The following is a 144,179-nucleotide window of genomic DNA, read 5'->3' on the forward strand; positions in this document are numbered from 1 at the left end:
CGATCACTGTGTACCTTACATAGGCACCCTAAGAGAACACTTCTTAACCAACAAGCTCAGGAAAATCAAGATGGCAGACTAGGGTAAGGACACGTTCAAACAGATGGAGAAACATTAGCCAGGGTGAAGCAAAGAGGGCAAATTCCAAGAAATACGACAGGACAGACCAAAGGCAGAGGGACACCTGGAGACTGTCAGATACAGAAAATCAGCGGAAACAACGGTGTGGTGTTGTAGTGACTGTTATCCCAGTGGCAGTCCGGCAGCGGCGGTCTGAAGTGCATTGGCAGCTGGAACTCCACCAGTAACAAGGTGGGAAGGGGAGTTCATTAGGAACTCAGGGGATGAACCCAGACACAGAACTGCCTGTCCTGCTGGTCTGTTTGATTTGACCAGGTGCAGAAACAGAGCAGAAGATCCCAGATGAGTGGTGCAGGAACAGAGGCTATGGGACAGCACTGTGTTATTTGGGGCTGATAATTTTTCCTGTTTAAAAGAAAGACTATGTCATTCCATTCTCTTCTGGCCTATAGAGTTTTCTTTGAGAGGTAAGCAGTGAGTTTGATTGAGGTGTATCTGTATGTTAACTGATTCTTTCATGCATATTTAAACATGTTTTCCCTTTGTTAAACTGAAGAGAGCTTTATTATTATGTGTTGTGGCAAAGATTGTTTTTGGTCAACACTACTGGGAGTTTTGTGCCCCTGTTGTATGTTGTTTACGAATTCTTTATCCATATTAGGGTTTTTTTCCCTTTATTGTTCCATGGAATACATTTTTAAACCCAGCCTTTGTTTCTGTGCTTTCTGGAACTCCCATAACTTTTATATTCAGATTTTGATAGTTACACTTAATTCTTGAATACTTTTCTTAGCTTGATTTAGTTCTCTTTTAGCTTTTTTATTTTTCCTCCATTGTTGAAGGAAATATCTTTCAATTCTGAGATTCTTTCTTCTGCCTCACTCTTTCTGTTATTGAGGGTTTCTAGTGAACTTTTTAAGATTTGTTCATTTTTATTGGCGAGTCAGATTTTGTAGGGAGAAGCAGAGACAGAGATCTTTCATCCAATCTGCTGGTTTAATCCCCATGTGGCTACAGCAGGCAGAGATGAGGTGATCCAAAACTAATGACCAGGAACCTCCTCCAGGTCTCCTCCCATGAGAGTGCAGAGTTCCAGTGCTTTGGACGAAACTCTACTGCTTCCCCAGGCCACAAGCAGGGAGCTGGCTGGGAAGTGGAGCAGGTAGAACATGAACTGGCACCCATATGGGATCCCAGCGCCTGCAAGGCTAGGATTTAATGACTAGAATACCATGACGGCCCCTCCACTGAATTGTTCATTCGCTCCATTGTGTCCTTCATTTCTAATAATTTGATTTGTTTTTGTTTCAGTGCTGCGATTTCCTGTGTGACATATTCCTTAAATTCCTTGAACTCCTGCATGTACTTCTCATTGTCGATAAGCAGGTTTATAGTGATTTTTAAAAGTTATTTATCATCCGTTTCCTCAATATCTTCCTCAGTTAACTCTGATGTTGACAAAGGCTTTTGCTCCTTTGTGGAAGTGGCATCAGTAATATTCATTGTGCCTCTGTCTCTTCTTTCCTTTTCAATACTATTTTTGTTATATCTCAAGGGGGTAGATTTTTAAATTTTTATTTCTTCAAAAGAAGGTTTTTTCCTTATTAATTTCTTAAGTGACGTACAAGTTATACAGTAGCATCACTTACTTCAAGGGTTTTTATTTTCTTTTTTATTTCTTCAGTGGCGTATTGCTCATTCAGTAGCATGTTATTTTATTTCATGTTGTTGTAAATTTTCTATTTTTCTTCCTGCTGTTGGTTTTGTTTTATGACTTTTCATTTAAAGAGATGCATAAGAACTATGTAATAGGCACTGTCATATCCAGATGTGAAGATACAATGCAGAGTGCATCTTTACCTAAAAATCAAAGATAGACTCCCAGTGAATGTTTTAAATATATCTTGACAATATGATGTTGGATTGTCTGCCGTTGTCTATACCTATAATGTCAAGACACACTTAAACAGCAGAATAATGTACTTATGAATGTTTATGATGTACTATACTATTGTAATAATATAAGGGAAATCATGGAAGGCGGAGGAGAGGAAGTCCCAGTACCTATGGAGCTGTATCGTAAAGTAATAAAATAAAATTTTAAAAAAAGTTAATGATGAACATTACCTCCCAAGAAAGAGAAATTGATACAATGAAGACTCACATAGGCAGATTCAAGCTATTCAGGGGCAGAGTTCATAGCTGTTCCTCTAATTACTGTTTCATAATTAACATGTTACTCCCCTGTGTTCTTTTGTCTGTATCAAATATAAAATAATCTTTTTCAAATAGTCCATATGAAGCTATTATTTCTTCAGCCCAAAAAGTACTTTAAAACCAAGAATATTTGTTCAGTATTTGCTGCCATATCTTATTTCCAAGTAAGCATGATAGAGAATTTAAAATTCAAAAGACTTACATCAAAACTAATTTCATTTAAAAATTAACTGTATGTTTGGTGAGTCCTGAAACTTCTCTGCATTCCTATTTCTTCTCTATGAAATGAAAATTAAAGTAAAATCCCATCTTCTCAATTTCATAAGCCTATTATCAAGTAGTAATAGTGATTTGAAGGTTGTTTAGTGTGAAACTGCTATTATGATATTAGGAGTATGTGATGATCCATGAGTGATGATGAAGTTGAATTTGCATCTTGTAGATACACAAAGAACAGTCAATAGGAAATAATCCTACAAAGAGCAGCAGCAGGAGATGTTCTCTTCTAAAAGGCAGTGATTACAGGAGCTTTGAGGAAATACTCCAAAATGAACAGAGGATTTCATCTTGGTTCAAGTGCAAATGTGAATTTAGAACCTTGCCATAACTGATGAAAACGATGGTGGCATGCGTAACATAATGAGCCCGAAACAGGAATTTGAGCCTGGTGTATCAATTTAGCCTTATTACTGATTAACTTTAGGATCATGAGAAATCTCTTAGAATTTAATATTCTGCCCCTGTAAATGAGATTGAATTATAAGCATTAATGTTTCTTCTATCACTGTAAAATTAAGGCTGTGGAAAAAATTTCTTTAGCAATGTGCTGAAATGCTCTGTAAAAACAGGAGATATGACTAACAATATCCTGAGTGTTTGGCTTTTATAATTTCATAAGTGGTTTTGCTTGCTTCAGCTCCTTTCTCAGGATCTTACAATTTCAGCATTGGAAGGGATGTAGGATGACATGTTGTCTATTCATTTCCATGATAGTGTGTTTCTTTTCAAACACAAAAATAACTCAATAGGTATGCCATCTATGTTCAAAAACTCCAGTGACATAAAAGTGTGCTTTTTACTGTGGAGCACAGTACAATTTTGATCAATGTTGTTATTAGCAATTTCCCCACAAGAACCCAAATGATGGTGTTATAGTCATCCAGTTAGCCATGTACTCCCCATAGATTCTCATCTGATCCTCAAATTCACTATGTGACACTAGCACTGTCATGTTCTTCTCCAGTTGGTATTTGCTCAGGTCACTTGGGAAGTTTAAATTCAAAGCTTAGGCTCACATCCATCATGTCCTGTCTGCATCTTATAAGGGTTGATGGACCTCATTTTGTAAAACATTTGAAGTGTACAAAAAAAAAAAATGGAACAGAAAGTACAGCTTCTATAGATCTGCCTACCTCCCCAACTGTTTCCCTTATCACTAGCATCTAGTAATAGTGTAGGGCATGCATTACAATTGATGCACTATATTGATAAATTATTCTTAAGTAAGGTCTGCCGCATATGTGAAGATTTACTTTTGGTGTGTGTTACACATTTTGAAAAATGCATAAAGACATAACCATCATTATCATATATTCAGAAGAATTTCATTGCCCTAAAAAATTAATGCACCATCTCTTTTTTCCTCACTTTTCCAACTCCAAATCCTGACAATCATTGTTTTTCCTAAGATCTCAGTTTTGACGTTTTCAGAATTTCATAGTGTCATAATCACACAGTAGACTTTTCAGGTTGACTCTCTTACTGAGAAAATACCTTTAAGATTCCACCATGTCTTTTAGTGGTTTGATAGTTTACATTTACTACTGAATCATTTCATTGTATGATTGTATCAGTTTCATTATCTTTTTACCTGATATATGTCATTTTGTTACTTACAAGTTTGGGCAGTTATGAAGAGCTGCTATAAAATCAGTACAGGTTCTGATACGGACACAAATTTTTAATTCACTTGTGTAAGAATCAAGACACATGATTTTTACTACATGTTTAAGATTATGTTTAGAGCACAGCACGGTAGCTTAATGGCTAAAATCCTTGTGTTGCAAGTGCTAGGATCCCATATGGGTGCTCATTCATGTCCCAGTACCCCAGTTTCCCATTCAGCTTCCCTCTTGTGGTCTGGGAAAGCAGTCAAGCATGGCCCAAAGCCTTGGGACCCTGCACCTGTGTGGGAGACCCAGAAGAAACTCCAGGCTCCTGGCTTTGGATCGGCGCAGCTCCGGCTGTTGCTGCCACTTGGGGAGTGAATCAACAGATGGAAGGTTTTCCACTCTGTCTCTGCTCCTCTCTGTATATCTCACTTTCCAATAAAAATAAATAGCTCTTTAAAAAAATAATTATGTTTAATTTTATAAGGAAGTAAACAGACTACCTCCCATAAGATCTATACAGTTTTGTATTCTTACACACCAAAAATGGGGGTGAATGTTCCCATTGTTCTGTATCAACACAGCATTTTGTGTTGTCAGTGTTTTGGACTTTTACTGGTTTAGTAGATGTAGTGGTGTCCTGTTGAAATTTTCATTTCTCTAGTGAGACATGGTGTCGATAATTTTGTATGCGTTTTGCATCTGTGTATCTTTGATAGACTGTCAGTTTAGCGCTTCTGCTTATTTTTTATTTGGGCTGTTTGTTTCCTTATTACTGGGTTTGGTGTTGTATCACCATATTCCAAATCACCTAGATTTTGTCTGTGTTTATCCAGCAAAAATGTTACAGTTTTGCATTTTACACCTACCTGTTTTGCATTTATTGTTTATAAAATTTATGCTATAGCTGTGTGAATTGCTTTCTTTTGAGATTACTTTAATTGTCCCAGAGTCATTTTTTGATGAGACTTGCCATTCTTAATAGAACTGTCTTTGCTTCTTTGCCAAAGACCAGCTGATTTTATAATTCTGGGCTTTCTTTTCTACTACGCTGCAATATTTTTCTGATCTTTCACCCGTACCTACACTGTCCTGATTATTATAATGGCGTAGCAGTTTCACATGTGGGTGATCTCAGTCTGCAGCTTTGCCGTCCTTCAACAATGAATTGGTGAGTCTGGATCACAGGGCTTTCCACAGAATTTCAGAAAACAGTCCTTGCTAAAGAGAACAGGTTGCTCTGTGCACTTTTCAAAAGGCCAACCTGTAAAAAGTATAAGAAGTGTTTCTTCTGGTGTTCACTGAAAATCTCTTAGAACTCCTACAGATAAAGTTCACACTGCAGTGCCCTTAGGACTGGGGCTTGATTTTGGTGTTTTAAACTCTCAAGCTTAGATATATTGATATTCCAGAAATTTTCCAACTGTAATTTAACTTTTCCTACTTCATTGCTAGCTCTGATGGCTGTTCCTACTCTTAGGCTATTTTCTGGAAGTGGTGATTCTCTATGTTGGCCTGTCAACCTCTCCCATTTGGTGGCAGTCATTTCCTATTGAGCTTGATTTTCTGATCTAATAAAAATTGCTGGGGTCCGGTGGTTAAAGTCCTCACCTAGTGGTTAAAGTCCTCACCTTGAATGTGCTGGGATCCCATATGGGCACTGGTTCATGTCCCAGCAGCCTCACTTCCCATCCAGCTCTCCACTTGTGGCCTGGGAAAGCAGTCAAGAATGGCCCAAAGCCTTGGGACCCTGCAACTGCGTGGGAGACCTAAAAGAAGCTCCCGGATCCTGGCTTTGGATCAGCGCAGTTCTGGCTGTTGCTGCCCCTTGGGGAGTGAATCATTGGATAGAAAATCTTCTCCTCTTTCCTCCTCTCTGTATATCTGATTTTCCAATAAAATAAATATTTTTTTTAAAAAATTGCTGATTTTCATTCTGCTCAGATTCAAGAACGTTGTGTGATGGATGAGAAATCTGAAATCTTGTATTGATTTATAAAAATCTGTTTGCTATTGAAACATTCTAAAATTATTTTAATGAATACTTTTTAGTATTATTTTCAATGATACATATTAGTGTAGGTATCAGTATTCTTCCTTTTTCTTCCTCCCTGCCCAATTTTCCTTCCCACCATTTCTTCTGTAATATTACAGTAATACAGACCTTTAGTAATAGTTGAAAATTTAGCATTCTGCTTTTGAAGTGTATCATGACATTGTAGGTATAGACAAAGGAAGAAAATCTAGTATCATATTGTCAAGCTATATTTAACAGTTTCATTTTGAGTGTTTCTTTGTTCAGGAGTAGAGACACATCTTGCAACATATGTTCACTTCTCCATTATACAGTTAATCTGTTAGAATATATGTGCATATATACACACACATATATATATATTTGTTTTGCATTTTGCATGAAGGTTGCCTTATATCAGAAAGAGCGGATGGTTTTGTCCTTTGGGAATTGGCTTATTTGAACAAAGTAATCTCCAGTTGGGATCATTTTGTTGGAAAATGTAGAATTTTTGTAAAAACAAAACAAAACAAAATTGTAGAATTTTATTCCTTTCAATGGCTGAGTAATATTCCATGGATTAGTTGTACCACAGTTTCTTTATCCATTCCTTTTTTCATGGGCACCAGGTTTGCTCCCATGTCTTTTACTATTGTGAATTGTGCTGGTTTAAATATAGGGTTGCAGATCACTATCTCATATGCGGATTTCACTTCCTTCGGATATATTCCCAGGAGTTGGATAGCTGGGTCATACAGTAGATTAAATTTCAGTTGTCTTAGAACTCTCCATACTGACTTCCATACTGGCTGCACTAACCAACACTCCCAGCAACAGTGGAGTAAGGGACATTTTACCCCACATCCATGCCAGTTGTTAGGAAGATTTCTGAATGTAGGCCAATTTCGCTAGAGTTATGTGTATACTAAGGCTATGAATTTACATTTATAGATTTTGTACCCTCTAATTTGCCAAACTCTCTTATGAGTTCCAATGATCTCTTGTTGGGTCATTTGGTTCACCTATATATAAAATCATGTTATCTGCAAACAGGAATAATTTAAACTACTTGTTTCCAATTTGAATTGTTTTAATTTCTTTTCCTTGCCTAATAGCCATAATGAGGACTTTCAATACTATGCTGGATGACAGTGGTGAAAGTGGACTTCCTTGTTTAGTTCCAGATTTGGGGAAAGTTTCTAGGCTTTACCAATTCAAGGTGATTGCTGACATAGGATTTTTCATATATTACATTGATGTGTTATAGAATGTTCCTTCTATGCCTATCTTTCTTAGGGCTTTTAGCATGAAATGGTGTTGGTTTTTATCAAATACTTTCTCTACATCTACTGAGATCATATGGTTTTTATTTTTCAATTTGTTGTTGTGGTATATTCCATTTATTGATTTGCAAATGTTAAAACATCCCTACATACAGAGATAAATACTCCTGATCCTGGTGAATGATCTGTCTGATATATTGTTGCATTCTATTGGCTAATATTTTGTTGAGGATTTTTGCACCTATCTTCATCTGGGATAATAGTCTGTAGTTCTTTTTCTCTGTTGTGTCTCTTTCTGGCTTTGGTATTAAGGTGGTATTGACTTCATAGAGTTTGGAAGATTTGCCTCCTTTTCGATTATTTAGAATAGCATGTGGAGAATTGGGGTAAGTTCTTTTTGAAATGTCTGATAGAATTTAGCAGTGAAACCATCTGGTCCAGGGTTTTTCTTTGTTGGGAGAGATTTAATTGCTGAATCAGTTTTCATCCTGGTTATACGTTTACTGGGATTTTTTTACTTACCTCATGGTTAAGTTTTGGTAAATTCTATGTGTTAATCAGAAATCTATCCATTTCTGATTTGTTAGCATATAATTGCTTGTAATATTTCCTGGTTATTCTATGTATGCCACATTATCTCTTGATGTATTTCCTTTTTCATCTCTGATATTATTTATTTTCTTCTTCCTTCCTTCCATCCTTCCGGGTGTATGTTGGGAAATTTATCAACTTCTTATTTTAGAATAATTTTAATTTCATTAAGCATCAATTATACAATTTCATTTTCATGAAAATAACTGAAGTACATGTGTTTGCATCTGTTTCACTAACACATTTATGATTTGGTGAGATTTGATCTTGTTCACATTAGCAGGAGCTGCTGATTGTCATCACATCCACACTAGCACAGGAATTCCATGACAATGCGAAACTTTATTCCTATCAATAAGTTCCTTTAAAAGGCATATCTGTGTTGTAAGATATCAACTGTTATAAGTTGAATTCCTATTGCGTGAAAATGAAGTAAAAAGGAAAGCTAAACACTGCTAATAAGCTTCATTATTTCTTCTTTCTCCTTTTCAATGGAAAGTAAAGCAAGTGAGAAGTATTTCTTTTTTTTTTTTTTAAAGATTTATTCATTTTATTACAGCCAGATATACACAGAGGAGGAGAGACAGAGAGGAAGATCTTCCATCCAATGATTCACTCCCCAAGTGAGCCACAACGGGCCTATGCGCGCCGATCCGAAGCCGGGAACCAGGAACCTCTTCCGGGTCTCCCACGCGGGTGCAGGGTCCCAATGCATTGGGCTGTCCTCAACTGCTTTCCCAGGCCACAAGCAGGGAGCTGGATGGGAAGTGGAGCTGCCGGGATTAGAACCGGCGCCCATATGGGATCCCGGGGCTTTCAAGGCGAGGACGTTAGCCGCTAGGCCACGCCGCCGGGTCCGAGAAGTATTTCTAAAGTGCCCCCAGATATTTGTACTTCAGTGCACATGCCCGATAACCAGAGGTGATAATCCATTTACAATTTCTTCTCTGGGTTTTCACAGTGTGAAAGTCTGAATGCTTCAGAGAGAATGAAATACAAGATAAAACAAACTGAAACTTTTGTGGCAGGTGCCTTGAGGATTTTCAGTTTTCAGATGGAAATGACACGAGCTTTTCTAAAGTCAAAATTATTTAAAATATATAATATGAGACAAATTGTCAGTAAATATTGTATAGTATTATAGCTGTTACTTGAATTGGAGATGGTAGGCGAGCCTGTTAGCAAGGATAGGTTAGGATATGCTGCAGTCACAACCCCAATCACCTGTGACTTGAAATAAGAATTGGTTTTTTATTTGTATGGAATCCTTTGAGGGGGAAATAATGCAGTGTGAGTCACCTACCCTACAGGTGGCACACTGTGTGACTTCCTCATAGTGACCTATGCTTTCTTACAAAGGCAAATATCCAAGTGAATTTATACCAATGAGTAAAATGTCCCTGCTCATTATACATGTACTTGCTGTTAGTCACAATTCATTAGTCAGATGTAGTAGGTAGTATGCCTCTACCTAATTGCAATAGGCTGGAAATGGAAGTAACCCCTGAAGGAGAGGAGACTGAAATATGAGTGGACATAGAAGTCTGTCATCATTAGTTCCATTAGAGCATAGTCACAGTCGTTGTTGTCCCACTTTTAATTGTTGCCAGATGCAGCTTCACTCTGTTATCTGTAGATTCAGTCTCTACAGATGCTTTTTAACTAACAGTGGAGTTAAATTTTGATAATTCCATTCCAAATTGAAAATAAGTCATAATATTTTCTATTTAGCATGGGATTATAAGAATCAATAAATGTCCAAGAGTAGAAAAATCCCTATGCAGAATTATTTCAAATAATTTATGTGAATAGCTTACGCTTAAGAAAGTAGAAAATGTTCCCAGTTCCTTAAGCATGATCTTTTTATAATTGCCTCCTTCAAAGGTATACAGTATGGAAACAGGGGAAAATGGTAACTTTAATATGGAAAAATGACCTGTCCATCTCAGCCAGGTGATTAGGGCCAACATCTGTGAATGTAAGGATGGTTAATAGCATAATCTGATGGCATGGGAACAGTGTTCTCTTCTCCTTCCAAAACCCCATAGCACAACCTAATCATGAGAAAAACAACACACATGCTTAGGCCAAGATTTTCTATAGAATTCCCAAGCAGTACATCTCAAACCTGTCATGGTTGTCAAAACCAAAAAAAGTCTGAACAGTTATCACAGCCATGAGGTTTACATCCATTGATTCACTCATCCAAATGTCCTTAATTGCCTGAGCTGAGCCAGGCTGAAGCCTAACAGCCTGGAACCTCATCATGGTCTCTCAGCACTGGAGAATTTCTCCCACCCCATCTCAAATCAACCCATTCAGAGACTCTGGATGGAAAGAGTCACATTTGCCTGAACAAACTCTGGGGAATTCAAACAGAAAAGGTCCAATAATCACTGGTGCACCTCAGGATGGATCATCTGATGCCCCGAGTCTCAGTGGGATCAAATCTTTTGTGGGGGGACAGGTTGAACCACATAGCCTTCAGCTTCTTCCTTTACTATCAGTTAGTTCTGTGACCACAGACTATTATTATACCTCTGATAGACTACAGGAGCATAGGAAGCTGGAAATGGTGGATGCCACGCAATACTAAGACCCCTGTGAAATCTGAGTGCTGATTAATGGTGTCAGTGAAGGCCCACAAGCGAGTTTCCCTTCAACAGTCATCATTAACAGATCAGCTTGGGTCAAAAGGTGCCTCTTGCCCATTCAAAAAGCAGGCAATACTTCAGACCAACTGAACTCCAAATTCTCATTTAGGAGTGGCTGCTGTTTGGTTGCAGGTATGTTTATTGTAGCCCAATGTTTCCTTCACAGGGGTTGACTCTGACTGTATCCTTCCAATCTCCTGCATACACTTTTCCAAATTTAGTCTGGGTCTAAAGTTAGTAGTACAATGGGTTAAACCACCACTTGGACACACACATCTGACATCGTAGTTCTGGTTCGAGGCCTGGCTGCATCACTTCCAACGTGTTTTCCAGAATGTACCTCAGAGGCAGCGTATACTTCCTCAAGTCTTGGAAACTAGATTGAGTTCTTGGCTCCTGACTTCAGCCTGGCCCAGCTTTGGCTGCTGCAAGCATTTAGTAGATAAAAGATTCATTCCTTTTCTCTCGTCTTCCCTCCCTGTCACTTTGCTTTTCAAATAAAATAAATAAAAGCAATTGTATTCATGTATAGTTGATATACTGGGGCAGGGAGGAGTTGGAGGCAGTATTTGACTCCTTATACTCTGGAGCCTGTGAAACAAGCATTATCAAACTTGTTTTCTGTAATGTGATGTGTAAAATCTGCTTACAAAAGGATGAAGTATGTTAACTCTTACTTGCACAAAACAGAGATTATATAATGAAGATGTTCTTTCTCCTCTTTCCTGCCTCTTTCTTGATGCCTCTTCCACCCCTCCAACCCACACTCCCTCCCCAACTCCCAACAGACTCATGTGGGAACAGGATGCTTGATCCCAGACGTATATCACCAGATCAGAAATTGTGATTTATGTCTGACTGTGATGGCCAATGAACTTCTATTTCCTTCCTTGCAACAACCCTAACTAACCTATCAGAGCCCTGTTGCAGTTTGTCCAGCCGATCTCCTGCTGGAATGCCATAATGCTAAAGATGTGAGTATAGGGGAAAGATCATTTAGCTGTAAGCCAGAAATAATTAATTGTAAGCCAAGCCCTGCCACAAGCTGACCTGTAGACTTTTCTGCATTAGTTTTGCTGTAAGTATTGCTGTCATTTGTTTTAGACTCATTTCCTAAAGTGCCCCAGGTACCTCAGAAGGCTCCTATCCCAGAGACCCTGCATGGTGCTGAAACCTCCCTCCAGCCTCCCTTTATAGTTCCTTCTTCACCTCATTTTTAAGGCAGACTTCCATGTAGAATTCTTCCAAAAGAAATATTTTTGCAGACAAAAACAATCCACTTGAGAGAACAGTTATGGTTCCTTGGAGTTTTGTGAGCCGGCAAGATGACAAATGAATGTTTATATTAGCTTCTCTAGAAATCACTTAGCTTTTCATCAGAACCTTGACATTCTATAACCTTCTTCCCTCCCTGGAGGCATTTTGAGATGGGAAATTTCCCTCATTGTTCAACTCTCATCCCATGGCTTTATGCTCTACTCAGAGCAATATCAGAGTCAGCTCAGCTAAGTAGGCACAGGTGCTTTAAGTATGAGCAAGGTGGGGGCATTTTGTTTTCTAGAGAATTTTAGATTTGATTGCTTTAAAATGCATTGCAGTGAAAAATAGAAACCTGGGAACAACTGGAACTTTATAGCACTCAGGTATACTTTATAGGATGCTGTTCAACTTATTTGATATTTGTATGTATGTGAACGTAGATAAAAATACAGTGTATGTCTATAAAAAGACATTTAATAACACACAAGATGAGGGGAAGGAGTGCCAGGAGATTGGCACCGTGAAGGTATTCAGTGCTTCCAAAGGTCTAACACAGCCCTAGCTGCAAGCATTGCATGTGAGTACATGCTTCTTCTAGGTCAAAAGCAGCGTGAATTTGCTATGTTAAGCTCATTACACTGCAAGCAGACAGTCCATCCGCATGGTGCAGTGTACATAGAAAAGATAGCACAACATCCACCAATCTCTAGAGTTGTGATGCTCACTCAGACTGCCATGAGATGCATGGTGCTGATTAAACTTCATTAAGTAAAAAAAATCAGTTCCTTGATCTCTCGATTACGTTATGAGCATTCAGTTGCCACATGAGGCTAATGATTATTCCACTAGGTATCATAGCTGAACAACATTCCCATCATTCCAGAAAGTTCTGCTGGACAGTGACACTCTAGATGTAATCAAAGCAATGTTGGCTGAGATAAGATAAAAAAAAATCTGGAGTTTGTCGCTAATTGCATTTTTCATTGTTACCCCATTAGTGGTGAACTTACATATCTGAACTCTGAGCGAATGGGTGCGTATTTTCTCTCTCATTATGATATTGTTTGCTCCTGCACTTCATGTCCTGACTGTTCCAGTGATCTTGAGTATGCATTGTGTGGTACAAATAAATTTACTCTTAGAGGAAATTAATTATAATTGAGCCAGCAAGGAAAATTTTATAAACATCTAGTGATCTGAAATAATAAGAGTTTACATCCAGGGAAGATTTTGAGCAATGACAGGCCTTCTGTCTGCTCCCAAAAACACATCAATGAGTTTGTTCATTTGCACTTTGATCCTGTCTTGTAATAAATCAGTGATCTCCACTGGAGGGAAATTCTTAAATCCATTTGCGTTATACACACAACTCCTGGACCCGCAATGCCATATTAAATTCCCAGAAATATGGTGGTTGGGAATAGCACAGATATCTTCCCTTCTCAAAGTCACAATTCCATCTCTATGGGCTAAAGTCAAGATGTCTTCAAGGCTGGTTTCTTTTGAAGGCATTGAGGGGCAACTCATTTTTCCCTGCCATGTGTGGCTTCTAGAGGCCATGTGTGTCCCTTGGGTTGTGGCCATTTCCTTGTACTACCCCACCATGCACCTTTTTCACTGGCTCCGAGCTTCCTGACTACCCGCTCAGAAGGGACCCAATGATTTTGTGAGACCCAATAGGACAGCACAGAAAACCCGCTGAGTTTTAAGAGTCTCAAGTCAGTCACACTGATGGGATCCCTTTAATTCTCTGTCAGGTCGTTTATTCACAGGTTCTGGGAACTAAGATGTGGACAACTTCAGGACAGTGGAGGACCTGTTCAGCATACCACACCCTCTTTTGTACACACCACCAGCATGCCCCATGTTCTGCAGTGTAGTCACACTTCCAGAAAGCGGAAAATACAGCTGCAGGCTAAGACACAGAATAAGCTCTTGGTAGAAGTACACAGAAAAGTAAGAAGTGTATGGGTGGGTGTTGCAGCATAGCTGCTTCTTGGAACACCTGCGACCCTATCAGAGCAGCTGTTCCAGTTCTGGTCACTCTGCTTCCAATCCAGCTTCCTGCTAATGCATCCTGAGAGGCAACAGATTGTGGCTCAAGTGCTTAGACTCCAGTCACTCACATGGGCGATCTGAATGGAGTGCTAGGCTCCTGGCTTCAGCCTGACTTCATCTGTTCTGGGCATCTGGAGGTTGAAATAGGAGAAATTCTCTTCTCTTCTCTTCTCTTCTCTTCTCTTCTCTTCTCTTCTCTTCTCTTCTCTTCTCTTCTCTCTCTCTTCCCTTCCCTTCCCTTCCCTTCCCTTCCTCTCCTCTCCTCTCCTCTCCTCTCCTCTCCTCTCTTCTCTTCTCTCTCTCTCTTTTCTCTTCCTTTCTCCCTCTCCTTCCCACCTTGTTTCCTTCTTTCCCTTCCTCCTTCCTTCTCTGCCACTAATTTTTTCAAATAGATGAGAATAAATAAGCCAATTAGCCTTTAAAAAGTAAAATATTTTTAAAATTCTATCAAATCAGTAAAATATTTATGGCTACTATTTGATTGTGGTAGTTTTGAGTAATATACAAGTAAGTGTATTTTTTTAATCTCTTAAAAGTATTTGTCCTTAAAAAGTGGATGATCAGTCATAAGCAGATTATAGTTCTCTGTGATGATATCAAACAAAGTACTGGATGTGAATGCTAATGAAAAGCAAACTTTTCACTATCTGATGGTACATTCTGTAAAGTTCCACTGTAGGGTACAGTGTTACTAAAACTCATATTCATAATAAGCAAGCTTCTTCTAGTGTTTAAGTTACAATTGAATTTGGGAACTACTTAGAGCAGCAGAGGAAATTTCATTCTACTAGTGTATAATGGTTGGAGAATTAAAAATATTAAACGGGAAATTTTCAAGACTTAAAATATAATAGGCAATCTATGATGTTGAGAATATTTAAATCTCTCTGCATGGTAGAATTGAATTATAGTTCTGGCAGAGGATGCTCATGCTGAGGCTGGACTGTGCTGCACCTAAGGGTCCTTTAATGGGACTCAGAAACGAGTTTGGTTCTGTTCACAAGGTTACTGTGCCATCTGGTGGGCAGTCGTGGAAGCAACGCAGGTTTCCAACTGCTCTCTTGGGAGATTTGAACCTGGATTTTCACTCTTCTGACGTTCGTTCTTGTGCCAAATTCTAACAAGCTGACCAACTTAGGAGATAGACTCCTCAAAGGAGGGCAGAACCGTTCCTTGCACTTGCTCACTGAGTGAATGAATAAATAGGGGTTGAAGTTCTGCTTCCTAAACCGTCTTCATAAGTTAGTTTTGCCACTGTGACTGGGGTGACATTGAGGGTCCAAGGCAACACACAGTCAGGGGAACAGCCTCTGTATAGGAGGAACTTTATCGTGAAGGCTGGGAGTGGTTGCTTCTGTATCTACCTCCCTCTGTATTATGTGAGTGTACCTGTAGGATAGGGGAATTCTGTGCTTTTGTATCATCAACCAAGCCTTTCATATTTAAAAGTTTTTAATTGCTTTCAAAAATTCAATGTCAAAAATGCAATGTTATCTTACTACTTTGCATAACCAAGGAGTTGGGGAATTTTGTTTATGTGCTCAGCACAGAAGATTTGGAGAGAGGCAGGGAGAGAACAGAAAACTGAGACCATGGAAACCTAGAGAAGAAAACACAGCTTAAAGCAAACCAGGGAACTTGGAAAAACGATCCCTGGGCTGTGGGGCATAGCAAGACAGCCAGTGTCATCAGAGAAGGCTTGATGGGATACGGGTCAGCACTCCCTTTGCATCCTGGAGGTCTGAGAGAGAAGGGCATGGTTCACACTGACCCACTGTCAGCCACTGGGGCTGAGACCAGCAACCCTGAAAGGAGAAATTGGTGTCTGGAGAGCACCTATGTGCAACTGTGTTTGCAAAGTCAAGTGTGTTTGAATGAAAGCAGTTGATACCAAAAAAACACAAAGAATTTACTTAAGCCTGTAGGAAAGTGCCATCTAGTGGGAAAACGAAGAATTTGTTGAAAATATTTCCAAGTTGGTCCTTTTGATTTTTCTCCCTGAAAAAGATAGTAACATATCCTGTATCATAGGATGCGCGCTTGGTACAGCAGGCCTGGAATAGAGGCTCCACACCTGTTCTGAGTCCAGCTGCCTGATCATGTGCATCAGGGCGGCAGCAGATGACAGCTCAAGGATTTGCGTCCCTGTTACGCACGTTGGCTCCTGACTTCAGGCCAGCTCAGCCCTAGCTGTTGTGGGCATGTAGGGGGTTAACTAGTAGGTAAAAGAACTCTGTCCTTCGCTCCTTCTCTTGTTCTCTCCTTCTCTCTCTGTTACTCTGCCTCTCTTATATAAATAAACAGATAAATAAAACAGAAAGCAGTGCTTTATCTTCCGTGGTTCCCATGAGGCATATAGTATGAGATGCAGTGTCCACACATACAGGACATAGGAGGTGGAGTTGGTAATGTTTTTTATTGGTGTTCTCTTTGGTATTACTGTTAATCAAAATACTAATAGTACTGAAGAGTGAATGTTGCATCCACTGAACTTTTATGTTGCTATGATGTTCATTTAAAAGACTATTCACCAAGCATTTTATTAAAATTCTTAAAAGATAGTGATAAAAAATGATATGTTTGTGATCACATCCTCTATGGGATTGTTAGAAGGGACGCCCAGTGGGTGTTTGTTACAATAATTAAGACACCGGTTGAGACAACTGCACCCCCCTTCAGTGTACTTAGGCTGCATACTCAGTTCAGAAAAATAGTGTCCAGCCAAATAAGCTTACTCTTCTCATTTAGCCTGAGTGAGCCAATTTGCCCACTCTTCTCATTAAGCCAGGTTCTGAACACTATGCATTTGGTTCTGGGGTTCCCTCCCATAACTTGAGTTGGGTGTTAGAGCACGCGTTGAGAGAGGCAACTCAGCCTGACCCAGAGAAACAGAATAATGAAACCAGGGGCTGGCTTGTGGTGCATCAGGTGAAGCCATCACCTGTGATGATGCCAGAATTCCATATCAAAACATAGGTTTAAGGTTTTTTTTTAAGATTTATTTATTTTTATTGGAAAGGCAGATATGCACAGAGGAGGAGAGGCAGAGAGGAAGATCTTCCATCCAATGGTTCACTCCCCAAGTGGCCGCACCAGCTAGAGCTGAGTCAATCCAATGCCAAGGAGCCAGGAGCTTCTTCTGAGTCTCTCACATGGGTATAGAGTCCCAAGGCTTTGGGCCGTCCTCTGCTGCTTTCCCAGGCCACAAGCAGGGAGCTGGATGGGAAGTGGGGCTGCTAGGATTAGAACTGATGCCAATGTGGGATCCCAGCATGCTCAAGGCAAGGACTTTAGCCACTAGGCCACCACTCCAGGCTCTGAGTTTTGGCTGCTCCATGTCCTACCCAGCTCCCTGCTAATGCACCTGGGGAAGTAGCAAAGGGTGGCCCAAACACTTAATACCCCTGACACCTGACACACACACGTGGGTAACCTGGATGGAGTTCCAGGTTCCTGGGTTCCATTAGGGAATGAGCCCTCAGATAGAAGGTGTGTGTGTGTGTGTACGCGCGTGTTGGGGGAGGTGGGTCTCTCTTACTGTCATTCTGCCTTTCAAATCAGTAAATCAGTAAATCTTACAAACTGTACTCCCTTGCTGATACTCATTCCTCACACTGAGTTTGTTAATGTGCCTTCCCTACCAGTTCATGGACGTCTTCTTTCCTGCATTTGACAAAATCCAGCCTCGACAACCTTGTGTAATGATCACAAGATTTGTGAATTCCTGCCTTTGCACAGCCCAGTGTCCTTTGAAAGCTCCCATGGCTACCAAGTGTGACCAACCTGCTGGGTGCAGGGGAAAACTTTGAATCATACAGAAAAGATAAATGTCATCATCTTTCTAGGAAGAGCAGGTAAAATAAACCTAACCTGAACAATGATTTCCAGCTGGGAACCCCTCTGGTAATGTTAAGAAAAAGAAAAAGAATGATAAAATTGCCTGGTACCCAAGGGCAAAAGAGGTGGAAGTAATTTGTTGAGAGCTGTTTTGGGACAGGTGACTTTTCTGAGAGTTTGAATTAAGTAGACAATGACACTAAACTACATGCAAGGTCTTCCAAAGTTCACAGGAATGCACACTATAAAAAAGAATGCATGAATTTCAGCACTGTTTGTGTAACAAAACTAATGTACTTTTTTAAACACATTTTTTATTGCATTTCATTTTTTTCAAAAATTAATTACATTGCATTATGTGATACATTTTTTTATGCACTGGGATTCCCCCCGCCCCTCCCCACACCCTCCCCCAACGGCGGATTGCTCCACCTTGTTGCATTTCCATAGTTCAAATTCAGTTGACATTCTTTTTAAAATTCTACTCTTCCATCATTTTTTTGAAATACCTTTGTTGTTCTGTAGAGTAATTGGGCTCTTAATCCAGAATGAATGACAGGTTTTAAAGTTTTGTTTCTTTTACTTAAAAGCTTTGGATTACAGAGAGGGAGGGAAAACGGAGAGATCTTCCATTCACTAATTAACTCCCTAAATGACCACCATGCTCAGAGCTAAGCAGGTATGAAACTGGAAGCAGGAGCCTCCTGCATGTCTCCCACATGGGTGAAGAGTCTCCAGGACCTGGACCATCCAGTGCTGCCATCCTGGGCCTTAAGCACTTCTGGAGCTGGGCCAGAAGTACAGGAGCAGAAGTTGGGGCTTGAACTGGTGCCCATGCAGGATGCCTTCGTGAGATGGCCTTGGGAAAGGCAGAACTATTTTCCCCAAAAGGAGAGAGATGTGGACTCTGGTCTGATTCATGAACAAGCTCACACACAACAGGGAAAGGGTTTGAGGACTGGGCAGGGTCTCACAGACCCCCACCTGGCACCAAGGCAAGCCCCCTCTCCGAGAACAGGATCTGAGCAAACGCAGGAAAACAACTGCTGGCATCCAAGGCCGATGTTCCCCGTGGCTGGCTGCAGAGTCCCAGCTGCTGATGCATTCTCTGGATGTAAACTTGGGAAGATTTCCAACAAACCTGCAGACAACGCTCTCACATGGAGAAAGGGAAGGATCCTGGGGAAGATCCTGGGGAAGGATTTCAAAAAACACCTGACACAGAGGTGTGAAATAAAGCTGAGAAAGCCCAGAAGGAAAACGGAGAGCTAGAACAGGCCTTGAGGACCCTGGCCCCTTATTCAAAATGAACACACATTTCTCATCCTCTAATGAGGCAGAACAATAAATAAGGCCATAAATGAAACGTTATAATGCAGGATTTACTATTTTAAAAGCTTTTCTCTAATATTTACCTTTGTCTTTAGCTTTTTATGTGTAGTTCACTTTATTTTTGAGAATGAGGAAGAGAAAGAGATCATTCATCTGGCTGGTTCCCTCCCCAGAGACTCAGAATAAACAGGGCTGGGCCAGGCCACAGCCTGGAGCCAGAAACTTGATCTAGGTCTCACACAGAGTTAGCAAGGACCCACGTACTTCACTGTCATCCACTGCCTCTAAGAAGTTGTGTTTCTAATTCATTTCTGTCTGAAATTAGTTACTTTAGGTAATCGTTTTGTCCTGTGTATGCTAACTAGACTATAAGCTTCAAGCAGCTGGGGATGCTCTTATTTGTTAATGCCGGAGTCCAGCTCCAGCTGAGTTTGGAACTTGAGAACAGTGCGTGGATGAGGCGTAAAGAGGAAAGAAATGGACCACTACGATTTCATGATCGTAATGGTTAATGCGGGAAAGCTGTCCACTTTACTTATATAGAAACAGTCAAATTCTGGCTCAGACTTTTTACGTCATGGTCAAGTGGTGTTTCTAAGGATAATTCTGCCATTTGTTTTACCTAAAAACAACAGAAGTTCCTACTACAGGGTCCAGTGGTGTGGCCTAGCGGCTAAAGACCTTGCCTTGAACGCGCTGGGATCCCATATGGGCGCTGGTTTGTATCCTGGCAGCTCCACTTCCCATCCAGCTCCCTGCTTGTGGCCTGCTGAGGACAGCCCAATGCTTTGGGATCCTGCACCCATGTGAGAGACTTGGAGGAAGTTCCTGGCTCCTGGCTTCGGCTCCACACAGCACTGGCTGTTGCGACTCACTTGGGGAGTGAATCATCAGATGGAAGATCTTCCTCTCTGTCTCTTCTCCTCTCTGTATATCTGACTTTGTAATAAAAAATAAATAATTTTTTTTAAAAAAAGAAGTTCCTACTACAATTCTTATTCGACAACTCAATTTTGTAGCACAAAGAAAAAGAGAACCTAAAGATCAAGGAAAGAATAAAACCCTAAATACAGGTCCCTACATTAGCTTAAGGTCAATGGGGACAGCCAAGACAGCATGAATAATAAAAGGCCCTTTTGCAAGACGTTATTATTGACGTTAACCTCCAAGCTCACATTGAGTAAAAAAGCCAACTCCACAGTAGCAAACGATGCCTGATTGGATTAGAATTCTTCTGCAGGGTAGTCCAGTGTCCATGTAAAGGAAGGTGGAACTGCATTCAGGTGGTTGTAGAGACATCCACTGGACCCTGCGTGCAATGGAGCAACACTCTTCATACTTTCATGTCCCGTACATCCACTGCACGGACCCCAGATGTTAACCATTGCATCCTCAAGGCTCAAAGTGATGCTGTTACATAATTGTGCTTAATAAATATTTTTCACACTGAATTCATTGTATAATTATTGATCAGGGTCGAGAGCTATTTGGATGCAATTCAAATTCAAGTTTATTGCACTTTGACAGAACAACAACTATGTAAATATTTGTGCGAGGGAGACAAATCCAGTCCTGTTTGCAGAACCTGAGGACTCTAGCCTTTGGGTTCCAATTCGATTTCCCTCGTACTATTGATAGACTTTAGCTCGATCGCTCTCCAGTACACTTACTGTGTAGCCCACAGTCACACCAGCTTGTCCTGGGGAGTTTCAGCTTGCTTTCCTTTCCTCTACCACTCCAAATGCATACACCATCCATGCACAGTTTGTTAGACAAGTAGACGTTTAAGTGTTTTGCTTAAGGTGCTGCTTCGGGTGAAATGCTGTTCACACTGCTCTCCCACATAGAAATTCTGGAGTCTTTTTTCATAGTCACTGTAACCTTGTATCTGCCGACGTTGACTCGAAAGAGCTGTATTAAAAATTGAGTTGACAGAAAATCCTGACTATTGCAAAGCTGCTATTGAATTCCTGTACAAAAGACAAGTACTTGTACAGGCAGAGTATAGATTCCTGGAAACTGATGATGGCAGTTCCTTGTTCCCAGGCCTTCCAGTTCCCAGTTTTTACATAAGAGATCTTTCTCTGTGTTTAATTTTTAAGCAATTCTATCAGATCCGTTGGTACCTCAGCTTGATCTTTTTTTGGAATATCTGCCGATAAATCCCGAGTTAATCTTCAGAATGATCACCACACAGCATTTCTTTGGCTCAGCAAAAAGAAGAAAGACTGGGTGCTGAAAAACAACTCTAATATTATACAGAACGATAATGTGGACATGACATTTTCTTGTTGCATTTTCTTTCAAGCACCAAACACTTTCTCTATGTTAGTGTGGAGCCTAGGTGGTCCCATATCTTTGTCAGTGAACTCAAAACCCTCTTTCCAGGAATCACCTGGTTTGTACTTCTGAGCCTGGGGGAGCTGGGAGCTGGGAGCTGCTTCAGGGTGCTTGTGTTCTGTCTAGGATCCAGTCCACATACTTGAGCACATTGGTGTAAACGCCAGGCCGTTCCCTCTGAGCACAGCCTTCCCCCCAGCTCGTGATGCCCACCAAGTGCCAGACCTCGTTGTGCTTACACGACAGGGGGCCTCCCGAATCGCCCTGCAAAGGAGGGAAAGTCAAGACGTTTCACATACACACATCAGTCCAGAGACTTCCCTTTCGAACTGGAGTTTGCTCAGAGTGAATTTGCCTGAAGTTCTGTCCCATCCCTTTAGTAAACTCAAGGAACTCAAGCAGTTTCTTTCATCCAGTGCATACATTTCACATTCCAGTCTAAGAAATACAAATCCAGTAACACCTGCTCCTTGGACAAATACTGCTCTTAAAATGCTGTAGGCACTCCAAGCACACTATCTCTTCTTACCTTACAAGCATCCTTCCCCCCCTCTTTATAGCCAGCACAGATCATCCCACTGGTTATCTTGTGTTTTTTGTATCCTTTCTGGCATTCTTCATTGGCCACCAGGGGTATCTTGGCTTTTTGGAGAGTATTTTGTATTTTGTCTGGAAAAAAAAGAATGTAATTTGTTTAATATGTACATATGAATAAATACCAATATATTTGTGGTTGATGTTGTACCTACACAAAAATCTAGAAGGAAAAAGTAGGTTTACCTCCAGAACATCTATGATGACAGAGTGTAAAGGAGGCCTTGCTTCCATGACTAGGTGTGCTATTTTGTTATTATTAATTAAGCTTAAAACTTAATGGTGACTTTAACCGGAATTACATCCTAGAGAAAACAATTAGATAATAGGCTAAAACGTTTACCTTAAAAAGGCTAAGTTTCACATTAAGCTTAATTTTAAAATAATTGGCCTTTAAAGAGATTTAATCATGTTTAAAACTCCAATCAGACAGGCCTGACCTCATCCTCATGTGAGTAGCTTTACCTTTCCATGTTGATTAATAGACTTCTTATAATGCGGTAGTGCTGTTTCACTTGCATTTCAGCTATACGGCTTGAGAAGGCTGAGGAGGTGTTTTTAGGATGAAGCATATTTAAAAGCATCATGTCTTACCGTTTAATTTCCTGTAACCCCATCCAGTCACCCAGCAGTCAGTGTACATTACATATCTGTCTCCTTTAGAGGGTAGGCATATGGGTCGTTGAGAATCTAAATTTTTAAACATCATGTGTTAGTTGCCCTAAGCAAAATGTATTTTCCTTCCCATAAGAAACTCTCTTTTTCTTTTATATTATTAATTTTTCTGTTTACTATATTCATATTTTACTTTGTCGTGCACGTCCATCTCTTATGTACACTTTTATCATGTATCCCAGAATGAGAGGACAAGGTAGAGAGCAGCTCTGACTTCCCAACTGACTCTTCACTATCAGGCTGTGACCCTGCACAAGGTGCTTCATTCCCATGATCTCCAATACTGTTCATAAAAGGAAGATACCAGACTAAATCATCCTTAATATTTCAGTATCTTATGAAATTATGTCAACCTCGTGTGATGCTCCAGTGGGTTAACCTGCTGCTCGCAACTCAGGCATTCCATATCAAATGCATGTTTGAGTTTCATCCGTACTGCTTCCCATCTAACCTCCTGTTAATGTGCCTGGGAGAGCAGCAGATGGCCCAAGTACTTAAGTCGGATAGAACTCCTGGCTCCTGAGTTGGCCTGGGTTTTGTTTGTCTGGTTTTTTTTTTTTTCCTCTCTTTTTCTCTCTCTATATATCTCTCTCTTTCACAGGCTTTCGCTGACTCTTCTCTCTCAGTCTGCCTTCAGATAAGTAAATAAATACATCTTTAAGAAAATGTCATTTTATGCACCTAAAGGAGCCTGAAGAAAACTTGCATCCTCACAACACTCCCAAAAGAAAATGTAATAGAATTTCATTCTTAACAGATTGAAGGGCTAGCTCAGTTTCTTGTAATAATAACACTCGGAGAACATGGTGTGCTCAGGCCATGAACTCAGGAGTGCCAACCATTTTATGGAGGTCACCATTGTGGTTAGCTTCCCACCTACCTGTATAACTAATTGTTGTTTCCAGTTTCAACAGAGCAATATCATACCCACTTTCTGCTGTTTTGTATTGCTCATGAATTATTATTTCTTGAACCTTAAAGAAAGGTGTATCTGCTTTTATTTCGGATTGATTTAAAATTCCACCATAAGCACGCAAAATTTTAGGTGATTGTACCCTAAAAAGAATGCAAAAAAGAAGAAAGAATTTTTTTTTAGGAAATTTTTTTTTTCAAAATTTATATCTTTACAAAATAATTCCCATTTTGGATTACACAGCTTTTTAGCTACTGACAATATTATTAATACTTTCTGCTAGTGACATGCTTTGAGAAGGAAAACGTGATTGCAATCTGAATTTTTTCCAGTCAGACATCCCGCCTATAAAAAAACAGCCTGTGAGAGTATTTATCTTATATTGAACACATAAAATAAACAAATGTATTTTTTCTTTAGACACACACACAGCCAAAAGGTCCTAGTTTTAGTCTTTGTTCTGTCAGTGGCAATTGTATTTCTCCAAATGTGAAAGATAGAGGAGAATCAATTTCATATACCCTTGAGTTATAGTATGAATCTGCATACTGAGCAGAAAACAAAGGCAAAATAAAACAGCACACAAACTATGTCTACAAACAATTCAGGGGTTAGTAAAGATCAAGGAGGAAGCTTGGTGTGCTGTTGTTTTCTGTGACTCAGAGATGCTTCAGGCAGAGATTGATGTTTGGGCTACATTGAAAGTGATGTAAAGGAGAAATTCAGTGCAAGGATGCATAATAAAACCTTTCTATATCTGGAAACAGAGAGATGAAGAGAGACATGGGAGAGAGAGAGAGAGAGTGAATGAGACCTGATTCAAAGAATAGGGGTTTGTAGGTAAATTTAGTTTGGGCACAGTGCACAGAGGGTGATAAGATGTGACAGGGAATAGCAAGAAAGCCTCTGAGAATGTGTGTACATTTAATTGGGAAGTGGCACAATATGGATTCAAAGAGCCATGCTCCTGCACCTGTTCAACTGCTGCAGGATCATGAGTGTTTATTTATTTTTGTTTTCCTTTTTGCTCTAAAGATAGGAAATTAGCTAGTATAAAGCTAAAGTTTGTTGACTGATAAGCTAGTAATTGATTGCATATGTGTGTGTGGAGCGTGAACTAATAAAACAGCATTAATACTGACCCATAGAAGCAATGAGCAGCTGTTAATATCCACTGGTTTCCAATGATGGAACCTCCACACAGGTGTTTTTGGCTTGGTGATGTGATGTGCAGAGTTACCTGCCAAGGCCACTCACCATGAACAGAGGCATTTCCTCCAACAATTCTGGGCTTGATCTTGGTTGTGCACTCTATAAAACAAATATTTCAATGAATAGCTCATGTTAATTTTCCATCAAACTTGTGCTCCATCAGGTACAAAAAAAGAAAATGTTCCTTCCATTCAACAGTTGATCATGACATGCAATTGCATAGACTTCATATTCAAGTTGATGAGGCAAACCGTGTGCATGAAAATTGAATGACTAAGTCACCTTGTAACTACAGGCCATGCAAATTGCTACCGTCTCCAGCTGTTGTCTCAGGCACTCTTTCTTGAAATGATGACATGGTTCAAAAGAAGTAGTTGCCAAGAGTGATTCCCAAGATCAACAGAATCACCTGAGAACTTGCTAGAAATGCAAATGCCTAAACTCCACCTCAGATCCAATGAACCAGAAACTCTGGAGGTAGAGACCAGCTTGAGAATTAATTCAGCAAGCAAAGCCTGAGTGCCTTCTACTCAGTTTGCAACCTTAGTCTGACTTGTCCCTTTCAATGGCGCTGACTTTGGCTCCTACCCACCCTGCTGCTTCATCCACATCCAAAGCAATACTGATCTTGTTTTTGTGAATTTCTTCTGTTTTTTTTTTTTTTTTTTTTTTTTTTTTTTTTTTTTTTTGCCTTGTTGACAGTTTGGGGTTCTCCTGAGTCCATCTTGGCACTTTCCAGTAGTTTGATTGACTCATACCCTTGACTTGTTTCCCCTGTTGGCTGCTCTGACAGACTAGTCCATATTAGATCTACCACTTGCATTTCCAGGCACAGCAATTCATGCTCCTGTTGGTGCTTTGGCCAATCCTGCCACATAATGCAGACAGTGTAGGAGTGAGATGCCTACAGACAGCAGTATTCTAGAGCAGTCTATCTCAAACTCCAAGCACACGAGGATCACCTGAGTGTCTTAAAAACACAGATTTGGATTTAGTATGACTGTGGGAAGTGGTGGAAATTGCTTTAACAAGCTGTCAGATGATGCCAAGATGGCACTCAGGGGATGAAGGCAGCTCCATGTCCTGAACTACAGGAGACGTGTACAGTGAGCAGAAAGAGCCTCTTGCGAAAAGTCAAGTCCTAAATGTTAACTGGTTTATATGCAGAAGCAACATTTCCAGGCCTTCTTTTCTCCCCAGTGGGGCATGAACATGTAATTCTGGAAGAGGCTTCAAATGGAAACAGGGAAGAGAAGGCGATAGAAAGCTAAGGTAAAAAATGAGGATGATGTGTTTGTGTGAGGCTACAGAGTTCTCATTGACAAGTGGATAGGAGAGCGCTGGCACTGTGGCGTAGTGGGAGGGGCCTTTGTCCTAGCATCCCCTATGGGTGCAGATCCCAGCCCCTGGCTGCCCCATTTCCCATCCAGCTCACTCCCTGCTACTAAGCCTGGGAAAGTAGTCAGCAGTATATATACCAAGTGCCTGGGGCCCCTACATTCATGTGGGAGAGCAAGATGGATTGCTGGGTTCCTGGCTTCTACCTGGTACTGCTCTGGCCATTGCAGCCATTGGGGAAATAAAACAGCAGGTTGAAGCTCTCTCCTGTCTTTGCCTCTTTCTGTAACTCTGCAGTTCAAATTTTTAAAAATCTTAAAGAGTAGGTGAGGAGCATCTTTGGAGTGATATTTTTTAATGTTTTAACTGTATTCTGAAATTCCTGGGAAGCCCTGTTAACTTGCAAGCTCAGAAAAAATGTAAAACAAATTTTAAGAAAATTAAAAGGTGAGCTGTAGATATACGTAAATAGTTCAGCATAAGACCTTATGAAGCACAAGTCCTGATATTCATTCTATTTGTCTTCTCAGTTTGAACAAAACATTGAATATATGTTCAGATTTATTTTTTGTTAAGAAATTTTCTTTTAATAGGATTGTTACTTATTTTCAGAATGCTTAACTATATTATAGATCAGTAACAGTCTAGGACATGGGAAGCATCACAATGAGATATACCTCGTCTTACAAAGGGGTTATTTCACCTGCTGTTGTGCATGGGGATCTAACTTACTTCAGAAAGCACACCAAAAAGACATAAGGTTTCCTTTTCTTTTATCTTATATTTTCTCCCACAATGATCAGTCTCTACCCAATATATTCCATATGTACAGACAAGAGTCTATAATTTCCATAGAATGGAACATCATGAAAGATGTAGGATGAAAATAGAATTTTCTAGTGTCCTTTCTTATTGATGATTGTTTATAGCCCTTGTCTATACTCTTGAGGAACAGTGGTTTTTCTACCTACTATTTCTTGAATTCTGTATTTAGTAGCAAGTAAAGCTTATGATTATAAAGTAAATTGAAAAATATGTCTTTGGCAAAATTAAAAGAAAGGCAAGAAAGGAAGGAGGACAGAGGATGGGAATGAAAAAAGATGGGAGAGAGGATATGGTGGGAATTATGACTATGGTCTTAAAATCACATATGTGAAATTTGTTATTTTGCCATAACTAATTTTTTTAAAGAAGTGGAAAAAAAAAACAAAAAGCCCCACCAAAAACACAAACAAAGAAGTACAGGCAGACAAAAAATTATTTCTGAATGCTTCTTCTTGCCTTAGGCAAATTTATTATGAGGAAAACAAAGTAGGAGCTGCAACTGTATTTTGTTTTCACAAGATGCTTAAGCCATCCAAAGATTTTCTTAAGAGCAACTATAAACTCTATGCAGGCATAATTTCCTAATTAGGCTGTTATTACTGGGCAACATATTCTTCTGCATGTCCCATGAAACAGGTTCTCAGACAATAAGGGCTATTTTAGCTTCTCAGGATAGCAGACATGCCAACACCCCCAATTTTTAAAAGATTTATTCATTTATTTATTTGAAGTGCAGAGTGATAGAGAGAGGGAAAGATAAGGTGGGAGAAGAGAAAGAGTGAGAGAGAGAGAGAGAAAAAAAATATTTTCTGTCCACTGGTTCACTACCCAAATGGCCACAGTGACCAAAGTAGGGCCAGTATGAAGCCAGGAGCTTCTTCCGAGTATCCCATGTGTGTGCAGAGGCCCAACAACTTTGACTATCCTTTGCTGCTTTCCAAAGCCATTAGCAGGAAGCTGGATTGGAACTGGAGCAGCTGGAATTGGAACTGGAATTTGTGGGTGCTATAGGCGGCAACTTTACCAGATGTGCCACAGCACCAGCCCCAACCCCAATTTTTATATATCTAAAGCTGTAAAACTACCAAAGCATGGATATCATCTCCATTTTACTCATCAAATCTCAGTTGCAACTTAATTCATAGTACATTGTAACACTGAATATTGAACAACAAACCATCAACGAAATATGTAGTTTTATTTAAATTAAGGTAAGATGGGACAAATCTTTATCTCAGAGGTTAAGACATCACCTGGGGCACCTACAACCTGTACCAGTGTGTTTGTGTTTGAATCCTGAATCAATTTCTGATTCCAGCTTATCACTAATGAGTGCCCTTGTATACAGAAGGTGTGAATCAAGGACTACAGTCTCTACCACCCACATGAGAGATAGAGTTCCTGGTCTGTCTATGGCTTTGTCCAGGCCCAGCTTGGCTAGTGTGAATTTTTGGAGAGTCAACCAGTGGACAGGAGCTTTCTGAATTTGTCTCTCTTCCTTTCAAATAAATGAAGCAGATTTAACACACATAAATTATTTTAAAATTATAATTTTATGGTCACTGATGGAGACGTGGTTGTGGAATGTTCTTTCTGCCCGTTGGAGCAGTTCTACTTGTGCGGGACTATCCTTGCTGTTGTGCTTAGAAATTGCCTGCTGGGTTTTCATGATAATTATTAGGATTCTAGATCTTGTATATAGATAAGCTTTTTATTTCTGTCATGCCCTTCCACACTCATTGTTACAAATTAACTTTGGCCAGTATTCATAATCGGCAGAACTCATGCAGGGAATCTGGAAGAATGATGGCCCTGAAAAGGAACTACTACTGTGTTTCAGGAACAAATACATAATTTAGAGAACATTTGGTGGTTGTGTTTCACATAAAGTAGGAAAAAGTAAATAATTTGATTAATCAGGGTACTCATTATTTTAATGATCAAGATAAAAAGAAATATCCTTGGCCCCAGTGACCAAACATGACCAGTTTCATAAATAAATCAAATTAAAACATATAGTCAATTAACACTAGGCATTGGATAATTTGATCAAAGCCTAGTATTTGCTTTCAAAACATAGTTAATTGGAGGATAAGAGTGAAGACAATAGAAAATTGATATATTTGCTGTTTTGCTAATTTTCTCCTTTTTGTAACTAATTTTGATTCTTAATGATATATATTCAGTGCAGAATAACACTTCATTTGAATTTTCTTAAGTGGCATGGCACTCACCATTATCCATTTTACATAACCTTAATGTATATCCAGAGATGCTTCCCTTCCCATGAAGTATTTTCGTTGGAGATCCATTTGAAGAAAGTTTCAAATAACATCTGCCCCTACAGTTAGAAATAAAGTGGTATGAACAAAATGCTCCTCAGAAAGAAATGGGATAGGGGAATCTAGGTTACATAAATATACCTTACTTTTCTTTGTTGCAAGATTCTTCAGATGAATAGGTGAAAAATTGGCATCGGACAGTATTGGTGCACACTTTCTGGCAGGCTTCATGACCTTTCACATCAACAATGTCCAATTCTTCACCCAAAAAAGCAGTATCGTGGTAAAACAAAGAATGGCAGAACACTAGACAACAAATCACATATGTCAGATATGAGAAACAGAACTTTGACCTGCATTAGTCTCCTGAAGACTTGCTGATGTCAATCAGAAATACTTTCATTGTTTACCTGGGACACTGTGCCTGCAGGTTTGTAGACTGAAACCAGAAACAGCGTTGTTCTTTCTAATGCGTGTACTTGGCAATCCACTTTCAGATGTTTTAAGGAGACAAAGATTTCTAACCAAAAGGAAATGGAAATAAAAATGCATCATGTAAAGTACATCAGAGAAACAACATTTTTCTCGACATCTTTGGAAGGTCAGATCAGCTTCTGCTGGCATTTAATAGCAAGACATTTCCTATTTTGAAAGTTCACTTGAGTCATTGAGTTACACTCTGTGATCCAAATTGTAGACACATTTTCAAAACTGAGCCACAAGGGTTTGCAAAAATTATGTGAGTTTATTTTATAGTCACTACGCCCAGTATCTTCCTTCTTTATTTTTTGCACTCAACCCTCCAAGCCTCTCAAAGATCAAAGAACTTTCACGCAACCTAGAACTCTCCAGTCAAATGCTATAATGGAATTATAGGGGGACAAGTGAAAGTCTTCAGTGTTTTTACAACATGGCAGCATCTTCCTGGGGTTGCCTTTTCCTAACTAGCGCATACACACAGAGCGCAGTGTCCGATAGAACGACGACAGAACTTTTCTGTATCTATACCATTCAGTACAATGGTGACTAGTCACATGTGGCTATTGAGCACTTGAAATATGTCTAATCCAGATGAGGAAGGGAGTTTTTAGATTTATTTTCTTTTAATTAACTTAAATTTTGATAGCTAAGTCCTGATTATGTGTGAGCCATGATCCCATCACATTCTGTATTAGGTGTGTTATCCTACTTACAGCAATGATTGGTCATTTTACAAAAGATGAAATTAAGAAAAAGAACAATGAGCACAACTATAAAATACAAGGACTTTTTACTTATTTCTGAACATGCCCGGGTTTCAGTCTTTGGATCAGTTTTCTTCTGCTTCATTTAATCCTTTGATAATCTCACTAGTCTCTTGACTTTAATTACTTGTTGTATGACCTGCATATCTATCTTATGAACTTAACTTTCATTTCTAATAGGCATTTCTTCCTACACAATATCTGCTCTTCACAAAGTCTCTGCAGTTCTACCATTGGCATTTCCATCTTTTCAATTTCTTGAGCCAAAGATCTGGGTGATATAACTTATTCATTGTCTTTCCCTCAAAACCTGCATGCAGTCCACCAACAAATTTCTTGGTTCCAAACTGACAATATACTCCAGTCTGATCACTTGTATATTACTACTCCTCTGGTCAAATGAGCAAGACTTTTTTTTAATTCACTAAAATATCAACTATTTCCTCAGCGTCTAGAACAACAGATGCACATAAACACTAGCTACATTCTATTAACTTTGGTAAGTGAAAGTAACATTCATATTTTGTAGAATATTTATGGTATTTTTAAGAGTGCAGCCTTCCTCAGAGGGATATGAGGTTTGTCTAACAAGAACTCAAGTGCTTACCTTGGCTGGTTTGGCGTGGGGGACACTCTCAACAGTGAGCAATCGAGTCAAGCAAATGTCAATACCTCTGTGAGTTCTGAATCTGATAATGCAGTTGTCCTTCAGTGTCAAGTATACTAAAGATCTGTAGATGTGCAAGTCATTTATATATAATGGCACAGTATTTAGCTGTAACCTGGACCTATCTTTCCACATACTTAAACTCATCTCTGCATTACTTAAAATTCTAAATATAATATAAATTCTGTGTAAATGGTCATTAGGGGATAAAACAAGACAAAAGTGTGCACTTCTAGTCACACAGTTTTATAAAAATATTTTGATTGAATGCATGGATATGGAATTTACAAATATGAAGGGCTGGCTTAATATTGAATCTGAGTTTCGGGACCAGTTTAGTTTTGTGATTTTTAAAATTTTAGTGAATTTTTAGTGAATCTTATTAATGAGGGCCAGGAACTCCAACAAGTGTCTCTTGGTGATCAAGGGCATTTATTTTACTGTTTGTGGCAGTCAGTATTAATTCCCGCTGGGACACGCATGGCCTCAGTTCTTCTGTGCCCCTCCACTATCACCCAACCTTATTGATGTCAGACTTCATCTCCATTTCTGGCTCTCCACATTGAGTCTGACATTTCATTGACATTTTGTGCTGTTTCTGCTTTTGGTTCAATGATCTTAAACAGGCATTGGATGGAATTGCCTTTAAAAATGAAAACAACAAAGTATCTCCTCTGGGTTTGTCCTTAAATTATAAATATCATATTAATTAACTCCTAAATGCTTAAATGGTTGCTTTTATATAACTACAATATCATTTTCCACCTAGAAAAGTTAATGCCAAAAGTTAGCGCAAATAAAATAATTTAATAGTCAGTCAACAGTCTCATTTACCCAGTTGCTCCCAAAATTTTCTTTATGGATTTCTAAAAAGGACTTGTTTAAAAATGATGCATTTTATTTGGATGTGAAACCTTTTAATTCTGTGTAGTGTGTAATATCTTTCCATTATTTTTTTTGCCATGCAGATATTTAGATTAAATTTTTAGTTAGTAAGAATTTTTAATGATGGGTATTAATCAGTTGTTTTTAACAAAAGAACAAGTTACCTTGAACCCTCGCTCCTCACCTTTGAGATGCATTTGGCCATTCTTGGGAAAAGAATGTAAAAAACAAACAGTTGGGATGATGTGTACAAATGCTGCGACAGACAAAAGCATCTGGAGCCACAACACTGTCAATGTTATTGTCAGCAAACACTGTGCTAGGGAAAATGTCCCTTATACAGGCTGTATGAATGAAGAAAACACATTAGGACATCAGTTCAACAGCATGTTCATGGAAATTGCAGTCACACATTTTGTAAATCCCAAGTAAAAATTTTAATTTTCCCCAAAGATGTTTAAAGTCCGTTCAATAACAATGCTGTTCTTATTTTAAACTTGAAATGCAAATTTGATCTCTCTCACTGTACACTTGAGTAATTTCTATGAAATTCATGCAATTTGGTTTCTATACAATTAGTAAATTTTAGAGGTTCATGAAAGAAGGATCTCTAACTGTATGGGGCACATTGAAAATCTGTCACATGAAGAAGCTAAAAGATCACTGGGTCTTTCTGTCAGTGAATATAAACAGATATCCTTAGGGAGAGATATGGTACATACCATCAGTCTCATACATATGGAATGGTTAGACTTCCTCATTAAGAAAACAGTAGTTACCCAGGTTAGAAAGTGCGCAGGGTTTCAAGGAAAATCCAGATACCACTTTGTTGAGTCTCGTTATTCGGGTTGGTGTCCCTGATTGGGTGTACTTCAACAGACAGATGTTACTGAATGAAAACAAAAGTAGAAAGATTCTTACTCTTCTAAGTGCAAGAAAAATGTGAGATGGTGAAAAATTCCATTTGGTGATATGACTTAAGCATTAGAACAAGGGATAATTTTGAAGAACATTCATAGGGAAGACTAGAAAGCTGGACTTGAGTCCCAGTACCACCCCTGGGCATCCAATAGACCTGGAAAACCTATGAACTTGGTTTGTTCATCAGTAAAACCACAGCTTGAAGAGGGGTGGTGACTCAAAGAGTGGGAGTGAATGACTGATTTCTCAAGGCCTTCTTAGACTTAACGCTTTCACGTTTTTGTTAAAGTAATGGCAAGGAACTCCCAAACATACTATATTGTTTGACGTGAACTACAAACCACGGAAAACCAATTAGTAAGTTTTAACATAATCATCGTTGTTTTGAAATAAATTTTTGATACTTTGTTTGCTTTCCACTTTTCTCCTGTGGTTGTAGAGAGCATAACATTAAAGTCTAAAGTTAAAATCCAAATATTAGTTGCTTTAAATTATGTTACTTGTTCATTGGATTCTGAATACATGCAGTTCATTGTGGGAATACAGATCCTCTCAAGTATTCCTAAATGTAAAAATTAATAATGTATTTTCTAAATAAGTGTTTTAAAAGAGAGCACTGATTCAGTCATTAGAGATCAGACCATTTTTATTTTCATACACAATAGATTCATTCCTGAAATGCTTCAGAAATGCTTGTGGAACAAGACAAAACTTTTCAGTTGACTTCAGTTATTTTGTCTTGATATGCAACTGTTGCTGGAAAAGCAGATGAGTGGGTTTCTATTTCTTGTTTTAGAGTAAAGTTACGACATAGTCTGGGAAGGGCACCGCTGATCAGACCAATTGTAGCTATTTCAAAATTACCCATTATAAAATACAGCACTACTGGAATTTGCTAGAATAGGAGTTAACCATGTGTGTGCGCGCACACACACACACACCATAAAAAGATCGTTACAAGGTTCCTTGCCATGAAACGCATCAGAACGAGTCTTTCTATACACTTTTCTTGAACGAAACTATGAGTATTGGGTGTCTTTAGGAGCTGAAAATAAATATTTGCAGTAAGTTGCTGAAAACATTGTAATGAATCACCACTTTGTTTTTTCACTGAACGCTTTAACATCCTCAATTCACGACTCCCTCACCGATGTTCTACACTGGGGAACTGCCTTGTTGCATAGGTGAAGAACTGACAGTGGATGTCATTCGTGCATCTCTCTTGGCATTCCTGGGCATTCCTCATAACAGAGCTATTGTAATTCATGCCCTTCATGTCTAGGTCCATATAAACATCTTTGTTGCAGGCTGGAAATAAAAGTGGAAAATATTAGTATTCACTAGATTCCAGGAGCCACTATAATACTTCAGTATTAGCAATTGTTCCTCCTGACTTAATACACTTTTCTCCCACTTCTCCTCAGAAACATTTCGTTTGACTTTTTTATAACTTGCCTTTCTCCTTCCTTCCTTCCTTCCTCCCTTCATTCCTTCCTTCCTTCTTCTCTCTCTATCTTTATCCCCCTTTTCCTTCTTTGTCTCTCTTTTCTATTTTATTTATTTATTTGTTTGCTTTGCATAGAGCATAGGCCAAACACAGATTAGCTGAGCTCAAGTCAGCTGACCAGTTCCAGTCCAAAATGAAGTCCCCACTAGTCAACTCCACGCTCAGAAGTGACAGCTTCCAACATGGGTTGTCCACAGTTGGGTCTGTAGCCCACCCATGATGTGGTGGTGGTGACAACTCCCTGCAAGGGTTTATCCAGTTTCCTCACTGAGAGAAACTAGGGGATGCTCTTGTTCCTCTCAGTTTCAGTCCACACTCCACGATTGCAGCTGGACCAATTAGTCATATGGGGTGCTGCCTCGTTCCTCCTGATACCCCCTTGATCTGCCTACTAGCCAAATTTAAACACTCTCCAGTTGGCCTCAGATATTAAACAAAAAGACTCATATATACCCATATAGTGTAAATTGCCTCCTCTTAATAGCTCTTTGGACCCAAACACACTCTGGGATCTGGATCATTACTATCAGCATTCAGAAGAAGGGAAGTTGGTCCCCTATGTTTAGGTTTTCTTCTATGTCCAATGTAAATCTGTTGTTAACCCATCAACTTCTCTGAACTCCTTTTCTTTCTCCAACTTCTGTTCGTTTCTGTGGAAAATTGGAGGTGAGGGCCACAGGACAACTGTTGAATATCCAGTCCCTGTGGACTCCCCTACCCACCTGGAAAACCACCAGCCAGGCTGTCCCACATGGCGGGACCCTGTCCACCATCATGACTTTTCCACTCACTCTTCCCTTTTCATCCCCCCTTGTCTGAAGGTCTTTCATTTTCTCTCCCCACTGGGGATCTAAGCTGCCACAATCACTTCTTCAGATCCTGACTCAGACTACTATGGAAAAAAATTTTTGGATAAAGGAAGAGCATAGCTTGTAAAATATTCTCTCCTACAAGAGAATGGTTATGTTAGATTGCAAAGATGAAGAGGCCAAAATATTTGAAAATTAAAGTATATTGAAGAAGGGATGAGAAGTCATGGAACTTTTTACAGTGTTTTATTTTACAGCTATTTAACTATATCTGATGTGACAATATGTATAATTAGAGTGACTACTATTTATAATTCTAACTGGACACCTTACCACTTATTTGGTGTGTACATTGCTTGAAAGAATACCCGGATATGGCTCCTGTCAAATTCACACTTGGCAGTGATTCTGTAATGCTGTCCTTCAGGATGCAAGTAAACCTATTTTTTAATAAAAGCAATATTAGAGGTGGAAATTTATGTTCTAAAATAATGGGTTCTATAATTCAACAGAAAGAAAGTCAAAGAGAAAGGAACTAACTCCTCCAGCTCATTGCAAAGTAAATATATTTTTAGCAAGATTGTGATTATGGTTTTCATTTCAATATTCCTACATTTAAAAGACCGTGATGATACTCATTCCTCACAGGAAATAAACAGGCCTGGATGAACTACGGCCTGGTGGTGAAATGTAGTTTAAAACAGCGGTTTTGCATACCTGTTAGCTAAATATGGACCTTATATTTTTAAAAGGTCACATTTTAAATGGTGATATAAGTACTTATATTGATGTTATTACTTCAGTTTTGCTTCTTGATCTACAGAGCCTTAAGTTCCTGCTCATTGTCTTGTTAATAAATTCCATAGAGTAGCCTAATTCACAAAAAAATGTCTTGAACTAAATTTTACTAGAAAGGCTTTATGATTCAATTTTTGGGATCAACATGGAAATAAGGGTGGTAGAAGGAGTACTGTAGAATGTTTAAAATATAACTACAAAAACAAAACATCCAAGTGCAATATTTGAATATTGATACATTCTAGCTAATAGCTATGAAGCATATTTGGGGTATAAAGTGACTATAATAGGGAATTCTTTTTAAGCATCTTATGTCCTTCACATAGGATTATGCATAATGAAGCTTTTAACTTTTAAAAATTACTTTCCCTCTTAACTATGTACAAGCTTACACTTACATGAAGAAAACAGTGATCCAAGATAGGATCACTATTTAATTCTTCAGCTTACATTTATAAATATTTGATTTTTTTCTAGTAGCAAAGTTAGGAGTCAGTTTTGGTTTAACTAAAATAAACTATCAATAATTAATAGAAAAGGTCAGGGAAGAAAATTTAACATTTACATAGTGACCTCCCTGAAATCTGAAAATTATACTGATATTTGTATTTTTTTCTTATCTGTCTAAACATCATCCTTTTCCTCCTGTAATATTTAACATTTCAGTGGAAGTGCTATTTATTTTTCAGTAATTAATATTAAATTTTATAAAAATAAGTGGAAACTTTGTAATGGGAAATTGAACTGTCAAATCTGTTTCCTCCGTGTAGAGGTAAAACCATTTACCACTTAGTAGAATCTGCAGATGACTCAGCCATAAAAGTGAAGAGCAGACATCTTGGATGATAGGTGCAAACCAGTTGGCAGTGCTTAGCATTTGGTGTAAAAACAGTAGTAATATCTCCTCCTTGAAAGTAGATGCCTCTGAACAGCTTCGTCACACATTCTGCGATGCAATACACAACCCAGGTTATTTTGAGTTTTGAGTGCACTTATCTAATTAAGTGCTAACATCACAGAGGCCAGGCAGGCAGGTAGGTCTATTTAATAAGAATGTGGTTGAACTTGGAAATCCAGACACTAATACGTCTATATTAATTTCTTGAATGATTAGCCTCAGATGGAAAAGAGATTTACAGAACAGCATATTTGTCTCAGTGGAATTGTGTTTTTAAGAGATTGTCTTAGAGGCACAGAATGCTTTGTGTGTAACTGAATCATGTGTAGCCTTTTATTGGTCAGAGGTGATCTTTAGGATTCCATTCAGGTCTGGAATGGACTCCCTACTTCACCCTTTTTTCAAAGGTGCTTTTCATCTAAATTCTGGCCTATTGTAGAACAAAGACCCCTTCCAGACTTGTCATTTCCCAGTAGTGTGTGGTAACTCTCCATGTGCTACATCACTACACCGCTTTAAATGGGCCCCTTTAAAAGAAACTCCAGACCTTCCAAAAAGCTGAATTCTTTTTGGTTGCAATGATAAATAAATTTGTTTGTTGAAACAATGAGTTGAATAAAATTGCTGAACTTGGAGTAAAGTTTGCATTGTTGATTGTTTCAGTTCTGATCCGGGTTCTTGCTAATTCATCTAGGAGGGCATCATAAAATGGCCCAGTTCTTGGAACCCTGGCACTTATGTGAGAGACCAAGATGGAGTTTCTGCCTCTTGACTTCTTTGTAGCCTTTGAGAAGTGAATCAGTAGATGCACAATCTCCCTCTTTCCTTCTCTCTCTCCCTCTACCCCCTTCTGTCTTTCAAATAAACAAATCTTCAAAAGAGATATTGAAAATTTCTGAATGTGTGTAAATTTTTAGATTAAAATGTTCCTTAGTCACTGAATAAAAGTTTATTATTTTTAATCTTGACATGTTTGCATTAAAGGATACTGCTATATATCTCAGTATTCTTAAAATTTAAAAGAAAACGTTTTGAGTAGAATAAAAACTCAAATATTTATTTTAACAACCATCATGCAGATAGATGTATAGGGAACTATATAGGGATAAAGTAGCCAAAACCACCAGAAAGGTGAATTTTTTATAGGCTTATAGAATGTAGATTGCCCCTAAATTTGTGTAGGGAAAACTACATTTGTAGCTTCACTACCATGTAACTGAAATGTAGCATTCTTCTATCACTAATGCAATAAACCACATGAATATTCAATATATCTGACTCTACTATAATAACAACCACCATCTTTAAAAAAATGACTATCTATCTCACAGTCTAATTGTGACTCCTGAGTAGCCTGGGGGTTATTATTTTTATGCAGTTTTAGAACTACAACCAAAATGTGCTGCATAATGGATTCATAAGAACCCGATCTATAGGCCCGGTGCAATAGCTTAGTGGTTAAAGTCCTCGCCTTGCACACACCCGGGATCCCATATGGATGCTGGTTCTAATCCCAGCATCCCTGCTTCCCATCCAGCTCTCTGCTTGTGGCCTGGGAAAGCAGTTGAGGATGGCCCAAAGCCTTGGTACCCTGCACCCGCAATGGGAGACCCGAAAGAAGTTCCTGGCTCCTGGCTCCTTGGCATTGGCTCAGCTCCAGCCGTTGCGGTCACTTGGGGAGTGAATCATTGGATGGAAGATTTTCCCCTCTGTCTCTCCTCCTCTCTGTATATCCGCCTTTCCAATAAAAAAATAATAAATCTTAAAAAAAAGAACCCAATATATTTCTATATTACATTGTTTTTGTATTTTGGCTAACTATGTTTGAGTTTAATGAATTTTCTTGCTGGTTCTCTCTTTACGCATTTAGAAGTATTACTCCAAGATTCACTAGAAAAAGGAAAGAGTCATGGCACAAAAGAAGGTGAAGATTTCTGCAATATATTCACTTCAAAAGTGATCATAAACACTTTAAAATTATCCAGATGTACCTCTGTTTCAAACATGGTTTCTCCGTAACTGTCCATAATTACCTGATGGTTTGCATAGAGCTGTGCTTTCCGCTGAATTATGTGGCATCTTCTCATTAATGCAACTCCATTCTGCTGTAAATATTGCCACAGACCACATAAATCCTACCTTTTGGTGCAAAGTGTTTGTACCACATTAGAATATTATTTTAAAAATATTAATTATCTTAAGAGAATATTTATTTAATAAGAATATTAATTACCTTAATGTCATTTGTCATATTGTATACTGTTCATCTTTAATCATATATAAATTCAGTACAATTAACAAGCATTATATTTCATGTAGTAATCTTTTAGGATATATTTTTGACTAATCAGATCATTTAGTTCTAGAGGGAGAATGTTCAGATTCCAAATTCAGCAGATTGTGTGAGTAAAAAGCATGAATTCAGATTAGTGTGTGTGTGTCTCTGTGTGTGAGACTAGCAAGTGTTGGTCTTTGTGTGTTGACTTTGTATATAGGCTTCTTGTTAAGTATTTTGAAATATTTAATTCAGACATTGGTTAATTTAGACATTCTCAAGTATGCCATCTATCATGTGTGAACAGTAAGAATGAATTTATAGATTTTAATTTTTTAATTTGTTTTCTTAACTATACTGACCTGCAGTACAACAGATATTTTTGTTTTATTTTCAGTATTCTGGCAAATTTTGTATTATTACACTATTAAATATTATATTTATTAAAGATTTTAGTCTTTAATTTAAACTTTATTTTTTTTAAAGATTTATTTATTTGTATTGAAAGGCGGATATACAGAGAGGAGAGACAGAGGGGAAAATCTTCTGTCTGATGGTTCACTCCCCAAGTGACCGCAATGGCTACAGCTGAGCCAATCCGAAGCCAGGAGCCAGGAGCTCTTCCTGGTCTCCCATTGCGGGTGCAGGGTACCAAGGCTTTGGGCCATCCTCAACTGCTTTCCCAGGCCACAGGCAGGGCGCTGGATGGGAAGCAGGGATGCTGGGATTAGAACCAGCGCCTATATGGGATCCCGGGTGTTCAAGGCAACTTACTACTCTGTCACACCGGGCCCTAAGCTTTATTTTTTAAGGTTTACGTATTATTTTTATTGGAAAGTCAGGTTTACAGAGAGAAAGAGAATTAGAAAGAAGGATCTTCTGTCTGGTTCACTCCCCAGGTGAGCACAATGTCCCAAACTGATCCATCTGAAGCCAGGAGACTAGAGCTTCTTCCAGGTCTCCCACATGGGTGCAGGATCCCAAGACTTTGGGCCATTTTCCATTGCTTTCCCAGACTACAAGCAGGGAGCTGGAAGGGAAGTGCAGCAGCCAGGGCATGAACTGGTACCCATATGGGATTCCAGCGCAAGCAAGGTGAGGATTTAGCCACTAGGCTATTGTGCTTGGCCCTTAATCTGAACTTTAATGAATGAGGAAAATCCCTTTCTGATTTGAATTTGCTAAGTGCTTTCTACCATGAATTGACTTTTTAAATTTATATTCTGCAGTGCACTGACTTTTTCAATTATTTTACTGTGGTAAAATATGCATAACCTAAGATTTGTTTTTTATTATTTGATTGTATAGTTTTATGGAATTAAGTTTATTTTGTGATACTATACAACTATCAACAGCATTTATCTCCACAACTTTATCAACTTCTCTAAGGGAAATTCAGTCCCTATTGAATGCCAACTTATGTCTCCAGTGCAGCTGATCACTTTTCTTCTCCTTCATGTTTCTATGAAGTTGGTTATGCCATATGAAAATTCTATCTTACAGTATCTGTTTCTGTAACTGGCTTCTTCTATTTAGTATAATGTCTTCAGGATTCACACATATTGTCCCTATGCTAGAATTTCCCTTCCTTTGTAGCTTGAATCATATTTCATTGTATAACATATCTCATTTTCTTTTTCCATTCATGCACTGGTGAACACTTGAATTGCTTCTACCTCTTGGAACTGCTGGTGCCTGTATATGGGTATATAAGTAACTCTTTGAGTCCTGCTTTCACTTTTTTGGGGGTGTATACTCAACAGTAGTACATCTATTGATTTTTAAATTTTAAATCAGCGTATTATTCCTGGATTAAACCCAAATTTGTTCCAATGTTGCAATGTTAGTATCCTTATCTTGTTTAACGTAGTTCTGGATTACGTTTGGGAATATTTGGTTTATGATGTTTGCATGTATATCCATAAGGGGCAAAAAAATATCTGTGTATTATTTCTTAGAATGTCCCTGGCAGATTTTTCTAGACTACATTGACTGTAAATGAATTGGAGAGTGTGACTATGTTGACCTTCCCTAATAAACAGAGTTTGTTTCCCATTTAATTAATATTTGCTATTTTTTTAGCTTCTTCTACCTGCTAAGTTTTTACAACTAGTTTGCTACTCTGTCTCCTAAAGCTATATTCTCATGTCATTAAATTGTGTATTTTCCATATTCTGATATAATCATATGAGTTCATACATTTGATCTCAGCTGCATCCTTTAGTTTTGATATACCGCATTTAATTATAATTAAATTCAATATATTTTAATCTCCATTGTTTTTTCTTTATTGAGCCATAATTACCAACATGTAGCAGTTCATATTCAAATGTTTAGCATTTCAAGTTGACCTTTTGTAATGTTAGTCCAGTTTAATTCCAACATAATACGATGCTCTGTGTAATTCACCTTTTTAAAACTTGTTGAAACTTGTTTTAGGACCTTGTATGTGATAAAGTTTTGCCTATGTTTCCTATCTTTATTTATTTTTATACATAAGTAATGTATAGAAACATATATACAATTTTGTATCCAGTGTTAAAAATATGTCAGTAGAGTTAATACTGAAAGTTTCTATCAATAGAACATCAATACAATTTAAAAATAATAAGATTGAAGTAATATAATAACATGAATGACAGTCTTGTCACAATGAAGAGTGAAACTGACCTGAGTAGCTTAATACATTAACTAAAATTTATTTTACTTTAAATCTCTTTACCAAGATTTGCTCTTTTCACATATACCAAAACAAAGTGTTGATTGTGATTACATCATATATAATATGTGTGTCACTTTAAAAGAATGCCTAAAATTCGTTTTATAGAAAGAATGAACATAGGGATTAAAAATAGTATGTCCTACTGAGTATTAAGTAATTTATAAGCAGCTATACCGAGCATGATGTAATATGAATAATGAATAACAGCTAAATGATTGAAATCCATAAACTGTGTTTCAATATTTACATACTTTTTTCAGAACAAATTGCTGTTACATGTGTGTTGTGTTGCTTTGAACTGTCTAATGGAGAACTAATCCATGAGGAAAATCAGACTTATACTTTTCCACATTATTCTTTTTCCCCCATATTATTCTTAAGTAACAGTTAAATGGGTTGTTTAGGTAGGTGTTGATACAGATAAAATTACAATAGTGATATAGAAAAAGGCTTTCACTATTATTCTTCACCTCAATTTTCCTCCCTCCCTATTTTTAACATCCATGGGGCCAGAGGTGGGAAAAAAAAAATCAAAGTATTTGATTTCCTTCCCCTGAGTGGATGGCATGGAATCTACCCACATGTGTGGGGAATGCCATGTGAGTCCCCCTCCGTGCTTATGCACCCTTGTTTTACCATCTACAATTTAGCAAGAAGCCTTTTTAACTCTGTTTAATATAACGTTCTACTTACCACCAGAAACTGAGGCCAGTAGAAGGTAATGTAGCATTGGATATAGCAAAGTCATCCTATAAAGGGAAAAATACACACATTTTTGGAACACAATAGGTAGATTTCAAAGCAGTTTCCTGAAATAAGGATTTGTGAGAAGCTGAAAGGGAAAGGAGCAGTCAATTCAACAATTTTCACAGAATTCCCACTGTACCATTGAATTGTTTCATTTCACACTTCTAGGACGTGATTTTCTGTCATGCTGAAGACCGTCACAGTTCTACAGAAACCTGAATTGTGTTACTCCCCTCCCTCTTTTCCTCCTCATGCCTCTTGCTCACAACCTACCACCATTATCTAACCACTGTCCGCACTTCAATATTCCATCTTTATTTCTGTTTACTCTCTTGGTTTGTGCCCTTTGCTCCATCCTCAGTGATGTTTCTATAAATCTCTCAAAGAGCTCTGAATGACTTTATGTGTATGGAATTTTCTATTTAATGAATCTGCTACAGACATATTGATAAATAGTCTTTGTTGATCATCAGTGAATGTACTTATATACACTTAGCATTGAATGGAGTTTCCTATGAAAACTGACTCATCAATGAGACAAATCAATGCTTGTGATTTTTAAACATTGTTCTTGAATGTCTTTTTAATCAGTAAAATACTTATCATTGAATACACTACTACTTTCCTTTCGTTCTGCCTCCCGTCGCAAATTATCAATATTAACTAAAACTTTTTCAAATGTGAAACTAGACATTTTAGAATTTTAGAATCATGTTTCATTGTAAACATTTTTTTCAAGGCACCTGTAGCTCAAAAAAAAAAAAAAGCTTCAAGCATTGAAAGAAACATTAAGTAATCTTTGAAGCCATACCTGAAAATATCTTTGTGTTTATTTGCTGCAGTTCTTAATAAGAACAGCTTTCTGCTTCCAAAATTGTCTTCATCCTCTGCTAAATGAGAGTGTGTGGGTAATATTCCCTTCATTTGTATATTTGCTTTTACTGCTTTCCAATATTGTGTAACATTGTCTCTTTGAATATCTATGAAAGTTCCTTAGGTATATCAGATGTGCTTTAGCGTTGCTAGCTTTTTAATACTTTAGGTATATGTATTTTTCTTTGTACTGTTATCGTGCAGGTAACACACAGACACAACTGTACAACTTGAATTTCCTGAGTCTTTCAGGAGACTCACCTTGAATATGGTTGCTAGACAAAGCTGAACTTAATCATGCTGTCAGATATCAGCTGTTAACCATTAATTCCAGTTAAACTCGGATCCTAGAGTCTAAAAAGAAAACATGGAAAGTCAGATGGGTTTTTTGATTTGCAACGATGTTGAGGGAGGAGATATCAGCTGCTGTGGGTAGGGCAATGGGTCGAAAGTAAATTGTGGACTGTAAACACTCAGTTCTTGTAAATCCAATTTCCCATCATATACACTGTATACTGTTATCTATTCAGTGACCCATTCAGATATGACTTGTAAGCAATAAACCTCTTTTTAAAAATCCCATTTGTTGGGCCCGGTTGTGTGGCTCAGCGGCTAAAATCCTTGCCTTCAACACACCAGGATCCCATATGGACGCCGGTTCTAATCCCGGCAGCTCCACTTCCCATCCAGCTCCCTGCCTGTGGCCTGGGAAAGCAGTTGAGGATGGCCCAGTGCATTGGGACCCTGCACCCACGTGGGAGACCTGGAAGAGGTTCCTGGTTCCCAGCTTTGGATCAGCACAGCACCGGCCATTGCGGCTCACTTGGGGAGTGAATCATTGGACGGAAGATCTTCCTCTCTGTCTCTCCTCCTCTCTGTATATCTGACTTTGTAATAAAATGAATAAATCTTTAAAAAAAAAAACCATTTGTAGGGGTGGTACATAGTAGATTAATCCTCAGCCTATAGCACCTATATCTCATATGGGCACCAGTTTTGGTCCCAGTTATTCAACTACCAATCCAACTCCCTGCTAATGGCGTGGGAAAAGCAGTGGAGGATGGCGCAAGTCCCTGAACTCCTGCTCCATGTGGTACACTTGGAAGACGCTCCTAGCTTCCTGCTTTGGAAAGGCCCACCTCTCTCTGGCTGCTGCAGCCATTTGGAGAGGAAACCAATGGAAGGAAGATCTCTCTCTCTCTCTCTCTCTCTCTCTCTCTCTCTCTTTGTGTGTGTTTCCCTCTCTATATATGTAACTCTAACTTTCAAATAAAATGAACGAACCGTTTAAAAAAAACACTAGTAAGCAATAATCGTATAAAAAGTAGGGATTTAAAATTTTTTATTATTATTATTTTTACTTGGAAGAGAGAAGACAGAGAAAATCTTCCATTTGCTGATTCACTCCTCAAAGCCCACAGCACCCAGGATTAGGCCAGGCCAAATCCAGGAGCTTGGAACTCCATCCATATGAATGGCAAGGACTCAGTTATTTGAGCCATCCTTGGTTTTTTCCTTGGATACACCTTAAAGGGGAGCTGAATTGCAAATAGAGTAGTGGGGACTTGAACCAGCCACTGCAGTATGGGATGCAGGCACTCCAAGCAGTGGTGGTGACTCAACCACCACACAAATGCCTGCTGCTGAATAACTGTTTAAGAAAGGCAATTTAATGGTTTACAGATATTTCCTAATTTTGTTATAGAAAAGCAAAATGAGATCTTGGGTTAATAAATGGAATCAGTAGTCTGAAGATCAGGGAAAAATGAAATGACATTTTATCCCTGTTAGAGGACTTGTTAAAGTTATGTGTACCAAAGGAAGAATTTGTACTTTGTTCAGGGACTCTGTGCTAATAATGTGAGTGTGATCTTTGGAATCTAGAAAATACCCACAGTTTGCTTTGTGTGTTTAGTCACTTGGGGACACAGATAATCTCAGTCACTTTCATAATTATGTTGCCGGGGACTTTATCTGAACAGTTTGTGAAGCTGAAGGACATCGAATCCATCATGGCTCAATGCCTGAATGCAAAGATGACCCAAGATGAGGAACAAGGGACAGTCCTTTCAAAAATTCCTATTGAAAGAGCAATATGGGGACAAGAAAGAGAATTTACTGAGGAAGACAGTGAGAGCATAGTTACCAGTGTAAAGGTAAATTTGAAACTGTGCTATACAAAGTTGTGAGCAAAGAAGCCAGTGTATTATTACATTGGGCATAAAGTTAAAGGGGACTGGAACTTCTAAGGGATGTTTCTGTGATGTATGAAGACACCATGCTGGTGTTTGCTCTGGAAGACAGTGATTCAAAGATTTTGTTTAATCTGTTGTCAATGTCTCATGACCCATCTCAGCATATAGAATCTTAGTTGATTGCCTTTCTTATTTAAAATGAAGTTCATTCTGTCTCCACAGTAAAGGAAAGTACAGCTCTGTGATGCATTTGGTTCAAATACCAAATAACAGATGTTAATGCCAAGAAATATTTTCAGGGAAATTTGAAAGAGGAGAGCATGGAAGGCCCTGAAGTTCCCTGTTTCAAAAGTTTCCTTTTGGAGCCGCTGTCCTATAAAGCTCCAGTCAAAATGGGAGAGAGACAACTTTTGGAGACATACCAAAATTCCAAGTGAGAGACACACTTCACTGGAAAACCAAATGAGATTTTTCTTTTTTAAAAAGATTTATTTATTTTCATTGGAAAAGACAGATTTGCAGAGAGAAGGAAAGACAAAGATCTTCCATCCCCAGGTGACTGCAATAGCTGGAGCTGAGCCAATCTTAAGCCAGGAGCTTTCTTCAGGCCTCCCATGCAGGTGCAACATAAGGCTTTGGGCTCTGCTTTCCCAAGTTAAGAGCAAGGAGCTGGGTTGGAAGTGGAGCATCTGGGACATGAACTAGTGCCCATTTGAGATTCCAGCACTTGTAGGTCAAGGAGTAGCCAGTTGAGTCATCATGCTGCCCCCTCCTTTTTTTTTTTTTAAACTTACGTATTTTCATTGGTAAGTCCTAGGTTAGGGCAGAAACAAAAACACACCGGATTGACAATTATTGATTTAGACGGCAGTGAAAATAAACAAATGATGGTTATAAATGCATCTGCAATTTTTCATTCTTTTCACAGCATGAGATGACATGATATGGATCCACAAGACATAATCTTGAAAATGATTGCCAAGCCTAGTCCTTGTTCTATCTTTGCCAATGTCATTGAGCTTGCTTCTTTTTGCTTCTTCAAGCCCCTATTCCTTCATCCTTAAATAAGGATTTTTAAATTTTTTCAATGTCCATGTGTATGTGATATGATCATGAGCCCCTTTCAAAGCTGCTCACAGTGCAATGAAACAGAGGGAGAAATTACTGTAACCTCTCTTAGCCTTTTACACGGTTGTTGGTCCCAGGCAGCTATTATTACATAAAGGGCTTCTCTGTCCATCCCTGCATATGAACACATGGTGAGTAACACAGAGTACATTCCAGTACCCTGATCCCAACTGGCAACTTTAAGAATGATAATTGATGACTAAGAAATGTTCCACATTTCATAATTTTCCTCCCTATTTTGCCCAAACTAGGCCATTCCCTGACAACAAAGGCCTAAAGGTTTACCCTGTAAACATTCCAAAATCCTGTTTAAACACCTGTTGGAATTATCAGTGTCAGATCCCTAAGATTCAAGACTTTAATAAAAATCAAACCATTTTTTTCCATTTAAAATATGAAACAATATCCACAAATAGCAAATAACTTTTTATTTCTTTTTAATCAACTCAGGGAATCTAGCCACATTTTATAAAAGACACTTACTTCTTTTTTTTCTTTTTTTTTTTATTATATTTTTGTTGACAATCTTTACATAGTTAATTACGGTTAAAAAAAAAGGTTCAGGGGGTATAGGGAAGTGGGTAATAGTATTATGTCCATATTGTTTCCATCATGTATCTGAGGTAAAGGGAGATATTGAGGGAGAAGCCCCACCCAGTTTCCCACCCACCCCAAGTCCCAGATGTGGGGCATGCTCTGAGATCCTTGCTCAAATGGTTTTAATAGTTCTCCAGTTATGAATCAGTGCCAGTTTCGCTCGATGAGGTCGTCCACTGTTTGACACAGTCCATCATAGAGTCTTCATTTGCCCAGTATTTCGCTGTCAAAATATAGCTGAGGTGGTTGATTGACTTGCTCTGTCCTCTGTCTTTTCTTGGCTAGGGTTCTGAGTCCAGCAGTTCGATTGGGGAGATCTCCAAAGAAACTTCGAGGTATTCCCAGACCAGATTCTTGTATGTTCTAGCAAGCACAGGGCCCGGCACAGTCCATCACCACGATCAACTGGTGGTTTCAATTGCTGGGTTGGTTCTGTTTTCAGTCCTGACTTGCACTGGAACCAATGGGTGTTGCAGTCCAGCCTGGTTCTGCCCAGCACGTACTTGGCCCTTTCATCAACCAGTGAGAGCTGCAGCCTAGTTGGGGCGACCCACAATAACCCCCACCAGGCCCGCCCCCTACCCTGGTTTGCCAGTATGTATAGCAGACTAGTCCAATCTGTCCCACATCCTATTTGGCTCTTGTACTTGTCAGTGGGTATTAAAGCTTAGTTCCATCTAACCAACTCAACTCTCCAGCCCTCACGGATGTTGTTGAGTGCCTCTCTGTCTAGCCACCCCAGCCCCCATCCTAGTTTTCATGCCCTCCCACGGGACTAGTGACCCAAGAGGGGGGAACCCACTATTTCCCTCCCAGGTCTCTCAGTCCCGGTTTATGCACTCTTTGGGTGGTTCTATATTTGACTCGACAGAATTAGTCCCCAGTGCCAGCTTCTGCCAGCTGATGCTGTGGCTAAGCCCAAACATCCCTCACCCACTCTAATTTATGGTTGCACCAGCAGGAATAATCCGCCCAGCCTGGCTTTTCCCTGATCTAGTCCACTTGCAGCGCACAGGTGTTGCAGCCTTGCTTAGTCTGGTCTGTCCCCATCCCAGCCCAAGCTCTCCAGTGGGACCAGCCCCTTAATCCCCCTGCCGGCTCTGCCCCTCCCTTCCTGGATTTGGTTGGGTGCTGCAGTCAAATCCAGTACAGGCAACCTCACCCTAGCATTCCAAAGTGTGCACTGGTTTTGTCGCGACCAATCCTGGCCTGATCCACACTCTGTTCTGGTGTTCGGATTTGCCAGTGGATGACATGAACTGATTCAGCCTGATCTGCCCCTGATCCATGCCAAATGTATGCCAGTGGGAAACTTTCCATGGCCTATTCTGGGCTGTTTCCTATCATGCTTCTTGCGCTTACCTGCAGGGACTGTGTCCTGCCAGAGGAGTTGCCCAGGCTCCTCCATCAGAACCTCTCCCAATGCCAGATTTTGCGCATACCAGGGGGTCCTTGAGCCAGCCCTACTCAGTTCACCTCATGTCCTAGCAGGAACAGTGGCTTTTCCTGGCTGGCTTTCACCCCATTCTGGTTCTTGTTGTTGGATGTTTCAGCCCAGCCATTGTTCGTCCATACCCACGTACAGCTCTCACATGGCTCAGTAGGGGGTTGAGACCCAACCTAGTCAGTCCCACATCCACCCTGGTTCTCCAGGACACCAGATGATGTTGGGGTCTGGCCTGGCCTGGTGCATCCAATCCCAGCCCACACTAGTGCCTCGGGAGATTGCAACTGTTTCCTAGATAGAACACAGCCCCTATTCCAGCACACGTGCCCCTTGGTGGGAACCTCAACCCAGTTAAGGTGTCCCCTTACCTCCCCAACTGGGTCTGTTCCTAGCCGTAGATCATGCGCCTGCCAGTGGTTGCTCTGACTCAGCTTGTCTCAGTCCCTCATTTGTCCTGGCCTCTGCCTTAGACAGTGTGGCTTAGTGTCCTTAACTCAAGTAGACCAGTAGGTACAAGAGCATGGCTCGGCATGACCTGTGCTCCATGCTGGTTTCTGGTTTTGCTTGTAGGCTAAGGTTTGCTCAGTCCTGCCCAGTACATTCCGTTCTGTTACCGATTTCTTCAAAGGAAGAGTTACTGCCATTGGGAATGTTTAGGATTGACTAAGATCTCAGAAGCACAGTGGGATCAACCTGGAGCTACCAAAGCAGCGATTCAGACAACCAATACCCCACAGCTCCCTGGCCAGGTGGCCAACAGGCAGAGCCTGGTGCCAAATGGCGCCCTGGCCACCCAGGGACAGCTCACCACGTGCACATGGTGGCTGGAGTCGGGATCTGAGCAGGACACCCCTTCCTGGGGCCCACCAACAGCCTCCTGGCTGCTGGAAGTTTAAATCCCCCAGGGCCAAGGAAAAGACATTTACTTCTATAGACAATTCTTAACCCGTCAGCTTCCTATGATGTGGCCTGTGGGCAAGTCAGGTCTTATGATTTTCTCATAGCTCTTTCCATCTTTATCCTTCACACCCACACACTGTGTCTTTGAACAGGTAAAGAAACAGTCAATCTCCCTGAGAAAATTACTTTTCTAGTTTTTCTATGAAGCCTACACAGTATTTTTAAGTGACGAATTCTGTGAAAATATTATTAAGCATAACTAAACTGAATCAAGCCACTTGTTTTGAATTGTGATAATCACCAGTGAGTTTGCAATTTGTATTCCATTAGGGTTTAGACCATGCTTTTCAAGATTCTTTTATAACTACCATGCTTTTGCAAGTCTGAGCTATATATCTAAGTGTGTACCTGACAATGCTTCTTAAATCACCAATGTGCAACCTAGTTTTACCTGAACCCCCAAAGTTAAGGCCTTTGTGAAAAGCAGAGGTCTTTAAGAAGTTCATAGAAAATGCATTTTGCAGGGATCCTAGCTCCATCTACTACTGCCATGTGGTGGGCAAATCTTGAGCTAATCTGGGTCTGAAGAGTGAGAATTTTCTCCATCCACAGCCACGAAGCTGTGGGCAGATCTTGAGTGGGTCTGGGGATGCTCAGGACCTATGCTGTGGGTGGAGCTCAGGTGAGTCTGGAATGAGGTATGGATGCTTGACTCCTATTGTGTGGCTGCATCTGGGAGAATCTAGGCCAGGCGATCCAGGTGCCAGCAGTGCTGGGCGAAAACCACTTGCTGCCCAGCAGTGCACTATGGGAACATGGGGGTTGCAGGGATTCTAGGAGATGACACAGATGGGGATGAGCAGGGACTTGAAGGCTCATGTTCAGGTGAGGAATGACTTGTCTGGGACTTCCATGGACAAGGCCACTCTACAAGAAGGGCTACAACATGGAACCCACAGTGAGTGTCAGAAAAGGGAACAAGTACTGTGAGGCCAGGGCATGAAGTTGACAAATACATGAGTGAATCAGAATACGTGAGTGAATCAGGTCTTGGAGTAGAATCTGTAAGGGAGTATGTGGACTCATCCATGTGGAACAGCGATCTCCACTGACATGCACAAGAACTGTGCTGGGAAGAGGCATGGTTGGGGAGCCAGGGAACACCCTGGCTGGGTAGGAATTCCTACTGGTGTACACGAGAGCCAGAAGCAGTGCATTGTGCTGGGCTGAACACTGCTGTAATCTTCCTTGGCATGGGTGAGGACTGAGTCTGGGGAGGGCCAGACTAGGGTAGACTGTAGCTCTCACTGGTACTTGTGAGAGTCAGGGTGGATGTAGAATGGGTTGGGCTAGGTCTCGGCTCTCACTGAACCATGTAAAAGCTGTTTCTGGGTATGCAACATGCAATAGTAAGAACTGGAAAGCATATGGATCAGTTGGGCTAGGACACCATTCCTGCCAGGACAAGATGTGGACAAAGTCTACCTAGGCCAGAGACACCAGTGTGCACATGATCTGCCACTAGCAGGAGACTATAGATAGAAGAGCTTGGTGAATTCCTTTGTCAGGTTGCAGTCGTTGGAGGTAAATGCAAGAACCAAGGCAAGGAGCAGCTTAAACCAGACCAAGTTACAGTACCCGCAGTCATACATATGGGTCAGGTCAGGGGATGGACCAAGCCGGGCTAGTTCGTAAAATCTACTGGCGGATCTGAGAGCCAGGGTGAGGTGTAGGAGGTGCTGGGTTGGACTGTAACATCAGCCAATTCACACTCAAGCTGGGACTGGGGGTGATTGGGCAAGGCTAGGCTGCAGCATCTACCAGCACAAGTTGGAACTTGGGGCAGGCTGGATCAAAAGGCTGAAGCACAGCTGGTGGATGCTAAGCAGAGATGAGCCGTGCCAGTCTGGGAGTGGTAGATGCTGGGTCCGTGAACCCCAGGGGTGTGGGGTCCAGAGTGGCTTCGGTCTCCTGACACAGGTCCTGGGGCCCATCTGTGTGTGGTAGGGGTTGGGTCCATGAGTGTCAGGGGTGGGGGGTTTGATGGAACCTGTGTCGTATGTCCCAGAACTTTCAGCCAACCTGTGAGGTGGGTGAGGGACCCATGAGTCCCAGGGTTTGGGGATCTGGAGGAGCCTGGTTCTTCTGGCCCAGTGACCTGCTTAATGGGTGCCAGGCCCATGAGCACTGGGGATGAGGGTCCCCTAGTTCCTGGGTCACGGACCTGGGCTCCTGGACCCACCTGCATGGTGGGTACCATGAACACCAGGGGTGGGGATTCCGGTGGGTCTCATGTTACATGGCCCTGGACCCTGGGTCTGCCTTCATGGTGGGTACTGGATCCTTGAGTCCCAGGGACTGGGTCTCCTGGCCCAGGTCTTAGGGGCCCACCTGTTTTTGGGTGCTGGATTCGTGAGCCTCAGGGTTGGGGGTTTGGAGGGGCCTGGGTTTCCTGGCCCAGGTCATTGGGCCCACTTGCATGGTGGGTGTCAGCTCCATGAACTCCAGGAATGGGGATTCCAGCATGTCACAAGTTGCATAGCCTGGGACTTTGGGCTAGGACCCATGAGTCCTAGGGGTGGGAGTTCTGGCTTGCCCAGGTCATCTGGCTCAGGTCCATGAGCCCACCTAGAACTGATCTTCCTCAGTGTAAAGAATGGAGTGCTGGACAACAAACCATGGTGCTCATGAAAGACATGGTAGCCCATTGGGGCCTGCAGAGAACATCTGGTACCATAACAGAGAATGGAGAACAGAGCAAATGAACAACTACCCTAGCCATACAATGGCAGCAAATACATGGGTGAATGGAGACTATAAGGTTGACTGTATCCGCCGGTGGAAATTGGAAGGGATTCCTCATCCATAGGTCAGTGAAATCAACAGCATTTTGAAATTATCACATCCACCTGGGCAGAACCTTCAGAGCATGTGCCACATTGCGACCCTGGGTTGATATCAGGTGGCCTTTCCCCATCCTAGGATGGGATGGTTGGGAGGCTGGGTATGGCCTATTCCCTTATCTTCCCTCTCCCCCTGAAATGGGAAGAAAAAATAGGAAGTTTGGAAACAGTGATCACACTCACTTCTCCCTAACCCTAGATCCTTCCCACCCTGATCGACTATGTAAACATCATCTAAAAGAATGATAATAATAACATGCATTTTGCAAAAACATATTGCATAGATCTCAAAAATTTGCACCAAATCTATTTTAAAATTCTATCTTATCTTCTGCAAACTTTCTGAATTGCTCTCATGTTGCAAGAATAGCAGCTAGAAGGACTGTAGTTGCACAGAACTCTCAGCAAGCCCTTTCTGGTATCTCATAGCAATGCTCAGATAACAAGGGAGTGGCCTGTTTTCCAAGATTCAGATAACCCTTCTCTTCCTTGTGAAGGCAAATACTGCAAGGTCTGTTCCCTTCTGCAGGACAGAACAAAGCCCAAGCTTGCTTCACCTCAAGAAAAACAGGTAGTAGCAAATTTATTTTTCAGATTTATTTTCAATTTATTTTAAAAGCAAAGAGAGGCAGTATCTTCCATCTGCTGTTTCTAGGCCAGGAGCCTAGAATTGAATCTGGATTGCCCACATGGGTGGCAGGGAACTAGGTACTTGGGCTTCCTGTGTGCATCAGCAGAAAGCTGGATCAGAAACAGAAGACCTGGGACTACAATGAGGCACTTCGGTATCGTACATGGGCATTTCAAGTGGCAGCTTATCTTGCTGTGCCACAGCGCTCACCCCAATGGTGGGTTTCCAGGAGCAGGGAAGCAAGGCACATCTCTTGAGATTCACTGAGCACTAGAGGAAGCACTGAGATTAGAATGAACCCAGGCTGAGGGCTAGAATCTGGATCCAATTGTTTCCAGGTATGTTTCACAACCAGAGGAGAAATACTTTCTAATTATTCTTGACTACCACTGTATTTCACAAGCAGCAGTGGAGATTTCCATTATCCTTGATTATCAGTTCCCAAGGAGAGGGTGCTGAAAACACAGGTCCCTTGACAGCCATGTGCGTGTCAGTGCTGGCCTGTGACAAAGTTGTGAGGTAGATGTGCTCTTCACCTTTTGCAGATGAAGATTCCAAGATGCAGAATTTGGATTGAACCCAGCTCGTCAAATGGGTGGCAGCTTGTCCTTGTGCAGTCTCTTCAATCCTTCTCCTGTATCGTCTCCAAAATCCAGTCCACATACTCAGCTACTTTCGTATAGACACCAGGGTGGTCTCTGCGGGCACAGCCTTCACCCCAGCTGGTGATGCCCACCAAATGCCAGTTGCTGCTGTACTTACAGACTAAGGGACCACCTGAATCTCCCTGTGTCACAGTAGGTAGAAAAATAATGAAAAATTACATGACAGATACCATTCAGATAGTGAGTTTCTAGTCAAATTTCACACACCATACACACATCATAACATAGTTTCTTAAACTTCACATATCTCATGCAGATGACCTTTTGGATATGTTTACAATGATTTGATTTAACAGTGCATGCTTACATTTTCCATTTATTTTCTTTTCCATTCGGATGTAATTTCAACAAGGACATTTGAGATCACAATCCCAATGTCAAAGAAGAATAATGTTGTATTTTAGGAGAAATACTCCATGTACATTTGTCCTCCCTTATGTTTAGCATGTACACACACAGACTGTAACATACACACCCAAAACCATACATGATGTACATTATATAGCTGTCAAATTGTTAAAGGTTGTTTATAAAATAGTTTGTCTTTGAATTTTTAAAATTGATAACTGAAAGGAAATATACTATTGGGAAATATATCTTGATATAAATTATCTCTAGAAGCCTATTATATTTTTAGAATAATTACCTTACAGGCATCTTTTCCCCCTTCTTTATAGCCAGCACAAATCATTTGTTCAGTTATTTTATGATCTCTATAGCTTTTCTGGCACTCTGCATTTGTCAGCAAAGGAATAGTTGCCTTTTGAAGAGTGTTGTGGATTTTACCTGCAATAAATAACCAGGGTGTAACTTCAGAGAAAGAGAATAAAATAAATATGGAAGTAAGGTTAAAGTCTTAAAACAATTGGGGTCATGTCTTTGAAGACAAGTAGGCAATGAAGGTTGGAAAGATAAGGTGGAGAGAATGAGAAAAAGAGAGAGATCCAGAAAAAGAGACAGCTGTAAATTGTCATCTTATCTCTTAGAGATGTTAAGATAACCCCAGCAGTACAGGCTGACCAGGGATTTTTTTCCACCATTATCTTCTTCCTAATAGAAGTTCCTATTTATATTTATTGCCTACAGTTCAAAAGTTTGCAGGATTTACCTCTCTCTTTCATTTTATATGTCCAAAATTATGATTTATAAGGGGGGAAATAGTCTCTGGCAAAGGAGGAACATCTCTTCTTCACAAATATTTCCATGAAGATCAACTTCTGTATAAATACCTTAATTTCTCCCATTTTTCAGGTTCCCCACTAAATAAATGTTGAGAGACTTGTTTTAGTCAAAATTACTTTTAATTTCTGTCTTCGTCAAGGGAAGATTTTGAATTTAAATCAATTGAACAAATAAATTAGAAAAGATGGAGGGATTTGGAAAGCTATTCCTTCTAGTGTCCATCAGAAAAAAACTGGATTTTGGAAAAGAAGTATGATCCATTTCGTGAAAAGTTTAAAGACAAGTAAACTGGGTTCCTTTTTTTAAAAAAAAAGATTTATTCATTTTATTACAGCCAGATATACACAGAGGAGGAGAGACAGAGAGGAAGATCTTCCATCCAATGATTCACTCCCCAAGTGAGCCGCAACGGGCTGATGCGTGCCGATCCGAAGCCGGGAACCTGGAACCTCTTCCGGGTCTCCCACGCGGGTGCAGGGTCCCAATGCACTGGGCCATCCTCAACTGCTTTCCCAGGCCACAAGCAGGGAGCTGGATGGGAAGTGGAGCTGCCGGGATTAGAACCAGCGCCCACATGGGACCCCGGGGCTTTCAAGGCGAGGACTTTAGCTGCTAGGCCACGACTCTGGGCCCCATAAACTGGGTTTCTTAACCTAGGGTGCACTGAAAGCATGTACATGGTCCATAAACTTGGACTGGATAAAGTATACCTTTCTTTTTACTAATCTCCAACTGAAATCTCATATTCTCTTCAGTTACAAACGTAAGCACCAAACATAGTAGTCTTAGCAGTGCCTGTGAGTTTGCCACCAATAGAGATTAAGATAGTTTTGCATCACATTATATTTGTGGTGGGTAACTGAAAATATTGTTTGTGCTATCAACTGTTCAAAATTGGGACAGGTATTAGAACCCTATTTATTTTTTAATAATTTTAAGATTTATTCATTTTATTACAGCCAGATATACACAGAGGAGGAGAGACAGAGAGGAAGATCTTCCGTCCAATGATTCACTCCCCAAGTGAGCCACAACAGCCAGTGCTGCCCGATCCGAAGCAGGGATCCTGGAACCTTTTCCGGGTCTCCCACGTGGGTGCAGTGTCCCAATGCATTGGGCCGTCCTCAACTGCTTTCCCAGGCCACAAGCAGGGAGCTGGATGGGAAGTGGAGCTGCCGGGATTAGAACCGGTGCCCATATGGGATCCCGGGGCTTTCAAGGCGAGGACTTTAGCCGCTAGGCCACGACGCCGGGCCCAAGAACCCTATTTTTAATATGTAAATAAATATATTTCATATATTAATTATATATAATATGCAAATAAATACAATTACATCATATCTTAAGTAAATTTGATGACTGTAATTCAACTTAACTGGCTTCATTTATTGTCTTGGGAATTTTAGTGAAGCATGGAGAAGCATTGTTAGAGAAGTGTTTCACAGGCTTCATCAGATTGCGGCAAAACCAAGAACTACCCGCAAAAAGAATGGACATACCTTCTGGACATTAACATCAAAAGAGAACATGGTTTGAGGACAAGGGCACACCAGTTATACTGAACATAAGATGAACTGAATGGGTTTATTGGCCTTAAGTAGTTCAATCTTTGTGAAGCCCAACAAATTACCTGTATATGATGCTTAAAATACTACCACATGAATTTTTTTGAGTCCCAAGTAAAAATCTCCTTCTTTAAGACTCATTGAAAAAATATTTGGGAATATTGGAAAGATCATGATGCTTTTAGACAGAAGCTTATTAAATTTGTCTACTCCGTGTATTCTACCAAGACTTGCTCTAGGAAAAATATCAAAAATGTCAGGCTGTACCTTTTTCCTTTGTGTAGCCCCATCCTGTTATCCAGCAGTTGGTGTAAATTGTGTTTGTATTTTCTTTGGAAGGCAGGCATACTGCTTTTTGGAAGTCTGAAAATGAATTCTTAAATTAGAGTTTGGTTCAATGAAGTTATAGGCATTAGCCATGAAAAGACATCCTTTTCCACATAATAGCACTTCTGTATTATTTGTAAGGTCAGTGATTCAAGATTTTTCACCATCAGAATAATGTTCACCTGACATTTGCTTATAAAGCTTTCTGAATTAAATTAAAAAAAAACTCAGAACTCACACTGAATGTTAAAAGCTTTTGAAAGTTCTTAAAGTGTGCAAACCCATAATTAATAGTCACAGCAAAGTGTCTACACCTATTCATTGAATGGTTATCAAGTCAATGAAGTCATCATCATTTCCATTTTATAGATTAGGAAATTAAAGCTGCCAAGAGGAGAAGGTGACATGGTCATCACAGACACAGAAGGCAGGCAGTTCCGTGGAGCACCGTCCCTCCGTGTCAGCCCCTTCAACCATAATGCTCCGGGTTTTGCTGAGGCTCATTCTGCATTAGTCCCTTCTCTGGTCACATTATGTCCAGAAGTTAGCAGTCTGGTCCTTCTTGCCCTAATACATTCCTCATAAACCCAGGACAGTGCTGGTTCTGTCCATCTTGTCCAACAAACTCCAAAACACAAAGGTATTTCCCAAACTTATTATTTCAAAATTCTATATACACTTGAATTCTTCTTTAAAATAACTGCTTAAAATTCATTGTCCCTTAAGTAGACAAGATTTTATGAGAAATTTTAGGTAACTTCATTTTCCTAGTAGCTACTATATAGTTCCCACAATTTTACCAGCCAGAAAATAATCTCTCCAGGTGTCCCCTTTCTTTCAAGCAGGTTTGAAAAATTAAGTCACCCCAAAACATCCAAAGAGCTTCCCCTTAAAAATGCTACATACCAGTGTAATTTAAAGGAGTCTGAAGTTGAATTAAAGCAATATCATGACCAATCTCTGAGATTTGATAACTTGGGTGAATAATAATCTCTTTTATTCGTGAGAAAGATGTTTCTTTTGTAATCTCTGATAGATGTAAAATTCCACCATAAATGCGCCAAACGTCTGGAAATAAAAGCCTAGGAGAGAAAAATAAGTGCTTGTTGAAACTGGAAGGCCTGGTCTTTGAGGGTGTTCCTTTTTTCTGTCATGTTCCATTCTCAAAAAGCACCAGCCGAGAAATACTACATATGCCATGCATTTTCCTAGTTAATTTCTTCTTCTGGTGTTTTGTCATCACCCTCAGTTGCAGAGCTTTATCTTTTAAGATTTAATTTGAACTATTGATAAGTGTGCATATCTGTAGCTGCATCATGCTTGTTTCAAGTAAAGTACAAGAATTTTACCGCCCCATTCAGACAGATGGCAGTGGGGAGAGACTCAATATTTAATAAGAAAGTCAGCTTAAATTCACAAAATCTGAAAGGAATTGCTTTCATTCAACTCAGAGCTATCAGGTTAGGCTGATCTCATACTGTCTCCTCTACTAGGGCAAATTGTAGGGACTTCTCTGTTGTCTTAAATGTATTTGTATTTCAAAAAGTATGAAAATTAATTTTTAAAAGATGAATATGCACAAAGAAAATCCAAAATTACAATCTAGAATAGTTTTATTTTTGCAAAGATCAAGAAATACTTATTACTACCAAGTGAGTGTGCATATAGAAGAAAATAATGGAGCTACAGGGGGAAGGTGGTTTTCGTTCACTTAAATCCTAGTGTTCTGCATCTGTTAGGTCTTACAAACCACAAAACTATGTTTGCAAAGGTGAAAATTCTTATTCCTAAGTTGGGATGTACTTAACTAACAAAGGTACCTACTATTTCCCACTTTAATGTCTTTTCCTCCTTTAGCAAAGCTATATACCCCTAGGTGCCAATGTGGTCTTTCCATGTGTCCCTTGATGCTGTTGTGTTTGGGAAGCATGAAGGGAGGGTGTGGAGGGGCAGGCAATATCTTCAGTCTTGGTACCTGGTAACTTGAATCCTGCCCTTTCATGAAGGAGAAGTGATTAATTTTATGCAAACAAAATACCTTGGAATTGGTGATGTGACATAAAATTTAAAGCTGCCTCCTACAATGCCAACATCCCATATGAGTTCTGGTTCACGTTCCAAGGGCTGCACTTGAAGTCCAACTCCATGATAATGGCGAACCTGGCCCAAGAAAGCTACAGAGGATGACCCAAGTGCTCAGGCTCCTGTCATGCATACGGGAGACATGGACAAAGCTCCTATCTCCGGATTTCGAACTGGCCCAGCCCTGGCTATTGGGATCATCCAAGGAGTGAACCAGCAGATAGATTTCTCTGTCTCTCCTGCTCTCTGTAACTCTGATTTTTGAATACATAATATGATAGACATTTCACCTCTCAGGATAAATACAAACTGAAGGAGATTTTTGAGATTTATTTACATATTTGAAAGTCTTTAATCATATGCATATCCATTTTTGCATTTCTTACTGGGTATCTCACTCTAATATGTACTTTTGAATCATTTTCATCTTCCTGATACCATGCCATGCATTTTAAGCATGTCACTTAATCCTTTGAGCAATCTTAGAAACAGATACTGAATTAATTGTATTAATTATTTAATGATTTTATTTATTTATTTATATGGTGGACTCAAGCTTCCTCAAGAGACTTGGATTCAGTTATTCAAGGTCATATTTCTAATACGTGATAAAACTGTGACTTATGCCCTGTTCTAACTAAGGTCGAAGTGTTTCAAAACATAAAAATGCTGCTGTATTTGCTTGGTAAAACAGAAATATTACATCAAATCATACATACTGAAAGAGCTAGAATAATAAGGTATCACCTTTTAAAATTTTTGTTATTATTACTTAGTACATTTGCGAATCTATTGGCCTGAAAGAAATTGGTCTTTGAAAAAAATGAATTTAGGTAGAGGAGTGTCAATCCCACAAAAAGCCACACTTTTTTTCTCATTGGTCAAATTAGTCTGCCCTCTGATCCTTGTGGTTTTTAAATAATTTAGACACTATTCTTTGTTCACATGTCTTGTATGAAAAAGAATAACTCTCCACTAATAAAGCCACATGATGGTGGAGGAATTCTTTAAAATCAAAATTCAGGATAAGATACATCTTAACCTACCCATCAAAGCAGTGAGCAGCAGTTAGAATCCACTGATTTCCAATGATGGATCCTCCACATGCATGGCTTTGGCTTGCCAGTTTCACCTGCAGGCTTACCTGCCAGGGCCACTCTCCGCTAGAAGAGTTCATTCCTCCCACGATGCGTGCATTTATTTTTGTTGTGCAAACTAAAAAGAAAGTTTTGAAGTTAATGGTTGGATGTAGAAGTTAAACAGAGAAGAAATACAGAAGAGGAGAAACAAGATGGCAAAATAGGGTAAGCACAAGTTTAAACGGATGAAGAATCATTAGCCAGAGTTAAGCAGAGAGGATTTGATGCTGGGAAATAGAAAAGGACAGGCCAATAGCAGAGGAATGCCTGGAGACCCATGAACATGAGATTAGCAGCAGGAATAATAGAGTGATATTGCAGTGACCAGATACCAAAGTAGCAGTCAGTGATTGGCCATCGGAGCTTCACCAGTGGCTAAGTGAGAGGAGAAGTTCACCAGGAGCTCAGGAGGTGAACCCAGGCTTAGAACTATCTGTGCTGCTGATTTGCTTGTTTTGACTATGAGTAGAAGCAGAGTGACAGAGGCCAAACAGGTGGGTGCAGGAACAGGGTGGATTTCACTGCTCAGACCCCTACCAGTGCCATTTTGTATACTGAGGAAAAGGTTGTGGGGATGGAGGAACAATAGTGAACTGCTCATGTGCTAAGCCAGGAGCAAGCTCCTTTCTAGCTCAAGACATTGCACTGGTCTCACTGTGAAAACAGTACTGACTTGGCATCCTGCAGGTTCCATCCAAAACAGGTCTTGGTGACCTTCAGACCTAATGGTCAGCAGGTTCTGGAAGAGCAGTACTGCTGACAACCCAATGATTTAGGACAGCTGGTGACTCCTGAATCCTGGGCACTGCTTGAACAGGGAGTGGGAAAAGGCTGTACAGGCAATAGTCTGGCCACAGCATAGGATCACAGGGCGTGGAAAGTAGTGAGCTAGGACCTAAGGCTATGGAGACCATGATGGAAGCCTAGAAGGGAAACTTGTTGGTGGTAGTGGCATAGTGACTGAACTAGATACCTATTACAATTGGTAAAATTTGCCTATAAATCAGTGAGCAACACAGCTTAGAAACTGGAGAGAAATCTGCTAATCAGAATAACAATATCAAGAGCAAAAGAGAAAGAGGCACAATGAATATTACTGATGCCTCCTCCCCCACAAAGGAGCAAAAGCCTTTGTCAACCTAAGAGTTAACTGAAGAATACATAGGGAAAATGGGGATAAAGAGTTTTTAAAAACTTGTTATAAACCTTTTAATAAGAACAAGAAGCACATATAGCAGTCGAAGGAATTTGAAAATTATGTTACATAGAAATAGCAAAACTGAGCCAAAATGAAACTGAACTATTAGAAATGAAGGACACAATAGAGCAAATAAAAAAATTCAATGAAAGTCCTTAGTAATAGAATGAGTGAAGCAGAAGAAAGAATCTCAGAATTGGAAGACATTTCAGTAAACAATGGAGAAACAATCAAAAGACTGGAAGAGGAACTGAGTCAAGCTAAAAAAAGTATTCAAGAATTAGGAGACACCATTAAAAGGTCAAATATAAGAGTTATGGGAGTCCCAGATGGCTCAGAAAGAGCTGAGTTAAAGAATGCATTCATTGGGCCCGGCGTCGTGGCCTAGCGGCTAAAGTCCTCGCCTTGAAAGCCCCGGGATCCCATATGGGCGCCGGTTCTAATCCCGGCAGCTCCACTTCCCATCCAGCTCCCTGCTTGTGGCCTGGGAAAGCAGTTGAGGACGGCCCAATGCATTGGGACACTGCACCCGCGTGGGAGACCCGGAAGAGGTTCCAGGTTCCAGGCTTCGGATCGGCGCGCATCGGCCCGTTGCGGCTCACTTGGGGAGTGAATCATCGGACGGAAGATCTTCCTCTCTGTCTCTCCTCTGTATATATCTGGCTGTAATAAAATGAATAAATCTTTAAAAAAAAAAAAAAGAATGCATTCAGTGGGGCCCAGCAGCGTGGTCTAGCGGCTAAAGTCCTCGCCTTGAAAGCCCCGGGATCCCATATGGGCGCCAGTTCTAATCCCGGCAGCTCCACTTCCCATCCAGCTCCCTGCTTGTGGCCTGGGAAAGCAGTTGAGGATGGCCCAATGCATTGGGACACTGCACCTGCGTGGGAGACCCGGAAGAGGTTCCAGGTTCCCGGCTTCGGATCGGGCACGCATCGGCCCGTTCCGGCTCTCTTGGGGAGTGAATCATGGGACGGAAGATCTTCCTCTCTGTCTCTCCTCCTCTCTGTATATTTGGCTGTAATAAAATGAATAAATCTTTTTTAAAAAAAGAATGCATTCAATGAAACAATAAAGGAAAACTTCACTAATTTGGTTAAAGAAACAGCATACAACAGGGATACAGAACTCCCAAACTCCTCAATAGGGTTGACCAAAGTGATCTTCACCATAACAGATGATAATCAAGTTCTCTTCAGTTGAACACAAGGAAAAAATCCTTATACACATGAAAAAAATCAATTAACATAAAGAGGGATTCCAGTCAGACTCAATTTCTGACTTCTCAAAGGAAATGCTAAAGGACAGAAGAGAATGGCGTGACATATTCCAGATTCGAAAAGGGAAAAATTGTCAGCCCAAAATAACTTACCCAGAAAATCTTTCCTTTGTCTTTGAGAATGAAACATTTTTCCACAATAAAAGAAAAACTAAAAGAATTCATCTCATCCAGACCTGCCCTACAAAAAATAGTTACAGATGTTCTCCTGACAGAGAAAAGGAATAGCACCTACAAAAACCAAAGGCAAACTTGGAGAACATCCCAATAAAACAACAAAATAAAACTAATTCAAACAGTGAACAAACCATTGCTAAAATGACAGGACCAAATTACTGCCTGTCAATATTAACCCTGAATGTAAATGGCTTAAAGTCATCAGTCATCTGTCATTGTCTGTTGCCTGCAAGAGACACATCTCACCAAGAAAGATATGTGGAAACAGGCTACAGAAAAGAAAAACAAGCTGGTATAAGTTTTCTTTTTTTTTTTTTAAGATTTATTTTTATTGGAAGGTTAGATATACAGAGAGGAGGAAAGTCAGAGAGGAAGATCTTCTGTTCGATGGTTCACTCCCCAAGTGGCCACAACAGCTGGAGCTGCGCCTATCCGAAGCCAGGAGACTGGAGGCTCTTTCATGCCTACCACATGGGTGCAGGGTCCCAAGGCTTTGGGCCATCCTCAACTGCTTTCCCAGGCCACAAGCAGGGATATGATAGTCTCCATTACTCTTACATGAAAAGCTGTACAACAAAATCAACAACTGTAAATTTCTATTTTATTTCTATTGTTGATTGTATTATGTCTTTTCATTTGAGGGGATGTACAGTAGCTGTGAAATGGAGACTAACATATCCAGATGTGAGGATACAATGCAGTATGCATCCCTACTTCCAAATCAAAGATGGACTTCCAATGAAACTGTTGGATATATCTTGGCAATGAAATACTGGAGTGTTTGCCATTATCCATACCTACAATGCCAGGATACACTTAAATGGCACAATGATGGATTTATGGCTCTTTATGAAGGAGTATACTATTGTAGTAATATAGGTGAAATCATTGGTAGAAGGGGATTTAGGGAGAGAGGAAAGAAAATCCCAGTGCTTTTGGAACTGTATTATACAGTTAAAAAAAGTCAAGTGGAGTCTCTTTCAGTCATGGAAAACAGAATATATAATTAATTGCACTCTATTAGACTAGGCAAAGTCTCAAATCAAAGCAGGCCTCCTAGACAGTTCCATGAGAAAGTGAGGTTTACTTACCAGAACCATTCACAGTTTTACACAGTCTTAACGAATATCCGGAGTTTGCATGTATTCTACGTGTGATGCTAGCTGGGGAACCATCCGAAGATAATTTTAAGGAACACTTGCACCTGGAAAAAATTGACTGTATAAAATTTAAATTTTCACAGAAGGAATGGATGTACAGAATTATGTTGTGAATTGTTAAGGAAATATCCTCTTACTTCTCTTCCTTACAATCTTCAGGGAGTGAAGAGTAAGTGAAAAACTGACAGCGAATTGTCTCTGTACAGGTCTCTTGGCAAGCAGTCACTCCTTCAACGAAGGTGATGCCCAGTTCTTCTCCCCCAAATTCAACTCCAGAGTACGTTTGGTAATGGCAGGGTTCTGTGCCAGTTATAAACATACAAAAAGAATGAGGAAAAGAAATAAATCATGGTTATTCAAATTTCTGTTACCTCGAAGATAGGCTCATCACTATTTCTTGTAGCAAAACAATAAAAATTAATATTTATGCAATATTATTTTTGATTCATTACCAGGAAATGTTTTTTTGCAGGTTACAAGGCTGTGTCCAGACACAGTGTTTTCTTGAGGAGTAGGGATACTTGGTGTACCACTTTCAGAAGTCTTCAGGAAACATGCATTTCTGTTTTTAAGAAAAAATAAAAGAAACAAGAGAAAGAAAAATTCATTACAAGCACTAGGCAAATACCAAAGCAGCTTACAACAGAAAATCAACTATGCAAACTTAATTCTTCTACAAAACTCTTCAAAGTAATTTGACTACAAAAATCTAACAAATAAAAGGGATTAATTGCAAATCAAGTCACATCTCCTTATGGTGAAGATTAATACGTAGAGATAACCTGAATGGAGGACAATAGTGAAATTGCACCGCCTAATTGGAAATACAACACATTGCCTCTCGACCTTTTGGCTAAGATCAAGTGTAGAAATACAACACATCAAAGAGATTTAAAAAAAAAACAACGAATTCTAGGGATTAATGCTGCTAATGCTCTTATATAATTATATTCCTTTGCTGTAGTCTCACATGGTATGTAAAGAAAGGGGTCAGTTATCTCTGGGTATCATTTTCCAGAGTTCTTGCTTCCGAAACAGAGAGCTGTTAGAGCTCCTAGGGCTTTAGCAATATATTGCCAGTGAGTGGTTCTCACTTCAAGCGAATAGAAAGCATTCAAATCATTAAGAAAAGCATCAGATTTTTTTTCTTCATGGCTGTTGTTTTATTGACTCAATGGCATGTTTGTAAGAGAAGGGGGTGGAAAAGTTTGCTAATCTCCTAACTGATCTGCCAGAATAGTACCTACTAACACTGTAGAGTCCAGTGTTTTGAGGGAAATGAAGAAAACCTTTTCAAACTCCAGCTACAAAAGAACAGCAGACACCACACATTCGCACTCACCTTTGTGATTCTATATGCCATTCATTATTGTAGTACGTAAAGAAGAGGCAGTTGGAATGATAGGTGCAAATGGTACGACAGACAAAAGGATTTGGAGCAGTAACTCTGGCAACATTCACGTCTGAGAATGCAAGGTTCTGGAAAAGGTTCATGTGGCATCCTGTGAATTCAGAGTGATGCTCCTCAGTCAGTAAGCAGACACTGTGTTTGTAGTTTGTCATCATTGTAAGAAAAGTGTAATGATTGATCGTATCACTAGAAAAACAATGTCATTTCAAATATTCCCAAACTTCCTTTTTCCTATATAGGATAAGGCACAATGGCCCAATAATAGACAAATCCCTAAGCCAGGGAAATGGTATTGGTCAATTATCGTTCCAGCTCTGCTTCCACCAGTGCAACATATTTCAGTTACTCAACCTATGATCTCATTTTCCTTATTTTTTCTGACCCTTATTTTGACCTTAGACATACATGGTCTTGTTCTAATTTTGCTGAATATTATGAAAGATAGTTTGCTAAAAAGAGATTAGCAAAACACGTGGAAGTTGAACAAGAATTTACCCATTGAAATTAGACTAGGGAAAAAAATCAGTTTTCTTTTCTATGTAAGCATATGTCTTAATTGTATTTTTTTTGTTCTTGTATCATTTGTTCAGTTTACTGAATTTGACAGTAGAAATTTCATCAAAAGTAGAAAAGCTTAAAGACTGATGATAGTTATGAGAAGTATAAAAACAATCAATTTCAATTAATGTACTTGGGTCAAGAGAGAGCACATCTTATTCATGTGGGCAGTCTAGGAAATTTGAATTCAACTAATTAATCTAAGAAACATAATATAGAAATAGCTATTTAGCCTAGTCATTGTGGTACCCATATTCGGTATCAAAGAATCTAGATTTGATGCCCATTTCTGACTCATGACTTGAGCTTCCTGCTAAGACAGACCCAGAAAGGCAATGGTGACTGAATACGCAAAGTTGAGTTTCTAGCCCCCAGTGTTTTCCTGGTCTACTCCTGGTTACTACAGTCATCTGTGGAGTATGTCACTAGATGGGATTCCTCTGCCCCACACACTTCCTCTCAAATAAAAATAAAGGAACTTTTGAAACATGATAGATTATTAAAATCAGGGAAAAAAAAAATATATATATATATCTCCCAACCTATAATTGCATCTTCACAAGGACACCCCTGACCAGTTTACTTGGATATTTATAGAGGAAAATAACTATCTCATGATAAGGTCCTTTTTTTCTAGATCACTGAAAAATACCAGGATTCTTTTTTGTTTGTTTCTTTACACTCATAGCTACCTAAATCTACTCCATAGAAATATACGAATTCATCTACTTTTTATGGAAATCACAGCTCTGTAGAAACAAAGCAAAACCCAAAACTAAAAAGCAAGATATGTCAACAACTGATAGGCATTCTGTTTTCCAATGTAAATATTTTTAAATTTTTCCCTAAATCATTTCTTATTTTCTGTGACACCTAGATATTTTGCCCTCCTACAGTGGGGAATAGCTGTACCCTCATAAGCTAAATAGTAGAAAATTTCATGGCAATTTTCTGGTGATTCAGTTGAAATTATCTATATCCCATGTCTAAAATTACACGTTTTATCAATTTATCATGATAGAATCATTTCACTAGCTATGGATACATCACAAGATGAAGTCTTCTCCCCAATATCACTATGATAGTTTCCAATTATTGCTGTACTAGGAGGGTAATCAGAATTAGTGATATAAATAAAACAAATTTATTCTTTCACTGTTCTAGACATCAGAAACCTGAAAAAGGCCAGATCATATGTTGGCAGAGTTCTGTTGTGTTGGTAGGCTGTAACAGGGAACATGTTTCCTTGTTTCCTTGCTTTGTCCAACTTCTGGAGGTCCTCTAAATTCTATAGATCATGGATCCTCACTGCATCTTCAAGGTCAGCACTCACATCTTCCAGTTTCATTGTCTCTGATGTTGACCCTTCTTCCTGCTTCTCATTCATAAACTTTTCTGTGACTATAGTAGACCCAACCAGATAATACAAAGCAATCTTGCCATCTCAAAGTCCTTGACTTAATCACATCTAAGACCTATTTTTTTCAAGTTAGATAACTGTCACAGAACCCAGTAATTAGCACAAGGACACCTTTGGGGGCTCTTACTCTGACCACTGTAATCACATAGTGAGAAAATAGCCACATAATTACCAATTTCTGAAAGTGCACAAGGCTTCAGGGAGAATCCAGACACCACATTATCCAGCAACTTGATACTGTTGGGTGTTCCTGTTGTGCTTTTCTTTAGAAGGCAGTTCTTCCTGAAAGTAAAGAGATTACTTTGCTTCCTAAACTGGGTACGTGCAGCAGTCCAGGTAACACTTGGCACTGAAATAATTCATGGGCAGTGGAAAGTAAACAAAGCAAGCAGAGCGAGGCTATTGAAAATGTGCAAAGTAAGGGTTTGCATGCTTTTGTTTTTTTGTTTTTTTTTTTTTTAACTTTAGGAGGTTTTATTCCAGCAGGGAGGAACAGGACTGAGGTGGTGGAAGGGTGGCAAAGGGAAGGGGGAGGAAAAAGGGGAGGTCAGAGGGAGGAGAGAGACAGAGCCATAGCTGGGGGCTAGGGTTTGCATTCTTAAGAAACATCCAATTTTCCTCCCTTCCATACTAGGGTGAGACTGGGGTGGAAGATGTTATTTTACAGCACAGAAACCTCATTCTACAAGCTCTGCCTATCTGTAGACCAAATGAAACTTACTCTCTTTAGGAAAAATGATGCTAAAACTGAGGAGGTGAGGTTTAAAAGCCTTGCTTCATTTTTAGCTGAAAAAATAAAATTAAGTCGTAGAGAATTAAATCCTTGAAGCACCATCATAAACAAAAAATATAAATTTTACTCACCGGTGTTCCTCTTTGTGAAATGTTCTGGTGGCATATGTGAAAAACTGGCAGTGAATATTGTTAGTGCATTTTCTTTGGCATTCCACAACACTTTTAACCTTAGATACGTTAAAATTGCTTCCTCGCATATCAATTCCTTTGTAAGTGGTTTGGTGGCAAGCTATACAAATGAAGGACAGGGAGACATTTTTGTCAATTTAATTTCTGGAGGTGTATCAACTGCCATTTGGGAAGGCTAATTTCATGTCTGGCAACTACTTTACTAACAGGGGATTTGAATTTTTTATGATGTCTCTTAATTTTCAAGCTAAACTTGAAATCAATACAACCAAATGTGATTTTATTTTCCCCCAAGAACACTAGCATTTGAAAGAAATTACTCTGCTTCCTAAAACGCAAGGTACATGAGGCAATATAAGTAACATTTTGTACTGAAATTGTCATTGGCTGAGAAAGTAAACAAATAAAAAACAGCAAGGACCCTCATACTGTGTGCCAGGGGTTGGCATTGTTAAACAAGTTGTTGTGCCTTTGATTTCTTGCACTGAAAGCAGGAGAGTATCTCTTTTTCTTACTATTCTACTTCAACCACTCCTGATTGTGAATTGTGTCGGTAAGCCTTGCCATTGAGAACTCTCAGAACATAGTAGTACGTGAAGACTTCTTGCAAACATACCATGAAACATTTCCATTCTTACCTTAAGTTTTACTTATCTATCCTTTTAATCAAAAAGGTTCTTAATTTTTAATTTACTATTTTCAAATTCGGGATGCACTATGATTGGGCAGACAGACAGATATTCCTTCTTCTGGTTCACTCCTCAAGTACGTGCTGGTCTGCATTAGGATGAAGCCTGGGGCTGGGAACTCCATCCTGGGCTTCCCTGTGAGTGGCAGGGAATCAAGTATTTAAGCTATCTGTGTTCTCTTCCAAGATGCACATAAGAAGCAAGTAGGGATACAAAGAGACAGGACTTGATTCCAGGTATCTGAAGTGACATCTTAGCTTCTGTAGCAAATACCCACTGCTTGTCTACGGCCATAGCACCCTGAACACTCCCGATCTCGTCTGATCTCAGAAGCAAATACCCACTCCTTAACATTTATGCAAATAATATAATTGGGCCTGGCACAATAGCTCAGTGGCTAAACCTTCTCATTGCAAGTGCTGGCATCTCATTTGGGCGCCTGTTCAGTCCCAGCTACTTCACTTCCCATCAAGCTATCTGCTGGTGGCCTGGGAAAGCAGTCAAGGACAGTCCAAAGCCTTGTGACCCTGCACCCATATGGGAGACCTGAAAGAAGTTCCTGGCTCCTAACTCCTGGAATGGCTCAGCTCCAGCCATTATGGCCACTTGGAGAGTGAACCAGTGGATGAAAGATCTTTCTTTCCATCTCCCCTTCTTTCCATAAATCTGATCTGCCTTTCCAATATAAATAAATAAATCTTTAAAAATATGATTATTTCTATAGAAAATGAATAAAATTAGGTTGTTTATTTAAAAGACTTACATTTATTATATAAAATCTTGTTTTTAAAAGCAATATAGCCAGGATTTTGAACCAATAATGTTACATTTATTATATAAAATCTTGTTTTTAAAAGCAATATAGCCAGGATTTTGAACCTAGGAAGTATGGTTGAATTCATAAAACTGAAATCAAGAGTGGAAAGGATAGAAGCTAGACCAACTAGCAGGAAAACAAACCACTAGTGAATCATATGTAGAGGAATTACTATCTGTAGCAATTCGCTATACAAGAAAAAAACTAAAAAAGCAGACAAAGTTGCGATGGGATACTTACAAACATGATTTTCTTACAAATGATTATCTGAAAGCTGTAAGTCTATCTGTAAATGTGCTTAATGAAAATTGATCCTTAGCTTAAATACTTTATGTACCTGAGAGCAACTTTTCACCTCAAGGAATCTGGAGAAAGTTGGGAACATTAAAAAGAAGCTCAGTGAGTAATATTCAGTTTTAGAATGAGCTAGTAATAACTATGGAGTACTAACAAAAGCGCAACTACACTTTTTCTCTTAATTTTGCTATCAGATACAATAATTGCAAAAAGTAGTTACTTTAAGAACTTTTAGCAAATATATTAATCTATAAAATTGATTTCTAAAATGCAAAATAAAATTCACTTTAGATAAACTATGCTTATTTTGTTAGCTAAGTCAGTACTCCAAGTTTATAATTAAGGCAGTCGCACCTTATGGTAAGTGATGAAAACACAAATTGCCAGGACTTGTATTGTGGCATGTCAGATTTCCGCTTCTGATCAGATTCCCTACCAATGTACCTGAAAAAGCAACAGAAGATTGTACACATGCTTGGTCCCCTGCCACCCATGTTGTGGATCAGGATGGGGTTCCTGGCTCCTGGGTTTTCCCGGCCAAGTCCCAGTCGTTGCAGTGATTCGGGGAGGAACCAGCAGATCTCTCTCTCTGTCTTTCCCTCTTTGTAAGTCTATTTTTCTAATAAATAAATCTTAAAACACAGAAACACACATGAATTGCAGGGACCTGGGGTGTGTGTGTGTGTGTGTGTGTGTGTTTTGAGGAGGTGCTGGTATTGGGAAAGGAAAGGTGACAAAGTTTAAAACAAAGATAATTTATATTTGAAACTATAAGGTTTGTATAATAAGGATAATATAGTAATGATGTGCAGGAAAACTTCACTTCTGGCTGAGGACCACTGATGTACAACAGAATTGTGAACATGAATAGGGTCCCTTCTTTGATATCCAGGAGACTGCCATATGTCTCTGTTTCTTTCCAAAAAAAATTCAGAGTTTAGACTCTGAGTCAAAGATGTTCCGAAGTAGATTCATTATTAACTCAAATTTAGCTAGGAAATCCATATCTTACCAGTTATTTGGCCACACTGCTTTAAGGAATGCCCAGAAATTGCGCTTGTCCGATGCACTCTTGGCAGGTTTCCTGTAGTGCTGTCTTTCAGGAAGCAACCAAACCTATTTTAAAAAGTAGCTCCACTTATAAAGTAGAATCATAAACACACATTAAGGAAATATCTAGTATTTTCTATACAAAAATAAATGGAATAAGGGAAAAGGAAAATAATGCTATTGCTCTGACACTCACCAAAAGGCCATTCTTAGAGGAATTCCATAAAATGTTATGATCTCTGTAATACCTAATTTCAACATTGCTTTGCTTTATACTCATCTGTGCTTAAGCACAAAAAGCCAATTAAGGGTCGGTGATCTTTCTTATATTTCTATACTTTTGAGAATTTCTTCCCAACTTATGAGTGTTTATACAAACACTATCATTTATTTTAAAAGTGAATCTTTGCATAGGGTTCATCTTGCTTATTGATTTGTTATAGTCTGCACTTAAGGGAAGACTTGCTTTTGTCTTTGATGTTATTAATGGAAGATTTGTTTTGTTTCAAATGTCATTATTTATAAGAATTCTTAAACTTTTAACTCAACTTTTAACAGAACTTTTAAATATAGTCTGGGGTTCTCGCTACATATATAGTAAGATCAGAGAATGATTATCCAGTTTCTAGTTTTTAAACTCAAATTAAGTGACTATACATGTGGAAACAATGAAGAAGTTCCTTTCTTTATATTGATCAAAATAAAAGAAAATTCAGACACTCAATAGTTTTCCAAATTACTAGTATATAGTACATGTTCATAGGTGTACAACTCACACAGACAAAAGAGCATTTTCTAGATGCCTAAATTGTTTTTCTAGGCATCAATCAGAACTGATACATCCCATGACCACAATTTTAGGTCATATTCAATTATATTCATAGCAAAATCTTTGTCTAGATTTGTATTTTCTTAAGATTGTACTATTCACCAATTTAACAGGCCACAGACAGTTAAGTGTATTTCCTTATTCAGCTGAAATATTCATCTGTTGTTAGACTCTTTCTTAAGAGGGGTCTCAAGTTTAAGATTTTTAGCCATTTGACTTAAATACTCCCTGAGCATTGGGCATAAAAGTTAAGACATTGCATGTGACACCTGGTATCACATATTGTTACTCTTAGATTTGGGTCTCAGTTCTATTTCCAATCCAACTTCCTGCTAATGTGCGCCTTGAGTGGCAGCAGAAGATGGCTCATGTGCTTTGGTCCTTGCTACAGGTGGAGCACCGACAGTGAGTTCCAGATTCCTAACGTCAGTCTGGCCAAATGCTGTCCATTGTGAGGATTTGGGGAGTAAATCAGTGTATGGAAGATGTCTCTCTTTCTGCCCTTCAATGCAAATAACTAAATGACTGGCTTCTTACGTTTTAACATGCGTGGGGAATGTCCAAGCAGCAGATCATGTAAGTCCAACAAAACCATTTGGTCTGGACCTGTCCAGCAGCTACAGGCAAAATTGGAAATTCAATAAATCCAGTTTTTAGGTTGATAATTTAGTGTGACTTACAAATACTGTTATAAATAACTGTATGGTCCTTGGCAAAGAAAAGGTTTCCCCATTGCTGGGTGAGGATTTGCAAACCAAACAGATTGTGTTCAGTAGGTCTGGCTTGTGACCCAGGAGCCTGACTTTTGGAGAACTGTAGGGGATTCTGATGAAGCTCATTCTGGCATCCCATCTGAGAACAAACCTTGGATACGCTAAACATTTTTGCGCACAACTAACACCATTATGAGAAACTCTTGGCTTCAGCAAACTTGAAATGCCAGCTTTTACCATTTCTGTTCATCATTGGTTGAATTTGCTGGGAGAAAACTGAAGAACAAACACCTGGGGTGGAATGTGCACATCAGCCGACAGTGCTCGGCACTTGGGGAGTACATGGACACCACATCCCCTCCTCTGAAGAAGGTGTTTTGATAGAGCTGAGTCAGACATCCTAGGATGGAATCATTGGAAAATTAACTTGGAGTGAGTGTAAATAGTTTTAATAGATATATACCCGTGTGCTTAACCTTTTCACTTTTTAGACATTATTTTTAATTGGAAAGACATATTTACAGAGGAAAGATCTCGCCAATCCACCGGTTCACTTCTTGAATGGCCCAAAGCCAGGAGCTTCTTTCAATCTTTCCCGTGGGTAGAGGATCCCCAGATTTTGAGCCATCCTCCACTGCTTTACCAGGCCTCAAGCAGGGAGGATGAGAGTGGAGAAGCCGGGACACAAACTGGTGCCCATATGGGATGCTGGAGGTAGGGATTAGCCAGTTGAATCAGTGCACAAGCCGCACATTTTCATTTCTTTCACACAAAGAACATTAAACCACAACCCAAATAAAGAATTAAACATAACAAAAAATATTGTAACACTGTGTGATATTATTTAAAATCATTTTCTGGACGTTTCTATATGAAACACTTCATTGATTTTCACTTAGTCACACAATAATTTGCACATGAATGACTCACAATAAAAATAAGCCTTGCATGATTTTCTTACACTGGGTAACATGCTATGAAAATATCAAGCCTTAACAATAATGATATTTGACCAGTTTTCAAAACAGTTTGATAACAGAAGTATTCCTGGTATCTTACCTCTTTGTAAAGAAAGGTTGATGCAGGCTTTATTCCTTGCATCTTGTTTTTTATTTTAAAAGGTGTTAAGTAACTACATCTCAGAGTGGGTTGACTTGCATGAAATCTATACAGTTAGTAAGTGTTCTGGGAAATAAACTGAGCCCTTCTTATTTCTAGGCGTGAACTGTCTAAGATGCAATGTTAAATATGGTTCCTCATCTCAGTTTAAGTCAAGAAAATGAGCAGTTATTGCACATTTGCTTTTTTAAAGTTAATTTGCTAGATGATGTAAGCAAACGCATGTGTGTGCATGCAAACTGAAAATGGATTTAGAATTATTTGCTGATTGGAATTAATCACAACTCCAAAGAACATGTATTATTAAAGAATTAAGTGCCTTCTAATTCAAGTAGCACATTTATTTCGGTTAGTCAACTGTCCACTAACCATGTAACAAATCTGTTCATCCCTTGGGACAAAAGTTACTCTTTAAGGGACATGTCTTTTTGAATCTTATCCAAGGAAAAGGGAACTTAGACAATTCGTATTTTATGAAGCACTGAAGATGAGCATGTTCTCTCACCTCTGTTTCTCTAAGGATTTTGACCCCGAGTCTCTTTATGAAAACCTAGATCAGCAAGATTGCTTCCTTCACCCAGCGGTGTAGCTAAAATTACTACCGCTTGAATAACATTTATATTTGGAAAGAGAACAGATCTCTTCAGCTGAAAACTTGTGGGAAAATAAATTGTCAATGGTATATACCTAGATTTCATATGTACACAACACACTAATAATTGGTCCAGTGACAATGCTAGTTATCCAAGACTTTGGTTTTTGGCAGTTCAAGTTTCTATTGTATTCATAATTATTAGGAACCTTGCAGGAGTGTAAGAATGGCATTGCTAGCCTGTGAGTTCGCATTCTGCAATTTAGACATTGTGAATTTCCACATGAGTCAGCCAGTGTGGGGGATTACTACAAAGTACTCCACCTTTATAGCCTAATGGATACAAAGTTCTATTAGATATTCTTGCTTTATAAAACAGGGTCATATGTTGATGATGACAGTAATAGCCACAGTTTCATTATTTTCAGAATGTGTGTAAAGAACTATTACTTGTAATAACAATAATAGCTTACATAGCTATCACATGAGCCCCTGTGTCCATGGACTTTGGGCAGGTTTTAAAAGTTACACAAGTGATTGAAAAGGATATCAGGGACTGGCATTAAGCCACCACTCTTGTCTCAACATTCTTTCTTAGAGTGCCAGTTCAAGTCCCACCTGCTCTGTTTTCAGTCCAACTCCCTGTCCATTATGCCTGGAAAAGCAACAAATGACCTTAGCACATGATTTCCAGTCATCCACGTGGGAGAATAGGACAGAGTTCTTAGCTCCTAAGTTTGACCTGGAAAGACATAGCTATTATAAGCATTTGTTGACTGAACCAGCAGATGGAATAGTACTATTTAATCTGTCATTCTGCCTGTGACACTTTGCCTTTCAAATAAATACATTGTGGTGCAGCACATTTAGCCACTACCTATCATGCCTGCAACCCATATCGATACCGGTTGCAGGCCTGGCTGCTTCCCATCTAATTGTTTGCTAATGTGCCAGGAAAAGCAGCAGGAGATGGTCCAGGTGCTGGAGCCCCTACCACCCAAATGGGAGACCTGATGGCATTCCAGGCTCCTGGTGCGCGCTTGGCCAAGACCTAGCTGTGTCAGCATTTTGGGAAGTGAATCAGAAGATGGTAAGATCTCTTCTCTCTCTCTCTCTCGTCTCTTCACCCCATCACTCTGTAACTCTGTCTTTCAAATAAACACAAATAAATAAAATTTTAACAACTCACCCCTAGTGGTGGCACTGAAAAAACTCCAACCCTACAATGATTAAGAAAAGCAGTGTTCACAATCTTTCTTATTCTCTGAAAATTAGTGAAGTCGATCGAGAAAGAAGATGAAACCCTGACTGCAAATGATTCATGTGGAGCTACTCATACGATGGTTCACTAAGTTAGATTTCAACCCAATACTTTGATTTATGCAATGGTTCCCTACGGGAGAGAGTAAAAATTTCATGACATGCACTTATCAGATACTTGGATTAAATTGTGACACCGTCAAATGCCTGAAACTCTTAAGAATTTTCAGTCAAAGTTTGCTCTTCAGCATTAATAACAGAGAGAAAGCTGATTGTTTTGAGAACATTTTGTAGAAAGTCAGGTCCAAAGACACATTTCTATTTTCACATGTCCTGAGACTTCGTCACTCATGGCTCCTGTCCCACTCAGCCATGTGTTTCTTGTTTGATATTTCTGGGAACTTGTCCTTGCCTCCTAGTATTGAACAGATACTTATCCTGAATAATCAGAATCTGCCTCCTTCCCTGAAGTCTTCTCCAGGGGTGGCACCTCTGGCTTAACCTCCCCTGTGTCTCACCTACCTTTAATCATACGCCTTATAAATGCTTCACTTACCACAGGAAACTGTAGTAAACAGACAAATGAAATAAGCTGCTTGCCCGAATGAAATCATCCTAAAAAGAGAAAAAAAAACACAGTTATAACTTTTACTGATTTTAGATCATCTTTAAAACATATTTGAAATGAGTCTTAATTTAAGATGATATAGATTTTCTAGTAGATTTCTGAATTACAAATAAAGGCATACAATTATTATTGTAATGAAAAGGGAGTTTGGTATAATTTTTTATGCCTAGGGATTTAGAAAATATATTTCCAAGATACAAGTTGAAACCACTATACTACTGTATGGTTATTGTTTATTTGCCATTCAGTTGCTATTATATTGAAGGGGGAGTTGGGAGATAGGAATTAAACAACTATGAAAATTCTTCATCTGAGAAAAAGGAAATTATTATAAATAATGACAATAATGCTAGTTCATAATCCCATAGACCTTTGAAAATATCCAAGCCCACTTAAAAATTTTAAAGAAATTATAATCTTTGCTTTAAAAATGTTTAATGTTTACAAAAATGCCAATTCCTTCTAGACTTTCTGAACACTCAGGAAACTAGAGTATAAGCTAATAGTTTCTTTGTCAAGTAAAATTTTTATTTTAAAAACCCCACTTTATTTGGAGATCAGAATAATAGAAATTTGCTACCTGCAAACACAGTTGCTTCTGTGGTTCTCGAAGTGAGGGAGTCTCCTGCAACTTAAAAATGAACGGTCTCCAAGCTCTCTTAACGGTATTATCACAGGCAATATTTATTTTGTCCCCAGTATTGACTTTGGGTTTCCACCAACAGCTTCAACTTTCTGCACTGTCAACATAGTCCATGAACATCCTAGTCCCGGGTTCCACTCTTTGATACATTAACTATTTCATGGAGTGATGATATCAGTAAGGCAGTGGGATCAGAGCTTTCAGCATTCATCCTCTTGCTAAACATTTAATTATCATAAGAGCTAAGAAATTCAGGTGAGACTATATGGCACTTGTTTAGAGCACAATAAGTACAAAAGGATGCATTAAAGGATATAGAAAGAACTTGTAGACATATGACGCTGATCCTGAGTCTGGAAAGCACACTCTGCAAAGGGGAAGGAGATAATGTGAGCATCCAGTTTCACCAGAGATCCAAGCACCAAGCTTATCTTTGCAGACCCCAGTACCAGGCCAGATTCAGCCTCCAGGGCCACAGTAGTGCTGGTCCGGACTCAGGACACCCAGGCTCAAGTCTACTCCAGATTAGACTTGCCTCTGGGGCTTCAGGCTGCAGATTCCAGAATGGTCTTCACAAAGCCAGAATTTAGTCCTAACCCAGCCCGAGGCTGCTTTCTCATAACTAGTCTCTTGACATGAAGACTCAGCTCCTCAGGACTTCCCCAGGACCAGCTCAGTTTCCATGAACCTGTGTTCTAGCCAACCCCCTTTAGGCCCAATTGCCAAATCCACTACAATGGACACCAGCATGGCAAAGCTTCATGGTTTCAGAAAAAAACCTCCTTTCTGTACATCCAGGCGCCAAGCAACTCCAGTGTGAGGCTGATCCCTGCAGACTCAAGTTCAAAATCTATCTTGTCACCGAGTCATCCCCCCAAAAAACTCAGGTTTTAATCCTTACACACAAGTTTCAGGGAGTCCCACTGATCCAGTCCACTTTAATGCACCTTGGTACCAGGCTAACACATCCAGACTCATCCCTGAAGATCCAGGCATCTCCATGCATCATCAGGCCAGCCCCTTATGAACTTAAGTGTGCTCATCCACTGGCCTTATGGAACTGTACTGACATGCCTGAGGGCTCCAGCAGCAGGGTTTTCCCGTGAGCTTCACCTGATGGCCTGCTGGATATCTCTTAATAGATGGAATGGTGAATAACTTTCCCTGCTGAAGATAGTCTTTTAAAACAAAAAGTGCCCTCATCTTCAAGCCCACAGACAAACCCAAGCCTACAAGAACCACAAATTATCAGGAGGATGTGATAGCACTGAAGGAACAGAATAAAGCACCAACCAGTAACTGGCATTAAAAATAAATGAGCTTTGGGCCTGGTGTGATGGCCTAGCGGCCAAATCCTCGCTTTGCATGTGCTGTGATCCCAGGTTGTGTCCCAGCTGTTCCAAGCTTCCCATCCAGTTCCCTGCTTGTGGCCTTGGAAAGCAATGGAGGATGGCCCAAAACCTTGGGACTCTCATCCATGTGGGGGACCTGGAAGAGGCTCCTGACTCCTTTCTTCGGATTGGCTCAGCTCCGGCCGTTGAGGCCACTTGGGGAGTGAATCATTGGATGGAAGATCTTTCTCTGTGTCTCTCCTTCTCTCCATAAATAAGACTTTCCAATATAACCAATAAATAAACTTTATGGGGACAGCATGTGGCATAACAGGGTAAGCATATACCTATGGTGTCATCTCATATGGGTGCCGGTTCTTGTCCCAACTGTTCCACTTTTGGTCCAGCTCCTTGTCTATGGCCTGGAAAACAGTGGAGTGTGACTCAAGTTCTTGAGCCCCTGTACTCATGTGGGAATCTCAGAAGAAGCTCCTGACTCCCAGCTTTGGACCAGCCCAGGTCTGGCTCTGGCAGCCATTTGGGGGATGGAACAGTGCATGGAGGATCTGTCTCTCTCTCTCTCTCTCTCTCTTTCTCTCATTCTCTCTCTCTGTACTTCTGACTTTCAAATAAAATAAACATTTTGGTTTTTCAGGCAGCCTGGTTTTTTCTCAGGAAACTCTATTTTCTTTTTATTTCTAAGAAAGTCTCCTTATACACTGAACTATGCTGCCTTACAGCTTTTGTCGTTCAGTCCTGGATTTACCTACTATACCCACACAGAATACTTTATTTCCCCTTTTGTGCTTTTTAAAATAATTAAAGACCTTAATCACTTGCCCAGCAAATCTTCTTGTTTTTTTACTCAAAAATATGCTACGTCGTTCTAATGAGTAAATTAGATTTTGTGCTAGTTGATTCATAAATAAATATTTTATGTAAATTGAATTCAGAACAGCATTTGTTAGAAATGTAGAATAATGTTGCCAATAAAATATTTTTCTGGCTGTAATGAAGTTGTATCTATAAATATGCATGTAGCTCTGACTTTTAGATTCAGGATATCAACTGGTACACAAGCAATCAACAAAAGAGAAACCCAGCCACCCACCCACCCTCACTTTACACAGGAGTAGAAAATTTTAATTTTGGATCCCATCTGTTTCAGGATCAACAGTAAAAAAAAAAAAAAAAAAAATGGTTGGGATGAAAGAACAAATCACAACAGAAACTCCAAAAGGTTGTTGCCCTAGATTATAAATTTTAACCAACTTAAGTATTCTGCTTAGTTTAAATTTTTCTTCCACTGAAACATAAGCTATTTTCTAGTGAAAAAACAAATTAAAATTTCTGTAGGGATTCAGAGGAAGCAGATCAGAATTAAATTGAAAAGAATCAAGTGGTAGATAGAATTCTAAATTTTGCCCCAAATTTCCTAATCCTGGAAACTGAATACAGTAATCAATCACGTCTGTTATGATTATATTACATGATAAAAAACAGTTTGAGGATGTGATTACTGTTACTAAACAGCTGACTCTGAGATCACAATGCAGCTGCTGAGTGGGCCTGTGGCTACCACATGAGCCCTTGAAAGCAAGATTTTTTTCCCTGCAATCAGCTGTCAGTAAAAACAGAAGCCAAAGGGTCTTGAGTGAAGGGAAGCTCCCTGGTGAGATGGAGAAGGCCATGAGAAAGCATCTGAGAAGAACCTTTGGCCCAGAAAAAAAAAAAAAAAGCTTTCAGTCCCATTTGAAACTATGAATCTTTTATACAGCAAAGGAAGTGATCAACAAAGCAAAGGAACAACGAATAGAATTGGAGAAAATCTTTGCACGCTATACAACAGTTAGGGGACCAATATCCAGGACATACAAACAGCTTCAGAAACTCAACAACAGCAAAACAGACAACCCTCTGAAGAAACGGACAAAGGAAATGAGCATTTGTTTTCATTTGTTTTCAGAACAAATTCGAATAGCTAGAAGACATATAAAAAATGCTCAGGTTCCCTAGCTATCAGGGAAATATAAATAAATACCACATCTAGTAACAACACCTACTGGTGAAAGATGTGGGTAAAAAGAAACCTTAATCCACTGTTGGTGGGTATGTAGACTAGTGCAGCCATTTTGGGAGTCAGTTCTTTGGTTTTTTTTGTTTTTTGTTTTTTGTTTTTTTATTACAAAGTCGGATATACAGAGGAGGAGAGACAGAGAGGAAGATCTTCCATCCAATGATTCACTCCCCAAGTGAGCGCAATGGTCAGTGCTGCGCCTGTCCAAAGCCGGGAACCAGGAACCTCTTCTGGATCTCCCACGTGGGTGCAGGATCCCAAGGCTTTGGGCCGTCCTCTACTGCTTTCCCAGGCCACAAGCAGGGAGCTGGATGGGAAGTGGAGCTGCCGGGATTAGAACTGGTGCCCATATGGGATCCCGGGGCGTTCAAGGTGAGAACTTTAGCCACTAGGCCACTCCGCCGGGCCCTGGAGTCAATTTGAAGAGTGCTAAGACAACTGAAAATGGATGTACTATATGATCCAGCTATCCTACTCCTAGGAATATATCCAAGTGAAATGAAATCTAAATGAGAGAGCAACTTGCATCCCTATCTTTATAGTAGCACAATCCACAATAATAATGACACTAAACAACCCAGATGCCTGTTGAAACGGGAACGGATAAAGAAGCCATACTACATCTATTATAAGGAATACTATTCAGCCCTTAAAAGAATGGAATTCTACCATTTGCAACAAAATGATCTCAAATGGAGACCATTATGCTCAGTGAAATAAGACAGTCATCCCCCCCCCCATGTCTTATGTTTTCTCTGAAATAAGGCAACCTTCATGGAAAATAAAAAACAAATTGATATATAAGCCAAACAGTTTTATACATATATTTTCACAAATGAATTGTGTAATGGCGACTAGCATATCAGGAAGTGAAGATAAGTTGCCAAATTCATCTGTACTCATGAATAAAAGGACTCCCAATGGAACAGTTGAATATACCTTAACAATATAATACTAGATTTTCTACTAGCGCCTATATCTGCAATGCCATGATACACTTAAATGGTAGCATGTTGGAATTGTGACTGTAGCTGAAGGATTATATTATCATAATAATATGGGGGGAATAGTGGAGAGAAGAGGGTGGGGAGGGAGAAAAGAGTGGGAAAGAGAGGACTCCCTATACCTACAAAACTGTATCACAGAAAATAATAATATTTTTTTTTTAAAAAAAGCTTTCAGTCTCACAACAACGAAAACAGACCACTAACCATTTCCAGGAAGTCAATGAGCTTGGAAGATGATTTTTGCTCTTTCTGTCTCCTCTTGAGCACTCTTGTCCCAGATGGTGCACAGATCCCACTTCAGCTCGATCTCTGTTCAAGCACCATCTTGTCTGGGGTTCATGGCTCCTGGTTTAGGCCTAGAATAACTCTGATTTTTGAGGACATTTGGGGAGTGACAAAGTGAGTGAAAGACATCATTCTCTGTCTCTTCCCTCTCTTCACACTTTTTAAAAAGTTTATTTTATTTTTATTGGAAAGTCAGATATACAGAGAGGAGGAGAGACAGAGAGGAAGATCTTGTGTCCATTGGTTCACTCCCCAAGTGGCCACAACAGCCGGAGCTGAGCCAATCTCATGCCAGGAGCCAGGAGCTTCTTCTGGATCTCCCACACAGGTGCAGGGTCCCAAGGCTTTGGGCCATCCTTGACTACTTTCCAGGCCACAAGCAGGGAGCTGGATGGGAAGCAGGGCTGCCTGGACATGCACCGGTGCCCATATGGAATCTTAGCACATTCAAGATGAGAACTTTAGCCACAAGGGCCCATTCTTCATTCTTTCTCTCAAATAAATAAAATAAATTATTTTAAAAAATTATTTGCTATAGTAATATGCTAGATCAGGGATCTTTTTAGTTGGCAAATAAAAATAGCATATATTTATGGTATGAAGCATGATATACCTAGATTGATAAATAGATATGCCTCACAAAATAATTAAATAAGCTGGGGCCCAACAGTCCTCACCTTGCACATGCAGGGATCCCATATGCATGTTGGTTCTGTTCCCAGCTGCCCCACTTCCCATCCAGCTCCCTGCTTGTGGCCTGTGAAAGCAGTCGAGGACGGCCCAAAGCCTTAAAACCCTGTACTGGCATGGGAGACCCAGAGGAGGCTCCTGGCTTTAGATTGGCTCAGCTCTGACCATTGCAGCCACTTGGGAAGTCAATCAGCGTATGGAAGATCTTTCTCTTTGTCTCTCCTCCTCTCCTCTTGTCTATCTGACTTTGCAATAAAAATAAAATAAGTCTTTTTTTAAAAAAAAAATTAAAAAATAATAATTAAATGAGCTTGTGAGTTCGATATCTACCACCTTACATACTTGTCATTGTTCTGATAAGAAAATTTAAATTTAGTGCCTTCACAATTTTTAAGCATACATTACTATTAACAACAGTTCCTGTGCTGTGCAGTAGAACTTCAGAACCTCTTCTTAATGGAAGTTTTATATCCTTTGGCCAGCATCTCCCCTTTTTCCTGACTTGGTCCAAGGAGACAGGCCTGGAGCTTGAATCTGTGGGACCAACTTGAGCTAAGAGTGGCTTTGGAGGCTGGGTCTGTGGAAAAGGTCCTGAGTGCTGGGACAGCAGGTGCTGAATGTCCTTTAGTGGAAGCAGATGTCCTCATGAGGCTCTCATCAGTTGTCCCAATATGAGAGACTGCAAGCTTTTACTTTCAAAAACAATATGGTCTTGGTTAGTAACTGATCAATATTGCTTATACCATCAATCATTATTGGTAGTAACACCAAACAACACAGAAGTGTGAAAAGAATGACAATGTGATCATGTGAAAAATTTAACTGTGTAGGAATGGTTTGAAGTTTTAATTTACTATTTTTTCCTAAGTACAAAACTTCAGGCTCAGATTGAGTAAGAAAAGAAGAAAAATCTTTATGTAAAATATGATTTTTAATGAAAGCTAGTTTCATCTGGGCACTCCTATGCACATATGTATTATCAGTTAAAGGTCTATTTTATTCCAGTGATTGATCTATGTGATCATGTAAGCCACCATACATGGACAAGAGAAGGAGAACATTCTTTCCTAGTTTCTTCCTCCATGGGCAGTGTTGATGATTTGCAGCTTCTTTACCTAGAGGCACTCTTCATGGTGTCTGTGTTTGAGAGTGTGCTTACACCTGCAATCATGTCTAAAATATACTTTGTTTTTCTTGAGCTACCTCTTTCAAGCAGGAGTAAGGCAGATAATAGGGAAACAGATATTTGATCATCCACATAATAAAAAATTAGCATTCATGCTTTTAATATTTATTTATTCAAAAGTGTGTGTGTGTGTGCATGTGTGCATGTGCGTTTGAGAGAGAAGGAAGGAAGGGGCTAGAGAGAGAGATTGCTTCCATTCTCTGATCGCTCACCCAGATGACCACAATAACCATAGCTGGGCAGGCTGAGGACAGAGCCAGGGACTTCATCCTCAGCTCCTACACGGGTGGCAGCACAGTGGAAGCACTACGGCCGTCTTCCACTGCTTTCCCAAGTGCATTAGCAGGGAGTTATCATAGTTTGATATTACAGAATATGGTATATTTTCTCTGTTCCAATTCCGATATGCTTTAAATAAATTACCACTTCAGATATAAGTAACATATTAGTCTAGGGTGAAGACAAGGTCATATATAGGAAGGCAACAATAAGCAAGGGTTTACATCAAATGTAATATCTTCTGTAGGTTCACCACAAATTTGGGGGTCAAGGGCTATATGCAAATGGATAAAACTAAGAGACAAACACAATACTGACCATGATTAAAACTTTAATGATATAAAATCATCTAGGAGGGAGATCTGACATCATTCATGCATTTTCTAGATAGCATCTTCTCCAATTGAATCTCCTACTTCTTTGTTTTCTGATCAGCAGGCACTGGGGATCTTTGGAATAGCTGCTGATTTTTCTCCACCTGTTCCAGGAAAGTGCTTACCAAACAGCCATGGTTTTATAGTCTCTTCCATTGGTGTCTACTAAAGAACAGATATTCTGCCTAGAAATGTGCTGTTTCTGTTATTTTCTTAGAGAAATATAAGAAAATCTTACTAAATTATAAATCTTCAAAAACTGGTGAAGAAGTAAAGATAGTGTCAGTAGAATGGAAATTCAGGAAATGTATGCCACTTATCAGCTTTCGAGTCAATGTTTGTGAGGACTGAATTTTTTTTTTTTTAATTTTTGGGTGAGGAATGAATTAACTGGAGTCTAAACCTACACTAAATGAGATGCTTCTAGGTGATTAAATATAGATGAACAGCTTCTTTTTTTGTTTTATAGAGTCAAGAATTTCAGATAAATATGACTAGGTCAGAGGTGAAAGTCTGACTTTTGTAAAGCACCAGTGTAGTGGGGAAGAGAGTGTGTCAGAAAAGGAGTGGAGGTGTTTAGAGGACAGATCTCTAGTTCCAAACTTGTCTGAACAAGTCGCATGACTCCGGATGGAAACTTCCCTTCCTGTTGATTTTATTCCCTCCTCGTGTAAAGGAGAGTAAGTCATATATATCCTCAGGTGAATCCTGCTGCAAAAAATCATCAGCCCACCATGTAAGGTGTGATGAGGCTAGAGATGACCCAAAATAATCTCTTCCAATAATGCATATTATATTTTAAGGCAAATGTGATTCTATGAAGAATAAAATGAAGGCCATATGGGCACAAAGGGGAAACTGATGCAAAATTTACAAGTCTTTTACAAATAATCTGCTCTAAGTGCAAAATATGAAAAGTACTATAATACCATAACTTATGTCACTGACATAATTCAAATAATGTAAGCCCCTAAGTCAAAGCAATTAATTACTCATCAGTTCAAATTGTATTATACATATATGCATGTGTATAGTATATGTGTGTGAACAACGATTTTTTTTTTTAAACATTCTGAAACTTCAATTAAATGCTGTCTTTGGATCTACTAGTTGACATGGAAATAGTCTATGAATCCCTCTGATGAGGAATGTATATATGTTTCTTTGGGCACTGATTTGATAGCTCTACTCTTGGGAACACGATCAAGTGCAACATTTATGAGGGTGATTGAAATATAAAAACTATCTCTTTGGTGGACCTGACCCCAAGATCAGTAGCAACAAGAAAACTTGGGTACAGGGATTCAGACTACAGAACTTCCATTGTAAAATTTGCACATACTAAGTTTCTGTTTTAGAAAGCTCTCTCCACGGTAAAGGTGCAGTGCAATGATTCGGTTAGGCTTTATCTGTATTTCTTTTCTTCAACTTGATCCAGATGCCATTAGTTGGACGAAGAATCAACTCTCCTGCTAGACCAAGTTCTTCTCTTTTCTGGGTGGATTCTACCCACAGCTTCCTCAGGATGCAGGAAAGAATAGCCTTTTCTTCCATAATGGCAAACTTTTGACCTTCAAATTAACATAAACCATTATATTAGTTTCAGATAGTCTAGAACTATACATGAAGTAATAAACCTCATCAGCAATTTTATGTTCCCAGTAAGCCAGGAGAATCAAAATCACTTGGAGTAAGAAATGAAAGTTCTGACAACACTTTCCTGCCCCAAACCGGTGTATCTGAGTAGCTGAGATTAACCACAGGTTCTGCAATTCAGCATTACTTTAGCAGCATCCTGGGCTCTATAAAATTTGAGACTCACTACTCTGTGTTGTTTCTCTATTGAGTCTTTATTTTGCTAGACAGTCACCAGCCACATTTCAGAATCACTCATTTAAACCTGGCCTCTTTTTTTTTCTAATTCCTGCATTTACATAAAGAAATGATAGAATGCTAGATATAGTAAAACCAAGTGTTATACTTGGGATGTACACTCATGTTTCTTAGGTACTTCAGCTGATCATAAAATAGGCATTCTTTGTTTTTCTTTGCAAAATGCAATTCTCAAAATTAGTAGACACAGAAATATTAAACATAACTAAATATGTATAGCACTTGCATTGTGGCACAGCTGGTTAAGGTACTGCCTTCTATGCCAACATCCCATATTGGTTCTCTTTCAAAGCCTGGCTTCTTCACTTCTGATTCAGCTCTGTACTAATATGCCTTGAGGATACCACAAGCTCTCTGTGCCCTTGTCACCTATAGAGGAAACCTTGATTGAGCTCTAGCTGTTGCAGGCTTTGGGGAGTGAACCAGTGGATGCAGGATCTTTAGCTTTCTCTTTATGACCCTCTGTCTCTGTCTTTCAAATAAATACGTCTTTAAAAAATAAGTAATCATGTGAATGAATTGTTTACCATAATAAATAATACTTTCATTCAAAAGACACAATATTTCTAGACTGCATTATGAAATGCATTATGTGTTGTATTATGGATTGCTTTGTATCCCCCACAAAATTCATTTTTCTAAGTCTTGACCCCCAGTATTTCAGACTGAGACTATAGTTGGAGATGGGATTTTTTAAAAGGTAATGGAGGTTAACTGACGTATCTTGATTGGGTTAAGGTTAAATGAAGTCGTTAGAGTTAAGTGAGGTGGGCCCTAATACAGTCTGTCCTGAGAAGCTACAGTTACAGGCACATGCAAGGTGAAGACCAAGTAAGACACACAGGTGACAGCCATCACCAGGCCAAGGAGAGGGGTCCATGTCTGAATGTTGGGTGTCCAGCCTCTTGAAATGTGAGAAAATTCATTTCTGTCTTTTAACCCACCTAGTCTGTGCTACTTTGTTATGGCAATTTTAGCAAACTAAGACACATTCAGAAGCAGCAAATATGATGTCATAAATGGAAGGGAAAGAAAGCCAGTGTTGGAAACTGTTGCACAAGGGAAATGTCACACCATGTCTTAAAGCAATGAGTGTGAGAAACCTCCTCTCCTGTGGGCCCAGGAGATCTGGTCAGGCTGGAAGGATACAAACCTATGCAGTTTCTGGGTCCAGCAGAGAAGGGCACATATGCATAGGGATGGCGTCCCTGTGCATTCTCAGGAAAGAACCGTTCTGGCTGGAATTCCTCAGGATTGGGGAAGTATTTTGGATCTCTGTGCAATGCATAGGGAACGATGACTGCTTGCGTGCCTTGTGTCACGTTGAATCCCGCTGTCAAGAAGTGGTCAATATGGCTGAGTCTGGAGCAAGACAGGTAATGTAGATGAATCCACTCTCCTTGCCATGCCCACTATAGAATACTTACCCACTACACAATCTTCACTAAGGCTACGGGCAAACATAGGAACAGAAGGAAACAGGCGCAGTGTCTCCTTAATAACACATTCCAGATATTTAAGATTCTTCAAGTCTTCTAAGGTAGCAGGACGATCAGATTTCCCTGATTAAAGCAAATGTATAAGATGACAGTGAAAGGACTACCTGGGCTGGGAAGAAGGAAGCATCAAAGAAGACGTGAATGAAAACACTCAGCTGTCAAATACTCAGTCCCACAGCAGAACTCCTAATATGATACATAATCACAATAAAAATAAAACAGTATGCTGAGTATAAAGAAATCAAACAGAAAAGGTCACTCATGATTCCATTTCTAAGAAGTGTTCAGTATATAGAGACAGCAAGTATGTAAGTGAGTTCTGAGGATAAGGGAAATAGAATGATTGCTTAATGGTATAGCAGCTTCTTTTGAGGTAAAAATAGTTTGGAATCCGATTGGGATGGGATTACACAACAGTGTAAGAATACTAAATATGACTGCACAGGGTGGGTACTTGGCCTAGCAGGTAAGATGCCAGTTACGTTGTCCTCATCCCATAACAGGGTGCCAGAATTTGATACCTGGCTTACTTCCTGCTTCCAGCTCCCAGTGGTGTAGACGCTGGGAGACAGTAGTGACTGATCTGGAGAGCTTTCTGGCCTCCTGGCTTCAGCCCTGGTTCAGTCACTGCTACTGCAGACATTTGGAGTGTGAACCGATACATCAAGAATATACACACTCTTTCTCTCAAATAAAGAGGTTTAAATAAAATAGCAAGAGGAATTGTTATTTGTAACTTGGCTCCAAAAGATTATTTGCTCGAAATTTTGAGAGCTAATGAGGCGTGGCAAGCAGAAAACCTGAGAAAGAGCAGAACAAAGCTTCCAGGCATTATTGTTGTGTTGCTAATTATGTGAGACCAAAAAAAAAAAAAAAAAAAAAAAAAACCAGAAAAACAAAACCCTTTGGAAACTGAGGAATGAATTAGAAATAACAGGGAGTACCAAAAATGTGACTGTGATCCAGATGAACTGTAACCTTCCATAAGACCAAATTTAACCTCCCCAGGTAATCTGAGCGAGGTTACACTCCCTCTATGAACAGATACAAAGTATAGACCATCTCCATTCTGCAAAACAAAACTCTACCTCTAGAAATGAAATCCTAGGTTCTGTACACTCTGAATACAAAACTGCTTTTCCACTCTCGTTTCTCAACAGGCCTCATTTTCCCGAATGCCCTGAATTCCAGCTGTCCCTCACACAGCTTCGTGACGCTCCTCATCACAAGCTTCCCGCTCTATGCAGCTGTGCATCCACTTCCTGTTTCTGACATGCCTTTCTTCTCCAACTTTTCATTCTTAATTTTTCCTTCTTCGCTATTTTTTTTTAGTATACAAAACTGCATCAGATATCACACTAATGTCTGGAAGACCCAAAGTGTTCCCTTTGGGTCTTCCAGCAATTGGGAGCCACATGACATGTGATTTTTAAAAAGAATTTTAAAAAGTGATAGTAGCCCCTTGGTCATAGGCAAAATAATTGGCCTTCCCAAGACATGAGGTCCAAATCCTTGAAATGTGCAAATGATATAAATAATACTTTACTTGGGTTGAATAGCAGAGGAGAATAGGGGAGTTCTTGCAGAATCGATCAAATCAGGTGTCTTAAAATGAGATGATGATACTGGATTATCCAATTAGGCCCTGTGTGCTACAATAAATGCTACTATAGCAAACATACATGCGCACGCACACACGCACACACACACGGAAAGTGAAGACAGAGGCAGAGATTTTAGCCTTGTGGTCATAAGCCAAGAAATCCTAGCAGTCAGCATTTCTTAACAGGCAAAGAGTTGATTTTATCCAGAAAGAGTACAATCTCAGTATTATGTGGGCTCAGTGAATCTGATGTTGGACTTGTGGTATCAACAACTATGACAGAATAATTGCCTGTGTTTTTAAGTCTCCCAATTTGCAAAATTTGTTACCGCAACTGCAAGAAACTAATACACATCCATCCTTCATACACCTGATCCCTTCTTGCTTGGAACATGTACATTTCACCTGAAGCAATAATCAAGAAGGAAGACTTTAAGGATGATAAAAAACAGCAGAAAGAAAGAAGAGTGATTTTGAAACCCTGGGTTAGCCCCCTGTGATAGTCTCATACTCTTACCCTTTACTAATTGCACTAATTGCAGAAATTTGTTTCCTACCAGTTTCACAAAGCTTTGGAACCAGACGGTTGTGTGTGAAGCAACGTTCCTATATCCCTCTGAACAACTTCAGCTGATCCCTCTGCTCCCGAGTAGCACCCTTTTCAGTCACTCACACCATCCGTTTCTCCATGCTTTATGCAAATGAGCCCCTGTTGTCCACTAAGCAGGTAGACCTTTGAAGATTGTCAGATTTCTCTGTGCATTTGGCAACTGGCAAATGAGTGCAAGGGAATAGATGAGGATTTGCAAAGGAGACCAGACCTGGAAGGTGTCCCGCAGGAAAGCTTTCCTGCTTGTAGGCGTGCCTTTGAAACAGGCTCACCAGAACAACCTGAAGGAGGAAACAGAACTAGCTTTGGTGGACCTATTACCCACAGCTGAACAGGGAAGGAGCCAAACATACCAAACACTTCATCAAGTTCATTGTCCACTTTTTTCTGAACTTCTGGATAAGAACCCAATAGGTATAAGGACCAGTTTATTGCTGCAGCAGTTGTATCATGGCCCTGCAAAAACAAGGGAAAAAAGAAGAGTTTGAGAACATGAGAAGTGACAATAATAGGTGCTTTTAAGCATCTGTGAGTTTGACAGCTGCAATATGACTGCAGATCATCACAGATCAATTCCATGAAGTTTCTCATCTCACTGAGAGGCAAACAAGTAAGCTAAACAATCAATTAGGAGTGGAGGTTTGTGCTTAGAGATGCCATTACACGGCTTCAGGGTGCAGGACGCCTGGAGGGAGAGGCTGGGCTGTTCTATGAAGGAGAGCATTCCAAAGAAGTGAAGTCAGCAAGACCTCTGTAATGAGAAAAATGTCTGATTCATGAGCCAACTTTGCAGATCTGTACTTCCCTCACTTCCCCTCTTGGAAAGGCAAGATTTACCTGCTGATGGTAGCCTCCAGGGAGCACAAGTGTGCTCTGGGTAATACTTGTATTCTTTACATCAAGAAATTAGTCAACAGCCTGATTCATGACTTGGCCACATTTTAAGCAAAGTGCTGAAACTACCTCCATGGATCCTCACAATAACTCCAGGAAATATTTATTATTGCTACTTGCATTTTAGAGATTTAATTCTTAGGCAAAACAAATTTCTTTAAAGGTTATTATGTCACTTCCCCAGGTCCAGAGAGTTTAGTTGGAGGCAGAGACAGGAAGTAAGTCCCTAGAGAGTCCCATGACAAATGAGAGCCCATGCTGTTATGCTCCACAAAGCAAGGACTGGACTGGGTAAGGAGATTACATCTCCAAGCCCAGTGTTAATGCCACCACAGTCCTCCGCTCTACCATGGATTTAGCATTCTACCTCTGATCTCCTTCGAACTGGTGAGACCGTTAGGAATAAAAGACTGCATTGATGTAAAATCAGTAGTTGTATTAGAATTCTATAACTAAGGCTTTTATAATAAAAAAAGAAAAAAAAACTCTGCTGTGAATGATACTAACTTTCTATTTTCCCAATGTGATGCAAGTGGTTGTTGCAGTATGTCAATTTCTGGGCCAAAATCTGAGATTCTTGTTTTACAAGTCAGCTATGAGATTGAACTTTTTGAGGCTTATTTTGAAATTTATTTAAATATGTATTTTGCAAATCTCTGATATTTTTGCCTTGTTGCGTTTGCTTATGCTGGCAGCTCCTTTACAAAGTTCTGGAATTCCAGATGAGGTTTGGCCCATTTCACTGACTTGCCTACTGAGTCACATAAGAAATATCATATATTTCAAAAGACTATGAAAATATACATTTATTTTTGGAGTCAAACGTTTTTGAGACTCATAGATATGAGGAATTTTCGAAAGTTTATGATAAATTTCCTATTATGAGAAAAGCTATGCATGGATTTCAAAACTTCTGCATCCAAATAAATTTCATTTTACCACAACTTTTGGAAGCACCCTCTTGCTCTCATTAAATCATCTCTAACGTGTTTTGAATGTGTGAGTGGAAGCCCAATCCATTGTAAAAATGAACTCTACCAAACTTGCTGTATTTTACTTTCTGCTATCCCCAGAAAACAAGATGAAGTAATACATAGAGCAGAGTTATTGATGCACAAATAGGAAAGGGGAGAGGCAAACACTGTAATAGCCAGTGTCTGGAACCTGGATTGTGAAAGAAAAAAGAGTGTAGGCCTGCACATACCTCATGGTAGTCACAGTGTGACAGTAGCTCAGGGGATGTCTCCTATTCAATGCAAAGAAGAACTAGAATTTCAAAGGACCAAGGACAAAGGAGATCATTATTGGTGTTTTCATGAGTGAGAGGATACTAGTGGGAGATATATGTATGTGTGTGCGTGTCCTGGAATAGGATGGAGATGTGACATCTATTCACTTCAACATCAGATACCAGGCTCCGGTATCCTGTGTCAGGCTAGAATAACAGTAATGGGCAATGATTGTGATGCAGTGAGTTAAGCCACATCTTAGCATCTTCCATGCTGGAATGCCTGGGGTAGGGGACTGCCTCAGCTTCTGATCCAGCTTCCTGCCAGGGTGCATCCTGGGAGACAGCTGGTGATGGTGCAAATGCTTGAGCCCCTACTAGCCATGAGAGAGACTTAGATGGAGTTCCTGATTCCTAACTGTTTCAGGCGCTTGGGGAATGAATCAACAAATGGCAGACATACTCTCTCTCCCCATAATTATGATTTTCAAATAAGTAAATAATTTTTTAACGTATTCATATTCTATCTAGTTTTATATGCAGTACAAAATTGAAAACTTGACAACACCTTTCACTTTCCTTGGGGGACATTACTATTGGAAGATTTCAAAGCGCATTCCTATCTTTATTTTGTAATTCATGTATAGAAAGAGACACTCTTTGTAATATTTATTATAATATCTAAAACTATTTTATTTGTAAAATGTACTTTTCCTTTAAAAGTGGACACCAGAAGTCTCTTTGGGATGACAGTTGAGTTAAATTATTTATAGGAGGGCTATTATTATCACGCTCTGCTAACGTGGCTCATGGCACTAAATAAGGGATTATTTGCTAGAACTTTAAAAGAGAGGCAATCAAGATGGGTTTGTGGACTTGGGAAATGAAGAGGAAGTAGTGGGCAATGCAGAGAACTGAGCTCAATTTCTGGCTGCTCTTCTGCTCTGGAAAAGTCTGACTGACCTTGGGTTTTCCTGAGGGAAAAAAATGCTGCTATAGACATCATCAGTTAAAATCTTACTCTGAAGAAAGGAGTTGATCTGGTACTTAATGAAGTTCTCAAACTTGGTACTTTCTGATAATACAATGAATTTTCTTTAGCAGTATTAAACTACTTTAACATTTGACCAGTTTATTAAAACTAACTAGAAATTGTTAAGGAAATGTGAAACTATCAAGACAGAAATACAATGGTAAAATACCTCAAACATGAAAGTGTCAACTTCTTCTCGAATATCCTCATGACTTAACTTGTTCCCTTCATCATCAGTCACAGTCAAAAGCAGGTCAAGAAAAGCCTTGCGTTTGACTTTGGAGGAGGAATGATTCCTGTCAGCATCTTGGCCCCCTTCATCTGTCTTCATCGCATAGGCTCGCTCAGCAATCACCTGTAAGATTTAAATTCCAGCCATGATTTGTTGGCACTTTGATAGTCTTGTAACACGTTTTCCCATGTAAATATATTGGTTCAGCTTATTTTTTCTAAACCCTCCCCTTCCTGTCAATTTTAGTAACAACCAAGTCTCTTCTAAAAACAGAGTAATGTGTCCTAAGTAACATCCATGGCATTATTTGGTGAAGCTTTTAGACTTCCTGGCAGACAAATCCCTTGATTCCAAGTGTTATTTTTGTCATCTTTGCAACGTGGGAATAGCATCACAGTCTTCTAAGTAATGCCCTAGAGATTTCAGTGAAGTGGCAGGGAGAGTGCAATCATTACATAATACACTAGTTACTGCTCATGCTTAATTTCATTTTTCCCTGGAGAAAAGAAAAAGCAAGTAGTGCTGTTCGGTTTACCCTGGTTCTCATCCTGTCTGCTATGCCCTTTCCTCAGATGTCTGCCTGGCTGGCCCCTCCTTCCTCTCTGGTCGCTACCATTGTCACGTTCCCAGAGACATCCTTAGTTGCTTCCTTAGTCCCCAACATTCTCTATCTTCCTAATCTTTGGCTTTCTCCGCTTCATTTACCACCTGACATATTGTTTAGAGTCTTTCTTCTCTAACAAAGATGACCATGTGACTATGAACTTGACTTTGTTCAATAACGTATTTTCAACCTCCAGAGTACTGCTTGCCATTTTAAGTAGGCACAAGAGATATCAGTCAGATGAATAAAATGATTAAAGCCCATGAACCTCATCTGACAACTTATATTTATTGCAATATCTCCATTATTTCTGAATTAGAAATAAAATTATAGCTATTTGTAAATCCTTTTGAAGTTTAAGATTAAGCCTTTAATGTCTTTTGCTTTTGAAAACTATCTAATCCAAATAGTTTCCAGAGTAGATCTTTGTCTTTTCATTCTTCTAACACAGATTGTATCTTACTTTGCAATTTGTTCATAGGTAACCTCTGCTACTAAGCTATCTTCTTTTAAGGTAGGAACATACCTGTTTTATTCATTATTACATTTCCAATAATTGGTATAGTAGTATTTGGCACTTAATAAGTGGTTGATTAATATTTGCTGAACATATAATTTATAAGTATACTGACCACTTTTTCTCTTGATCATTAAGTTTGACTTTTATTTCGTTAAACACAGACATTTGGCACTATTGTGGCATGTTAATAAAAAGTTCACAAACTTATAAAAAGTTCCTGAAATGGATAGTTATAATGGTTGTACAACAGTGCTAATGCACTTAATGCCACTGAGCTACACACTTAACATGATTATAACCATAAATTTTATAGTACATATAGTTTGTAAAACAATAGAAACCCTTGAAGACTTACACTGTCAGTAAACTCATGTAGGATCTTAAGACACCTCTTGTGTTCTCTCCCTTCTTTAAACATAAGGTACCAAAGGTCAAGCCAAAGCCAGGGCATCTTCATTCTTCGAAATATTATATCACTCATCCTATGAAGACAATAAAGGCACTTCAGTGATCCCATCGGAAATGTTTATTTCCTGAGCACGCGTGTGGTGCCTGGCTTTGATGAAAGTGATATTTAGATGAGAATGATGGTCATTTCTAGAGAGTATAAGAGGGTATATGCTCTACAACAAAACATGGGCCATTACATATTTGATGAAGATTTTTTTAAATTATGGATTAAACCGCTATTTGAGGTGCTGGCAAATGGGCACCAGTTCTAGTCATGGCTGTTCCATTTCCAGTCCAGTACCCAGCTGATGTGGCTCAGACAGCAGCAGAAAATGGTCCATGTACTAGGACCTCTGCATCCCATGGAGACCAGGACGGAGTTCCCGGCTCCAGCCTGGCCCAGTCCTCCAGACATGGTGGCCGTTTAGGGAGTGAAACAGCAAATAGAAGGTCTTTCTCCACACCTTTTGCAACTCTACCTTTCAAATAATCAAGATAAAATACTTTTAAAAAGAATGAGCTCTTTAGAGAAACACAGAATCTCTATAAACCATCTCTCCTAGTTGGTTTCTGGTTTCCAGTTCTGATTCTCCAGGAGAGTTCTCAGTTTTCCAAGGCCTATTGGGACTTCATATCAGAGACTACAATGAAATATCCCTCGTATGAAGGTTCACTCATTCATTTGATCATTCCTCAGGAGTGAAAAAAAAATTGACTTCCTTCTTCTATGAGAAAATGCACTCTAAATACTTATCTGTCAGGAGGCTACCACCAACACCACCTTCATTTCCAGAAATCCAGCAGAGAAAATACAGCACGACCTTCCCTTTATGACCAGCTTAGAGGCCCTGTTCCTCAGAGAAGAACTCTTGCACAAAATATCCTTGCTTTCTTTTCCAATTTCAATTCAGTCTTTCTACAGCAATTATAATAATTCATAAGTTTAGATTTATTTCCCATGCTGCTCTTTTTCATATCCTACCATAAAACCATAAGTACAATGACTGGCAAATTATGCTAGCAATTTTAGAGTAAAAATGATTATTTGAGTCACAAAAACTGATACCTGTTCAAGACAGAATATTAAAAAAAGACAAAACACAATGAAAATATACAGACAAATAATGAAAAATATAGGTAACATTTGATGTGGTATCTTAGGTTTTCTTTTCTATGAAATTTTTATACTGTAGTGGTGATCATAGTTACACAATTTTAAAAAATATTTTTGTTATTACTATGCTATCTCAGAATAGCACAATTATATTAAAATGGTAATTTTAAATAACTGCATAAAAAGACATGGTATAATTTATATAACCACTTCTTTACTGTTAAATATGAAGTAGTTTCAAAAAGCTCAGGAAAAATTCACATTATCTTTAAATTACAGTTTTCCATGAAATGTTGAAGCCCCCTTTTGTATGCTTAAACAATGAGATAAATTTTTATTATTTTTCATTTATTATTTTTAAAAATTTACTTATTTACTGATTGAATTGAAAACCAGAGTGAGAGAGAGAAAAAGAGACACATGGAAAAAAATCTTCCACCCACTGGTTCATTTTCCAAATGTCTACAACATCTGGAGCTGGGTCCAGCAAAGCCAGGAGTCAGGAACTCTAGTGTGGTCTCCCACATGGACAATAGGGGTTTAAGTCCTTGATCAATCTTCTATTGCCTTTCCAAGCATATTAGCAAGGGTGTGGGCCAGTGGCAGAGCAGCCAGTTATCCAAGTGGCACTCTAATATGGGATGCTGGCATTGCTTAACTTACCAAGCTACAACACCAGACCAAATTAAAGATTTAGCTTAGCATTTCATTTTTAATAAAAATGATGCAACGGGGAGATTATCAGCCATAGTTTCAGCCTCAATCACTAACAGTTTCAAAACAATTCAAGGACTCTGTTTACCTATAAACAGCACGAACATACTCAGAATCTTCATTGCTTTGAGCACCAACATTCTTCCCCATAGCTGTTTCTATAAAAGATGAATGAGAAGCAACCATTGAATTCACATATGTATCTTACCTTTATTTTTACAATAGTAGATACTGAAAATGTAAAAGAAATAAATCCTGTTCTGTTCTTCCGTATTCTGGAATTGTTCTTCCCCGCTTTGTCTTTTCTTGTATTTTCTGCTTCTCCTCCTCCCTGTTCTAGCCTTTCCACCCTGGCACATGGACTGTGACTGCTCCGCCCTGTGCTCTGACGTGGCTGCTGTTCCTCCAGAGGTTCAGGCAGCAGTAATCTCTCCTGAGGACTCCAGGGGCCTTCCCAAACCCTTCGTTAGTCTTCCCAGTGGAATATGATTTTCCATGTGGGCCCTTTCCACCATAATTTTATAGACAAACCCAGTGAGACTTACCACAGATTATGTCTAAGGCACAAAGAGTGATGTAAAAAAAGCAGTTGAAAGCTTCTTGGTCAACGTGCTTTTCAAGTTTATGAACCAATATATTTGCTTGCTCATTCATAACATCTAAGAAATCTTCCAGAATTGTAAAATGGAAAGTGGGTGTTAACATTTTTCTCCTCGAACGCCATTTATATCCAGTACTAGAAATTAAATATATGGTGACAAAGAAAGGAGAGTGTCATCCACAACAGATAACTGAGTCAACAAAATTCTGAAACAGTTTAATCTAGATATCTTCAAATGCTTTGGTCATAATGACAAAGATTTTCACAGATAATAAATATCATGGACTTTGTCCTATGATAGTAATATCTAAAATGGTATTCATAAAATCGAGAACTTAAATCATTTTCCTTAATTCCCAACTTTCGAGTTTCTAAGCACACTAACATTTTGCCTTTTTGTAATTACCTTAGTGATTCTAGCATGATGTCTACTGTAATCAAACTCTTCAAAATCCATACAAACGTGTTACTTTTACTTTGTTGGACCACTCTCAGAAGATGGCGTCATAGTTCAGGATGCAAGTTTAAGGGTTGAGGTCCCTGAGCTTAGTGTACTTCTCAGGGTCTGACTGCCTTGTTGATTGAATTTTCAAAATTCTCTTGCTCCAGGCAGTCCTATGCTTTGCTCCACCCATTCATCATGACCTACTAGTTCTTCTTGGTACTCTATGATGGGTACTGTTGACTTCCATGGGTCTAGATTACACCCACAATGGTCTCCTGTCCATTAACAGAACCTCTCCCACCAGCCTCTCCACTCCTACCCAGCAGCACAATGTTGTTACAGAAAAGTAATTCTGTGTCTATGTCTGAGATAACAGGTTATGCACACAAGCAACTGTTTCTATCAAGTGGCATACCTTGTAAGAAGTCCGAGGCCAAGCCATGGCTCTAGAAACTTGTACATGGAGGATTTTTCAATTTGTTTTGAACTAGTTAAAATTACCTTTATAAGAGAGGACAAAAAATAATTGAGACATATTATAGACATCAGAACAAGTTTAAATAAAGAAATACCTGGCTACAACACAACTGTTTCTAAGGCAACATTTCATAACCTTCATTTCCTCTGTGATTCTTTTTCATTCCTGTGCCTCAATGAAATTCAATGTGAGCTTTGAACATATACTTGTCATTCAATTCTGGGATTTTTGTTCAATCCCCTGCTTTGGACACACTTCTATCCGTATATTCCAAACCCACTTCTACCAGGTTAGCAATGGCAGGAGTCCATCGCACTATCATCTCATTATTATGTCTGAACTGGATTCTCGAGTAGGCAGCAAAGAAAATTCTAGCATTTTCACCACCGCAGCTGAGAAAAATAAGTCTTTGTACTATTCCCTAGGATATTTTGTTTTTAGTTCTGTTCCAATAGAAACTCTACCTTTCCAGTTGTTACTCCTTGATCTAAATCCAATTCTAACAAGCTCACAGGATAATTTACTCCATCTTACAGCAATATGTAAAAGACATGCAATCCTTTTGAAGACTAATTCCAATAGCATGGATTATTAACAATATGTACCCTATCAATATCAGAGTAGCATTATTTAAAAAAATTTGCAGTAATAAATTTGCCATTAATATTAAATGAGACCCTAAACATATTGAGGGAAACCCCTATCTACTAGTCAATCATTTTTGGGAGTCTAAAAACAGTGGCAGTGCACTTTCTTGAATTATGTACTTGTGATTCTGAAAATATATGTATCTCATTCTGCAGACTTTAAGAAAGAACAAATACATGGAGGCAGATAACTGAATGATGCCAGACTCCCCAGCATGCAGACTACACCTGAGATAGTAAATGGCACATATAAAGCTTGAAATATGGGGTCAGAGTTATAGCACAGCCAGTTAAGCCACCACCTGCACTGCTAGCATCCTGTGTTAGAGTGCCGTTACTGGCTGCTCAGCTTCTGCTACAGCTCCCTGCTTCTGTGCCTGGGAGAGCAGCTGAAGATGGCCCAAGTGCTTCAGTTTGTGCCATCCAGTGTGGGAAATGTGGATGGAGTTCCTGACTTCTGGAATCAGCTTGGCTCACACTCAGTTATTGCCAGCATTTGGGGAGTGAAACAGTGTAATGAAATAATCCATCTCTCTTGCTCTCTTTTTCTCTCCCTTTTTACCTCTTTCTCTGTTACTCTTTCAAATGAATAGATCTTCTTTTAAAGTCCAAAGTATCTAATAAAATTGTCTTGTACTGAATTGAAGGAAATGAAGAACACATTTCTAATATTTATTCTGATGAGAATCTCATATAGCCAAATACACAGTGCAGTACTGATCTTCTTTACCACATACCCACCTCCACATTTTCTGCATTATAAAGGGCCACCATTGGTATTGGCCCAACCCAGAGTTTCAACAGCGGCAGGTGTCGACATTCCTCTGTGTGCTGAATTAACTGCTGGAAAAATTCTGGGAGAAAAATATTTAATTTTCAATTCAAGAAGAAAACAGTTTTGCTGATGGTGTTGGGCAAATGTATGTTTCCTCAATTTGAAAAACAGACACATTATGTAACATGCACCAATACAGTAAGCTGGGTAAAGGTCAGATGTTTTGCAACTTTTCTGCAGACTTAAAATAATTTCAAAATCCTATTCTCATAACAAGTAAATATAATAATTTGATACTAGACGGTAGTTACATTCAAGATTTGATGTACCGAAATATGCACGTGTTTTTATCATTGTGCAGTAGCACAGAACCAGCAACAAGTGGAGTTGGACTTTGTATCAGGACACCAGGCATGCCACCTTAACCAGTACCTCGCAACAGTGTCTTTTGGGTAAAAGAATTCGCAAAATTGTTGTGAGGAGAGCTAGGTCAAACCACCACTGTCAAACCTCTTGCTCCATGTTGACATGCCTGCCTTGTTCCACTCTGACAGAAGGGACAGAGAAGTCCGGAGCTGCGGTTAACTTATCAGCTCAACTGACAGCAGCTGGGGAAAGCAGATGTTGGCATGACACACAGAAAAAGCATGAGGCTGGAGTTCACAGGCCAACTGGAAGCCAAATGCAATCTTCAAGATGAGATTACTGAGGTCAGAACTGGGACATAGTCACAGGATACAAGAACAGCCTCTTAAAAAATGATAGGATAGCTTGACAAAGAATTTATTCTAATGAAGTTCTAGACAGTGATCTGGAAACTGCATGCATTAAAACTTAATCCTTAAAAATAAGATGAAGATAGCTGTTTTAGCATTAAACAACTTTTCAAAAAACTTTTTTGGAAAATTAGCAGCTAGAGGATAGGTACCTTGGTGTAGCAGGTAAAGCCACCAACTAAGGCACCAGCATCAAGGTCAGATGCCAGTTTGAGTCCCGGCTGCTCCAGTTCCCATCCAGCTTCCTGCTAATGTGCCTAGAAAGCATTGTTAGATGGTCCAAGTGCTTGGGCCCCTGCAACCACATGGGAGATCCAAAAGAAGTCCCTGGCTTCTGATCAGTCCAGCTTTGGCCTTTGCAGCCATTCTCTCTTTGTTTCTCCCTCACTCCCTCTCTCTGTGTACTCTGCCTTTTGAATAAATAAACAAATCTTTGAAAAAATGAAAATGAGCAACTGTTTTCCTAATGCCAAAATCTAATAATTCTTGATGGAATGAAAAGTCCCTTTGTAACTGATAATATACAGTCATTCTCTCACTGAGAAAGTAACTTCAAAGAGAATTACTTTAAACAATCCAACAATCCAATCAGTTCACAGGGTTTTTTTTTTTTTTTTTGAAACTTCTTACTCTCTAGATGTTAAATTCTAATTTAATTTTCTTGGAATCCCCATAAAAATATAAGATTGCTTTTTTAAAAAGATTTATTTATTTATTTATTTATTTATTTATTTATTTTAAGTCAGGATTTAGAGAGAAAGGAAGAGACAGAGATCGTTCTTCTCTCCATTGGTTTACTGTCCGAGTGGCTGCAATAGCCAGGGCTGGGACAGGCAGAGCCCAGGATCCAGGAGCTTGCTCCAGATCTCTCATGTGGGTGGTAATGGGCCAAAGATTTGCTGCACCCACCACTGTCTTCCCAGGCACATAATCAGGGAGCTTGATCAAAAGTGGGGCAGCCAGGACTCAAAAGTGGTGCCCATCTGGGATGTCAAGGTCACCCCATGCACTGTGCTGTGCCACAATGCCAGATGATGAGAATTCCTGAGGATGTCAATTTTTACAGAGCTAAAGGAGGCCTGTATTTCTATATTATTTTCAGTGCCATAAATCCCAAAAGAAGAGGTTATCTCTTTTACTGAGACCCAAGTTGATTTTTTTTAGAGTTATATTGTTGGGCAAGATTCAATGGCTCAATTAGGTGATCCTCCACCTCCAAGCACCGACATTCTACATGGGCACCAGTTTGTTCCCGAATGCTCCACTTCCCATCCAGCTCCTTGTCTGTGCCCTGGGAAAGCGGTGGAGGATGGCCCAAAGCTTTGTGAGCTTGCATCCATGTAGGGGACCCTGAGGAAACTCCTGGCTTTTGGCTTGGGATCAGCTCAGCTATGGTCATTGCAGCCATTTGGGGAATGGACCAGCAGATGGAAGATCTTTTCTCTGTCTCTCCTTCGTTCTGTGAATCTACCTTTCCAATAAGAATAAATAAGTCTTTTTAAAAGATTTATTTTGAAACAGTTGGAGAGAGAGAGAAGGGGGTAGAAATGAATTGAGAACGATTTTTCCCTCTGCTGGTTCACATTCCACATGGCCTCAACAGCCAGGGCTGGGAGATTCCAAAGCCAGGAACTAGGAGCGTCTCTGGGTCTCTCACTTAGTTACAGAGGCCCAAACAATTAGGCCATTCTTCACTGCTTTCCCAGGTGGCTTAGGAGGGAACTGGATCAGAAGTGGAGCCTAGAACAGCCAGGACTCGACCAGGATCCCGTAAAGGATGCTGGCACTGCAGATGGTGGTTTAACTGACAATGCTGCAGCAGCAGTGCCAAACCAAGTTGATTTTCACCAATGTGATTTTCATGTTTGTAAATGTGTTGTTGAACTACTTGTAAAAATTAATCATGTTGCTTACTTGGTTGGCAAAATAATTTTACTTGAATTTCCTCTGCCAGAGAAGAATTTCAAAACATTCTAGAAAACATTCCCCATGAGAGTTCCCACGAAGCTTGGGCGACAGTGATGTTTATTTGGGGAAACAGAAGTGAAAATGAAATAATCTCTGGAGCTTCAGAGTTAGTGCTCAGTCTGTAAAAACATTACTAACAACTAACATGAGGAGGAATGTGATACTTTTTAAAATACAGGACTTTCGTGGAAATGTCTTGGTCCTAACTTGAGCTCTGGGTATTCTTAACATAAGCACTCATGAAGATCAAGTGCTGACCTGTCACCCCCTGTTCCTGATGGGGGAATTGCCAATACCAGGTACTTCTGAGAACTTTCTAACTTTAAAGTAAGCCTCCCCATCTCTGCCACCAATTTCCTTTTAAAAGATAATTTCACTGAAAGAAAAATGCACTCTTCCAAAAAAAAAAAAAAAAAAACTTTAGAAAATGCGCACGTAAGTGTGCTTTGATGCCCTGCTAATGCAGGTTATCAGCTCTTAGTTACCATGCAACCTCCTGAGACAAGCAGAAACAGGAAGCTCAAGGAAAAAAGAAAGTAGTGGTCCAGCCTTGGGAGGTAAAAGCACCCTGAGATGTCGAGGAGCCAGGGACAGATGAATTCCCAGTCTCCTGTTTTCCAAAGTGAGAGAGGTCTGAGCAGCTAGGACGGAAAAGAAGAGAGAAGAGGACAGGAGTTTGGAAACACATACAGAAAATTGCGGGAGGTGGAAGGTGGCACTAGAGATGCTGACAGGTGGTGGAGGGAAAACTAAGTAGAGCCAAAATTCCCATGAACGCCTGCTAAGGCCTCAGGTTCTGTGGTCCAGGCCAATGAGAAGGGGCGGGGAGGAGCCGTGCGGACCCCCGGGCGTGCCCCAAGAGGCGCTGCCGCGGGATGGGCGGTGTGTGACAACCGAGAACCCCCCCAACCCTTACCTTTCCCGCCCGGCTTCATGTGCAGCGCGTGTCCCACCAGCGGCAAGGCGATGCCGATGGACGGGATGGGCTTCAGTTGCTGCCATTTGCGCGCGTAGCTCGCCACCATCTGCAGCAGTTGCAAGATGAGCGAGGCGCCCGCCAGCGACGCGGCGCTCGCTGCGCCCCAGAGCAGCAGCTTCTGCCCTTCGAGCCCCAGCCAGAGCCACATCCTCTCTGTGCTTGAGGTCGCCGCTGCAGGGTCCGTGGAGCGGGTGGCCGGAGACGGAGATTGCCAGGCCCTGTTGGCTGCCCCGTGAGATCCTGATCCAAGTTCAAGTGCTTAGTGCTCGGGTCCCGGGAGGAGTTTGTGGACTCCGGGAGACTGGAGTGGCCTCCGGGATAGGGTTGGGAGGGGGATGGAGGCGGCTGCGAGGTCTGGAGGAGAAAGCAGATCTGACAGGCCCGCTGCTGTCCTGTTTCCCCGTCCGGGCCGCAGGGCAGAGGTCTCCAGGCGCCGCCCTAGGGGGTGGCTTTTGTGAACTGGGAAGCCTGCGGGATGGCGAGCTCGCCTCGGTGGGGCGCCAGCTGAAAGCGAAAGCTTGGATCTCGAGTTCTGGGCTTACTGGAGTGCTCTGGGAGAAAAGGAAGGTTTACATTTAGGGCAGCTTCGGAATGAAGTTAGAACTTGTCGCCAGCTTTCTGCATTCTGCTCTCTCGGCCAGCCAGGGTGGGCTGAGTTTTGGATTAAGGGACCCCATTGCTCATTGCACTGGCCGCCGACCGGACCGGCCGCCAGCTGGCTCCCTGAGAGGGACACCGCAGCCACTTTGTTGAGCCAGAGTAGTCCTAAAAACTTAAGCTTGGGAACCGCCGCCAGTTTACCCCAGCCCCCTGCTGGGTGATGAGTTTTAACATACTGGACGTTTAGCATATAGGACACCCGGAGGATTGTCTGATCCAGCTATTGCCCCAATTCCCATACACTTCACACCCAGGAAAGCCCGAGCCTAAGAGAAGTGAATGGGAGTGAAAGAGGACAAAGAATGAGGATTTCAATGTGTTGTGCTGGTGCTAGCAGAGGAAGGCTGAATCCGGACATAATAGTTCTCAAACTCTGTGGAACGGCAACTGAAGGACCACTGAACCTGTGGGAGGAACAGCGACCCGGGGAATGCTGATTCTTGGGGGGAGGGGAAGGAATATTAAAAAAAAACTGTCTTCTTTTTTTCCTGCTCTCACTTCTGTGCCACACACCCTACTTTCATTCTGCTCCTTCGCTTGAACCTTCCCGCTAAAGGGCAAGGAGTGTCCCAGTCCCAGTAGCAGATCACTAAGTGCTCAGTACCAAGGGAGGTGAAGAATAAAGAGCGCCTTGGATTCCGGCTCTGCTTAATTGGGTTCGTTTCCATTGAACTACTGTGCACGTAGCCAACAGCAACCTGCAAGGCCTCTCTCACGTGCAGAAAAACCGAGGCTTTTCTAAATCATATTTGTGTGCTTGCGATGGAGATTCCTAAAACATGAACTGGAAAAAAGAAGTTGTTGAACAGAGTACATGGTGTAACCCCATCTTTAGAAGAAAAGGTATCTCTGTATCTTCACTAACGTCTGGGGAAACGCACTAGTCAGCACTCACAGATTGGGATTGGAAAAGGGCAATTTAGATTTTTTGTGGAACTCTCCTGCATATTGCTTAACCACCTTAAGCCTTTTAGAAAATGTTTTTATATAATATCTTCAAGTGTATCCCCTTGGGCTTTGATTTCTTTCCTTTCCATAGCGTTGAGGCTGAACTGTAAGGTCAATTGCAGCTATAAAAGTGAATGATTCAACTGTATCAGATTCCAATAATCTCCAAGAACAAAACAAGGGCTCTTAACAGGGATTGCAGTTTGTAATCTCTGTGACTCCCTAGTCTGTGGACAAGACAAGGATTATGTAACCAGGACTCCTATTTGTATCTGACTTTGCTGATTCTATGGGCAAAGCAGGGACTATGCCCTTCACTGTGAAGAGGTGGAGCAGCAAACCTGACATGGCCAAAGAAATGCAGCGGAGCAGGGAAGAGATTGAGGCCAGGGCTTGTGCCTGTAGCACGGGATCTCTTGCAGGGCAAGCGAGATGCAGTGCATAGGCTGAGTGGAGCAATATGCAAGAGACCTGGAATGCCAGGCTAATATTGTGTTTATTTTGAAGGCCATTTGAGAGTGAGAAAGAAGGGTCCTGATGAGTTTTGGGGGCAAAGGGCAGCTGAGTAAAAGCCTAATCCTTGTGTTCCCCTCCTCACCTTTCCCAACGACACTGACAATGCACCTAGGAAATTTTTGGAAAGTTCCCCAGGAAATGGTAAAGCCTTTTGTAGCCAGCAAAGGTGAGGACAATGGGCATCATATTTACCTCTGGTAGTTTGTCCGCTTGGCTGTCCTGATTTGACCAGTACAGAAAGTGTCTCCTTACTTTCCCTGCTCAAGAATCATTCAAAGAGGGGGCCCTTGCGCAGCTCGCTGGCATTCACACCTGTTGAAAATCAAGGATTCCGAAGTAACGATCAGGGCCCAGAAAATGTTATAAGCTAGAAGGAAATCTTTGTAAATTGAGACTTTTGTTTTCCACATTTTCTGTCACTAGCAATGATTTGTCATTTAAAAAGGGATGTTTAAATTGTGAGAATAATCTCCTGATTGGAACTATGTTATTTGCTTACTTCATATACATTAGACCATAAGAGCAGTGGGAAACTTCGTCATCAGATTTTGGATATCAGATACTGAAACCAAAGGAACTATGCAATGCTCACATGCAGTTCTTTTTATAGATAGACATCACTTCAATGTAACCATCGCCCAGATCACGTACAGCCTTATGACACACACTGTGCCTGCCTTCTGAGGTTGTATCTGTGAGATGAACCTCTATTACTGCATGTAGAGTTTCTCCTCATTTGTCATAAATGTAAGCTAGTTCTTTTAGTTTGAATAGATCACAGTTTGTTATCCACTTTACTGCCAGTGGCCATTTCTGATTTTTCTATCTTAGCATTTGTATGTATAGATATAAATATACACTTATTTCTGTTGAATATATGCTTAAGAGTGAAATTGCTAAGTAATCTGGTATATGTATATTTACACATTATATCACAATGCCAACCCTGGTGTACATGTCTTTAGCCTGAATAATTACTGCCACAGCATCTACTGATTTATGTAAAAGATGGGCTAGAGACAGAACTGACCCAGCAATTGCAACTACCAGTGTGTGTGTTTGCTAATGTGAGTGATTGACAGAGCCAGACCTAGTCCTGGCAAACATACACAAGAGTCAGGTCTAGGATCACTTTAGACAAGTTTCTTTGATGATACCCAGACTGAACTGCTAGACTCAGAACTGCAACAATGGGGAAAATTGTAGGCTCTATTGTCTGACCGTGGAGTGTATGTGTCAGAACTCAGCCACTTCAGTGTCTTAGCTGGAGCAGTGGATATCATGCCCAGGTGCACATGGAGGATATGGCAGGCTATCGGAGCCTGCAGAGGACATTAGTACCATAGCAAAGGAAGCAAGGCAGAACAGTTTGGTCAGCCAAGCTTGACAGCAAATTTCTCGATGATTGGATTCTCCAAGGTGGACTATATCAGCCAATAGAACTTGGGAGGATTTCCTCATCCTTGAATAGATGAGATGGACAGCATTTCAGAACTATCAAAATCACCTAAACAGAACCCACAGAGCATGTTCCACATCAGGGACCCTGGGATGACATTGGGTGGCCATTCCCCATTCCTGGGTGCTATGGCAGTTGAGAGGCTGCATGTGGTTTTTCCCCTTATCTGCCCCATTCCCACAGATACAGGAAGAGGAAAATGAACATTTGGAAACAATGGTCTACCTAACTTTTCCTTAACTCTTCCAACCCTAACCACCTATGTAAATATCATCAAAGCTAAAATTTAAAAATAATAATAATAATAAATAAAGTTCTGTCTCTGAATTCAACATGTCAACATTAAGAGGAGCTACTTGACTGGATGCCCTTAAGGGCAATAATGTCCTCCAGGCCAGAGAAATATCTGAACAGCATCTTTGGGCCTGACATGATGGCTCAATTGGCCAATCCACCTCCAAGTGCCAGGGTCCCGTATGGGTGCCAGTTCATGTCTTGACTGCTCCACTTTCCATCCTGCTTATGGCCTGGTTATGCAGTGGAGGATGGCCCAAAGTGTCAGGATCCTGCGCCCACTTGAGAAACCCAGAAGAAGCTCTTGGCTCCTGGCTTTGGAATGGCTTAGCTCAAGTCTTCGTGACCACTTAGAGAGATAGTGAAAACAGATGGAAGATCTTTTTCTCTGTCCTTCTCCCTGTAAATCTGCATTTCCAATAAAAATAAATTATCTTTTAAAGACTTATTTATTTTTATTGGAAATGCAGATTTACAGGGAGGAGGAGAGACAAAGAGGAAGATGCTCCATCCGGTAATTCACTCCTCAAGTGGCTTCAACGGCCAGAGCTGGACCAAACAGAAGCCAGGAGCCAGGAGTTTCTTCCAGATCTCCCATGTGTGTGCAGGGTCCCAAGGCTTTGTGTCATCCTAGACTGCTTTCCCAGGCCACAAGCAGGGAAATGCATGGGAAAAAGGGCTACTGGGACATGAACCGGCACCCATGTGAGTTTCTGGTGCATACAAGGCTAGGACTTAAGCTTCTAGGCTACTGCACTGGGCCTAATTTTTTTAAAAAGAAACCTATTTTAACTCTTGAGGTCTTCAACTGATTATGTAAGACTTATTCACATTTTGAAGGGCAGTCTGACTTATTCATTGTCTACTGATTGTCTGCTGATTAGATGTAAATTACAGCCAAATAACCTTCACAGCAATAACTGGATTGATGTCTTGCCAAACTCATGGGGACCATATTGCAGTTGACACTTAAAAGTAGCCATTACATTAGGAAAGATTTCTTCCAAGTCATCAAATGTTCCTTGTGCAATTAAAGAAGATCCACTTCTCATTATAAAATGACCATTTTCTTCAAATTTGTTTTAATTTTAGTTTAATCACAATCGAAATCTTTTCGGCGTAGTATGTGTCTATGTGTGTATGCGCGCGCACATACACATACTAATACTATTCTAAAATTTATTTGGAAATAACAAGAGCTCAAATTATCAGTAAAGGAGCTGGCACTGTGGCATAGCTGTAGCCTGTCATGCCAGTTCAAGTCCCCACTGCTCTCCTTCTGAATCATCTGGGGAGAGAGCCAGTGGATAGATAATTTCTCCCTATCTCTCTGTCTCTCCTTCTCTCTTCTATAATTCTGTCTTTCAAATAAATATGTAAATCTTAAAAAAAATGCCAGGTAAGCCATTTAATATTTGAAAATAAGTTACATAACTTACACTAAGAAACATGAAATACAAATTATAGCAATTAAAAGTGTGTTGTTGATAAAAATATGAGAATAAATTAGTTTATAAATTATAAATTACCAAGCTAGCACAGACAGACTAACACAAAAAGAAACAATTCAAATATCAACTGAGAGGAGAATGAAGAAATCAATTGTGATCTAGTCACACCATGGAGTTCCACAGAACAACAAAGGAAGTAGAGCTTCCCTTATCAGCTTAGATAAGTCTTACAAGATTAGTAAGGTGGGACAAAATACTATAATAATATCAATAGTAAAATTCCATAATATGCAAAATAGAATCATGTCTTTTAATGGCAGTCCCATATGTAGTCAAACTAGAAAGCAAAGCAAGCGCGTGCTAAGTGCAATTATAAGCACAGGGTAGATTAGTCAGGGAAGAACCTACAGACCTATCAATGTTTCTGACAATATTTTACTTCTTAGGCTGTGTGATGGGCATGTGAGCTTTTATTTCAATAACATTCTATACCCACATGTGTGTTATAAACAAGTTAACACTTAGAGATATATTTTATAGTAAATCATTTTTCTGGTGGAATTTCAAAGTCTAGCACCTGGCTCATAGGAGATAGTGTGGGATGTGTAAAGAATGCTGGACCATGCGAATTTGGGCAGTCTAAACTTTAGACTTTACTTAACCCCAATTTCCTTGTCTAGAGAATGAAAAATTCAGCACTACACAACCATGGTCTTCAGAGAATTGGTTCTAAGAAACAAAGTAAATATTTGTGGAAACAAACAAAAAAAATGTTTTGTGGTCATGTCAGAGGAACTGTAGATTAAGTTAAGATTGAGAAAAATTCTCTAAAGCTGACCTTGTCGGGGCCTTAAGCAAGCAGCTGTAAGTTTTAAATCTGCAGGAGGGAATGCAGAATTTTCACAAATAGTTTATAGAATCATATGTGTGATGTTGCATCTTTAAAAAGAAACACAGTTTTGAGAAATCTTGGAGATACATTCTAAGGTCTTCTTTGAACTGAGCCTCAGTTAATCTATAATTTGCAGATGACCATGACCATAGAATACATGATGAGTTGCTGAGAAGGAGCTAGGGAGCTCTGATACCCAGGACACTGCGGCAAAGGTCTCGGGGTGGGAGCATGGTCTCAATGGTATTAATGGGGACTGGAAAAAAGAGGCATAATCAGATTTTTCATCCAGGGATGGTGAGCAGGGCTGAGCTCAAGGCTGCCTCTAGCATGGGTTACTTCTGAATACCAACGAGAGACAAGCAAAACCACAGCACTTGACTCCTGCTGGAGTCATCAGCTAACCACACTGAACCTAGATGGGCTTTTGCAACATGTGGACTCATTTTAGGGTAAGAAGTATTCTTGGACTCTTCCAATGTCTGTGTTTGCACAGGAGCTACTGCATGCCAAAGCTTAAGCGACTTCCCCAAGGACATTTAGCTCATTAGTGGCAAAAGCAGAATAGCTCAGACTCCCTGTCTCCAGAGCAGCTACCACACCATGGCACCCTAACCCCCGGCTATGCAAGTGGAGTGTGAGCATCTCAGATAAAACTTGACTAAGTTTTTCCTCACTTCAGTTTCAGTAGCCATTTTGTAGTCTGCAACACCTGTAAAGTGTTGCAAGTATTACAAGTTCAAGTATTTCAGATCCTAAACAGGATAGAGAAGCTGCTGTAACCCTGGATAGTAACCTGATAGCAGTCATTAGTAGCAACAATTTGAGATGTGCACACATTAAGGAAGATCCAAAATGGACTGTTGCTATTACTGAACAGCAGCACTCAAAGTCCGAAAGTGTTGATAAACTATTCAAGCACTATTGTAACACCTGGGGAAACCAATACAAATACTATGCAAAGAGATACAATTCAAGAACAATCAATCAATCAATCAATCAAGACGGAGGGATCAGTGTTGTGGCACAGTAAGTAAAACTGCTGTCTACAATACCCAGAATCTCATATGAGTGCCAGTTTGAGTCCCTGTTGTTCTGCTTCTGATCCAGCTTCCTGCTGATAAACCTGGGAAAGTAATCAGAAATAGCCTGAGTGCCTGGCTTCTGGCTTTGGCCTTGCCTAGCCCCAGTCCTTATGGTCAGCAGGCAAGTGAACAGGCAGATTGAAGAGTTTTCTATCTTCTTCTTAATCTCTCTTCCTGTTTCTCTCTGACTCTACCATTCAAACAAATAGATAAACAAATCAACTAGAAATCCTAATACATTTTACAGTAACTTGTAGGAAGTCCGAAAGAAAAACAAAAGAATGAGAAATCAAAGGAACAATGAAACACCAACTACTATATCGAGAATGCTGTTAAATGTAATACCAATCAAGAAAGAAACATCAGCAGAGCAGATTAAAAAACACACACATGAACATAACTATACATTGCTTAAACTCATGGCTAAGGGTAGGAATTTAGCCTACTTGTTAAGATAGCTCTATTAGAGTACCTGGTTCCATTCCCAACTCTGACTTCAGCTTCCTGCTAATGCAGACCCTAGGAAATAGCAGCACTGGGTCAAGTATCTGAGTTCCTGCCACTAGTTTAAGAGACCTGGATTAAATTCCTGGCTTCCAGCTTTGGCCTAGCCCAATCCCAGCTATCGTGTGCATTTAGGGAGTGTGAACTGAAGAATGGAAACTCTCTCTCTCTGCCCCCTCTGTCCCTCTCTGCCTCACAAATAAATACATATTTAAAATGTGAGCAAGAAATCCCCAATTCAACAATGTAAGTTGAAAGTAAAAGGATGGTGGCTTAGCATGCATGATATAGCCTAGTGGCTAAATCCTCGCCTTGCATCCACCAGGATCCCATAGGAGATCTGGTTTGTATCTCAGCTGCTCCACTTCCATCCAGCTCCTTTCCTGTGGCCTGAGAAAGCAGTGGAGGACAGCTCAAAGCCTTGGAAAATTGTGCCCACTTGGAAGACATGAAAGAAGTTCCTAGATCCTGGCTTCAGATCGGCTCGGCTCTAGCCATTGCAGCTACTTAGGGAGTGAACCAGCAAGCAGAAGATCTTTGTCTCTCCTTCTTTCTGTAAATCTGCCTTTCTAATAAAAATAAATAAATCTTTTTTTTTAAAGTAAGAAGATGGAAAAATATGTATCATGTAAACAGTTAAGCTGTCTGGCAGCATAAAAATGAGCAGAACCAGTCAGAAACATCACAACCACCTCCTAAGCCATCCTCAGCTTGCCTCTGGGTGTAAATCAGCAGGAAGCTGGGATTGGATGTGCAGCCAGGAATTAACTCCAGGCTCCAGTAATGAATCCGGGTATCTTAGTGGGAGTCTTGATCACTGGATTGCATATTTGCCCTGTTTGAAACATTTCTTAAATGACAAAACCTTAGAAATGGAGGGTGCATGGTAGGGTGAAGCATTAGGCTGCAGATGAGGCAGGGCAAGAGGGAGGTGGGTGTGGCATAAAGGGTTAACACCAGGGAAACGTTTGTGGAATGTGTGCCACTCTGTATCTTAACTCTGTTGGTGAATACAGGAATCTACACAGATGATGAATCTACACAGAAGTTAGATGGTCATATACATAGGTACACAAATGAATGCCAGTCAAACTGGGGAGATCTGTGTAAGATCAGCTGATTATAGCAAGATCGGTAACTTGGTTGTGATATTTCACTGTTGTGTCATCAAATGTTATCATTCAGGGAAAATGGGCAAAGCTAAGGGGTATCTCTATTATTCCTTAGAGCAATGTGCAAATCTACAATTACTGGAATACATTTTTTAATTGGAAATATGGGTAGGTATTTAACCTGGTGATGAAGATGCTGGTTAAGACATTCACACTCCATATTGTAGTGTGTGGATTTCCTACCTGACTTCTGCCCCTAACTTCACTTCTAGGAGACCATGGTGATGCCTCAAGTGGTGGGACACCTGGATTGAGTTCTCAGCTCCTGGCTTTGGTTTAGTCTAGCCTTGTAGTTGTCAGTTTGCAGAGTGAACAACAGAAAGAAAGTAAAAAAAGAAAGTAAATAAACAAGCATTTTTTTAAAAATGTGGAAATACCTAGATACCATGGTTGCCGCAACAGGGATGATGTTGCAATTGATGAGAAGTATATAAAAGGACAAGAAAGGAATCTGGAGAGGACAGTTTAGGAAAGTATGTGAGAAAGGATGACATGATCTCTGCAAGGTGGAACTATAGACAACAACCCAAGCAGCCAGAAGCACTGAAATTTCCTCCCCATGTGTTGTCTTCATCCGTTCCTAGCTCTTAGCACAGTCTTTGTAGTACACAGATGTGGCAATCTAAATGCTCCTTGGATGGAATTTGATGGAATTCTCTTCATTCTGTGATGGGTAAGTCTGATTCCCATTACTTTTTTGTGTACAACTGCAACAATCTGAAACATTTCTGGCAAGATTCAGTTCACTTTTGTTTTATCATCTGAAATATCATAACTTTAAATTCTCTTTCCACTCTTTTGACTCTGTACTTCTGGACGTAAACAGTTTATCTTGAAAGCTGGCCCATGATTTGTGCATGTATCTATATTAGGAATGATGAAAAAGTAATGTCTCGCAACGTTCATCTTGCTTGTCAGTGATAGAGCGCTTGTCTCTCTCTCTCTCTCTCTCTCTCTCTCTCTCTCTCTCTATATATATATATATATATATATATATATATATATGCTATAGTAATCCAGTGAGCAGGGTGCAGACCTGGCAATCTCTCATCTTTACATACTTTCTATGATCGGGACCAGATCTATGAAGCTGGTGTCTGAATCTCTCATTTTACAAAGGAGTCAGTCAGGGAGTGCCAAGCTTTGCACCTGCAGGTTAAAAACTCTTCTGAGTTTTGATATCTTTCTAAGTTAGAGACTGAAATCTCTTCTACATGTGCCAACTACAGTCCCCAAATCCTCTGTCACAGCTATCTCCATGGGAATCAAGTCTTCCTTGGTAGTTTCCCAGTCATGCACCTGTTCTGCTCCGTCTGGCCTGCTGTGCATTCCCCTGTCCTTGACAACTTCAGATGCCATCTGCTCAGACGGCATTGGCCGAGATGCCTCAGTGGCTTCTAGGAGGAACCAACGCTTGTTGGAACTAGAAAGGGAACAGGCCAGCCTCATCCTTGGCAGAATTCTGTAGCTGATAAAGTTTCTCCTGGGTGCCTCCAACTTGTCATTTTTTTAGGAACTCTCCTCATCTTTCCATCTTCCAAGACCAGCCGGGGCTTCCACATGCTATATTTGACAAGAGTTTGGTCTTCATGTGGTGGAGCTGGGTGTGAGCACAGCGGCTGCCCAAGTGCCACTGCAATGACCTCCCCATCAGCCTGGTGAATGCAGAGGGTGGACAGTTGCCTTTTCCATCTTGGCTGTCCTTACATGTTACCATCTGTTGCAGTTAAGCATATTTTATATATTTTTTCCTTGCATCTACCTTGTAAGGTAAATGTGGCTGAAGGCATGGAGGCATGTAGATGAAGGCATGGAGGATTCACACTCTCACATGCTCCAAGTCACTCTCAGCTAGTAAGTGGCAGCAGCAGGATTTAAACTCTGCATCTTTATTAAGATCTGCCCATCGTGACTGGGTGGTTAGAGCCGCCTGCCTAAAGAACTAGCTAAGAGAAGCTCCCCGAGGTGCTCTGCAAACTGTAGACAGGAATCAGCTTCGGAACTCCAGGGAAAAGCTGTTATGGTGCAGCCTCAGGCCCTGTGGTAGATTTGTGAGAAACACCTCAGATGTAAGCCCACGGGTCCCCACCCTCACAATGCTGCCCTCTAGTGAAGCCCAAAGTAACTGCAGGGCGATGTCTTCTCTCACCTAATTTTTCTTTTGCTTTCTTTACATTTTTCATAAAACATCACTAGGCAACACAAACACTGTGGAGAAGAATTTTAAAAAGATGTTTCATGGTCCTGGTGCTATAGTGTGATAGGTTAAACCTCCACATATGGAGCTGGTATGCTCATGTAAGAGCTCCTGACTCCTGGCTTTGGACAGACCCAGTCCTGGCTATTTGGCCATCTAGGGAATGAACCAAGTGATGAAAGATTTCACTCTTTCTCTCTCTGATTTGCCGTTCAAATAAAAATAAACATAAAAACTGTTGTTAGCGTTTTATCTGTTTATATAAAAACTCATTAACTGCATGGTTGCTTCATGCTCCCAGATCTAAAATGTGGCATATGCTCAGTATTCAATTTTTTTTTCTAATTTGATTTTTATTATATTTTTGACAAACTTTACACAGTTAATTAGAGAAAAAATGTTCAAGGGCTATAGGGAAGGGGTAAGACTATTATTTTCATATTGTTTCCATCATGTATCTGAGGTAAAGGGAGATATTGAGGGAGAAGCCCCACCCAGTTTCTCACCCATCCCAAGTCCCAGATGTGGGGCATGCTCTGAGATACTTGCTCAAGTGGTTTTGATAGTTCACCAGTTATGAATCGCTGCCAATCTCGCCACTCCAAGCACGATGAGGTCGTTGAGTATCCACGGATTGACATAGTCCATCATAGAGTCTCCATTTGCTCACCATTTCACTGCCAACATATAGCTGAGGTGGTTGATTGACTTGTTCTGTCTTCTTTCTTTTCATGGTTAGGGTTCTGAGTCCGGCATTTCTATTGGGGAGATCCCCAAAGAAACTTTGAGGTGTTCCCAAACCAGATTTTTCTGTGTTCTAGCAAGCACAGGGTCCGGCACAGTCCATTGCCCCGATCAGCTGGTGGTTGCAATTGCTGGGTCGGTTCTGTTTTCAGCCCTGACTTCCACTGAAACCAATGGGTGTTTCAGTCCAGCCTGGTTCTGCCCAGCATGTACTCGGCCCTCATATAAGCCAGTGGGAGCTGCAGCCTAGTCAGAGCAACCCACAATAACCCCCACCGGACCCGCCCCATACCCTGGTTTGCCAGTATGTGTAGCCGACTAGTCTAGACTGTCCCACATCCCATTTGGCTCTCATACATGTTGATGGGTATTGAAGTTTAGTTGTATCGAACCAGCTCAACTATCCAGCCCAAACTGCAGATAACATGGAAGTTGAGACAAAGCATCAACATAGTGGCCAAGATTTTTGTTTTACCAGTAGAGACATCTTGGACACTTAATCCAGTGAGATGGCATCCAAGCCACAATGGAAAGGAGACTCACCTGGCTACCATCCTGATCAGAACTAGCGGCTCAGTCAGTGTCAGGCGGACCAAAAATTGAACCCTGTTCAGAGCCGCTCACCCCAAGAAGCAGCAAGACTGAGACAAACTCCTAGCATGGGAAGAGCCATTGGAATTGTGAAAGAAGCCTTCAATAAGGTCTTGTACATCCCTAAACACTGACTCTTGTCTTTCACTTTCGGTATCTCACATCCATCCAAGGACACTGCATTGCTTGCCTAGATCAATGTAACTAGCTCCTATACATCTGCTGCTGCTCCAGAACCTTGTAATCCATTGGAACCGACTCTGTCTGGGATAATGATTTCATAGAAAGAATCTGATCGTCTTTCTGGTTAAATCCCTTCAGGAGATTCTCATTGCTGTTAGAATCAAAACCCAAGCCCCCACCAGAGTCCTACGAGGCCCTCAGTAGTCTGGCTTGAGTCTTTGTTCTTTCAGATTTAGTTCCATGAAGCATTGTTGATTGTTCAAGTTGCTCTGCCTTATCTATGAAGGAACTTTGCATGTGCTCATGCTGTTTTGTTTTTTTTTCACTAAGACGCCCATTCTCCTTTCCCGCCTTTCTTTTTTCTTTTTGGCCTGAATAACTCCTACTCATTTATGGATCTCCACTCCCACATGTCTTCCATAGGGATGTCTTTCCTAACCCCCTGCTTATGTGTCCTTATAGGCCTTTCCACTTCCTTCAACTTCCCAAGAGTCATTATTACATAATTGTGTGATCATCTGATAACCTCCATTTCCCCTCTGGGCTTCCCTAGTAGCCACAGAGCACATCTGTAAAACCCATTCTTGTATTCTTCAGAAGTCAGCCCTGTCCTAAGACCACTGAGAAAGTAAAAGATCAACTCCACTTGAACTTCCTCTGTGAAGTTAGATCTATTGGCTGTCCTCTGAAATCTTATGTCCCTTGAGTTCTGACCATTCACTCATATGCATCATGGCAGACCACCCACTAGCAGCTGAATCTCAGGCCTTAGCTCCCGACTATCCTATGAGCACCTGTGTGCCAGGAATCCTGGCTTCCACGCATCTCTCATTGTCACAGTACCTTGCTCATTCCCAGCACATGACACAGATAAAGATATAATTTATAGTTAAAAAATTAATAAAGATGTTGGCTTTTCTTCTTTTGTCTATAGCAATGTTGGTGATGATGGGAGCAAGTTATAATTCCTTGATGTGTGTAGCCACATTTAAGGCTGCGTTTTATGCAATAGAGCTAGGAAAAGATGTTAGGATGTTGTGTAATATTATTGTGAGAATATTTTCTCTGTCAATTTGCTTGGCAAAGCACAGCCATCTCTGTACAGTAAAAACTGGTTCTAATTTTATGTGGAAAGATGAAACTATAACCAACATGCTCCATATGCACACAAAGGTGAATCTTTTCTATGTAGCCATTTGGATATTTTATTTGCTAATGATTGCATACTTTTTAAGGACTGCTATAACAATTTCAACTGCCACATTTCATTCATCTGCTTAGTGGAAGATGCAGGGACAAGACGGTCAGAAATGTGGAAGCAATAGGTCGAAAAGAAGAGTACAGCTAAAAGTAAAGATGACCAGATTGCTTTCTAGGATGGAAGGGCCTAACCTGCCTGCAACAAAGCACAGATATTCAAGGGGTAAGCCACCCTCCCCCTAAACAAAATAGAAACTTTGTCTATGGAGACAAGAGAATATTGGGCTGGGAGGAATGAGGAAAGCAAACAACAGTGGGAGGGAACTGAGATGGTTGATGGTAGAGTTAAGCAAATAGTACAAGAAACAGGTGCAGCTTGCACTGAGGGTATCTGGTGGTACCTCTTTCAGTCAGAGCCAGGTGACTTCTCGAGGGACAGGCCAGCCATGGTGACTATCTTCTGATTCAGCCATATTCCGGAGCTGATCACGGTCTGGTTTTTGGCAGTCACAGGCACGAATGGCCTTGATAGAAAGGTGCTAAGTGACACATGCTGATGTGGCTTGGATGCTTCTCCCCTCTGAAACCCCTGTAAAAACATAATTGCCTTATAGATGCCTTGTGAATGGACTACCACGGCTCTCTAGTGGTGGTTTTTCTCCCTCTCTGTCTCCGGGCTGTGTGGTGCCTCCTGCCAGGATGGACTCTATAGAACCAGGCGTATTGAGGAGGAACTATCCAGCCTTTCTGGGTGTGGCCCAATAACTTCTTGTTCATTATAATTACCCGTCTGGGGCATTCTGTTGTAGCAGCACAATTAAACTAGGGTGATGAGATACCTCATATGTTGGGACACATCCCAGAGAAAAAGAGAGGCTGTGTGTCCCAGGTATGAAACAGGGATCCAAGAAGTTATTATTTGTGGCTTCCCAGGGTTGAATTCTGCAAGGAAGGAGAGGGAAGATACAACACACGCAACTAGTACATGGGATGTGAGTGACCCCAAGGAGAGAATGAATCATTTCTACCACAGTAGACTATTGTGATTCCTCGAGAATTAAAGGCAAGAAGGAAGCTATGATTGATAAATAATTAATGATATGAAAAAAATCACATCTATTATTACAGAATAAATTTAAATCAGTCAAATGAACAAGACAGAGATTCACAGCGGCAAATATGTTTATTCTAAAGAACCAAGCAAGAGTAATTAGAGGAGTGGAGGTAAAACAGACCAACAGTGCACAGGAGGGTTAAGGAGTGGAAAGCATAGTTGAATATCAACACAATACTTCAGGGTCAAGGGGAAATATAAGTTTTTGAATTATTACACAATAAAATTACAGGATATTGGATGATATAAGTGTTGTAAAATGTCCCCCAGTGCACTGCAGGATTAGAAAAGTTGACACAGGTAAAAAATCCACCATAAAGAATAGGACTTGAGGTAGGTCAAATGGGTCCCCCAGTGAAACTTGAAGGTTATGGAGGAGAGAAGAAGGGTGAATTGTTTTCCCTGTGTTTGACTTTATGGCCATGGAGGAGGCTGGGTGTTTGAAACGGGCCCCGATGCAAACAGAATAATGTGGATCAAGTGAGGATGGTTCAATTTGTACTATTCAACTGGAGGGCCGTGGAGGAGCCGAGGGTGTTCAGGGCTCCTCCAGTCGAACAGCAGTGTTAGGATGGAGCTGAAACTGGTGTGAGATCCAGCAGGTCACGAGGAGGCGTACAGAGGAGCTGATGTTGCTGACTTTCCTCCCATTGACCTTCAGGGCCGGGGAGGAGCTTAAGCTGTTGAATTGTCGCCCAGTCCAACGAGAGGGCTTTGGTTGACATGGATGTTGTAAAAGGCCCCCAGCAAATTGGAGGGCTTGCAGGAGATGATGTTGGTCCAAAGTCTACTCTTACGGCAGGAGGTGTGTGGAGGACTTGAGCTAGGTCAAATGGGTCCCCCAGTGAAACTTGAAGGTGATGGAGGAAACATTGTTTCATTTCTTTTGTTGTACTGTAGGTTCCTTCATGGTTCCTGGGTTCTTGAAAGGGGCCCCGATGCAAACAGAATAATGTGGATCAAGTGAGGATGGTTCAATTTGCACTATTCAACTGGAGGGCCATGGAGGAGCCGAGGATGTTTCTGGTCCTCTAGTTGATCAGGAGTTGTATCATGGAGCTTGGGTTGATTGAAATATGCACCAGATCAAGAGTAAATCAGATGAAGGAGCTGTCGTAAAATATCCTCCCATTGAATCAAGTCTGTGGAAATGAGTTGATTTTTTATTTGTTTCTCCTCGCTCGTTGTGTGAGATGAAATATTTTAAGGATCCCCTAGGCAAATTAAATCATTATTGATGAGTTTAGTGTTGAAATTCCTCTGGTTGTTCTTGACTGCTGTGGATCAGGTTAATTCTGTGTAAATTTGACCATTATACCTGGAATCTCTGCTGGAGCTGATGTTGGTATATGTCCCACTGGGCTGCTTTCATATCTTGATTTGCTCAGAATGTTATAGATGTCACACATCTGAGGCGAGATCATAATGCAGTTTTTGAAGTTCCACCTAGTTTCCATTTAACCCCTTTGCAAGAGATTTTGGCGTCAATGTAGTGTATCTGGAGACCCTGATGCTGCTAGTTTTTTTTAGGTCATGAGTTGAAGTCTTGTCCACCAAGGTTCTGGAGGTGATTGTGGTTAAGTAGAGCTTCTAGAGGATACCATTCTCCAGCTACATTAGATGGCTGATGCCACAAAGAGCAGGCAAATATTCTTTACGTTATTGAATTCCTGACTCACAAAATCATGCGTCAGGATGGTGTTTTAACCTGTTATATCCTGAGACAATGTACTGCTGACTTAGTCAACTTAGTCAAGACTGCCTGGCTGGAATTAGCTTCTTCTCACTTTGGTTCCTTCACTCAGCCCTACTCTGTAGAGTTAGCCCTGTAATTTTGGATATTTCTACTCATATATGAGACTAAATATCAAAGGCCATGCAGAGGTTATTGGAATTTGTTTTTCTGTTTGACAGGATTCCCCAAGTGTATGTTTGAGCTAAAAGCTAAAATTTGTGTCCCTTATTGAAGTATACAGAGAAGGCCTGAAATGATAGCAGTATTCCAGAATACCACCTAAGTAGACTTTTCCTTTGTGTTTAAAGAGGAAATGACAGACAAAATACCCTAAAGCTTTCCATGTTAGACCCAGATCCTCAGTTCCATGTTGTGTGGCCATGAGAACATCACCCCAAGGTCTCAGATCCTAAATGAGGTCATTCTTATGGCACCCAGATGGCATCCTCATCCCTATTCAAGGATCTAAAAAAATTTTACTTTAATTAATTTTATTTGAAGTTATTTAATTTCTTAAAAAGGTTTTCAAAAAGTGCCTTTCACTTCTGATGTTTTGTGTGAATCATAGTGACTAAAATTCGGATACAGACATACAGGAAGATCCCAGATGATGAAGTAATGGACATTTTAGTTCAGTTTCCCTGTTATGATATGTCAATTATTAACAAGGAAATTATTCATTAAGGGCATGAATGAATTTGGCCCAACTGTCATTTGGGTCACACTGCTCCTTACACAAATGCACTAACTACTTCTGTTCTTTCATGACTTCTTCAGCATCTTTGTCTCTGTACTTTACGCTTCGAAGGGAATTCACATTTTTTACTTCCATTTGATTCCAAATAATGTGCTGGTGACTGCTGGAGACATCAAAGCCAGAGGTTCACCTTGTCCTTCTACTTTACCAAGTAGATTCTTAAAGATCAGTACTTCTTTATGGATTCATTTATTCACCCCAACCCCCAACCCATGCATTTATATCTCATTCAGTCAACTCCAATTTGATGTTTAAGGTATGACAGATAAAATGCAAAGCATCTTGGATGCAGGTTGGAGAACAAACGGTTCTGCTTTATAGTAGCCCATTGTGTCTAGTAAATGCTCAATAAATAGTTGCTGACAAAGTGACCCCTTTCCTGAGACCAGTGTGGGAAAAACCAAAGCTCAGAGTAAAAGCTGGTGCAAGCAAGGGGTGTCTGCATCCTGACCATATCACCAAACTCCCCAGCTCTGCTCCTGCTGCTCCTTCCACTGCTCTTGGTCTCTGACTGATTCAAAGCAGGAGGGGTCAGATGCTTATAGAAAGAAATCTTCCTCTGTTTCTATCACACAGCTGTCACCTTGCTTCAAGGCTATGCTTATGGGAGAATTGAACTGCCCATCAGAGAGCGTTCTCTTCCCATCAGTATGGAAAAACAAGGACCATATTCTGATGGAAGCAAAAGATGATTCAGGAGAGTTTTGACCCACTAAAGATGCCACAGCCTTTCTAAGAGGGCAAGCAAAGGACAATATTTGACTTTTGGAGCCAGTGAGTTGGTTGACATTAAGTGTTTGATGAAGGGACTGTCATTTTAAGAGCCTGGATGCCCTGATGACCAGGGTAGATGTGAACAGTGAGATCTTGTAGAATTAGAGAATATTCTGAAATGCAGCTAACTCAGTATCATTAAGGGTGATGCTCTTATATCTACTCCTCACCTGAACTCCCAGTTAGTAAGAAGCAATTCTTGTTTTAGAGCCCTCTACAGCTTTTCCATTCTAAGTAGAGGCAAAGCCAGTGAAGGTCAAGGTTAATAAAGATGGAAATGCTTGCCTCATAACTAGACATACAGCAAATAGCAGCTGTAGCAACTCCTAGAGTCAGTTACTAAGCAGACAGGAAAGGTGTTCAAATGTTAGATATTTGTTATAGCTAACTCTTAAACTGTGGTTCAACAGCTCAGAATATTGTATACAATTGCAGAAAGTACACAGGAATAAAATTCTTGAGCTTCAAAACAGAGACCTGCGGTCCTATCTGGCAAACCTGCAGGACACAGCCTGCGTGGGTGAATTTGAACCTGGTGTCTAAGTGAGCTCCGAACCTTGATGTGTACTTTGCCTGTGTCCTTCGCGCCACTCTCCAGTAACACTAAAACTTCCTTCCACGCTGGATTTCTAGTCTTCAGTCTGTGTGCTAATAGGAATTCAGAAATGAGGAACATTTCTGGTGAAAGTATGCTGATACCAGTCTGCCCTCTCATCCAATCTTAAGCTAACCTTCCACATATTCTCTTGTTGTGTTTCTTTTTATTGGAAAGGCAGATTTTCAGAGAGAAGGAGTTACAAAGAGAAAGATCCTCTGTCCACTGTTTCAATCCCCAAGTGGCCACGACGGCCAGACCTTAGCCAATCCCATGCAGGAGCCAGAAGCTTCTTCTGGGGCTCCAGTGTGGATTCAGGGTCTCAAGGCTTTGGGCCATTCTCTACTACCTTCCCAGGGAACTGGCAGAGAGCTGGACAGAAAGAGGGGTAGCCAGAACATGAACTGGTAATCAGATGGGATCCTGGCTCATGCAAGGCGAGGATCCAGCCATTGCACTGGCCCCTCCTGCTGTGTTTCTTACTGATGCAGCTGCCAGGTATTAAAAATCCCCCTCGACTTGTTTATAGTCACTTGATGTCCTCGACCTTATTTTACTACTCCCCAAATCACACAAATGGCACCTTTCTGCTATGGTACCTCACATCATCAAACACCGGTCTGAATCATGCTAAGAAATGTGAATGAGCAGAATGAAAAAAGGGTCAGTGCATATGGCAAAAAAAAGATTGTTTTACTGAGGAATGAAGCAAGATGTAAAAATGTCCAACACAATCCAAAGTTAGACTTGAGAAGTTAGAAGAAATAATAATCCTTAATGTACATACACCAAAAAATGGATTACTAAAATACAGGGAGCAAGACTGACTGAACCAAGGAGAAATAGAAGAATCCATGATTATAGTTGAATACTTTAATCACCCTTTAATCAGGAATGGGCAGATTTAGCATGCAGAAAACTGGTAAGTTGTATTCAATATCAGCATTTACTGCTACAGGCCACTTTACTCAAAACTAGTTGCACATGCATTCTCTTGAAGTATATGAGGAACATATGCCAAAATAGAGCACTTTCTCAGTCATAAAACCTTGAATAAAAAGTTTAAAACCCTAGCCTTGTGGCATAGTGGTAAAACTGCCATTTATAATGCTATTATGGTCACCATATCATGTTCTAGTTATTCTGCTTCTGATCCAGCTTCCTGCTAATGCCCTGAAAAAGAAGATGGCCCTAATGTTTGGGTCCCTGCCACCTAGGTTGGGAACCTGGAAGAAGTTCCTGTCTCTTGACTTTGGCTTGGTCCAGCCCTGGCCATTGCAGTTATCTGTGGAGTGAACCAGTGGATGGAGGATCTCTGTCTCTTTCTCTGTCTTTATCTCTTACTGTCTGTAACTCTGACTTTCAAATAAATAAGTATTTTTTTAAAAAAAATTAAAAGAATAGAAACCAAATAATGCCCTATCTACAAAGGGACTAAAATAAAAATCAATAGCATAAATATAACTGGAAAATTCCAAAATACTTTGAGACTAAGCAGCACACTTGTAAATAACACATGAATCAAATAAAGAATCACAAAGAAATTTCAAAATATTTTGAACTAAATGAAAATAAGAATAGAATTATCAGAAATATTTGGATATCACCAATGAATGCAGTGCTTAGTGGGAAATTTATGGCTTGAGTGAATTTCTTTAAAAAAAAAACACCTAGAAATCAATAGTCTAGGCTTAAATCCGACAAAATTAAGAAAATAAGTTACATTAAATTCACAGTAAACAGAAGAAAAGGAATGAACTTTGGAGCAGAAATCAACAAAACTAAAAATTGGAAATTGATAGGGAAAAATCAGTAAAATCAAAATGTGGTTCTCTGAAAAAAGCAAGAGAATTTAAATTACTAATATCAGGAATGAAAAGAGACGTCATTGCATATACTTTGGACATGAAATATCCAGAGAAGTTTATATTGAAAAAATTTGATAATGTAGATGAAATTCAGCTTCCTAAAAATATGTAACTCACACAATAGATAATTTAAATAGAGCTACATCTTTTTGAAACTGAATCAGTAATTAGTAATCTTTCCAAACAGAGAGCAGCAGGCCAAATGGACTAACCAATGAATTTTTTAAACACTTAAGGGAAATTATACCAGCTGTCTACAATCTTTCCAGAAGATACTGCCTAATTCATCCTATGATGACTATACTACTTTAATTATAGAATCAAAGACATATAAGAAAACTACAGATCAATACATCTAGTGAATATAAATGCAAAAAATCAGTAACAAAATATTAGTCAATTGAATCCAACAGTGTGTAAGAAGAATTACAAACCACCATCAAATGAGACTTAGCCCATGTGGACAAATTGGGTTCAAAATTTGAAAAGCAATTAACATAATTCATCACATCCATAGGCTAACAAAAAATCACATGACCATGTCAACAGATACAGAAAATGCATTTGATGGATTCTAATACCCATTTACAATAAAAATTTTAAAAACCACCCTGCAAACTGACAGTGCAGAGGGATTCCCTCAGCTTCATACTAGTATTCACTAAAACACCTACACTTTTTTTTAAAGATTTATCTAATTTTTTTGGTAAGGAGGATGAGGAGGAGAGAGAGATCTTCCATCCAATGGTTCACTCCCCAAGCGGCTGCAACAGCCAGAGCTGATCCAATCCGAAGCCAGGAGCCAGGAGCATCTTCTGGGTCTCCCATGCAGGTGCAAGGTCCCAGCACTTTAGGGCTGTCCTCAACTGTTTTCCCAGGCCACAAGCAGGGAGCTGAATGGGAAGCAGGACTGCTGGGATTAGAACCAATGCCCATATGGGATTCTGGCACTTGCAAGGCGAGGACTTTAACCCACTACACCATCGCGCCGGGCCCTAAAACACCTACACTTAACGATGACAAACTGGAAGCATTTCTATTATGACTATGGATGAGAGGGCCCAGTGAAATGGCTCAATGGTTAAATCTTTGTTTTACACATGCTAGGATCACATATGGGCACTAGTTCATGTCCCGGCTTCTCCATTTCCCCTCCAGCTCCCTGCTTGTGGCCTGGGGTAGTAGTGAATGATCCAAATCCTTGGAACCCTACTCATGGGAGGCCTGTAAGAAGCTTTTGGCTCTTGGCTTTGGATCAACTTAGCTCCAGCCATTGTGGACACTTGGGAAGTGGACCAGCAGATGGAATATCTTTCTTTCTGTTATCGCCTTCTCTTTGTCGATCTGCCTTCCTAATAAAAGTGAATATATCTTTTTTTTTTAATTTACCGACTGTGCCACAATGCTAGTCTGCTTTTGCTCATTTCTAAATCCATGGGATGTACAATACAAAGAGTAACCCAAATGTAAACTATGGTCTGTGTGTGATAATGGTGTATCAATTAAGTTCTTGAAATCAAATGTCTCCCTCTGGAAAGTGATGTTAACAATGTGGAGTCTGTCCTTATGTAAGGGGAGGGAACATAGACACATCCTCTGGAGCTTGCTCTCATTGCTGGAAACCAAAGACAAACAAAAGCAACAGCAGAAACCATGCCATAAAACACTGCAATCAAGAATGAAGAAAAATGCTAATATCTTAAAGCTTACAGTCAGGAGGTGATAGAATTATAGGGTATTTTTATTTTACAGTTCATGTTATCTTTGCCAGATTTTCCTTTTTACAACTTGTAGAAAATTTTTTTGCAGGCAGAGTGAGAGAATGAGAGAGAGTGAGGGAGAGGGGAGACAGAAGCATCTTGCATTCATTGGTTCTTTTCCCAAATGGCTACAATAGCCATATCTGGGTCAGGACAAAACCATGAGCCAGGGATTTCATCCAAGTCTTCCACATGGGTGGCAAGGACTCAAGCATTTGGTTCATCTGGTGTCGCCTTCCCAGGCACATTAGCAGAGAGGGCAGTTGAGCAGCCAGGACTCAAGCCTGCACTCTGTTAGGGGATGTCAGTAGTAGTTTAACATGCTGCACCACAAAGGTAACGCCTCCAAATTTTCTATAAAGATTCTGTACTGCCTGAGATACTCAGGGGAAAAAAAACATTTACTTTAAATAAGAGAATACCATCTTTGGACAAGGCATTGTGATCACTGCACAGGATTCTACCGCTTTACTAGTGCCATGGCTGGGCAAGGAGCCCATTTCCTGCATCCAAAAAATGAGCATCATAAAACCTATACTGCAGTGGGTTTTGTGCATGAAAACAAAATTAGGCACCAAACCTGGATGTGCAGGGCTCACTGTGGACTGCCTTCTCAGTCCCTCAAGGGTATTTGGAAATGCTGAAGGGCTCCAGGGAGACTTTGCTGGGGACACACAGAATCCTTTGTTTAGCCTTCTGCTTTTCCTATCCTGCTGATGTGAACAAGCCTAAAGCTCACTCCATACGTTCACCAGGCCTCTCCATTTTGGAGGGGATATTGGACTCCCTGTCCTCCCCCCTTCCCTCCCACCAAAAGGCAGATTTCATAAAATCCCAGACCATGCAAGCCTCTCCAAAACCACCTGATTTTTGGTCATTTTCCCCCCTTCCCCCACTTTTGCCATTCTTTAAGTAGTTTTGTATGCTTCCTGTCCTAGCCTGGGGAAGAATCCCTAGGCAAATATTGCCAGAAAATTGCTGCAGGGCCAGAGTCTAACAGGAGAATTTGGATTCAGAACAGGTAGGTGTTTGACAGGTAGGCAGAGCCTGTTGCAGGCATGGGGCAGCCGCAAAGGACGCCCACAGCACAAGGAAGGCAGGAAGAAAGGTCTTAGCCTGGACTGAATCTAGTGGAGTTAGGGAAGGCACTGGGAGTGGGGAACAAGTGGACCCCTGCAGGTAAGAGTGGCATGTAGGAGAAAAAGGGACTGTGGTCTCAGAGGCATTAACTTTTCAACCCCTTTGGAAAGGATCCTTATTGGAGGCCTGGTTGGCTGAAAGGGTCTGGGAGGAGTGGGGGCTGAGAGTGGGGTGTTGGCTGACAGCCCAAGACACCGTGCTGGCTTAGAGAGAAGTGAAGGCAGAGGTCAGGGGTGATGTGAGGGGAGTCTAGAGAGTTGTTGCTTTCAGCCACACACCCTCCATGACAACAACCTTGTCTGTCCTGTGAGTCTCAGCCTCAGACCCATGGTTTCAGTTCTTTCCTAAACTCTTTGCTGAGACTCTCTGAGTCTCTTAACTGAAAAAGCATAAGTGTCCTTCTCAGTTGTGAAGATCTTGCCCTCCTGTTGGCTCCCATTCCAGGTCCTGTTATTCACCATTTCCCTAATTCCGTCATATGCTCCTCTCACCTCTTTGCTGCCCTCCAAGCATCACATGCACATTCCTGTGTTAGGTGTGTGTGCTCTGTACCTGTCTAAAGTTGTTTTTTTTTTTTTCTTTTTCTGTATGGCTTCTTTATTTTTAAACGTTTAGGGTATATTACTTGTTTTATAGCCTTCCCCCCCTCTCTAGTTAAGGTTTGAGTCTTTGACTGCCACTACCTTGCCTAATTTTGTTTCTTCACAGCACTTACTGATAACTGACCTTATCTTACATTTCTATTTACTTGTTTATGTTCTATCTCCTCTGTTACAATCTAATTTCTTTTAGGGGAAAGACTTTGTCTTGTCTAATCCAATGGTTCAAAGTCTTGAACACAGAATCTGATTAAATAAATCCACCATGATTACCTCATAGGAGTGTCACCTTCTAAAACAAAGATTATATTAAAGGAAGTAAAACCATTACAAATATCATTGGAAAGCCGAGGGCTGCGGGAGAGGACGTCTAGCTCGGATCCCGAACCCAGTCCGCCATGTGCCCATGGCTCATGGCGGGCTGGGCCCGGACATGCCTGGGTGCGGCCTGCTTCCTTCTGGGGTGAGTACGCCGAGGGGGGAGGCCTCCGTGACTGGGCATGTCCGGGACCCACCCAACACCCTCATTGGGTGGTGGGTGAACGGGATTGGGGAGGGGCGCAACCTCGGGCCTGCAGGATTTAACTTCCGGCTGCCAGAGGCGAGCCGAGGGCTGCGGGAGAGGACGTCTAGCTCGGATCCCGAACCCAGTCCGCCATGTGCCCATGGCTCATGGCGGGCTGGGCCCGGACATGCCTGGGTGCGGCCTGCTTCCTTCTGGGGTGAGTACGCCGAGGGGGGAGGCCTCCGTGACTGGGCATGTCCGGGACCCACCCAACACCCTCATTGGGTGGTGGGTGAACGGGATTGGGGAGGGGCGCAACCTCGGGCCTGCAGGATTTAACTTCCGGCTGCCAGAGGCGAGCCGAGGGCTGCGGGAGAGGACGTCTAGCTCGGATCCCGAACCCAGTCCGCCATGTGCCCATGGCTCATGGCGGGCTGGGCCCGGACATGCCTGGGTGCGGCCTGCTTCCTTCTGGGGTGAGTACGCCGAGGGGGGAGGCCTCCGTGACTGGGCATGTCCGGGACCCACCCAACACCCTCATTGGGTGGTGGGTGAACGGGATTGGGGAGGGGCGCAACCTCGGGCCTGCAGGATTTAACTTCCGGCTGCCAGAGGCGAGCCGAGGGCTGCGGGAGAGGACGTCTAGCTCGGATCCCGAACCCAGTCCGCCATGTGCCCATGGCTCATGGCGGGCTGGGCCCGGACATGCCTGGGTGCGGCCTGCTTCCTTCTGGGGTGAGTACGCCGAGGGGGGAGGCCTCCGTGACTGGGCATGTCCGGGACCCACCCAACACCCTCATTGGGTGGTGGGTGAACGGGATTGGGGAGGGGCGCAACCTCGGGCCTGCAGGATTTAACTTCCGGCTGCCAGAGGCGAGCCGAGGGCTGCGGGAGAGGACGTCTAGCTCGGATCCCGAACCCAGTCCGCCATGTGCCCATGGCTCATGGCGGGCTGGGCCCGGACATGCCTGGGTGCGGCCTGCTTCCTTCTGGGGTGAGTACGCCGAGGGGGGAGGCCTCCGTGACTGGGCATGTCCGGGACCCACCCAACACCCTCATTGGGTGGTGGGTGAACGGGATTGGGGAGGGGCGCAACCTCGGGCCTGCAGGATTTAACTTCCGGCTGCCAGAGGCGAGCCGAGGGCTGCGGGAGAGGACGTCTAGCTCGGATCCCGAACCCAGTCCGCCATGTGCCCATGGCTCATGGCGGGCTGGGCCCGGACATGCCTGGGTGCGGCCTGCTTCCTTCTGGGGTGAGTACGCCGAGGGGGGAGGCCTCCGTGACTGGGCATGTCCGGGACCCACCCAACACCCTCATTGGGTGGTGGGTGAACGGGATTGGGGAGGGGCGCAACCTCGGGCCTGCAGGATTTAACTTCCGGCTGCCAGAGGCGAGCCGAGGGCTGCGGGAGAGGACGTCTAGCTCGGATCCCGAACCCAGTCCGCCATGTGCCCATGGCTCATGGCGGGCTGGGCCCGGATATGCCTGGGTGCGGCCTGCTTCCTTCTGGGGTGAGTACGCCGAGGGGGGAGGCCTCCGTGACTGGGCATGTCCGGGACCCACCCAACACCCTCATTGGGTGGTGGGTGAACGGGATTGGGGAGGGGCGCAACCTCGGGCCTGCAGGATTTAACTTCCGGCTGCCAGAGGCGAGCCGAGGGCTGCGGGAGAGGACGTCTAGCTCGGATCCCGAACCCAGTCCGCCATGTGCCCATGGCTCATGGCGGGCTGGGCCCGGACATGCCTGGGTGCGGCCTGCTTCCTTCTGGGGTGAGTACGCCGAGGGGGGAGGCCTCCGTGACTGGGCATGTCCGGGACCCACCCAACACCCTCATTGGGTGGTGGGTGAACGGGATTGGGGAGGGGCGCAACCTCGGGCCTGCAGGATTTAACTTCCGGCTGCCAGAGGCGAGCCGAGGGCTGCGGGAGAGGACGTCTAGCTCGGATCCCGAACCCAGTCCGCCATGTGCCCATGGCTCATGGCGGGCTGGGCCCGGACATGCCTGGGTGCGGCCTGCTTCCTTCTGGGGTGAGTACGCCGAGGGGGGAGGCCTCCGTGACTGGGCATGTCCGGGACCCACCCAACACCCTCATTGGGTGGTGGGTGAACGGGATTGGGGAGGGGCGCAACCTCGGGCCTGCAGGATTTAACTTCCGGCTGCCAGAGGCGAGCCGAGGGCTGCGGGAGAGGACGTCTAGCTCGGATCCCGAACCCAGTCCGCCATGTGCCCATGGCTCATGGCGGGCTGGGCCCGGACATGCCTGGGTGCGGCCTGCTTCCTTCTGGGGTGAGTACGCCGAGGGGGGAGGCCTCCGTGACTGGGCATGTCCGGGACCCACCCAACACCCTCATTGGGTGGTGGGTGAACGGGATTGGGGAGGGGCGCAACCTCGGGCCTGCAGGATTTAACTTCCGGCTGCCAGAGGCGAGCCGAGGGCTGCGGGAGAGGACGTCTAGCTCGGATCCCGAACCCAGTCCGCCATGTGCCCATGGCTCATGGCGGGCTGGGCCCGGACATGCCTGGGTGCGGCCTGCTTCCTTCTGGGGTGAGTACGCCGAGGGGGGAGGCCTCCGTGACTGGGCATGTCCGGGACCCACCCAACACCCTCATTGGGTGGTGGGTGAACGGGATTGGGGAGGGGCGCAACCTCGGGCCTGCAGGATTTAACTTCCGGCTGCCAGAGGCGAGCCGAGGGCTGCGGGAGAGGACGTCTAGCTCGGATCCCGAACCCAGTCCGCCATGTGCCCATGGCTCATGGCGGGCTGGGCCCGGACATGCCTGGGTGCGGCCTGCTTCCTTCTGGGGTGAGTACGCCGAGGGGGGAGGCCTCCGTGACTGGGCATGTCCGGGACCCACCCAACACCCTCATTGGGTGGTGGGTGAACGGGATTGGGGAGGGGCGCAACCTCGGGCCTGCAGGATTTAACTTCCGGCTGCCAGAGGCGAGCCGAGGGCTGCGGGAGAGGACGTCTAGCTCGGATCCCGAACCCAGTCCGCCATGTGCCCATGGCTCATGGCGGGCTGGGCCCGGACATGCCTGGGTGCGGCCTGCTTCCTTCTGGGGTGAGTACGCCGAGGGGGGAGGCCTCCGTGACTGGGCATGTCCGGGACCCACCCAACACCCTCATTGGGTGGTGGGTGAACGGGATTGGGGAGGGGCGCAACCTCGGGCCTGCAGGATTTAACTTCCGGCTGCCAGAGGCGAGCCGAGGGCTGCGGGAGAGGACGTCTAGCTCGGATCCCGAACCCAGTCCGCCATGTGCCCATGGCTCATGGCGGGCTGGGCCCGGACATGCCTGGGTGCGGCCTGCTTCCTTCTGGGGTGAGTACGCCGAGGGGGGAGGCCTCCGTGACTGGGCATGTCCGGGACCCACCCAACACCCTCATTGGGTGGTGGGTGAACGGGATTGGGGAGGGGCGCAACCTCGGGCCTGCAGGATTTAACTTCCGGCTGCCAGAGGCGAGCCGAGGGCTGCGGGAGAGGACGTCTAGCTCGGATCCCGAACCCAGTCCGCCATGTGCCCATGGCTCATGGCGGGCTGGGCCCGGACATGCCTGGGTGCGGCCTGCTTCCTTCTGGGGTGAGTACGCCGAGGGGGGAGGCCTCCGTGACTGGGCATGTCCGGGACCCACCCAACACCCTCATTGGGTGGTGGGTGAACGGGATTGGGGAGGGGCGCAACCTCGGGCCTGCAGGATTTAACTTCCGGCTGCCAGAGGCGAGCCGAGGGCTGCGGGAGAGGACGTCTAGCTCGGATCCCGAACCCAGTCCGCCATGTGCCCATGGCTCATGGCGGGCTGGGCCCGGACATGCCTGGGTGCGGCCTGCTTCCTTCTGGGGTGAGTACGCCGAGGGGGGAGGCCTCCGTGACTGGGCATGTCCGGGACCCACCCAACACCCTCATTGGGTGGTGGGTGAACGGGATTGGGGAGGGGCGCAACCTCGGGCCTGCAGGATTTAACTTCCGGCTGCCAGAGGCGAGCCGAGGGCTGCGGGAGAGGACGTCTAGCTCGGATCCCGAACCCAGTCCGCCATGTGCCCATGGCTCATGGCGGGCTGGGCCCGGACATGCCTGGGTGCGGCCTGCTTCCTTCTGGGGTGAGTACGCCGAGGGGGGAGGCCTCCGTGACTGGGCATGTCCGGGACCCACCCAACACCCTCATTGGGTGGTGGGTGAACGGGATTGGGGAGGGGCGCAACCTCGGGCCTGCAGGATTTAACTTCCGGCTGCCAGAGGCGAGCCGAGGGCTGCGGGAGAGGACGTCTAGCTCGGATCCCGAACCCAGTCCGCCATGTGCCCATGGCTCATGGCGGGCTGGGCCAGGGCGGCCAGTGCGCCATTTGGCGCCAGGCTGAGCCTGCTGGCCGCCCGGCCGGGGAGCTCTGGGGTATTGGACATCTGAATCGCTGCTGAGATAGCTCTAGAGTGACCCCACTGTTTCTGGGATCTGAGTCAATCCTAAAGATTCCCAATGCCAGTAACTCTTCCTTTGAAGAACTTCCAATCCCTTAACAATGCTGAGCTTTGAACACCTATCAAGTAAAAGATAAGCTCCGGCTTGTGTAGCAGGCTGGCACCTAATGGTCCTCGGAGCAACCACGTGCAGGTGTGTGATTTACAGCTAGGAACGGTCCCAATCTGGGAAGCCACAGCTGGGATGAGGTTCCCACCAAGGGGTGTATGTGCTGGAATGGGGGCTGCGTTCTATCTAGGAAACAGTTGCAGTCACCCGAGGCACTAGTGTGGGCTGGTATTGGATGCACCAGGCCGGTTCAGATCCCAGCACCATCTGGTGTTATGGAGAAACAGGGTAGATGTGGGACTGACTAGGCTGGGTCTCAATCCCCTTCTGAGCCATGTGTGAGCTGTATGTGGGTATGGACGAGCCATGGCTGGGCTGAAACATCCAACAACAAGAGTCAGAATGGGGTGAAAGCCAGCCAGGAAAAGCCACTGTTCCTGCTAGGACAGGAGGTGAACTGAGTAGGGTTGGCTCAAGAACCCCCTGGCAAGCGCAAAATCTGGCATTGGGAGGGGTTCTGATGGAGGAGCCTGGGCAACTCCTCTGGCAGGACACAGTCCCTGCAGGTAAGCGCGAGAAGCATGATTGGAAACAGCCCAGAATAGGCCATGGAAAGTTTCCCACTGGCATGCATTCGGCATGGGTCAGGAGCAGGCCAGGCTGAATCAGTTCATGTCATCCTCTGGCAAATCCGATCACCAGAACAGAGTGTGGAATGGGCCGGGTTTGGTTGCGACAAAACCAGTACACATTCTGGAACGCCAGGGCGTGGTTGCCTGTACTGGATATGAATGCAACACCCATCCAGCACACGTGAGATCCAGGAAGGGAGGGGCAGAGCTGGCGGGGGGGTTAAGGGGCTGGTCCCCTCGCTGGACAACCACTCCCACTGGAGAGTGTTGGCTGGGATAGAGACAGACACGACTAAGCAAGGCTACAACACCTGTGCGCTGCATGTGGACAAGATCAGGGCCACAGCATCAGCTGGCAGAAGCTGGCACTGGGGACTAATTCTGTCGAGTCAAATCACAGGACCACCTAAAGAGTGCATAAACCGGGACAGAGAGACCTGGGAGGGAAAAGTGGGTTCCCCCTTCTTGGGTCACTATTCCCGTGGGAGGGCATGAAAACTAGGACGGGGGCTGGGATGGCTAGACAGAGGCACTCAACAACATCTGTGAGGGCTGGATGGTTGAGTCGATTAGATAGAACTAAGCTTTAATACCCATTGACAAGTACCAGAGCCAAATGGGATGGGGGACAGACTGGTCTTCTGCTACACAAATTGGCAAACCAGGGTAGGGGGCAGGCTTGGTGGGGGTTATTGTGGGTCGCCCCGACTAGGCTGCAGCTCCCACTGGTTGATGTAAGGGCCGAACCAGACTGGACTGCAACACCCATTGGTTCCAGTGCAACTCGGGACTGAAAACAGAACCAACACAGCAATTGCAACCACCAGCTGATCAGGGTGATGGACTGTGCCGGGCCCTGTGCTTGCTAGAACATACAAGAATCTGGTCTGGGAATACCTCAAAGTATCTTTGGAGATCTCCCCACTTGAACTGCTGGACTCAGAATTCTAACCAAGAAAAGACAGAAGACAGAATAGGACAATCATTCATCTCAGCTACATGTTGGCAGCGAAATATGGGACAAATGGAGACTTCATGATGGACCATATCAATCAGTGGACCACCTCATCGAGCGAAACTGGCAGTGACTCATAACTGGAGAACTATTAACTCCACTTGAGCACATATCTCAGAGCACGCCCCACATATGGGACTTGGGGTGGGCGGGAAACCGGGTGGGGCTTCTCCCTCAATATCCCCTTTTACCTCAGATACATGATGGAAACAATATGGACATAATAGCATTGCCCACCTCCCTATCCCCCTGAACCTTTTTTTTTTTTTTTCCTTCTCTTTCTTGATTTTCCTTCAACTATAGTTAACTATGTAAAGATTGTCAACAACAATACAATAAAAAGGATTATACATAAAAAAAAAAAAAACAAAAAAACAAATATCATTGGAAAAAGCTGGCTGTGTAAAAAATAACATATTAAAATTTATTAAAAATTTAAGAATGAGAGGACCTGAACAATAATTCATAATAATAAAACAATAACATAAATATATAGTAAACAAATGACTTATCCTATAAAAATGTACTTCTCGATATAGAAATTCCATTCTAGATCAAAACATCAGCATAGATAGTTTATTTTTATATTAAAGTTACAAAATCTATAAAGTTTATAATTTCTACTTTCTTAGATTATTTTTAAAATCTTTCTTCTTTAAATTCAAAAAACTAAACAATGTATTAATGTGTCCACTAACCTGAATTTGAATATTGGTCTCAGAAGTAATTTGATTTTTTTTCCAGTTTTTAAGACAGAACTCCAACGCCCCTTTATCAAGGTAGATTATTGTGTAAATAAATTTTTTCCCTAAATTTTTACCTAGTTGGTTTTAAAGCACCACCTTTACATGAACATTATTTACCAATCTCTATCTAAATCTCCTTTAACTTATAAATAAAATAAGATCTATCTTAAGTTCAGGTGTAAAAAATGTAAGTGCTATGGGAAAAGAAAGTCATCGTGACCACCAATGTCAAAATCAACTTTGTATGATAATCTCTGATATGTGGTTCATCTTCTGATCTAATTATCTGGATGTTACAGTCAAGATCACTGTGCTTGGTTCTATTTGTTAAGGAAATTTTGCAAATGTATGTAACTAGTATTTTACAAATTTTATTTCCAAACCTATGAGGTCAAAGAAAATGAAACTACCATAAACTATTCTTAGAGATTGTCTAATAAAAAATAATTTCTCTTGGACACACATCTATCATGTACATTTGGGTGGCATTTTAGCCTTTTTCCCTTCTAAGTTTGTGCTAAGTAGGGAGGAAATTGGATGGTTTTTAGAAACTAACATAAAATGCATGCCCTCAAATTAAATCCAGAGTAACATGGTAAACATCTCCAATAGCTGTAACAACAGGCCACAGAGTGCGCGGCCACTTGTAGGACTAGAAAGTCTTCAACTTTATTAACTGCTACATTCAGACTCACATTGTTTAGTTTCCAAAGGTAATAATCAGCAACAATTTAGAAAATACTCAAATTATTTAGGTTTGATTTGCATGGGAAGCTCAACGTTGGAAATATTCCCTAGTTAGGCCCTGTGGGCATTCACAAGACAAGTGCACATCTATTTCTATGTCCTGTCCTGTTCCATGGGTTGGAAGATGGAGAAAACGAAAGAGAAATGAAGACAAGGCTCTGGGGCCAACTCTGTTTTCTTGCTCTGTGATAAAGGATAGTACTGAATCCATCCTCAAAACACTTCCTTCTTCAGACTTCTGTTAGTAGGGAATGATGTCCTTTCCCTACAGCCAGAAATACGTCAGAAAATGATTCACCATACATTTGTATAATATACAGATATGCATGTGTAAAACATTTTTATTTAGGGTTGGCGAAAATTAGGTTGAATTTTATAAAAAGGTTAATTAGAGATGTTTTAATGGATCTAAGGACTGACATTAGCATAATTTTTAATTTCATCTCTTTTTATGTTCAGCTATAAACAACAATCAAAGTGGAGTATTTTTAAATGAATTGCATAAAGTTGAAAATAAAAGCTAGTAAAACAAATTTGCTTGGGAGAATTAGCCACTGACATTTCTTAAAGAGGTTCATGAGTAAAGTATTATGTTTAAAGGATACCTGAAATTTGTCATAAACAGCATTTTATCAAACTGCCATATTGTCTCAAATGTGGCTGGTTGTTAAAGAAGGAGTGCTGTGTCACTGACTAGTACTTGGGAATTATTTATAGAATGAGACAAGCAATAAGGCAAAGTACACAGTAATCCTATACTAATTAGTGTGTATATACACTCACTATTTATGTGTGTGTTGTGTACAATTGACAAGGTGATGGAATTTAAACACATGTGAAGGTTCTTGGAACAAAGCCTAGAGAACAGTAGGAATGCTTTCAGGGATGAAGGTGAATGGGTCTTTTATTCTCTTGACAACACAATGTTCACCGTTAAAGTGATTTATTGGTTTTTCTCTCACATCTCAGACTGTCAGACACACAGATACACAGCATAATACTGGTTCCTCCATTGTTCACGTGATGGATGAAGTGCTGAGGCTTTGCAAAAGCCAGTGCAGGTCATGGAAATGGGGAGGTCCCACATCATGATGCCACTTGAAATCTCTTTCTTGAAATCAAAGTTGTCCTTTGAAAAGATTTTGGCAGATACTGTGAACCTGAAACACCAGCCATACATTAATTTCTATGAAAATATCAAAGGAGTGTTTTCTACATTACATGTAGATGGTACTTTCAGAAATAAACAAGACATTTTAATTTCATTCTTGCACAATCCAGGACGTACTCAGATTCCTACATTAGGAACTCAAGAAAAAGGAAGGGTGTTTTCTAATATGTAGGCTTGTGTGGCATGTGGTAGACTTCAGAGTGCAAATACAAAATCAACTCATAGCCCAGTCCTCTGTTGTGACTTCCCTGAAACCTCCCTCAATATGGAACTTGGTGGTTCTGCCCACAACTCTTCAGATAGCCCTTTTCATCTGCCCAGATGTCTGAATGTTCTTTGGGCACAGATCAAAACATTCTTGTTTTGCAAATCCTGGTACACGAGTGAGTATTTTTCTGGCTTATCATTCTTGACTGATAAACAAACTTGGGGGCCTGTTTCCCATACTCCACAACCAACTACAATTATGTTAAAGGTAATGTACCACAGTTGCCCTTTTTGAGAAAGTACCATTGTCATTGACAAGGACATGTAACACTATCAGGAACATACAAGAGGAAAAGCAACAAAAAGCACAGCAACCTAAAGCTGTTAGAATAGCATGAAATTTTAAAAGGCTAACCCTATACTACAGAAGGGCTGATATAGACATAATGATCAATATGTGTTATACAACATTTTTCTTCACTTATTTTTGTAATTATAATACAATAGACATTTCCCTTAAAACACTGAAACATTCTTGACATTTCATATTGTAACAAATAATTTGTGATTTTTAAGTAATAAACTTGCCATTTCCTTCTACCTGGTCAAGACAGTTCTAACAGCCTAAGATAATCCTCAGTTTCACTTTCACAAATTTCATCATTTTCTTCAAAGGTAGAAAAAGCTGACCTGTCAAAATACTTTGACCTGTCCACGTATGACGGGCAAATTCCATCGATGTCAATGAACCTTTTCGAGGCATATCTGACTGCTGGGAGGGAAATAAAATGAAGAATGAGCTTTATTTGATCAGTTTTAGGGACCAGAGTTGTGTCACAAGTAAAGCTGTTGCCTGGGATGCCAGCATCCCATATGGACATTTCATGTCCTGACTGCTCCACTCCCCATCCAGCTCCATCAAATGCACCTGGGAAAGCAGAAGACAGTGCAAGTGACTGAGGTCCTGTATCCACATGGGAGACCAAGAGGAACCTCCAGGATCCTGGCTTTAGCCTGGCCCAGCACTGGCCATCGTAGCTATCTGGGGAGTGAACCAGCAAGTGGAAATCCACTCTCTATCTATCCACTCTCTTTAACTCTGACTTCCAAAATAAATGGTAAATAAACAGAGCATTAAAATTTTTCTAAAAATAATGCTGACAGTGAGCAGAGAACTTACGCGGAATGTGTGGGTGGTGCTGGGTCTTGAGAGCCGCTCCAGGGTCATGGTTCTTTCTCGAAGAGGTGACCGTTCCATGCTGACAGGCATGGCGCTGAGCACGCGGTTCTGTGGATGCCTTCCTCTGCACTAGATGAAAGACAGAGTGCTTTTGTTTATAAGAAATGAAATCCTTAAAATGATGAAACTCCAAATATGCTTCAAATTTTCACCCCTCTACTCATTCACTTACTCTCTGAAAACTTTTATCTAGATTCAGCTATGTGTAAAGTCTATGAATGACTCTAAATATATTTTGATTATGTAATTACGTTGTTAAACTTGATCAAATGGTAGTGCATTAGTAGGTTAAAAAGAATGAAAAAATTTGGCCACATCATATTCTTAATATAAAATAAGAATAGAAATGAGATTGTATGTGTGTAAAGCATCAGACCTTTCCACGTGGTCAGTACCTTTTTTTATTGTTATTATTTCTTTGGAAGGTTGAACATGAAAGCTGTGAAACCCCTGCCTTCTAGGAAGCAGTGCTAAAGCTGAGCTTGGCAACAGCAAGGCAAAAGCAAAGCTCGTCTCTTGAGGCCTCCATGGTGCCACAACAGAGCTCCTTTCGTGTTTCAGGAAATTGACTCTTGGTGTGTGTAACAGAATGAAGTAAGGGGTCACTGACGTCTGGGGAACCCGGCTGCACGTGCTCCTAGCAGCATACCTTCCCCAGACCTTCGGCAGATTCCTCATTGAGATGAGCTTGAGTGAAGTAGGCACTGCCTCTGCATTGCAACAAACATGGTCAAGCTTAACTGTAAAAACAAGTGTCATAGCCCCCTGGGCTCCTAATTCGTGCCAGGCACTGTTTAATCTGCAGGGATTAATTTAATCTACATAAGAATTCACTGAATTTTTTTCCTTTTATAACAGAGGAACTAAGATTCAGGGAGTTTACTGTAACTTGAACCAAATACTACAGAGTTTGCATGGCAGGATCCAAACATGTGCTCTGCCTGCCTCTTAACCTAGCGTCTCCATTGTTTCCCTTGCCACCCTAGCCTGACCTTCAGATACTTCCTTGACACCTGGCCTTAGCTAAAACCCTGATTTTATTTCACAAAATTCTCTGTTAACCCTTTTTCTCTGTAAATTCTCACAAGTCACCTACTTTCTAGAGGCAGATTATATCATCATTTGGAATATAGCTCTTCAGGGTCATTGTTACATTACTGCCTCATTCAGCCGTGCAACATTATTTTTCCTTATCTCATGTCCAGCACACTATCTAAATGGCACACTTAAAGATAAAGAAATCTGTCTTACAGAAACCGGGCGCGATCCAGGAATTGCTGTGTGCTGCTCCCCCGTTTCTGAGCCTATTGGAGGTAACCTGTTGCAGGAGGTTTGAATTGGAGGAGTGGCTACACGGTCTACTCCTGTTGGCCTGTAAACACAAGGGAAAGTGACTGAACACCGGGGTGTGGAGAGAACAGCACAGATCCTAGGCAGCAGCTTCGCATCGGAGCCATTCCTCACATTCTGCCCTCCAACAGCCAAGCTGAGGCAGCACAAGCTGAGTTTCAGGAAGACACAAGGGAGGTGGGAGCCGCCCAGTTCCAGTCCATTCTCCTGATTTCACAAGGCTTGTAACCTGCTCATGTAGGGTGGGGACTGGACAGAACATAGGAGGAATCACAGATCTACATCCTTCTTTTAAAGGGCTGACACTTTATTGGAAACAGGATGAAAACACACGCAGTAATTAGAGAACAAAAGTATATGAGAAAGTGTCACCTTTCATGATGGTAAGATAATGCAGCGTTAGGGAAAATGCAATGGAAATAAAGGGAAAGATGCAATTCTACACAAAATTAATAAATTTATTAACAACTGTATTTTCAATATTTCTATGCAATAGGCATGCAAGAGAGCTTTGACTTCTGTTCATAGTTTAGAGGACACTGTCTACTGCAGTGAATGAAGAAGATACAGTCTATTGCAGTGAAGCAAAAACAGATTCTGTGGGGCAACACATTTTTTTTCACTTGTATTTGTAAGGGACAGCTCTACAGGTAGAGGCACATTGAATCTTTGGAATTTAAATTCCTTGGATTGGGAAGCAACTGGGAAAGGACTCCAGCATGACAATTATGAGCACTGGTGGGCAGAAGATTAGGGGAGAAATAATAATGTAGAGAATGGAACACTGACCATTTCTTCTGATGGAAGAAGCTTGGTCGTGGAGCAGGAAGTGGCCACGGAAAGGAAGGAACAGAGGTTATCTTGAAAGAGCTTATGGAACAGTTGTAAATGTAGCTGGAAATACCACTCTCAGATTGTGAAAAATCTGCCCTATCAAAAGGCTAAAAGGGGTGCTTGGATGATCTTGAAAAAGTTCAGCTTCTGACTGAGTGTTGGCAGTCACTCACTCTTGAAACTCCAGTTAGGGAGGGAGAATCCTATACTTCAGCCCTCCAATGGCTCTCACACTTCCTGTGGACAGCCTGTGGCACATAGTTCAGGGTGCACACTAAAGCCAGGGAGCACCAGGGGTGTCCCACTGCCTTTCCTTGGTGGAATGATCTCTGGCAAGCTGTTCTACGTCTTTCAATTTCACGTCCTCATCTCAGAATTGGGTTAATATGAACACTAACTCAAAAGTTAGGAATGGGGAATAAAATAAAATGACAAATGAGATTTATTTTCTACATGCTCATAATGAGGAAAGCAATCAATAAAATCTAGCTGTTATTATTAACCTAAGTATTGTGTAACATTGTAGTTAACTTCTCTGGAAAGCTTCTGAATCATACAATGACTAAGGAGACAAGTACCTTTCTAACAGACAGTGATTTCAGGTTAATCCCTAAGGTCCGAAGCTTCTGCTACCCCAACACAGAATGAAAGAAAAAGAACTTCAACAAGGAGCAAGCATTATAGCACAGTGGATTAAGCCACTGCCTGTGATGTTAGCATCCATATGATGAGTTTTGGCTGCTTCATCTCAATACAGCCCCTGCCAATGTGCCTGGGAAGGCAGCAGAAGATGGTCCAAGTGCTTATGTCCCTGTCTTTCCCACTCTCACCCTATGTGGGATATGTAATTGGAGTTCCTATGTGGGATATGTAATTGGAGTTCCAGGTTCCTGGCTTCAGCCTGACCCAGGCCTGGTTATTGTGGCTACACGGGCAATAAATCATTGAGTGGACTCTCTCTGTCCTCCACTTCTCTCTCTCTCAAATCAATCAACCAACCAATCAGCAATGCTTTAAAAGAAGCTAAATAAAAGTTAACAGATACAGAAGCAGCCCCTTTAGCTTCATAGTACTTTATACACACTATTTTATATAAACCTCTCTGTAAACAAGCATCAATTTTGTAATTTAAAATTATCAGTACACTGCTTGGCTCCTATTCCTACACACAGCCATGTATACTACCAGGCTAGAATTAATGTGAAATGCTCAAAGGAATCCCGACAGCTCCACTTCCCATCCAGCTCCCTGCTTGTGGCCTGGGAAAGCAGTCGAGGACGGCCCAATGCATTGGGACCCTGCACCTGCGTGGGAGACCTGGAAGAGGTTCCTGGTTCCCAGCATCGGATCAGCGCGCACAGGCCTGTTGCGGCTCACTTGGGGAGTGAAACATCGGACGGAAGATCTTCCTCTCTGTCTCTCCTCCTCTCTGTATATCTGACTTTGTAATAAAAATAAATCTTTAAAAAAAAAAAAAAAAAAAGAAATGCTTAAAGGAAATCATCAGAAAAGCATCCACATTTGTGACAGAAGATGCTTCATCTGGAGTAATCCATCAACCTTCACTGACAAATATCTTTATCCCACATGACCTTTAGTATACCACGAGACCCACAAGACTTACAGCTTTGTTCCCCTGAGAACTCCATCACTGTACACATTGGGGGTCTTTATTCTCTGTGAGTCTGCAGTCAGTGAAGGCAACCTCCTGTGCACTGGTGCTTTCTTGGCAGGAGTCGAAAATCCGCGAGGATCTGATATCCGTCCCAGCCGGTGCCGTGCAGAGGAAAGCACACCTGTTGGCTTGTCTTCTTGTTCGTTCCTGGAGAGAGGAATCCATTTAAGAATTCCCATGTCGTTGCTGTGGGAACAGGGAGTCCTTTCATTGTGCTGGCTATACACTATCTGGACAGTATCCAGCACTGTTGATTGGATATAGACTATCATTCCATTTCCATTTGAATGAAGAATCAAATATTTCCCTTTGTGTGTAATGAAATGGGAAACCCAACAATATTAGAGGTTCCTGGCTACCTTCCCCTGTTCTCATCTCCCTCAACCTAAGACATAGCAGGTACTGTTCTCTGGTTGAGATTGGAAACATCTGCTTTTACACACTGGCTGTGTCCCACCTTGGGCTGGGCTCTGGCCCCTGTGCAGCATAGGATTGCATGGGGTCCTGGTACTCTGCAGGGCACCAGTTTTCAGTCCTAGGAAGAGGCTGAGAGAATCGTACACGTACTGGGTTCTGTCCGCCAAATAAGGAGGTCTGTGCTGAAGTGGTTTTGCTTGAATTGTCATCACACCATCCAAATCACTACACAAAGTGTTGCAGAAGCGATGAATCTGAGGAAAAAAAAATTGAAAATCAAAACTGAAAACATCTACTGCCATTCCAATGAGCCGTGCTTTTGGAAATAGTTAGCTTAGCACCCTCAAGTGAACTAATGTGAGGGAAATTCAACAAAGGGACTACATTTCACAGATAGAAGCCCCATGTTTCTGAGATTCATACTGCATATTTAACAGAATGGGAACAATGCACTGAATTACCAGAGCAGTCTAAAACACCACAAAACAAAGTAACCAGGTATCAATTCTAGGTTTCTTTAGAGTAGGAAAAATGCAGATGGCTTTACTGTAAGGTCCTTACACCAGATAATAAAGCAGAGTCTGTTTTACCCAAATGCTCCCCTAACCACAGACCCTATTTAGACCCGTGTCCTTTCAGTCTTTCAAACATATCCTGCTTATTTGCTTAAATACTAGCCACACATTTTTACCTCATCCTTTTTTCCTTTGTTTAACAAATCTTACCTATCATTTAAGGTTTCATCATGTGTTATTCTATTTTATGAAAGGTCTGATATTTTTCTTCTGAGCATTTATGAGTTAAAGCATGTAATTACAAACATTAATTAGGTACTATTTTAAATCTTTTCATTCTCATTTCCTCCCGTCTAATTTGAGATCACAGAGATAATGGTGGTTGACAGGCCACAAATTTGTAATCTTGGTCTAACTCTCAATTTCTCATGTTCTCTATACTGACTATATTGTCTTTATGCACATGTGTATGTGTATACGAATTCTTCAAGAGTCATGAAAGTGAAATTAAATATTTATTTTGGTTCAAAAATTTGGAATTCCTGCATAGTTTTTCATAGCTTACACTTTGTGTGACATTTTGAATTTTAAATTTGCACCATACTGAATGTATCATTTAACATCACATTACATTTTAGTCTTCATGACAAATAGACCCACGTATCGTGAACATAGGGTTTAATAACAGTCTTGACAACCCAAGGCAAGAAGCACAAAGACAGAAAGGCAGCATCTACCTGTGGCGGGGTAGGCTGGGGAGCCAGGGGTAGGCTGTGGCTTTCAGAACTTCTGGAGGGGGGAACAC

General features: G+C 41.1%; 4 protein-coding genes across 5 annotated transcripts in view; all 4 read right to left on the reverse strand.

The window, feature by feature from the left end:
• Positions 1–21,658: 21,658 nt before the first annotated feature.
• Positions 21,659–42,869, reverse strand: F11 (coagulation factor XI). The gene is made up of 14 exons (XM_058670407.1): positions 42,815–42,869; positions 37,013–37,172; positions 35,762–35,868; positions 34,261–34,420; positions 32,971–33,080; positions 32,376–32,535; positions 29,806–29,915; positions 29,542–29,701; positions 29,348–29,454; positions 24,881–25,049; positions 23,706–23,881; positions 22,745–22,840; positions 22,086–22,225; positions 21,659–21,820 (listed from the first exon to the last, which is right to left on the reverse strand). Exons 1-14 carry the CDS (start codon positions 42,867–42,869, stop codon positions 21,659–21,661), a joined length of 1,872 nt encoding a protein of 623 aa, XP_058526390.1.
• A 10,738-nt stretch (positions 42,870–53,607) lies between these two features.
• Positions 53,608–76,606, reverse strand: LOC101523823 (plasma kallikrein). Its single transcript, XM_004579250.3, has 14 exons — positions 76,549–76,606; positions 73,259–73,421; positions 71,442–71,545; positions 68,567–68,726; positions 67,875–67,984; positions 65,656–65,815; positions 64,766–64,875; positions 64,451–64,613; positions 64,245–64,357; positions 60,410–60,578; positions 58,188–58,363; positions 57,222–57,317; positions 54,854–54,993; positions 53,608–54,329 (listed from the first exon to the last, which is right to left on the reverse strand). The coding sequence occupies exons 1-14, from the start codon at positions 76,604–76,606 to the stop codon at positions 54,165–54,167; spliced, it is 1,887 nt and encodes a 628-aa protein (XP_004579307.2). The 3' UTR covers positions 53,608–54,164.
• Positions 76,607–85,010: 8,404 nt separating this feature from the next.
• Positions 85,011–103,988, reverse strand: LOC101524068 (cytochrome P450 4V2). Its single transcript, XM_004579251.3, has 11 exons — positions 103,493–103,988; positions 99,799–99,911; positions 98,348–98,433; positions 97,432–97,622; positions 96,975–97,044; positions 94,964–95,090; positions 93,422–93,607; positions 90,451–90,553; positions 87,813–87,947; positions 87,539–87,718; positions 85,011–86,063 (listed from the first exon to the last, which is right to left on the reverse strand). Exons 1-11 carry the CDS (start codon positions 103,701–103,703, stop codon positions 85,891–85,893), a joined length of 1,575 nt encoding a protein of 524 aa, XP_004579308.2. The 5' UTR covers positions 103,704–103,988; the 3' UTR covers positions 85,011–85,890.
• Positions 103,989–136,826: 32,838 nt separating this feature from the next.
• Positions 136,827–144,179, reverse strand: part of FAM149A (family with sequence similarity 149 member A) — a 20,139-nt gene continuing 12,786 nt past the window's right edge. The window contains exons 8-14 of one of the 2 annotated variants that reach the window (XM_058669897.1): positions 144,112–144,179; positions 143,010–143,113; positions 142,392–142,589; positions 139,835–139,955; positions 138,524–138,652; positions 138,034–138,112; positions 136,827–137,125 (exon numbers count right to left, since the gene is read on the reverse strand). The exon at positions 144,112–144,179 is cut by the window's right edge and continues 87 nt beyond it. In XM_058669897.1, the coding sequence (XP_058525880.1) occupies positions 137,052–137,125; positions 138,034–138,112; positions 138,524–138,652; positions 139,835–139,955; positions 142,392–142,589; positions 143,010–143,113; positions 144,112–144,179 (773 nt within the window). In that variant the 3' untranslated portion in view covers positions 136,827–137,051. Of the gene's footprint in view, positions 137,126–138,033; positions 138,116–138,523; positions 138,653–139,834; positions 139,956–142,391; positions 142,590–143,009; positions 143,114–144,111 lie in introns of both variants that reach the window. The other variant, XM_058669896.1, reaches the window with a different exon arrangement.

This window comes from Ochotona princeps, chromosome 11 (assembly GCF_030435755.1).
Source record: "Ochotona princeps isolate mOchPri1 chromosome 11, mOchPri1.hap1, whole genome shotgun sequence".
Taxonomy (NCBI): Eukaryota; Metazoa; Chordata; class Mammalia; order Lagomorpha; family Ochotonidae; genus Ochotona; species Ochotona princeps.

Excerpts from the sequence above, each read along its gene's own strand:
- F11 (XM_058670407.1), bottom strand. The coding sequence starts at position 42,869 with ATGACTTTGCTATATCCAATGCTACATTACCTTCTACTGGCCTCAGTT. Across the intron at positions 34,421-35,761 it reads ATGTACACACCAAATAAGTG|CCTGCAACAAAGATGTTTAT; the intron begins GTAAGGTGTCCA and ends TTTTATTTCCAG. Across the intron at positions 23,882-24,880 it reads GCTGCTCATTGCTTCTATGG|GGTACAATCACCTAAAATTT; the intron begins GTCAGTATTAAT and ends CATTCTTTTTAG.
- LOC101523823 (XM_004579250.3), bottom strand. The coding sequence starts at position 76,606 with ATGATTTCATTCGGGCAAGCAGCTTATTTCATTTGTCTGTTTACTACA. Across the intron at positions 68,727-71,441 it reads GCAGTGTGGCCAAATAACTG|CTTGCCACCAAACCACTTAC; the intron begins GTAAGATATGGA and ends TCATTTGTATAG. Across the intron at positions 54,330-54,853 it reads GGGGAAAAGATGCCTGTAAG|GGAGATTCAGGTGGTCCCTT; the intron begins GTAATTATTCTA and ends ACTGTGACACAG.
- LOC101524068 (XM_004579251.3), bottom strand. The coding sequence starts at position 103,703 with ATGTGGCTCTGGCTGGGGCTCGAAGGGCAGAAGCTGCTGCTCTGGGGC. Across the intron at positions 98,434-99,798 it reads ATAATGCAGAAAATGTGGAG|GTAATTTTAACTAGTTCAAA; the intron begins GTGGGTATGTGG and ends TCTCTTATAAAG. Across the intron at positions 93,608-94,963 it reads TACATGAGTTTACTGACAGT|GTGATTGCTGAGCGAGCCTA; the intron begins GTAAGTCTTCAA and ends TAAATCTTACAG.